The sequence below is a fragment of the Netta rufina genome, assembly GCF_964035555.1.
Source record: "Netta rufina genome assembly, chromosome: 16".
Taxonomy (NCBI): domain Eukaryota; kingdom Metazoa; phylum Chordata; class Aves; order Anseriformes; family Anatidae; genus Netta; species Netta rufina.
The window spans coordinates 1253569-1378621 of record NC_140140.1 but is presented as its reverse complement, the minus strand read 5'-3'; the positions used below and the strand labels follow the sequence as shown (position 1 = coordinate 1378621).

General features: G+C 38.8%; 3 protein-coding genes and 1 long non-coding RNA gene across 9 annotated transcripts; all 4 read left to right on the top strand.

The window, feature by feature from the left end:
* Positions 1-11655: 11655 nt before the first annotated feature.
* Positions 11656-43297, top strand: ARFGEF2 (ARF guanine nucleotide exchange factor 2). Its single transcript, XM_084296537.1, has 39 exons — positions 11656-11871; positions 17800-17830; positions 18683-18806; positions 19517-19663; positions 20556-20735; positions 21209-21428; positions 22086-22157; positions 22455-22603; positions 22987-23117; positions 23665-23899; positions 24140-24239; positions 24470-24609; positions 25219-25327; positions 25825-26026; positions 26750-26861; positions 27479-27684; positions 28549-28633; positions 28732-28903; positions 29972-30123; positions 30310-30438; positions 30817-30975; positions 32114-32261; positions 32975-33074; positions 34109-34149; positions 34232-34401; positions 35065-35216; positions 35327-35499; positions 36787-36947; positions 37332-37462; positions 37552-37681; positions 38147-38282; positions 39087-39225; positions 39315-39369; positions 39609-39723; positions 40002-40132; positions 40592-40760; positions 41161-41299; positions 41737-41854; positions 42662-43297. The coding sequence occupies exons 1-39, from the start codon at positions 11733-11735 to the stop codon at positions 42836-42838; spliced, it is 5379 nt and encodes a 1792-aa protein (XP_084152663.1). The 5' UTR covers positions 11656-11732; the 3' UTR covers positions 42839-43297.
* A 3241-nt stretch (positions 43298-46538) lies between these two features.
* On the top strand, positions 46539-68958 carry CSE1L (chromosome segregation 1 like). Its single transcript, XM_084296733.1, has 25 exons — positions 46539-46654; positions 49090-49185; positions 49736-49878; positions 51605-51706; positions 52122-52267; positions 52572-52662; positions 52939-53046; positions 53828-53920; positions 55266-55433; positions 55533-55662; positions 56382-56447; positions 58308-58510; positions 59404-59488; positions 60200-60261; positions 61121-61257; positions 61418-61521; positions 61990-62087; positions 62923-63073; positions 63592-63800; positions 64524-64621; positions 64830-64915; positions 65959-66040; positions 66471-66617; positions 67438-67669; positions 68363-68958. Exons 2-25 carry the CDS (start codon positions 49101-49103, stop codon positions 68450-68452), a joined length of 2916 nt encoding a protein of 971 aa, XP_084152859.1. The 5' UTR covers positions 46539-46654; positions 49090-49100; the 3' UTR covers positions 68453-68958.
* Positions 68959-75353: 6395 nt separating this feature from the next.
* STAU1 (staufen double-stranded RNA binding protein 1) lies at positions 75354-107102 on the top strand. Of its 6 annotated transcripts, none has more exons than XM_084296711.1 (17): positions 75354-75496; positions 80236-80302; positions 85424-85700; positions 85913-86037; positions 87780-87936; positions 89353-89491; positions 90219-90384; positions 96021-96119; positions 97455-97667; positions 98203-98346; positions 98998-99144; positions 99907-99979; positions 101862-102181; positions 102933-103055; positions 104578-104663; positions 104763-104810; positions 105302-107102. In XM_084296711.1, exons 3-17 carry the CDS (start codon positions 85508-85510, stop codon positions 105387-105389), a joined length of 2121 nt encoding a protein of 706 aa, XP_084152837.1. In that variant the 5' UTR covers positions 75354-75496; positions 80236-80302; positions 85424-85507; the 3' UTR covers positions 105390-107102. The 6 variants fall into 6 exon arrangements, with proteins under 6 accessions (XP_084152837.1, XP_084152835.1, XP_084152840.1 ...); XM_084296709.1 differs by having other exon boundaries at positions 97437-97667; XM_084296714.1 differs by having other exon boundaries at positions 97437-97667; positions 104768-104810; positions 105302-105395.
* An 8953-nt stretch (positions 107103-116055) lies between these two features.
* Positions 116056-120869, top strand: LOC311215533. The gene is made up of 5 exons (XR_014618904.1): positions 116056-116161; positions 117194-117329; positions 118164-118291; positions 118803-118926; positions 120410-120869. It is a non-coding gene; the product is annotated as an uncharacterized lncRNA (long non-coding RNA).
* Positions 120870-125053: the final 4184 nt, after the last annotated feature.

Genomic DNA, 125053 nt, shown 5'->3' with positions numbered 1-125053 from the left:
TTTTTAATCTCTTTCTCCTTCTGCTTTTTATTAATTTTAGTAAAATGTTACTTAACAATTTGTCTATACTAAACATATTTCTAAATTCCCAGGGCTGCATTTTAATATAACAAGCATTTGAAAACATTGCAAGCATTTGAAATTTCCTTTAAAGATGACACATAAAACACTATCAATACTTATTGGTCTGAAAAAGGCCAAAAGTTAAGTGCCTGTCTTTTACTCTCAGATCAAAAATCACTTTATCTACGAGTTGTTAAAACTTCAAGAAACAAGAACACCTATGGTACTGTATGCTAAGAATAAAGCAGTGCTTACCATGCAGGAGTTTATGTAATTTACTGTAAGAAAGCAGATGTGTTACACAGGTTAAAGGATCACAATTTTTATTACATCTGTAATTAGAAGCAGAATCTGTTGTTGTTGTTGTTGTTGTATATTTCTCTATTGCCTGGTGTAGATTGCAGAGTATTTTGGTAAATAGTTACAACTTTTTTTTTTCTTTTGTTTTTTTTTTTTTCCCCCAAGTCGCAGTCTTTGTACTGTTCTCCAAGCAAGAGAGAGGCATTTGGTTCAGGTTTGACTCCCCCGTGCCATTTGGTTAGCAAATGTGTCACAAGTACCCAGGGACAGCAAATTTTGATGATTTACATGTGCCACCTCCATAACTGTGTATGAAAATCAGAAATTTACCCTTCGGAAAACTTTGTCTTTCTTCATACATACTGACACAAGTCTCACTGAAAACAACTCAGTTTTAAATTACTGTGTGGGTACAAGTCACTGATCAATACTGGAGTTAAAGGAAACGTCGATTGGAACAACACGCTGTAGACAAAGTATATGCAGATTTAAGGCCTCATAGCTTTCCCCCTGGCCTCATTTACTGCATTGTGGTTTCCACGTCATGTAATAGAGACAAGGTTGTGCTGCTGCTTATGTTGTCCCCTGTGGTTATTATCTGTTGACGGTGCTGTCTTAATAACCCTGTGTGCAATATGGGAGGACACATTCTTTGAGTATCTCGCTTTTCTCCTTCCAGGAGGTCCAAGACAGTTAAGGATTTTCCGATAATTTAGCTCATTCCCTCTCTTGTCACTTTTCTTCACATATTTTTCTTCATTGTCCGTGAGCACAGACATGCACAGGATGCCTTGCTTAGTCACGAATGCAGACAACCCTCCCACCTGCCAAAGGGCATATAAGCACATTTAGAAGGAGCCTTCATGCCTCTCAGTTTTGACAGGTTTTATGCTCATAATCCCCTGCAAGCTTTCCATGTCCACCTCAGTGAGACCTGGGAATTCAGGTGACTGTGCTCAGTGTCTCAGCTAGTGGGTAGGAAAGTAGTCTGTCTTAGCCAGATTGCATTTCTATAGCAGGATGGGCAACTGAGCAATCCCCACAAGGAGGGGGGGAGACTGCTCTTCCACATGCTGACCTCCGTGCTTGTTCTTGACTAGATGGCAAATTGAGCCATCTGGTTTTTAATAGCATAAAGTAGTCGAGGGAGGGTTATCTGGGACGTACACCTGCCTTTAGCTCAGGAAGGAGGTGTGGGTAGTATATGAAACTATGCGTAGTAGCAGAAAAATGGTAGCAATCAGCATCTAGAGGACCCACAGTGACCCTTGATTCAGCCTCTGATTTTGCATGTATAAAAATTAACGCATCTTGTCTTGTTGCCCTCTCATTTATATAGCACTGTCAATAAAATAATCAAAAACAGTTGAAAAATTCCAAGAGGACAGGGGAGTTTAAAATATCTGAAACCATGGTGGGAAGTGGGCTTGTAGCTCAAACAGACCGTAAATGTTTCAACTCAATTGCCAGATTATTCTGAAACAGTAGTCATATGAATAGTTACAGAACGTCATTAGAAACATTCAAAATACAACCCAGCACATTAGCATGACCAATATATTAGTCATATGTGATATAGCTATGAAAGGTAGCTTTGCGTATGACATCAGTGGAATATTGCTTTTTTGCATCTTGGGTTTAGCAAGTATCTTACAGCTTGAATGACATTTCAATTGTGAGGAGGTGACAGAAAGTAGATATTCTGCTAATAGATCTTAAAAAATATTAATGACTACTGTGTAGATTAATGCCATAAAAAGCTTTTTGAAAAGGAGAAGCTAGAGGGAAGAGAAAGATAATATGAAGTAAACTCTTTAAGACTGTGAGAGAACCAGATCTACAGCTGAATTAAATATTGACTTGTAGAACTAAAATGAGCTAAATGGTAGCTATGAATTCAGACATGTATGTATTGGGAGGGAGGGACTAGGAACACATGTGATGGAGGCAAATAAAAGCAATATTTTCAGGTCTCTGTTTAGCCTAAAGGGCCAAGTCTGCCATGTGTCTGTCTACTCACCTGTGTGGAAGGAGTATGGGTCACAGAGGAGTACTCATGACCTTCTTCTCTTCTACGAGCTTCTGAACATCTTCTGATCTAAATCAGACGGTGACATGCGGTCTTCTGTTATGATCTCTAGGATGATAACCTCTTTCCACCTCTAGAACTGAAGATTTCATCATGTTGACATGTGTAACTAAAGTCCTTATTTGCACTTTAGAGGTCAAAGAATAGCGGGTTTTGTTTTGGTTTGTTTTGCTGTGTGACATTTCTCAGCAGTAGTGCTGTGCATTCCCTTTATGGAACTAGATCTTTGGCGCCCTCAAGTGAAAAAAACTAGTTTGAACAAGTGTAAGATCAGAAAAAGGAAAAAACAACATGACGGTATGATAGGAAACTGTTCATCTTACTCAGCGTAGGCATCTAGCTCTCTTACTTTTTTTTCTTTTTTTTTTTTTCATATTATAAGCCTAGTGCAGACATGCTCTCAGCTACGAACAATATCTCAAGTGCTATGTCTAATATCAGGGTAAATTCAAATAGTATTTATTACCACCTAAATAACAGGTTTGATTTTTGAAGAGCCAGTTAGTTGCAATGTTACACCAACATCAGCAGGAGCAATGAGCAAAGTTAGTAAGTCAGAGGGAAGGGTTTACCCAGGGCTGCTGCCTGTTTTTTCCTCCCACAGGCTGCTCCCAAGTAGATGTGGTTTTAGGTGGTCTCTCAATTTTTTCTGTTTGTCTTTTGCATGTTTGGGATCTTGATTTTCACTCCACATATTGATGCCATAACATGCTTTCCCCCCCCCCCCCCCCCCGTGGTGTATGAAGAATTGGGATTTATAAGCGAAGCAAGATTTTCATGATGACACACTGGTGATGGGAAAGAACATAAATATTCTGTCTATGGATCATTTTCTATCGCAAACTTACCATGATTGTCTCCATCTGACAACTGGTGTTTGAAATTCAAGCTGTTCATGTTAGTTGGTTATGTAAATTACCCAGAAGTGTTTCTGTTCCCTAGCTGGATGGATAGATTGCACACAGCAGAAGTGGTTTGAAAACCCATAAGGGCAGTTCAGGCAAAAATAGCAAATAAAAAAGATGTCAAGTGTTTCAGAAAATGTGAAAGTGTTCCCTTTTTTCACTGTGCCATCATTGCAGACCCTAGAGAACTAGGCCATGCTGTGGATTGTTGGCTTGTCACAGTGTTGGATGGAACTTACTCTCATTTCATACTTGTTGGTTCATTGCCTTTTTGCAGTGTTACTTGCAAAGGTGCAGCCAGATCCCTCTCTGTCCCACTGACTTGCCTCTCTTGAAACCTTCTAGTCATGAAGCTGTAGGGATACAGCTTCATCCAACCAGGTCCCTCCCAAAACTGACCCATCTTTCTGCAGCTGTTGTCCTTATATAAATTAGCATGGAAAATGCTCTCTGGGAATAACTTGTCTCCAGTTGTAAGTGCCCTAAGTATTACCCAGCCAGAGCAGAGATCACCTCAGGAAACACCTCAGAATAATATTCAGTTACCCAGTGTAATCTTTTTGGCATGGAAGTAATGGGAAAAGGTACCAATGTCACCTAAAAGCTGCATCCATCAGCTTGAATTCTGATTTTTAAAGGAACTATTCTCCACCTCTTCCGCATTTTTTTCTTGTATAATCAAGCAGTCTTTGATCAAGTCAACTCATTGGTCTGGTACAGATGATTCAAGGATCCTTGTCCTCAATATCCAGTTGCATGCTCTCTCCTCTTTACCAACAAGCACGGAATGTGCCTGTATGTTAAATATACTCAAATTTCTATGAAAGAGAAAGAAAAGAACAAAGAGGAAGAGAGTTCTATTTCAAGAAAACAGAAATGAGAGTGATTCTGGGTTGCGGGTGGGAAATCCTAGCACATGATCCTTGCCATGTGTGCACAGTGGCAGAAATATAATAGCCCAAACAAACGAGAGACAGGTCGGTAATAAAACAGGAAAGCATAATTAACAGCCCTAATATTCTCTGTCATGGACCCCAACCTAGGCAGAATATCATCATGAGGGTGAATGCCTTGCTATGGCATAAATACCAGTATTTCTGAGTTGTTTTTATTGTGGCTAAGGAAAGCCCTCTGCTGGAGAGTTATGTTGTCCTCTCAATTTTGTAAACTACAGAATGGCTGAAAGGATTTAATCAGTTTTTGAACAGTGCTACAGAATATATTTCCATTCTTCACATTTCCTGTTTTATTATATTTGCAAGAATAAGCTATAGATTTTTACCACATTTGCTGTTTGGGGAGTAAACAGCAATAACAAGTTTTCTTAGGGTATCAAAAGTCAAACAAAGGCAAACTGGTGAACAGAATGAAGAGAAGTCAAGCAGAAAAAAATGCATCTCATAAACACACTGTATGCAACATGCAGGATCTTTTGTACTCTTTTCCTGAGGCAAATCCAAACAATTTTAAAGGGACAAAAGGACATTTATCATTTTTAAGCCTGTTTCTAGAAAATAAATTTGCAAACCTGTTCGAGATATCTTAATTTTCTATATGGTGATGTTTACGGCATGTGGTATCTAGTGGGGAGTGACATATTTAATTTTTTTTTCAGATTATCCTGCATGTGTGAAACTGTTTCCTGAAAGATGTTCCATTTGGCATGGATGACTGACTGTCTCTTTTGGTTTAAAATAATGATGATGTTGATGCCATGCATAATAGGAATTGCTAAAAGGATGTGAGTCACCAAACTAATCATGGTTTGCTGACTTGTAACAGTAGCAACCTAAACTTAGGACTCAACTCAGCAGTCCCGCATAAGTTCACATCTAACTTTAGCCCTTATATAAACTGTATGGAAAACTTTAAGCAAAAAGTCTCTCTTAATTGTCTAGCTCCTGAACTAAGTGCAGTTTCCTAGACAGTATAGAGATCGTCTTACTGATATTCAAAATAAGCTCCATCCTCCTTACAGATAGCTCTAAGCAAGCAGTTCTTCTCCCAAAAACTAATACTATTTTTCCAAACATCTCTTATTTACTCCAGTAAATGCAGGACTGATCTTGGCTTATCTTCCCTAGCAGATTTATTATCTAAGTCTAGACCTAGCCATAAGATTAACCTCACAGTTAGCTCTCAGCTTCTGGTCTCTAGCAGTCCGAAGCATGATTGTTCATCAGTGCCTGATGGCAGCAACATTAAATTTGTCTTGTCTGCTTTTTGAACATCTTTCTGAATAATGGCTTGTGTACTCAAAAGCATCAGAACCCTACCCTAAAAATTAACCTCAGTCCTAACTTTGACTGTTATGTTGATCCTAAGGAGGAAACCCATCTCCACCCCTCTCTAAAACAGAGCACAGTCTGCACTATCCCAATAGATTCTGTTGTAAACTTAATGTGACCACCCCGTCAGATTCAGGCCTGAACTTAATTCACCTCCCCAGTAGAATAAAAACTATAAACCTAATTCTACCATGACCATAATTGTAATGCTGGGAATAGATCTTTATTATTTCAAAAGATGAACACAATTGGCAAACTTGATGTTATGAGCCCTACTGTGAACCCAGAAACCTAATATAAACTCTAGCTTAGCCTACAGAGTCACAACCCAAAGCTCAGCCTGCTTCCTAACTCTGCACCTACTCTTGATTCTCCTGTCAACTTGAAGTAAGCAATCACTTTCAGCCTTACATATCCATAGCCTTTGATGATAATGTCTCCCCTAATTCATGCAATCACAGAATCACAGAGTTTCTAGGTTGGAAGAGACCTCAAGATCATCGAGTCCAACCTCTGACCTAACACTAACAGTCCCCACTAAACCATATCCCTAAGCTCTACATCTAAACGTCTTTCGAAGACTTCCAGGGATGGTGACTCCACCACTTCCCTGGGCAGCCTGTTCCAGTGTCTAACAGCCCTTTCAGTAAAGAAGCTCTTCCTAAGATCCAACCTAAGTCCATGTAAAATAGGCCTAGCAACAGCTCCAGTGAGTTTCAATCCTAACAATTGAAAATTCTAGTCCTACTCATAACAGGAATTCTGTTGTAAATCATAAGGGGAAACGAAAGTTGTCTGAAAACTAAATAGGCTCCAACTCTCTCTCAGTATGAGCACATTACTCAGTGCAGTCCCAAAACCAACTTCCTTAACTTCAGTGAGTGTCAGCCTTGAGCCTACCTATAATTCAAACCTTAAATAGTAGAGCTTCCCATTCACTAGCTTCATATTCCTCACATGCCACTAGCACTCAAAAAGCTCATTGTAGCTGAAACCTGGTATTCACTCTTGTCTCTGTTAAGTCCAAACTATAACCTCAGATGTAATCGTACACCTAGGAATTCAAATACTGCTGTAAGATTTGAAAGGCAAGTTTTTTGCTTGACATGTAACTAAAAAAAGATTTCTGTAAAACTGTCTGCTCAATCTATTCCCTAAAATCAAGACCATACCCATTTTGCTTCTCCAATGAAAACTAATCTTGTCCCACAATAAATGTCCTAGAATCAGAACTGATAATTTGGCTGACAATACATGAACAGCTTCTGCTGCTTAATTAGTTCTGCAAATGCTGCTGACAGTAATTACAGCCTTTTTTGTGTCAATAACTAAGTCAGCATCCCTCAAAAAAGACTAAGGGCCTTATTTGACTTTTAGTTATGTCACTTCTGCATCACTGTAATTTCACTGATAACTGTAGAATTACCCTTGATTTAAACTAATAGAAGTGAAAGAAGAATCAGATGCATAGACAGCAATAACAAATGTGGGCAATTCTTGGGGGACTGGTTTTGGATCCACTTTTCTTGGATTGTGAGTGTTATTTAAAAATTACACATTTAAAAATGCTAGCACGTGGAGGTGTAATATATCGGTACAAGAAAACTACACATTTTGTCTTGTTATTGCTAAACTGATAGCTTTTCAAGAGACGGGGCTTATTTGCATTACCATGGCTCCTTAGGATTACAAATTAGTGGAAGCTACAGTGTTCTCTGTCACTGTCCCCAATATGACAATTTTTCATCAAAATCTGACTACTGGTTAACTTTCATCAGCCAAATCTTCCTTTCTGACTTGTCCCTAACACAAGGCCATCATGTTCTCCGAGGCATATTCTACATTGAGACTGCAGATTTCAGCACTGAAATGAAGTGACTCTTGAGTCCAAGAACTATCAGTTTGTCTTTTGACTTCTCTCACTGTCAGTACTTGACTCTGTGACAGGTGATCCTGTTCTTACTTTTTTGTGTGTCTTCATCTCTCCCTTTCTATTAGAAAGATTATTAGGGAGACTTATTAAACCTTTTCTTATTTTGGATGTGCTAAATTAAAGTAGCCAGAAGAAATTTGAAATTGTTCCTTTTTTTTTTTTTTTTTTTTTTTTTTTTGTCAGTAATGAGGCTCTCAAGGTTCGTATTGAATTTTTTACTTTTCAGGACAGGGCAAATTAAATTAGATGTTGCCTGGTTGTTAAGATAGTCAGTGAGATATCCTGTGGAGAGGATCTGAAACCTTGCGGTATAGCAGAGCTACGATGGAGCCAAGAGTAGGAATTAAAGAAGGCAGCTGAGTCATGAGGTGCACAGCAAGACATCTTCCTAATTCCCTCCTGGTGACACACTGAATGAATATAAACCTGAAAAGCATATTTCTCAGACTTTGCATTTTGGGAACAAGGTCTGAAAAGTACAATTAAAACCCATAATGCTATCTGTATTTAGGTCTTTAATGCAAATGAATTCATCGACCTGGCATGTAAACTGTCTCAACCACTTGATGCCCAAGGTGATAAGCTCAGAAATGTAACACTTAAGTGGTCACAGACACACAGAGATATACAAATATGGTTTAAAACTTTAAGATGTTTAGAAGCCCAAAGGATATTGTGATATATTTCATGGAACTAGATACTCCAAACCAAATACTAGACCATGTAATGACTTAAAACCCTGCACCTTTACATCGGCAACATACTTGGAAAAATAAATAGCAAATATAGACAATGATTGCCCAGTTCATTCTATTTTAAAATAATACCATACTGAACCCTGATAGGAAAACACCAAGAAAAATACGGTCTATCTCAGCATTCTGAAATTAGTTGCATTTTTCAAAATTTTTATTGGAGTTAGTTGTTACTAAAGAAGCATAGGCTAGCTGGTTTCACTGTATTGTGCAATGAAATTAATACACAGACTATCAGCATGCAGTGTAAGGATGAAATGGACGAAATCTCCTCAGTGTAAAAACAATTACGTTACTGAGGCTACAAGAGTGAAGTCAGCATACCTATATGATTACAGGGATGAACATCTTCTGTATAAGAGACCAGAAATTAAAAAATAAAAATAAAAAAATTTAGGAACAACCAGACTTTTGATAGAAAACAAAATCCAAACCCTAGTCACAATATGGAAATATGCAAATTCAATAATAATAATAATAATCACTCCATACTCTGATTCCTATGTTATTTGTCTCTATTTTTCTGTTATTCCTATCTCTATGATATAGAGTCCATCCATCTGCTAATGGATAGCAGTTAACATCCAGACCAGATGTTAGGAATTTCCTAACTGCATAATTGGTGAAACACTGGAGGCAACAAACTGAAATGCTATTGAATCTCCTTTACTGGAGCTGTTCAGTAAGAGGCAGCATTCTGTCTTAGTGCTTGGAGATGTACTAAATGATCTGTTGAAGACCTTCCCAGCCCTGCATTTCTGTGATTCTGACATGGAATAGTGATCCATTCTAAACTTGTATTAATCACTTAATGTGGAGGAAAGTTCAAGTCGGTTGCCTAATGACAGCTTCAGCTGATAAACGCTCAGAAGGACTTTAACCTTCCAACATTGTCTCACATTTATTACATGGTGCATTTGCTCATACTAGAAGAGGCTGAACACACTATTATTGCCAAGAGAACAGGTATAACTAGGAGGTTTTTGAGGCAGTTACACCCTGACAATTTGTGACTTAATGACAAACCACAAAATTGTACTCGTATCACAGCCACGCTGGAACTGCTGATTTCCTGGGAAAACCCAAGTCTTTAGCTAGTAGCTTTAAAAACTGTTTCCAGATAGAGGCACTTCCCCCTGTTCTTGTCCGCCTTCATCACGTCTGATTTCCTATACTCTAACTCATAGTTTTCCATGTAAGTAGAGTCCTCAGCTCCATATAGCCAGTCCACACAAACCTCTGGACAGTAGAGGTGGTCACATAGCACCTGCCCATTTTCCACATGAAGTAATACTATGAATGCTGCACACAGGCTTTTATGGTTGGACCCTTTGTTAGTGCTTTTTAGACAAATATTGTAGAACTTGACAATGCTAAGTGTCTATTAATGACATTTTAAAAGATAAGAATGCCAGTGTTTGAGAAATAAAATCACAGTATAGACAATCTAATAGGTCCCTGTATTCTTAGTTAGATATTGCTGTCTTAATTTGATTAAGCCCATTGTGGAGGGATGTGGAAGAGGTGACTGCATGCTAGTGATGGTTGCAAGTTGCTAAAGGAGGGCATCAAATGAGTAATTTATCTCTGCAGATTATTTCCATAGATTATACTGGCTTTCAAAGAGTCCAGAATTTGATCTGGGGAATAAGACACCCTACCACATAGGGTGATGGATAAAAGGAGAAGAAACAATTGGGCATCAGGTTATAAATGGATACTAAATTTATGGGACGTGAAATTTATTTTTTAATGATTCATCTTTAACATGACTTTGGGTCTTTGAAACATCTGTATTCTTAGTGTCTCTTCACAGACCTTGTTCTGTGGAAGTTATCAGTGATAATGGAAACGCTGGGATGCTCAGATTAAAAGCTTTATAAAAATGAGGAGTATTGTATTAACGTGACCTCCCTTTCAGTAATTCCAACACAATCAATGCAACTGATTGCGGCAATAACAGTGCTTGCAGTTGGGATGTCCTGCTAGTGAAATCACCTGACACCCAACACATTCGGGGGATGCAACTCCCAGGGACATGCCAAGGGGACGAGTTTTTAAAAAGCGCGGATGGGCGCTGTAATACACCATAAATGTTTGTTCATTGTCTTTTGTATTATAAAAAACAAGGAGTTCTGTTTGAGGAGCGGGAGTTGCAAAAGCTCCCTGCTGAAGTAAGGAGCTGTATAATGCTTGCCTAGACACTATGAAAATTCTTTTGCTTAATGTAACAAAAAAGAGAACCCCCTCCCCTTCTCTCCTTCTGCATCTCAGTTGCCTCTTTTGTTCAAAGACACTGCTGCAAAGCTCATGTAACCATCTCCTGATAAATTGCTAAACTAGTGTATCAACATCCTGCCTTCCTGTCTCACGCTGGGCCAACATGACCAAATAAAAAAAGAAGTTGAACCACAACACCGAGGAAGACTACGGCCGTCATCTTCACGACCACCAGAGGGACAGAGACGACCCCCTAGCAACAGTGCGCGCAATCGCAGAATATACCAGGATGTGCTGCGTAATCCCGGAATTACCAAGATATAAAAAGGGACCCTGGCGGGGGTGAGGTGCGCGCCGTTGGTGGAGCCAAGACTCCCCGGCCGCCCAGCGGTGTTTTGCTTGCTGTTGGCTTACTCAGTAAATTCCTTTCTCTGGTTAACACAATGCTCTCTGAAAAATTAATTAAGGGGGCAATTTATAACAGGCACCAAGCCTGGTTTCGGCAGGGCTGACCCAGCCTGCTGGAACTGAAGGGGCAGGACATGGCTCCCAGCTCCACTTATTGTGGTGAAGGGCCTGGAACACAAGTCCTGTGAGGAGCGGCTGAGGGAGCTGGTGGTGTTTGGTCTGGAGGAGGCTCGGGGAGCCCTCATTGCTCTCTGCAACTGCCTGAAAAGGTGTGGGTAGCTGGGGGTCGGCCTCTTCTCACAGGTAACCAGTGATAGGACCAGAGGGAATGGCCTCAAGTTGTGGCAGTGGAGGTTCAGGCTGGAAATGAGGAGACATTTCTGCTCCGAAAGAGCAGTCAGGCACTGGGATGGGTTGCCCAGGGAGGTGGTGGAGTCACCGTCCCTGGGGGTGTCTAAGGAAAGGCTGGACGTGGTGCTTGGGGACATGGCTTAGTGGGTGATGGTGGTGAGAGGGGCACGGTTGGAACAGACGACCTCGGAGCCCATTCCTCCCCTCCCCCATGTCGGGGCCCCTTGACCGCCTCCCGGCCAGCGGCCTCCACGGACCGGGCCCCGCCTGCTGCCGGGGTCGCAAGTCGCGATGGGGCGGCGGGCAGGGCGGCCGGGTCACGTGACGGCGCCAAGATGGCGGCGCCGTGGCTGCGGTGTGGCGGCGGCCGCTGAGGGCGGAGGCGCGGCGAAGCTCCCCGGCGGCCCCGGCCCCGCCGCCATGCAGCCCCCGGGCCGCGAGCAGGATGCCCGCACCAAGAGCATGTTCGTGTCGCGGGCCCTCGAGAAGATCCTGGCCGAGAAGGAGGCCAAGCGGCCCCCGCACGGGCAGCTGCGGAGAGCCTGCCAGGTGGCGCTGGGTGAGTCCGCCCCCGCCGGGCCGGGAGCCGCCGCCGCTGCCCGGCCCGGTCCTTCCCGGCCCCGCTCGGGCTGTCACGGCGCGTCCCGGCGGGGAACAGCCCCACAGCCCAGGCGCCGCCTGCATTCGGGGTCTGTGAAGCGGGAGGGGCGCGGGGCTGCCCCGCCGGGACTCAGCTGGGGGGAATCAACCCCGAGCGTTTCGGCTGGGACACGGGGTGCTGGAGGGGCCCTTCTGTTGTCCCGGGCCTGGCAGTCCTCCGATACCTTCCGTCTGACTCGTGGACGGGCTGAAAACTTGGGGCGGCCACATACGGTGTGGTGTCTTGCACAACTGAGGCACTTTCTGCAAACTTCGTAGGCTGGTCTTCAAACCTGCACCTGCAAATCCATCCTTTCGTAGTACAGGACTAGGTGTTAAAGTTGTGAAAGCAGATGGCGTGACATGTAGGCAAAAAAACTAGGTAAAAGCAGTACAGCTCTTACAGGTAGACTTCTTTGTGGCCTTTTTATTTTATAGCACAGGTATCTCTTACAGTTTCACTTGGTTTGCACCAATATTCTTCCTTTAATTTGAGTGTATTTACTGTATGTAGAACATTGAAACAGGAGAGACCGGCTGAGTGAGTAAGGATGCTGAGCAGAGGCAAGTCTTGTCAAATGTATTATGAAAGCGAACTTGAAAAAAAGCCATTGTTTTTATCTTCCTGCCCACAGTCCTTACCTTGAAGAAATCTGAAGGCACTAACTATCTAGTAGTAACTACATAGAAGTGTATTTATTATTATTTAAAGTTGACATTGTGAGCAACAGAGATTACTTTTCCTACTTCCCTTTCCTGACTTCCCACCAACGTCCACCTAACCCATTTACAGGACTGGAAACCTGCTTGTCTGCTACATAAATACTTTTTGAGAAAGGGAACTTTCTTGAAAGATTAGTAGGAAGGCTTTTGTTTACTACCACATCAAAGACATGATACGAGGGGAGGAGTATTATGCAATAGCCACTTACTGGCATTTGTCTTTTGGGTTAGGGCTGTTTTACCTCCCAGTTTTTTAACGTATAGCATGTTTGATTTCAGTTAATGCTTGTGATGATAGATAATAATGTTGTTAATAATGCTGAAAAAAACGTCTATGGTACTACTTGACTGGACTGAAGCAGAGGTCAGCATGAATAGATAACCTTCTGTTGCCCAACTCTTCTACACTAGTAGGGCCTTGATTACTGTACTAAAGGCTCTCTGTTATATTTGGTAAATGTTACATCATTTCAAGGTGACAACGTGCGGACAGTTCCTTACATTCATGTGTGCTTTTTATTTTTAAACTTTATTCTGTGTAGAATAAGCTCTTTTCTAATCAATTTTTTTTAAAGTTTTATTTTATGTAAGCTTAATTAAGCTTATACTTTGTTAAATAAAAGTCAGTTTAATTTCAAAAGTGCTAGCTTAATTATCAAGCCCTGTGCTGTAGTAAATATGCTAGGGAATGTGGGAAGAAACATTACTTGCAGTCCAAAGAATTCAGGCCAGACTTCTTAATCTACATAAATAGTTTTACAAGAAAGAAGCTACAGTGTTTTCAATAATAGTAAAGTTCAGCTATCCCTTAATAATTAAATCTAAGTACAATTAATTCAAGAGAAATGTAAAGTTAACTTTATGGACCTGGTAACTGTGAGACGTTGTCTTTTAATTTTTCATGTCATATTTCAAATGATGCCCCTCTACCTATGACTATGTTCCATTTGCTATGCTGTCTTCTTTATACAACGATCTCTTGAATGGAGCTTTGAGCTATCATATCTTTTATAAAGCAGTCAGCACGGTACGGGTCACAAGTAAATTCTTGCTCTAAATAGAAAGGAATTGGTGTATTCAGGAACTATCTAACCTACCTAACCTTTTGCTATTTCTACAGCTTGTTCTGTGGTGGTACTGGAGTAGTGTTTCTGTTAATTACACATGCTTTAAATTTTTGTTTGGTGAGACAGGAATATATTTCCAACTACAGGAATCATGCTTCTGTTTTCTCTTTTATTAGTTTATAATGTGTTTCACTGTTGAGAACTTAAGTTACCACTGAAAACTGCTGTCATTCTTATCTAGGAAACACATGTGATACTTAATTCTAAACTGCTGTTGTCCTGTTCTTCCGTTCCCAATGGGTGTTTTACTGGAACAGTAGTCTGCAGTTTTGGACTGCAAAATATCTTCATGACTTTGTAGAAATGTTGTAGGCTCCTTATCACTCTCTATGGGTACCTCAAGGGAGGCTGTAGCGAGGTGGGGGTTGGTCTGTTCTCCCACGTGCCTGGTGACAGGACGAGGGGGAATGGGCTTAAGTTGAGCCAGGGGAGTTTTAGGTTAGATGTTAGGAAGAACTTCTTTACTGAAAGGGTTGTGAGGCACTAGAACAGGCTGCCCAGGGAAGTGGTGGAGTCACCATCCCTGGAAGTCTTCAAAAGACGTTTAGATGCAGAGCTTAGGGAAATGGTTTAGTGGGGACTGTTAGCGTTAGGTCAGAGGTTGGACTCGATGATCTTGAGGTCTCTTCCAACCTAGAAAATTCTGTGATTCTGTGTGATTCTCAAATAGAGTATGAACATGGGAAGGGTGAAAGGAGCGCTTATTCACTTCTGAACTGTACAGGGCTTGTTAGCTTGCACTGTTGGCCCAAAGCAGTGATAGATGTGTCCTTGGAAATGGGTTTGGTAACAAAACCATTTCTCAGTTATTAAAAAAAAAAAAAAATTTGCTCTGTCCATCCCCCTCTTGAAATATACAGGGTAAATATTGAGTAAGCAGAGTTGAATGGATTCCTTCATTCAGCCTCTTGCTTCATCAGTAGGTGTAATAGTTGTATCCAGTGCTCATAGTGCCAGTAAACCCCAGGAGAGGCGAGGAGAAATAAAGTTTTTAAACAGAGAAGCTGTTCTGCTCTGGTTTAGAAAACTGGTCTTAAACAGACAGGCAGTGTATTGTATATAAATAGTTGCCTAATAAGCACTTCTGTGGAGCTCTGGGCATGCACGGTTCTTAGCAAGTCTACTGAAACAGTCTGTATCCTGATGAATTTCCAGTGGAGTACAGGCAGCGCGTATCACAGCAGTTCGTATGGGTGAAATGCTAATTGTGTGCCTGGGTCTCTCAAATAAAGACTCTCAGAACTATTAATCTTACCCTACGAGGACTGTTTTTAATAACATACTATGCAGCCAGCCTGGTTCTGTGACATTTGATTGCCTAGGCACTTCCTTTGAGCTTTGTAAGCAACAGAATTTGTTTAGTTTGTTAATTAATTTTAATAATAATCTCTTCAGCCATGCCTTTGCTTAGGAATCTGTATGTGTATTTGTCTCTTGATAGAAATGACAAATGGCTGAAGTGAGTTTGTTTCTTGGTTTAGTAAAGCCTCTTGGCTGGCATACTTGGGGAGTGCTGGTGCAAAGCGAGATCTTGCTTCACTGTGGCAGCCTCCTGTAAAGGGCTCTCTACAGAGGGATAGAATCAATAAATGTAGGATGTCTTTTTGCATGTTTGCTTTTTGCTTTAAATTTAAGGCATCCTGGAATTAGGCAATACAGTGGACTGTACAAAAAAAAAAAAAAAAAAAAAAAGAAAAGCTGTTACTGCTGTTCCGTGTGTTTGCATTGGCATTGCTCTCCGGTGTTCTGACAAGCTCTGGAACGACATTGCTCGTGTCCTTGTGCTAACAAACTGCTGCTCTCTGCACAGAAACTGGTTTGCTTCCACTGCGATGAACCTGACCATTCATTAGTGCGGGGTGCATCTAACTTCAAGCCAGCAATTGTCCTTCCTTTTAATACGTAGTTTTCATTATACACAAACTTATACACAAACAGTTTAATACAGAACAGGGGTTACTTTTGGTATGTGCTTCATGCCAAATGCTTTCGTTATGGCAAGAAGCTCTGGAAGAAATGGCTGCTCCGGTTGTGCTGGCTGGTGGGAGCGCCGAAAGGCTTGCACTGAGTGTGGTGCATGGAGCTGAAGTCCCGTGTTGGGACTGCTCTGCTTGTAGGAGGAAGGGGCACAGCCACAGACCAGAAGCGTGGCAGTAGCAAAGGGCTGCTGCAGGCTGGCTCTGCCTGGCCTGGGCTTGGTGAGTGCTTCACGGTAACAGACTTCAGTTAGGCAACCGTTTGTTTCACTCCCTCTTGGTGGTCAGACGACCAAATGAGCTCTTCAAATGTGGAGATTTCCAAATGATTTTGATGCAATCAGTAGCAAGGGCATGGCTGTAACTTGTTTTTGTCTTTTCACTTATTCTTTTCTGCCAGCATTATTTATTAAAATGCTATTGTGATGCAGACACTTTCATGCTGCTTTGGAAAACCCTTTATATAACAAAAAAGTGGGGAACTTCATCAGAACTTGGTTAGATTTTTGTTGTTGTTGTTTGTTTTATTTTGTTTAATTTATGGAAGGTTTTGGAAAGTAAAATCATCATTGCTTTAATATGGGGCACTATTCTTATACTTTTTTCTAGTACAAGATCTAATATACCTATCTCAGTGAAGGTATTATTGCAGTATTAAACCTAAGATGGGCCTGGATCATGTTTCCTTAAGGCTAAAACTTTCATTAAACTTGCGTTTAAAACATTTTTTGCTATGCTGATCTGCTAGTTAACAATATGAGGGGGAGGATGATTTGTTTGGGGAAAAAAAGTCTTTCAGTTGTGTATAAAGAATTTTCTGGGGGTGCTGGTGAGGGGAAAACTCATCGCTTGGTTACTCTATAAACATAGAATTGAGCACTTAGATTTTTCTCAGCTATCGATGCTAATAATGAAACCTGTTTGCTTGTGCAGTATTAAATTTTACAAAACAACCTTTTATTTTCTTGGGTGGGCTCATTGCTCCATGTTTTTAGCATAGTTTGATTTTTTTTATATATATATAAACAACTTAATCTCTAGTTGAGGAATTTTTATTTTGGAGAAAATGCAGTCATCTCAACCCTACCCCAGGCTGCCCTCCCAACAAGCTCACCTTGTGCCTCCTCCAGGCACAGTGAATGATCAGTTTCTGATAACTTTGCAGTTTAAACAAGTTTTGTAGATGTGGTAACTTGCAGGGATGTGAGGTTGGATGGGAGGGACAGGATTCCACATGGTATTACAAATGTGTGTAGCTGTGCACCCTTATGGCATGTGGTCTCTTTGCTGTGTGTCAGTGTTCAGTTTGTGTCTGGTGTAGTGCAGTCTGCATTGTGCATCATGGTGATGTATTAGAAATACAAACAAACAAACAAAAAGATGCTAGGATCTTAAGGATTTGCTGGTGTTTGTAATAGAAATGAAGGATGCATTTTTCCTGTATTTACTCTTATGAAAAGCTCCCCAAAACTGTAAGTTCAAAAAGAAGGAGGAGGGAAAACTTTTTTTAAAAAAAGCTGCTGGCAAGATGACAGCATCCATTTAATATTCCTTATCTCTGAGTAAGAGTTTGTTTATTCAGCTGATGTCATATTGTAAGGTTTGTCAGAAGCGAACTAACCAGCATTGTAGTTAACAGGAAGCTCTGATGCATTGAACTCATGGTTCCTGCAGCGGCTTAAAGACTTCCTCAAACCTGAGCTCTCTGTGATGTAGGCTTACCCTAAAATAAAAAGTACGCTTGGGTTGTTAGTTTTTTTTTCTAAATATACCTTTCTACTGAGAATATTTAGGAAAAAAAAAAAAGCTTTTTCCTGTAGAAGTTGAGAGCTATGCCTTGCCATAAATTTTGTAATTGTCTATGGTCTCTGGCTTGGGATGCTGAAGAAGTTACAGGAAAGGAGCAGCTAATAATGGAGTGTAATGGTTTGAAACAGCTTTGCTTTATTATGCTTTCCGTATTTGTGGTGATGTTATCAATAACATCTTAGGTGTTAACTTCTGAATTTTTCTTTCTTTCAGATGAAATAAAAACAGAGCTGGAAAAGCAAAGGTAAATTATTAATTGCTGTAATTTGCAAGAAAGCAGCAGGTTGAATAATTTGGTAGTGGAAATGTAAGAGTACATACAAGTTATTGCAATGAACTTGTGAATATGCAGCTACTTACCTTTCTGCCATAAGCATGATTTGGCCCATGTTTCCCAATTACACAACATCTGTGGCTCTGGGTGCTCAAGCTGTAACTGCCTTCTGAATTTCACTATGAAATAATTGCAAAACTTCTAACAGGTGCTAATTTTTCACTTCCTTTTACTGTTCTTAATGCAGCCTGATAGAATACCTACTGTTCCTTACGGTTTTCTAGGTTTGGTGGTATATGATCCTAAATACATACATCAAGAGCACCTTTTTCAATATTACTTATATTTAAATAATTTTTAAATTTAGATTTATGTAATTAAATTCCTTAAACTTTTTAAACAATATTTTAGAACGACATGTCTAAAAATCATAGTACAATACTAGGAACTGAGCCCCCAAAATGTTTCTTTTTTTTTCCTGTTTTTCCTACAGGCTCTGTTTAAGTCATTCAGAGTAATTTGGGAAATTTTATCATTAAGTTATTCTCCAGTATTACAGGTAGTGGGACAGTACTGGAGTGTAGTGGGGGAAGAGGTAAGCTGAAGAATAAATAAAAGGTCAGATGTAATATGCGAAAAGATTAAGTTGTTTTAATGTGATTTTAAAGAAAAATGAACTTTCTAAAGAAAGTATGCATAAGAGAATACGTTAGGCTTTTATGCTTCTGTATACTATTCAGCTTTAATCAGAAAAGAGAGGATGGATAGCTTGCTGTGATATACGTATTCAGAAAAATTAACAGCTCTTCTCCTCTGACCTAGAGAAGGCACTGATGCTCCACCAAAAGCAAACTTCATTGAAGCAGATAAGTACTTCCTTCCGTTTGAGCTGGCCTGCCAGTCCAAGTCACCGCGCATTGTCAGTACTTCCCTGGACTGTTTACAGGTAAGCTTCAATTCGGACAGACTGAAATGGAGTAACGTGCAGTTACCTTGCATGCTGTTGGCTTTCTTCGAGTGCAGAAGTAATATCCTGAGAACATGCAGCTATGCAGATATCTGCTATGGGTGTTTTGATGCATAAATCATGCAAAATAGGTTGTCATCAGACTTGGCTCAAAGTGCATCTTGTGAAAGCAGGAAATGCACGTTTGTTGTTCTGTAGGGAAACAAACATTCATTGAAGCTCCTGGGTTATTCTGTAAAGATACTTAATCTGCATTGGTTTGAAAGGTCTATTTACCATGGTGTCCCTTGTAATGCTGATGTGATGGGAGGTCAGACTTTGGGATTGTTCTACCTCATTCCTCCTTAGATACATAAAGAAAAAACAATTTTGACTTGACTCTAGCTAACTTCTTGGGCAGAACTTTTCTATTGTGAGTAGGTACAAAGACTGACAATAAAAGGTTTTGTCTGGTAGTGGTAGACAGAAATGTTATGAATGGCAGAATGTATTGCTTATTAAATCCTGTTTTGTCCACAAGTACTTAGGACCCAGACTACTGAAGGTGATAATTTTTATGTTAAAGTTGGTTAAGTGAGGTTTGCTGCTTACCCCCCCCGTCGCCCTTCTTATGCTGTTCTTAACTGTATTTTACTAAACAGTATGTGATTGTCCGAATCGTAGAACTAACTTGTGTTCTTTTTACGTAGAAACTTATTGCATATGGACATATCACTGGCAATGCCCCTGATAGCGGAGCTCCTGGAAAACGACTGATTGACCGAATAGTTGATACAATTTGCAATTGCTTTCAGGGTCCTCAAACAGATGAAGGAGTACAACTGCAGATAATTAAGGTATTTTATTTGGCACATTTTGGCATGATTGTAATTTGCTATTTTTGTCTCTGATTTTGTAACTAAAAAAAATTAAATGTGAAATGCTGCTTAGGACCCAGTTTCTCCACTTCTTAAAACATTAGCTATGTTGCTGAATTTAGGGAGGCTATCAGAGAGTTTGAATTGATATGTGAAATAAATTTTCTTTTGGTGAAGCGGAATATAATGGAATAGTATATAAACTTTGGTTCTACTTTCTGGAATGACCCGTGGCCTCGAAACTTTATGTTGTAGAAATAGGACAACTTGGAGTTCATCTTCTAGGTTAGTAATGCTCACGTTCATCAGGTTACTGAATTACTATCACCCTTATACTATCACTCTGTGGAACTTTCACTTGAAGGCACATTAATGTAATGCAGTATCATGGACTGTTGCTCTAGTCTGTCTGCTGTCTTGTTAATTTTTTCAGACTGCTGCAGTTCATCTTCTCAAGTCATAGGAGTACCAGTTGTGTGTGATCTGATTCATGTATTTACGTGGGCTAATGTAGCTAAGATTAGAAATTGGTGAACTTTCTAATAATCTAATTTGATAATAATTTAGGCCAGCTGACTGTTTTACAGCAATGAAGCTATAAAACATAATGGTAACTGTTTAGTTCAGAGCAGGAAAACTGTCAGTGGAAAATTAATTCTGATAAAAAACACTTTAACAGGTCAGGAGAGAACAAAGATATATGTAAGTTATATTAAATTTTCTTTTGCTTGAAATGTAGTTTCAGAAAACTAGTATTTCTTTATAAAGAAGTCTTATAAAAAGATGTGTTTCATAACAAAACCACAGATTTTTATGGAAGACCTGTATAAAGTATATTTCCTCAGTTCTATTGTTTTATGGAATTTTTCAGGCTCTCCTCACTGCAGTAACATCTCCATATATAGAAATTCATGAAGGAACAGTTCTTCAAACAGTTAGAACCTGTTACAACATCTATCTGGCCAGTAAAAATCTTATTAATCAGACGACCGCCAAAGCTACACTTACACAGATGCTAAATGTCATTTTTACACGGATGGAAAATCAATCTGTATGTACCTATTACTTTTGCTTCTATCAAACATCTAGGCTTGACAAATGAACAGAATACTTTTTTTTTTTTTTTTTTGTATAGGTCTGTCATTGTAGTTAGATATCTGTTGATTTGAAATTTAAAACAGCTGTCAAATTCTGCAATGAAGCATATTGAAGTTAAGGAATTTGACCAATTGGTTAAAAATAACACATGAAACTTATTGCTGATAACAAGGTTTCACATTGTAGCTTTTGCTGAACAGCTTTGTACAAACAAATGATAAATTGCTTTTAAAATGAACTTGATACTGGAGTGGCTAAGCTAAAGCAAGTGTTTCTGACTGGAGTGGCCAAGTGATGGTATCTTCATTGTTGGGTTTTTCCTCATTAGCACATGAATTCTCATGGGAACATTGGTTACCGTAGGCATTTATTTTTCCTTATCATGTTTTCTGCCTTACATTAACTTTATCATAATGCTTTCTCAAGGTACAAGAATCCAGAGAAGCAGAAAAAACAAATCAGCAAAAATCCGTGTCTCCTGCAACTCATGTGGTCACCAGGTCTCCAAAGATTGGTCAGTTAAAGCACAACCATCAGGAAGACAAATGTGTTGTGCCTTTAAGTGTGGAATTAACTAATGGTGAGCCTGAGAGAACAGAATATGGAAACCTGAAGTCAGGGCAGGATCTGATTCCTTCAGCATCAGGTGAACAAGTACTGTTTTTGGTTACGTTTCTATTGGAAATTGTTCTCTTACATTATTTTGGGGAGAAATGATTGGGGTTATTGGTTGAAATCATATTTACATCTTCTTGGTAGCTATTGAGAGTATACAGGCTGTTATTACATATTGTCTACAACATTATAATCATTGAAGAAAAATTCTTCATCTGCCCTAGAATTCTAGTAAAACTATATATAGTTATGTATATAGAATTATACTGGAATTTGACTTGATTAGTTAGATAGGGAAGGAAAGGAGAGAGGATAATTGTGGTACACCTGAGGTGACAGAATTACTTTGAGATAATCGAAATGTCATGGTAAAAAAAAAAAATGCATTTTAAGAAGACGTTATCATATCCATATACTGTATCCAATTTGGGAAAGTATATGAAAGAATAAAAAATTCCTGACAGTTGATAAATACAATGACAAAACTACTGCATTAAAAATATCAGTGCTTTGATTTAATTTAAGGAAATAAAATTAGTATTTTCATATGGCATCTTATAAATGGTTTTAAATGAGAGGTAGTGAAGAAAATCTACAACTGTTAACACTTCTGTCTCTGTCCCCTTTATTCTTTGTCTTCTTCCTAAACAAAAGTACAAAACTCATAAAACTATCTCTGTTTCATCAGATGAAACAACTGATGGAGGAAAGGAAATGGTTAAAGGCATCTTGGAAGATGTAGTTGAGTCAGCTGTGAAAGGTAGTGAAATCTTCTGAAGTAAAATAGATGCGTGCATATTGCAAAATTTTATTCCTCTCATTATAAAAGCATACTTTTTTTTTTTTAATATTACTGCTAAGCATCTTGTAAAGAACACCTACTAAAGCAGTAAGGGCAGTCTTTCATTGTCTTAAAGGATTCCTCTTTTGCTCATAACTGAAAAATTCTTCTAGTTTATTAGTGCTGCTTCTGTCTCAGTCAGTTGTAGAGCTTCACAAATGTCATGGGACAATGTCAGTGAGTGATTTCAATTGTATTTTTCTTTTTCTCCTTTAGTGGCTGAAGAGAAACAGGTAACAGAACTGGTTAAGGCTCTACCTGCAGTAGAAACTGCAGATACTGCTCTTTCTGTCTCCAGTAATGAAAATGTACAAACGAATGGAATTCCAGATGATGGACAGTCTGTTTCCTCTACTGATAACCTGGTAAATAACTTCACTGGATGCCAGTGTATGGATAGAAAAGAGAAACATTCTTTTCACGCAAACTAATAATGTGGGATTTTGGGGAGGGAAGGAACAGAAGCTTTCATGTGTGTGTCCTTAGGTTTAAAAGGGAAGCGGCAACTCCAGCTTAGGTAGATGTTGAAAATAACTGTTCTAAAATTTATTGTTAATTCTATTTTAATATTGACGGGAAGAGGGAAAGGCAGTCAACATGTGTTCAAAAAAAAAAAAAAAACCCCAGGTCACATGTATTCCCATTTTAGGGTTTCATTTATGCCTTCTCAGAAGAGCTGTAGCATCTTCCCAATTGTTTTGTTCCTTTGTTTCACTGAGGATCTAATGTTTTATTTCTTGCTCTTTAGGAAACAGATGTATCTGGACATCAAACTGCTGCAAAGTTTTCCCATGTTCTACAGAAGGATGCCTTCCTTGTGTTCAGGTCACTGTGCAAGCTCTCCATGAAACCACTTGGTGATGGACCTCCAGATCCCAAGTAATGAGATTGTATTCGTTGCATTCTCCTCTCTAGATACTTTTTGGAGACAGGGAGTGCAGTTAAGTAGTTGCTGTATACTAAAGCAGGCATTCCGAATTCACCTGTCAGGCCCGTTTTTCAGTTAGCTTGATGAATCTAAGATTGAAACTTGCTTCATAGTATTAGAAATGTAATACTTGAGGGATTCTTTTCTATGTGTGATCGGTTTGTTAACCGTATCGGTTGAAGTGGTCTTGTGAAGTGGCCTTGTGGTATTTGTGAGGAGTTTCATTTTTTTCGAGGGCAGCAGTGTTAGGAGGGGAATCCTTTTGAATAGGATTGAATTGCAAGTATCTGTTATCCTAGTCCAAGTTGTTAATATTCCTGGAAAATTTCTAAATGAAGATTGTAGCTGTTGTCCAACATCGCTTGCAGGCTTATGTTTTTTTTTTTTCCCATTTGACATGTCTTAAAATAGAAAATAGCAGTTGTTTTTTCATGAAGTGGAAGTAGTACATAAGTATTTATTCAGAGATACAATAACTAATGTTGATTTTTTTTCTAGATCCCATGAATTGCGTTCTAAGATAGTGTCTCTTCAGCTTCTTCTCTCAGTACTGCAGAATGCTGGTCCAGTTTTCAGGACACATGAAATGTTCATCAATGCAATAAAGCAATACCTTTGTGTAGCGTTATCTAAGAATGGAGTCTCATCTGTTCCTGATGTATTTGAGCTCTCTCTTGCCATCTTTCTCACGCTTCTCTCAAATTTTAAGACCCATTTAAAAATGCAGATCGAGGTGAGAAACTTCTATCATTTTAATGATGCTGTAGTTCTCAAATAAGGATACTGCCATGATAAAAGTCCAATGGGAACTTAGAAGTTGATGTCTTAGCTTGGTTGGCTTAGTAAACTGGTAAATTACTACTACATTTGAATTCTAGTATGCAAGAGAAATTACTGAGTAGAAATGAATTTGCACTCTTGATTTATTTCCAGCAAGTTTCAGATCAAGTCCTTTACTGCATTTATTTTGCAGGTGTTCTTCAAAGAGATCTTCTTGAATATTCTAGAGACTTCCTCAAGCTCCTTTGAACACAAATGGATGGTGATTCAGACTTTAACTAGAATTTGTGCAGGTATTTCTATTGTGAAAAGCAGATGCTTCCTCTGGCAGCAGAGTAAAATGATTTTGAAGACAAATGCTACATATAATATTTAAGAAATTCTGTGAAAAAATTTATTTGATCCCATAGTGCTTGGGTTAAAATGCCTGTGTTAACCCTCACTGCCTGCTCAAACTGTCTGTTTCCTTTTAAAAATGCTGTTACGCTGAACTCTAATGCTTGCACTTTCATTTATTTTCTAGATGCCCAGTGTGTAGTGGATATTTATGTTAACTATGACTGTGATTTAAACGCTGCTAATATATTTGAACGCCTTGTAAATGATTTGTCCAAAATAGCACAGGGACGAAGTGGGCATGAATTGGGAATGACTCCTTTGCAGGTAAAAATGACACTTTTGAGGATCAGGTACAGATTTTATTTTCCATAAATGATGATATCTCTACATTATTGATACTTCCAGTGGTTTGCATGGTTCATAATATACTGATGTTACTTATTAGTTAGCTGTGTTAGATAAGTTAAACTGGATGATGAAGCAATATGATTGATTTACTTGGATTTACTGTGTGTGTTTTCATTGTGATACTGAGCTTGTTCTGGGCTCTTTTGTTGGCTTGCCAAGGGAGAGAGAATCAAATGAGCCACCTTCTGCTTTACCCAATGACTTTCCTCCTGAGATTTATGCCCCAGAAGTACCTTCATCTGGAGTGCACCTCATTCCTTTGATTAGAATTGCATCAGTACTTGCTGGTTTATTTTTTTCTGCGTTCTTTTAACCAGAAAGTAAAAGCAATACCAAGAGACTTTTGCTTCAGTGTTTGAATAAGACTGTTTACTGAACAGCTAAGGTAGTGAGACACTTGTCTTGTTTGTGGAGAGATCTGATGCTATATACTTGCTGTATGTTCTTAATGTTCATAATGCATCCTAAAACTATAATATATATGTGTATTGCTTTTTGTTTTTTGTTGTTGTTGAATATTTTTAGGAACTAAGCCTGAGGAAAAAAGGACTTGAATGTTTGGTTTCTATTTTAAAGTGTATGGTAGAATGGAGCAAAGACCTTTATGTGAACCCCAATCATCAGGCTAGCTTGGGTAAGATGGTTTGTTTAAGTAAGTTTGTCCCTGTGTTTCCTTATGGTTTGGAAGTTTTATTCAGCAATGTAGATGCTACGTTTTTGCATGACAAATTGTTTATACAAGTAAGATATTTTTACAGATGGTTATTAGTGATGTTGCAGTAACTGATTCTTTGAACATCTGGTTCAAATAACCAGATTCTGTTTTAAGGCTATTAGCCAGGCCATTGTCAACACTAGAAAAGCTGATTTATGTAGAGCAAGAAATGGGACAAATCTTGCAGTTGTGAGGTTAAAGTGCAAGTTTTCTCCATAGGCTCTGAAGCTCTTTTTCCTTCTGCTGAACTGTTTCAGAATTGCAGCCATGTAGCTTATTCACGTAGTGCAGACTGTCAAAAAGTAAGCCTACTCAAATAAGAATTTTGGCTCATAAACATCTAGTAGAAGTTTTTCTGACTAAATGTTTTTTTTTGCTGAACAGGATGACTTAAGTCTCTCCCTGTTCATAAATAGGTTTGTACAAACCATCTGAACAGGAAATGGCTGAAGGAAAATGCCTTGAGAGTGGAGGGAGACGGAGTAGTGTCAGTTCCTTGGACTCCACTGTGTCATCAGGAGTTGGAAGTGTTGGTACCCAGACCTCTGTCCCAGATGACCCTGAGCAATTTGAAGTTATCAAACAACAAAAGGAAATAATTGAACATGGGATAGAGCTGTAAGTTCAATATGACAAGAAAATAAAAACTTGCTAATAAAGAAATGATACATACAACCATATTGTTTCTTATGGTCTTAGACAGTCACATGTGCAAGGAAGCTAACAAGCTGAATTTAATCTGGAAGACGCTTGCCTGCTGTTGTTAAGAGCTAACATTGGAGGCTGTCATAGTCAAAAAGGAATTCAGTGAAATCTTGGATGGAGTGGTGTGTGGTGTCATAGCTTTCCTTTGTGCTGGTTCAGCCATGCAAGAGAGGAAAGTGTGTATATATACTGATCTGAGCAGACAGGCTTATTGTTGTCTTCTAGCTCTTAAACCATTTGTTGTCTATTATTGAAATAGTTGTAATTAAATGATTTTCCAGCAATGGTTTATTTCTGTTTCATTTATTTGGAGATCTTTGCCTGTAAATGCTACGAACAGCAACATTTTTAATGTTTCATGAAAATTCCCCAATTTCAGGTGTTTCAAATGGGTCAGTTTTTATTGGTAGCAATAATTTATAACCTCACTAGCAACTGAATATACCTTATGAGATATAGCCTGTTGCGTGATACAGTTCATGTATTTATTGCATGTTCTTTGTCCTTTTTCTAATTTTGAACGAGACAAAACTGCAAGTTAGCATTTGGTTTAGAAGAGCTCTTTAAAACTAAAACTTTATTGGTGGGAATGTTTTCAATTGTATGTATCACCTTTCTCCCTGTTTTTGTGAATAGGTTTAACAAAAAAACAAAGCGAGGAATACAATATCTACAGGAGCAGGGAATGCTTGGTACTACAGCAGAGGACATTGCACAATTTCTGCACCAAGAAGAACGTCTCTGTTCTGTAAGACTATGGGCAACATAAGATAGTTCATAATGTTTTAACAGGAATACTTTTGCCCCTGTCATCGTCTGATATTTGTGTATGCACTCAGAGTTCATATTTAATTAAAAGATAACTAGAAACTAAAGGCTCTAATGAATGTACTTAATCCCAATACTGCTTTCTCCTTACTTGCTGTCCCTGGCTTTTTAGTAAAGTAATTGTGTTTACAATAAAGTGCTGAAGGGATCCCCGTGAACAGGAACATGTGGCTTTATATATCTACATCAGCAGTATCTTCCAACCTAGATGATTCTGTCGTTCTGTGATCTGGCCAGCAAAGAAATATCACGTGGCGCAGTGGCAAAGCATAGTCCACTGCATGTGAAATTGGGTGCAATTCACCCTTCCTTGGCCCTCCAGTAACGCAGAATTCACCATGGGGAATGAGGGAAGCAAGAATATGCAAGCTAAATCCATTTTCTACTGAGACTGGTTTCTTGTCATCCTTGTAACAGTTACTCTGCCTGCTCAGTGAAGTCTTACAAAATTCACTAGTGTGCAACTCTTGTACTTAGACTTTATTGCGAAGCTGGCAGTTGGATTACACAGTAATAACTGTCTCTTGTGTTTTTTAGACTCAAGTAGGAGAATTTCTTGGGGAAAGCAACAAGTTTAACAAGGAAGTGATGTATGCCTATGTAGACCAGCTTGATTTCTGTGGGAAAGACTTTGTCTCTGCTCTACGTATATTTCTGGAAGGCTTCCGGCTGCCAGGTGAAGCCCAGAAGATTGATAGATTAATGGAGAAGTTTGCTGCTAGATATATTGAATGCAACCAACGGTAAATCAAAACGTTTGTATTGGATAAGTACCTGAAAAATGTCTGTTTTGTTCATGGCCTTTAGCCATAAGGTATAACACTTACTCTTACCGGGTCAGGTATTTCTACAGGTCTGCATGGGAGAGCAGTTCTTGTTACTTATATTGGTGCAGAATATCTTCACCAGCTAGGTAAAACATTTAGAAAGTGTATGGATGGCGGCATTTCATTAGGTTCCAAATACTTGCTAGAAGGAATTACTGGAAGAGGGAAGCCCTAAGTATGTTAAATTATCTGTGTGTTAACTGTTCTGGTTTTTGACAAATGTGGGTTAGTCAAGAGTAAATAACAGCAATGAGCAATAGTAACTACTACATGGCTTAAATAACTGCTAAGATATATGTTTTTGCTTGCAATTGACATCAAGGATGCAGTGTTTTCTTTTCTAATGCAATAAACAAATTAGCTGTGATGTTTCGCTAGGTGTACAGGCTTAATTGGTTCCCATTCTGTAGTCCTGTTGATGTATCACTGGGTCGGTTTTGTATAATTCGTGATAAAAGCCTGGGAGTGAAAAATAGGCTGTTCCTTAGCTTTTGTGTGGTCACCCAAAGAAGGATAAAATATAAAATTTTGGGAGTGTCTTTGAAACTCCCCTAGTCATCATTTGTATCCAGCTTTGCAAAGGTGTTGCTTTTAGGTTTTAAGATACAAATAAAAACCAAAATTATTTGGGGCTTTATGCATTTCTGAAGACTAACTTAAGTCTGTGATCTATTTAAATATGTATTGCTTCTGGCTATTTTTCCTGCATGTTGAAATAGAGATAATGGATAGAGGAATTAAGCCTCTTAATAACCTGTTTTGTTTTTCCCCCTTTCATAGGCAAACACTTTTTGCTAGTGCTGACACTGCCTATGTTTTGGCATACTCTATTATAATGCTGACTACAGACTTGCACAGTCCACAGGTAGAAAATAAAAAGAAACAAAACCAGATTTGTAAAAGTTCAGATTTCCTTGGAACTTGGTATGCAAAATCTGATACCTTGATTCTTTTTTTTTACAGGTAAAGAATAAAATGACAAAGGAACAATACATTAAAATGAATCGAGGAATCAATGACAGTAAAGACCTTCCAGTAGAGTATTTATCCACGATCTATGAAGAAATAGAAGGAAAGAAAATTGCTATGAAAGAGACAAAAGAATACGCAATTACAACCAAGAGTAGTAAACCAAGTAAGAAGGAACTAGAAACTGGAATGACCACAGTATTCTGAACTATTGCATTAACTTTCAGGATGGTGTAGTGGAGTTCAGAGCCCTTTTGAAAAAACTTTGTGCAATAAATAAATTAAATTTAGAATGCTAATATCTATATCTGGAATGAAACTGTCTCAGTTATTGATTAATGCAGCTACTTCTATGATGGAAACAGATGTGTGAGTGCATCCAGCACCATTGCAGAGGCACTTGAAACTAATGTTTTTTTCATGGAAGTGTGAGGGAAGTGGTAAAATAACTGAAGGTGGTAGCGCTTGATTTGCTAATTAGCAAAATGTTAGACAGCAGGTAAGCTTTTGTTTCCTTATCAGTAGCATGGCATACATGTAGTTCAAAGGCTGATAAATGTCACAGTCTCGTTATGTCACATTATGATAATGTTTGAAAGAGACTTATGCATGTAGTATATTTGTAGAAACCATTATCTCTGGTTGTACTCTGTGCTTCCTCAGGATAGTGACTATTCATTTAATTCTATTTAGCAAATTCTGAATCTTCAGCATAGTGCTTTTCTGGTGTTTTTGTGCCACTTGCAAGTTTCCTAGATCAGAACAGGAACAATTTATCTTCGTGAAAAGTGAAGTTGCAACCTTGCAACCTTTAGTGTAAGGGTAAAGAAAAACAGTTAGTAATTTGTTCTTCAAATTGGTGATAGCCAGTTTTGTTCTGAGCATGTCAGCCTAAGCAATGAAGGATTTTCCATCCATTTTTATAAGTGGAGTGGCTTGACTTAATAGAGTATGCCTCTCTGATTTCTAGTGATTAGGTCACAACACACGGCATATAATAAAGTGCTGAATTAGTTGCATTGTGTAGAATAAAGTCTTAAGTTGGTATGTGGGTTTTAGTGCTAGAACTCCTTGCTTGTGACCTGTGACAGCTTCCTGAATTCTAACACTTGTGGAGGATGCATTTGGATTCTGTTTGGAACACCTTAATTTAATTTTTGTGATACTCAGTAAGAAGATGTGGATTGTGCTGTTATGAAAACAAACCAAATCATCTGTGTGGTGTTTCCCTTAGGTGTAGCTAATGAGAAGCAGCGGAGGCTGTTGTACAACTTGGAGATGGAACAAATGGCTAAAACTGCTAAAGCTCTCATGGAGGCAGTAAGCCATGCAAAGGCTCCTTTTACTAGTGCCACTCATCTGGACCATGTCAGGCCCATGTTCAAAGTAAGTGTGTGAAATTTACCGTGTATTTTCATTGCTAAGAGTTTCAAGCAAGGAAAAAAAAGTGGAGAAATGACTGTGAGAGAATTAACAGGTGGATTTTATTTTGGATATACATGGTTCAAGCTGTGCAGTGTTTTGGGCTAAAACCTTAGTAAACTCCTGAACTTTGTTTCTTCCTTTCTTTAGCTTGTATGGACACCGTTGTTGGCAGCTTACAGTGTTGGTTTGCAGAACTGTGATGACACAGAAGTTGCATCCCTTTGTTTGGAAGGAATACGATGTGCAATTCGAATAGCCTGTATCTTTGGAATGCAGGTTTGTGTGAGACTGAGCATGGGTGTTGCTAATGTAGGCAGTGTAGATTCTGGGAAGAAGGTGGAGGAGCGAGGAATTGCAAATAATTTGCACAGAGAAAATAAGGCTTACATACATTGTTGAAGTGGTCAAATAAAACAGTATCGTCTCTTTTCAGTTGAAGATCTTTAAATGTTAAAGCTTTTCTCAAATTCTGCTTTCCTTTTGTTTCCAAGTCCTGTAAAAGTATTTGCCAGCTTGCCTATTTTCATTCTGCTGAGAAGTGTTTTAATATAGTCACAGACTATGTAGAAAAAAATTGCTTGGGCATGCTGGAGAAGTATCCTTCTGTAGCTCTTCAGAGACTTGATTACAATGACCTGTTTCTCTGTCTCATAGCTTGAACGAGATGCTTATGTACAGGCCCTTGCTCGGTTTTCCTTGTTGACTGCCAGTTCCAGTATTACAGAAATGAAACAGAAGAACATAGATACCATTAAGACACTTATTACAGTTGCTCACACAGATGGCAACTATCTCGGGAACTCTTGGCATGAGGTAAAAACTTGAATAGCTTAAGTATGCAACTGCACTGTCCTTTTGTCCAAAAGAACTTGGAGGATTTTGCTCTTCTGATGTGCTCAATACTTTCAGTCTGTAGTAAGTGCATCTACCTCCCAGGATGTGTCAGAACTCTGCTTGAAATATCAGTACAAGTGCATTATTTTGTTTATTTAAAAAAAAAAAAAAAAGAGTGGAGGACACTATTTTTTTTGGCAGGCTCTCTACACACTGTGTGAACAGTATTGTAATGTTTGAAGGTGCATTTGATATGGAATTAAAACCATACTGAAACTGCATTTGACTTCAGGGAATCCTGCACAGAAACTATTGCCTTCTTCTTCGTACAAACAAAAACGCTCCAGCTCACAGCTCAAGACTTCTCTGTGCAGTGGTTGGGAACTTCTACACCACAATTGAGTGAAGAATTGCGGCCAGAATAATTTATTGAGGGACAGGCAAGGATAATCTATCAGGATCATATATATTTTCATAAAGCATGTTTCCCAGAAACTCTTCAATCAGATGTAAATCTTCTGTGATGCTGCTAAAAGGGTCATTCCTGCTGTGTTATTTTCTCTGGCACTAGTCTTTGGCCGCATGGTGATAGGAGCCAAAAGGGACTCTAGCTGACAAGTCACTTGGACCCGGTTTAAAGTACACCCCTACAAATGCTTGTAAAAGGGATGTTTCAGTGCGGGTGTAAGGAAAGAAGAAAAGGCCCCTTCTGTGCCTATAGCAAGGCACAGCTGTGGCATTTTCACTATGTGCACTGAACATCATGGCGTAGCGGGAGCTGCAATGATGCAATCTTTTCATTTCTGGAATGGTGAAATTGTTCATAGGTTTGAAAGTTGATGCTGCAGAAGTAATAAAATGGTCTCTTCTGATAGAGATCCAAGTTAGATTTCTTGTTACTGTTTATTTGTTCTTCTAATATGGGAATGATTCATGGCAGCTGGTGGTAGTGAATGAATCATTCTATGCAACTTTATTTCCAGTTGTATTAGTAATGTTTCACTTACATCAGAACTATTATAGTTGCCCAAGTTGTTTTAAAGGTTAGACGATCTGGAGAGTGTTAGGAATAAATGTATGATATTCAGAAACAGTGTTTAAATGTCTTTGTTTTCAGATCTTGAAATGTATTAGCCAGCTGGAACTAGCGCAGCTTATAGGAACTGGAGTGAAAACTCGGTATTTATCTGGCGCTGGGCGTGAAAGGGAAGGAAGCATTAAAGGCTATGCATCTGGAGGGGAAGAGTTTATGGGCCTGGGATTAGGTAAGATGATTAATCTTAGACTTCATGAAGATGCATAAATAAGTGAAGTATTATGGCTGAGAAAGTTGAATGTTATAAGATAGCAAAATGTTTTTACTTGCTTCTAGTGGAAACTATATTAGGATTAATGGAACTTCAACAAACAAAAAACAATTTATACTTAAAGATGTTTTAATGATTACCAAATACATTCCTATTTTAATGACTTCGGTTGTGTTAAGCTATTAAACAAAACTCAAGATTTAGTTGTTAGAATGTGATGTTGTCAAAGCTGTTTTGCCATACAAATGAAGTAATTGTTTTCGTGCCAGTGTTACCTGTTCTTCCTTTTTATGCTCTGTTTAAAAATAAAAACAAATTGTTTATCTTTAGGAACATTACAGTGACTGATAATTGTTTTCTCCAAAGAAATTCCTTATCTCTGTGTTTTGGGCTTGCTGTTTTCTCAGTTCCAATCTTATTAACAGCATTGCATCTTAATTAACATGATGGCCAAGACACAATGCCCTCATAAAAAAAAGTGCCTCTTAGTGCTTTTTAATTTTGTCATAATCTGACACAGATCAGGCAAAGGCACCATGTTCTCCATATAAATTTGCAAGGTAATTGGATGCAGTAGTTGCTTATCTTTGTTTACTTGTATAAAGTTAAGGTTACTATAAGGTCATGATTTCATAATGCTAAGTACTGATTTCTTTTGGCTGTTATTGCAGGTAACCTTGTTGGAAGTGGAGCTGATAAACGGCATATGGCAAGCATTCAAGAGTCAGTGGGAGAGACCAGTTCACAGAGTGTAGTGGTAGCAGTAGACAGGTACTTAAAATCTGATCTTGTTCTAGGGAAAACATTACTTGAAGTTACTGACCATCCTCACATTATTTGCAGACTGTCAGGGACTTCTGTTCTTGAAGCCTATTTCTAGAGTGAGAAAGAGGCTGATACTGTCTGTGTAATTTGTGTTGCATGCATCCTGTGTATGTGGATTTCTTCTGCCAGATTTAGCCCGAAGTGGACTGGTATCTGAAATGAAGATATGTTCGTATTCTATAAAATCATGCTGTTTTCTTTGGTCTTGCGAACCTCAGTGTTTCAGCATTTCTTTAGTTGCTCTTCTGCAGCTTTTCATTTATTAATAAATGTATTCTTGTCCAAATCATTATCTTGTTCATCTGTCTCTAAAATGTTGGATAAAGAGATGCTTCTATCATAAACTGTATGTTGGAAGCGGAATCAATTACATATTCAAGATTGTAGTATTTATTATAGCATGATGTGTATATACTACATCACAGATTTGGGAGTATTCTACACTTACCGGTGATTTATGTGGATCACAGTCAGTGATTTTAACTTCTCTCGACTGTGAAGAGCTAAAGGGGAGGAAGGGACTTAATGATCCATAGTTCTGTGGCTGTTTTGACAGCCACAACATAGAGTACTCTCAAACCATGTAAAGAGCAAGCAGGTGGCTGGCATCCAGCAGAGTCTTGCAGCAAAGTTCTCTTAATGTCTCTTCACTCCCTCAATGCTATTTAACATGTTATCAACCAAATGAGAGTTCCAGTGCTACTTGTACAGGCTCATATTTTTGTTCAGTACCTGTTTCCTGCTGTGGAATGCTTCTTCCTGGAAGAAGTATAGCAGACTGACTTGCAGCAGGGAAGGGTCTGCTTAGACTTAGGAAAGGTACATGAGCTGCTACCAAAGATTAAAACAGTTGCAGAGGTTATGGTGTTGAGGGTTGTGACGTACCTCCAGGACATATGCTGACAATTGTCTACAGCACTGAGATGTGACTGACTTGTGGATGTGCAGCTAAATCTGCAACGCATTTATTTCTTCCACAGGATATTTACAGGATCGACTAGACTGGATGGAAATGCGATAGGTATGTATGCTGACTGTGTGGTGGGTTACAGGAATTTTTATAGTGTAACATCCTGAATTTACAGTAGTGTTTTAATGTTCAGTTGACTTTGTCAGATGGCTGTGTGCTGTTTCTATGGATGAGCTGGCTTCCCCACACCATCCACGCATGTTCAGTCTGCAGAAGATAGTGGAGATATCCTATTACAACATGAATCGCATTAGGTTGCAGTGGTCAAGGATTTGGCAAGTGATTGGAGATCACTTCAACAAGGTATTTTTAAAAGTCAGGTTAAAGAACATGTATGAATGTGGCAGGACTTGTTTAATCAGCTTTTTCTTCTAATGTTCTTGAGTGGTATAGGTTGTGATGTAAAAATAAAAAAGTACATTGAAGGCGCAAACTTCTTAGCGGTTGATTTGGAGTAATGCTAACAATGTTTAATTAGACAACCAGATTCTAGCACAAAAAGTGAAAAAGACATCAACATTTAAAGGGTATAAACAGGCATGAAAATATTTGAGAATGATGTTTAATCACTTTATTATACGATTTTATGTGTATACTTCTTCATATATGCCTTTCTTATCCTCCTGATCAAATTCCAAGTTAGTTTTTGTCTAAAGTATGTACGGATAATCCTGAAACAACAAAGTTATTTTCCTTAGGAAGTTGGACCATGTGTTTTTCTAACTGATTTTCTGTGGTTTGTTTTTCGAATGTCTAGCTGTTTTTTTCTTATGCTACTGTTGTATACAAAATCCAAGGAGCTGCTTAGATGTCTCCAATGACTGAGACAGCTCCCTATTTTCTAAATATCTAAAAACTAGAACATGCTTGAAATTTTCACGGACTGACCATGAAACTTAAATGATAGAAAAATTACTGGCTAATGTATTACTTATATAAGTGCTTGAAAATTTGTATTTCTTCTAGGTTGGATGTAACCCTAATGAAGATGTTGCCATCTTTGCAGTAGACTCATTAAGGCAGCTGTCTATGAAGTTTCTTGAGAAGGGAGAGTTAGCCAACTTCCGTTTCCAGAAAGACTTCTTAAGGCCTTTTGAGCATATTATGAAGAAAAACAGGTGTGAGGGAGTGGTATTTGTTAGCCTGCTTTATTTCTACTTTGTGTGGGTTGAATTGTCTTGTATGTGGAAATGGTAGTTGACATAGTGTTGGTTTCCATCTTTTTAAGATCTCCAACTATTCGGGACATGGTAATACGCTGTATTGCTCAGATGGTGAACTCTCAAGCTGGCAATATTCGCTCGGGCTGGAAAAATATCTTTGCAGTCTTTCACCAAGCAGCATCAGACCATGATGGGAATATTGTGGAGCTGGCCTTTCAAACTACAGCACATATAGTTAGTAAGTAGTAACAGATGCAACTAACAGATGCAACTACACCAATTAGCTTAGCTGCTGTGACTCTGGTTTAAAAGGCCCATCTGCATATGAGCTTTGTATTCCCTAGTAAATAAATTCAATGTCTTGTAAGTAAACTCTTAAAACTCTGCAGCTAGGTCTGTTAAGTCTACTGATTTTTATGGACAGGAAAAAATAGATAGGAATGGGATAGGATTTTTTTCTTGTGGATATGAAAAAAATAATTCCTTGCTACAAAACTCTTTAAATCAGGAATAAATTCAGTAAGTTCCTAGGTTGTCCGTCTCTGTTGCAATAAATTAATTTTGATTAGGAAAACTGTGTTAACAGATCGCACGAACTTCCATGCTGTTCCAGTATTATGTGGTGGGGATCACGATTCTTGTGACACTGATAGGTGATTACTTGTAGAGTTTATTTCAGGCTACCTGCTCTAAAACTATATTTGAACAATATACTGCTGCCACTTTCAAAGAAAGACAACTGACTTGAATATTCTTGAAGTGGAATTTCAGTGTATTGATGGGAGCTTTAAGTGTCCTGAAACTGCCCTATTCCCATTAAATATTGGAATATTTAATAAGCATGGGAGGAGAATAGTGATAGACAGCATTAACAAATGCAACAAGTAGCAAAATTTCTTTTGTCAACTTGAACTAGAACTAGAATAGTTCAGTTGGAAGGTACCTACAAAGATTGAGTCCGAATTGAAATACGTAGATCTTGGGAATTGTAGGCTGTTCAAAAGCTTGCATGCATTGGATTTGTTTTCTAAAGTCTGTCCATTAAGCATGAAATCAAATGCTTTTTCCTTTATTGATACAGAATCTGAATAACTTCAGGCTTTGGTGGCTTAGATAAATTTATGTAACTTCATATACAGCAGGGAAGCTAACATCAAGCCTTACTCCTTTTTTTTTTTTTTTTTTTTTTTTTTTTTACTCCTATTATTTTTTAAGATATTTTAAGATATTGTTGGGTGGTATATGCTGTGAATGGGAATGGAACCAGATGAGAAAATATGAAAGAATTTTAGAATATAAATTAGAAATTGCCCAGCCTGAGAACATGTGATGCTGGGGCTGGAAGGACAGGATGCGGAAGAGCACAAGGGAAGACATGAAACTACCTAATCCAGAAGATCTATTCCTTCCATGTTTGTATGTTTAGTACTGGTATGCCATGCCTGGCTTCAGTAAATCAATACCAGTTCATATCTGTATTTCAATACCAGTAAGTTTTAATAAGCTTTTTGTTTGTTCTTGACAGCAAATATTTTTCAACAGCACTTTCCAGCAGCAATTGATTCATTCCAAGATGCAGTAAAATGTCTTTCTGAGTTTGCCTGTAATGTTGCGTTCCCGGACACGAGCATGGAAGCAATTAGACTTATCCGATATTGTGCAAAATACGTTTCAGAAAGACCACAGGTATATTTTTAATCCCTGTGTTTTTGTTCACTGTCCTCTTCTGTATAAATTTGCCTTATTTGTATTATTTTTTTCCTATCATTGTTAAACTTGTTTCCTGATGTACAAATCTCTGCAGTTTTTCAAGCCTCTAGCAGAATTTAAGTAAAACTGGCTTGAAATATTTGTTTTCTTTTTTTTTTTCCAGCTATCTTCACAAATAGATATGTCTCAGACTTATATTTGATGGGAGTTGAGTGTTAGAGTAGAAACTAAGCTAAAAACTAAGCTAAACTTTCAATTCTGTCTGTGTGCCATGAATGGTATCTAAACCTGTTATAATTAAAGACTTTCGAGAAGACTTTTGAGATTTTATTTAATATTTTTTTCCTGCTCATCTCTAAGGTATTAAGAGAATACACAAGTGATGACATGAATGTTGCTCCTGGGGACAGAGTATGGGTCAGAGGATGGTTCCCTATTTTATTTGAACTTTCTTGTATCATCAATCGTTGCAAATTAGATGTTCGAACAAGGTAATAAGGCTTTTCTGGTTTTTGGTTTGTATTCATTTAGTGAAGGGATCACAGATACACATTTTAATATCATCTTTGTTTGTTTATAGAGGCTTAACAGTGATGTTTGAAATAATGAAGAGTTATGGGCATACATTTGAAAAGCACTGGTGGCAAGATCTGTTCAGAATTGTTTTTCGGATTTTTGATAATATGAAACTTCCTGAACAACAAACAGAGGTAAAACAAGCAAATAAGTAAGCAAACTCTGGAGTATTTTTTTCCTTAAGAACTCAAATGATCCAGGCTGCAGCTTGTATCATTTGCCATGTCAGTATATTTCCAGCCCACGCTGCCCCAAACTCCATTTGTAGTGATATCTATAACATGACAAATGCAGATAGCTTCCATGTGGAAAACTTCTCCTAGTATCCAGTGACCTGTCTGTTCTGCCTGACTGAATATGTTCAAGGAGAATATTCACGCTCTGTGAAACTGCATAGTCATCTGAATAGTTACCGTATGGCCAAGTAAATGCTTCTGAAAAGATATCATCAGTAGTAGGTGTTGGGGGCTCTTCCAGTTTTATCTAAATTGAGTTCTTCTCATAGACTAGCTCCTTTTTTGAATAGCCAGTCATAAGCCAAGTGCTATCATGACAGCAGAACCTACATACAAGTAAAGGCTTCTAATTTTTTGTCACAGAAATCTGAATGGATGACCACTACATGCAACCACGCACTTTATGCAATCTGTGATGTCTTTACGCAATTCTATGAAGCTTTAAATGAGATCCTTCTTCCTGACATACTTGCACAGTTACACTGGTGTGTAAAACAAGGTAGCTTATTTAATTTTGATTAATACATTTTTGAAATGCTTATTACTTAAGAAGGGGGAAGTAAGCTGAATTTTGGAAGAATAAAAACTACCTTTAGGGCAATGTGTGATTTAATAGATGTGTACAGTATCTTAAATATTCCAGGGTTGTTCTATCTAATCAGGTAGGCAGCTTTTCTATTAATGCGTTTATGGTGCTACTGGGACCAAGCAAAAGATTTTAGTACAGCTCTTTAATCTTTTGCCAACAGCTTTTCTTCATTTGGCTGTGTGGAATAAATATCTCATTTACATATATATGTGTGTGTGTGTATGCATTCTGATTTTTTATCTGCTTTTCCCCTCTTTCTCTCCATTTCAACCATCTAGTGTTTGTAGATATGTCTTTCTAAATATTTTTTTCATTTGGGACCAGACTCTTACACCTGAAATCTTGGATATTTCTAGTATGGAATGGGGGGACTAGCTTGGAGGAAATCATAACTTTCAAATTCACGCTTTCCTTCCTTCATCCCAGTGTACACTCCCTTTCTGCTTCTTTCTTGTCCTTTGTCTTTTCTGTTTGGATTTCAGTCTCATCAAGTCTATTTTCAAACACTATTTTTATATTCTGTAGAGTCCTGAGCTTAAATTTACTGTCATGTAGTTCATGTAGTAGTTACGTAGTAGATTTATGTAGTAGTTTGAGCTGAAGTACATGCCTTTCACAACATTGGGAAAAAAAATGTTGATGGAGCAATAGTAGAGTGCTTAATTTTACACTGATATTGTAAAAGTTGATAAATATGGAACATGTCTTTCACAGATAATGAGCAGTTGGCTCGATCAGGTACAAACTGCCTAGAAAACCTGGTGATACTAAATGGACAGAAATTCAGCCCGGAAGTCTGGGGCCAGACATGCAATTGTATGCTAGAAATCTTCAAAACTACCATTCCTCATATGTAAGTTCATAGAGTGTAGTTGTTATACTAATACCTGATTTCAGAGCAACAATATTTACTTTATTTTTTCCCCTCCCTCTGTTATGAAGCTTGCTTACTTGGAGGCCTGTAGGAATGGAGGAAGATTCTGCCGAAAAACATCTGGTAAGAGTTAACCCAGTGCAATAAAAGAAGCTTGAAAGGTTGTATGTTAAGTTAGCTTTTGAAATATTGCATTGTATTTGTTGACAACAAATACTGGAATTGACATTAACTTGTATTTGACAGTAATGACAAATAAGATAAAAAGAGTTAATGCGGGGAATATTTTGAATCTAAGATTTGCACAGCTGGTTGGTAGTTAGCATTTTGGGTTGTAAAAGTTGCTCTAAATTTTATTCTAGGATTTGGACCTAGATCGCCAATCTTTAAGCAGTGTGGATAAAAATGCTTCAGAAAGAGGACATAGTCAATTTTCAAATCCAATGGATGAAAGCTGGAAAGGTGGTCCTTATACAAGTAAGGAAAACATGCAAGTTGACTACATGAACTTTTATAGCCACTCTAAGTCTCTTTCTGTAGTCTTTTAGAGAAAGCTTTAGGGTACTTGATAGTGAACTTGAAAAACTTTCTTTAAAACTTGCATTTATTCCTTTTAGGCAACTTGTATTTTTATAAGGTAATTCACAGCATCATTAAATATGAAAATGCTAATGGTAATGTTTCACTAATCTGTTGTATGTAGGCTGTCATAAGTTGCTTCTGAGACTTCTGTGTTTTTTTTTTTGTTTCGTTAGACCAAAAACTGTTTGCTGGCCTCCTTATAAAGTGTGTGGTACAGCTGGAATTGATACAGACAATTGATAATATAGTGTTCTATCCAGCAACGAGTAAGAAGGAAGATGCTGAGCACATGGCTGCAGCTCAGGTACCATCAGATATGTAAATAACCTGTTGAGCAGTGAAGTACATTACTGAATGCTTCAAAGTGTTTACAAAATACAGCATGTAGTCTTTGTATTTCTAGCTCTATGTACTGCCTTGAATATATGTCATTACTCTTACACAGTGATTTTTGACCATCTCCAGTGTTCCCTGGCAGTCTGACAATCAGATTGTTAGTTTTTCTTACCAATAACCTAGATATACATGTACTGTAACTTCTGTTTGAAATATTCCAACAAAAAAGCCCACAGCTTTAACAGGACATTTTGCTGTAGCGTTTTGTACTAATACTTCACTTGTACCTAAAAATGGAATTTCAAGTTAGCGGTGTATGGTATACTCCTTTTATACAAGAGACTAAGAGTCTTAAGACACTTTGATGCTTCACATATTACTGACAGTGTTCTTTCTTGTTCTTTCTGTCTTGATCTCTTTGGTTTAGCGAGATGCATTGGATGCAGATATCCACATTGACACAGAGGACCAAGGAATGTATAAATACATGTCTTCACATCACCTCTTCAAGTTACTAGATTGTTTGCAAGAGTCTCATTCATTTTCAAAATCCTTTAATTCAAATTATGAACAACGAACTGTGTTGTGGAGAGCAGGTGAGGCTTTTGTTTAGTTTGGTTAAAGAATATACTGAGCTCTCTTAGGGCTTTTAACTATCAAGGTGCATAAAGTATGCTACTGCAATAATCTCTACGTTTTATCTGATACTACATGCTTTTATTCCTTGTCTTTTTTCTGATGACTTCAGGTTAATTCTGTCTTCTAAATTACTTATTTTTTGATTGCAGTAGCACTGTACAGTTGTTACTGCTGCATTTAAATATATTTATAAAAATATGTTAGGTGTCAGTCAAAATCAAGGAGGAAGAAATACTGTCTGGAAAAAAAAAAAGATGCCTGCTGCTGTTCATTAATGGAGATGTACTTGATAAACTTTACGTTTTGATTGATAACTACAACTGTGAATGTTCTCCTCTTCCTATGTGTGATCTCTAGGGTTCAAGGGTAAATCAAAACCCAATCTCTTAAAACAAGAGACGAGCAGCTTGGCTTGTTGCTTGAGAATACTCTTCCGAATGTATGTGGATGAAAACCACCGAGATTCCTGGGATGCTATACAAAGACGACTGCTTAGGTAAGAATATCAAGTTGGTTCAGGTGTGTTTTGTTTTCAGTGAAATATGCATGGTGTATCCTTGGATACAAGGATGTTCCATTTTTAAATTGCTGAGCAGAGCATGCAAAGCATACGAAGATATATAAACATATAAAGGGCTGCTCATTATTAAAAGCAAATGTAGGAAAAAGGAAACAATTTGAAATAAATGAAACACCTTCCTGCTTGACTGACTTCTCTTTTAAAAAAAAAAAAAAAGGTAGTGAAGGAATACTTTTCACATCAGAGCACAAATCAAGATTCAGAGGTATAATGTGATAAAATAATCTAAACAGAACATATGTTTCATCTTACGTGAAAACAAAATACACCATGAGAGGACAAACAGTGCATGTTAGAAATGCTTCTTGTGTAGTTTTTTTTTATGGCCTGTTTGAACTGTGACATCTCTTTAGTGTATGCACTGAAGCCCTGGCATATTTTATTACCGTGAACTCAGAAAGCCACAGAGAAGCTTGGACCAATCTCCTGCTGTTGCTTTTAACAAAAACACTAAAAATCAGTGACGAAAAGGTAAGAACAGGCTGGATGCCATCTTTGTTTGCGTTCAGGTGTTTTCATCTTTGCTTTCATAGAAGTCAGTCGGTATTGTTGTACATATCACAAGATGGCTGTTTTGCTGATGCATGTAGTGTGCACTCTCTTTGAAATACAGTAATCATTACAATTCCATCTTTTAGCAAGCATTCCACATAGTGAGAATTGGACTTCATCCATGAAATTGAGTTGTATAGAAACCTTGATACAGTTACTGCAGAACTTTCACACAAAAGCACTATGAGTGTGCAGTAAAGGATGTGCTTAGGCTGTATTATAGCTGCATAGAATCACAGAAGTAAACTTCATCATTGTAAAACTGAAAATCTAGTTTCTTGACAGTAGTGGTGCAAAACAGTCTTTGTATCTCAGCCTTTTTGAAGAAAAGGTGAATGCAACTATTTCCTGGGCTATCACATGCAGAAAAACTTATGCTTAAATCTGTGGGTGTTTTGTATTTTTCTCCAGAAGTAAGCCAAAAGTTATTTTTTCCAACTGTTTTGGAAAGTTTAAAAGTGTGGTCTTTGTTCTCAGCGTGTTTTTTTTTTTTTCCTTTTCTTCCCTGTATTGTTAATTTTGTAATTCCAGTTCACTCCTGTATAGTCTTGAATGTTTTATTGCAATTTATCAATATTTGAAGAAACTGGTGGCAGTGGTGATTTGATTTTTCACCATTTAGCAGCAATTCAGTGATGTCCATGTTGCTACGGTGTTATGAGAAAATCTCTGCACTTTCCTACAGGAATAGAGAATAACTTCCTCTTTTCATATGTTTTCTGATAGTTCAGGGCACATGCTTCAACCTATTATCCGTACTTGTGTGAAATCATGCAATTTGACCTGATTCCTGAGCTTCGAGCTGTGCTACGGAAGTTCTTCCTGCGTGTAGGTGTTGTGTTCAAAATCTGCATAACAGAGGAGCAAATACGGACAATTGGGACGAACTTACCTTTGTGGTAGCTCTAAGTAGAGTTGGTTACTTCTGCTTGTACATAAAGCTGTGTTCCAGAGATGGATTGAAGTGAGCGGGGAAAAAACGGAACCCTGGCCTATCAACAGAGCAGCAAGTTACCCTTACCGCAATGGCATTTGGGGAGGGCTTGGGGGGGTGGGTGGGGAAAATAAACCCTGTCCATCCTATGAGACTATCAGCAGTTTTTATTTAAATCGTTGCTTACAAAGTTAATACAGTGGATGTAAAGTCTGTTTCGATGCTCGTCATCCTTATGATCAAGTCTGTCTCTTCTGGTCTTTTATCGATTGCTCAGTCTTGCAGCCCAACTAAATCTTATAAATCATCTGGATTCTTTGATGGAAATTATGCCCCTTGGAAATAATGAATATAGTTGTATAGCCTTGTGATGTTAGCACGTGTTCATAATAAACTATACTGCAGTGGCTAATGACCACCCAAGATCATTCTGGGTTTTTCTTTGTGTGCACATGGCTAGACCAAGCAGTGTGTCATATTTTTTGAAGTGAACAGCCTGTAGGATATTTGAGGAAGCGGTTTTCCTGTTGTTTAGTAAGTCACTTTAAAACTATTTTTTTATTCTCAATACTTCACCTACCAAGATTCATTTTTATTGTTATGGAAGGTTTTACATCAGGAGTACGCAGTAGTATCTACCCCATTTAGCTTGTTAGTTCTGAGTAAAAGATATTAAGAAAAAACTTCTAAACCTTCCATTGACTTTCATACATTGCCAAATCATGGACAGAAAGCATCTACAGTAATATTAAAAACAGGGTTCAAAGCAGGGTTCAAAAAAACGTATTTACCCTTGACCATAATGTATTTAGTAGCAATTATGTCTGTTTAGCAATAAGTCTTATCCTTACTACCTATTCAGTTCTGTCTTTTTACTGCAGATTTGCAACTTCTGATTTGTCTTTCTGCAAATCACTTTTGTTTTCAGCTGTTAGTTCCTATTGTGATGTGAAAATTGAATTCCCATGACAGCTCTAGCAAAATTAAACTTAAGATCATTCATGTAGTATAACAGTAACCAACACATTTCTCTGCTTTTCAAGTATAAATGAACCAAATGTGACTTAACACTACAGCTTTGCTTACCCTGGAGATGTTCCTTTCCTCAAAATGCATAAGGTTTCTGTGATGTAACAACGATTTGGAAGTGCAGTACTGCAGGACTGAATTTTGTCCTTTGAACTAATTTTAATTTCAAGGTTTGGACTTTCTGAAATGGATAAGTATGGAGAAGTTCCACTTCCTAAAGTACACGTAAACAAAAGTGTTATACTAATCACTGTGCTACTCATATCAGCAAACCTCAAATATAAGAGTATTTAACGGCAACGATGAAATAATGGTATTGTGTTGAAACTATTCTTTTGCATTATAAGTTGAGTTTCCTGGTAGGGCAGCCATAGTTGATGTAGCATTGGAATATAACATTTTTTTTCTTTTGAGCTATTGCCAAAGGATTTTTACAGCGTTTTTCAGTAAATTGGCTTGTTCTGTGTAAGCACTGTTTGTCAATTGTTTTGCAGGCAATAATACCAGTAAGGCTTTCGTGATTTTATTTTTAACCAAAGAAAAGTAAACCATGATTGCAGCTCTCTAACTTTTAAACATCCTGTAGATAAATCTATACACTAATGTTTTGTAGGAGGAAATACAGGGCTGCATTTTACCATAGGAAAAGACTGAAAAATAAGCAATGCTAATATTTAACTTGCTGCATTTCAGATGTCCTTTTGTGTTGCATTTAGTATAGTTGCTTGTTCCCTGGTAATGTCACTTAATTACAGTTAAAAAAAAAAAAAAAAAAGTATTTATTTTAATTATATTTAAATATGTAAGAACAGGCCATTCTTTTTTCTTCCTGCCCTAGATAGTCCTTAATATATATATTTTTCAGATTTTTTGAATGTCACTGCCTCATTGAATGTATACCCTTATCTCCTATCAAAACAAAAACTGTAGAGTTGTGTAATTTTTCTTTATTTTATGGTTCTGAAAGCCTTACAACTCCTGTCTTGAAACAGGTCTCATAATTTTCAAATCTGAAGTTATAACTGCATCATGGGCTTTCTTTAACATGCAACATTTGTACTATCTCTACATATAGAGTTAGGGCCTTTAATCATTCCTTTCCTTCAGCCTTAGTTCTGAGAGACTCTTACTTTTACTAGAGCTTTTATTGTATTTATGCCATTTATAAACTGCTGAAATTAGGCACGTGACATTAGAAACATTCTAGACTTACTGCAGTGCATGAAGGAGAAGGGGGGACTGGAATGCAGGGGGATAGACACAGCCTTAATCCTGTCTCAGTTTTCTGAGTTGACTGTAGCTGTTAAAGCAATAAGAGTGGTTTGCAAAGTATAATACCCAAAACAATTGTATTTGCATCAGCTTTTTATTTTCCTCTATACAGTCAGAAAGATCATAACCCACAGACATCTCTGTGAAGCTAAAAATGCTGAGCCAAAACTCCTGCAGTAATCACTGCTGGTTCTGATCTTGTCCTGACTCTGCTGATGTTAAAGACTTGATCTGCCTGTAGTAGTTTTCCAGGCTGCGGTGGAACTATGAACGAGAGCAGGGTTCTGTGTCAGCACGGCCTGGTAGAGATCAACATCTGTGCAATACATGGAGTAATAAAAATAAGGTTAGATGTCTGAAGTAGTGTTATGCAACAAATTAAACTATAATGTGATTTTACCTGTAACGGTATTAATATGGAGACTGCATGATATTTATTGCTACTTATTTTTGAACCTTGTAGGAAACAGATAAGGAGGGGAGGGATGGTAATGAGAATCCTAAAACCTCCCTTCCATGTTGATTCTACCATCTTACAAGGAAGTTGTTTTAAGAGGTTTATTACCCATGTTTCATGTCTCTTTCTGAGCTGTAACCAGAACAGTCCAGAACAGCTTTCACTAATGCAAGCAACCAGCCCCCAACTTTTAGCTGTCTTACTATTGAAGGATTAAATACAAAACCTTTTAAAACTGAGCTTTTCCTGTCAAAAGTGCGTCTCCCTTTAGTATGTAAATTGTTTATTCAGCACCTTTACTGTTATTTCTGTGTAAAATGTATGTTTTCACCTATTTAAAATGCCTATGTTTTCGAGGACCTCCGTATTAAGTGCATTTACTACCAATAATTTAAAGAGCAGTACTTTGCCTGACGGATGTATACATTTTTGAGAGAATAGGGAAATTATAAGATATGAAAAAAATATGTAAAGTTTTCTACATGAAAATATGCTGTATAGTACTGTTATAATATTCCATGCTTTAATGAAGTGGTAAATCAATAAAGTTTTAAGAAGTGATGCGTGTCTTCTGTGCGGTTTTTGGACTGTATTGGGATGGGGGTGCCTCTGCTCAGCGGGGTAATGGCTAACGGTCCCTCGGGCCCTTATTCAGTGGTGTAAGGCACAGAGGCCGCTGTGGCTCGGCTGCTGGCAGCCCCGTCCCTCCCCCGCCTTCCTCCCTCTCTCCTCCTCCTCTCCCTCACAGCGCCCCCCCTCAGCCGCAGGCCAGGCCCCGCCCCTCCGCAGCGGGCCGCGGCCGCCTATTGGCCGCCAGCCCCGTGTGTGGAGCGGGGCCGCGATTGGCTCTCCGCGCGGAAGGGGAGGCTGCCCATTGGCCCAGCGGCCGGGCCCCGCCTCCGCCCCGCGCGCTGCCGTCACGGTGCCGCCGCCGCGCCCTCTCGGCGCGGTTTGAATGTGAGGCGCAGCCCCGGACCGCACGGCCCAGCCCGCCCCGCCGCCGCCGCCGCCCCGGGGCAGCCGCCAGGTGAGCCTCGCCTGCGCCGCCCGGCCCTAACGCGACCCCGCGTCCCGGCCCTCGGCACCGCTCGGCGGCGCTCCGTTCCGCGCTCGGCCCGCTGGGCCCACGGCGCAGCGAGAGGCGCAGCTCACCATGCTGGGGCGCCTCGGCCCGCCTCCCGCGCGCCACGATTGGCCGGCGGCTGGCAGGCGGCTCCGCTCATTGGCATTCGCGGCTGTCAGTCGGGGAGGTGGCGGGGAGCGAGGTAGTGTGAGGGCGGCGGGGCCCTGCTCCCTCCCCTCCCCCCCCCCGGCGCCATCCCGGGCTGAGGCGGTGGGGCCGGGGCCGGGGCCGGGGCCGGGATCGGGATCGGGGCCGGGCTGCCCAGGGCTCCCCTCCGCGCCCCGGCCCTGGCGCCGGCCTCCTCTCGGCCTCCTGCCGCGGGAGGGGAGGGGGCCGCGGAGGTGATCTGTGGTGATCGATCCCCGTGGGATCCCCGTGGCGGTGACCCGGCGGCCTGCGCCCAGCCCGCCCCGCGCCCCTCAGGCGGGCCGTGCCCGGCGGCGGTGCCGGAGCAGCTCGCTGCGCCCAGCCCGCCCCGCGCCCCTGAGGCCGGCCGCGCTTTGGGGGAATTTATTTTTAATTTCCCCTTTGAGCTGTCTGCTGCCGGCCGGAGTGCCGCAGGGAAGCGGTGGGCGCCTGTGGGGGTTTCTGCAGGGCGAGTTTGCAACTTTCTCGTCTTCTGCGCTCTGCCGAGGGGACGCAGAGCGGCGCGCAGCGAAAAGCCTGGGGCTGCTGCGGTGAGGGCCGCTCGTGTCCCTCGTGGGAGGCAGCGGGGAAGGAACAGCTGGAGGAGGGGGTGAGGAGCTGAGAGCCGGCGGTGAACATCGCAGCTCTGTGGGCGGTGTGGAGCAGTGGCTTCAGGCCTTTGGCCTTCAGAACAAGCCCGAAGCCAGCTCGACCCCTGTGTGCCGTGTGGGCATCAGGCGTTTGGAAGAGGCTAGGCAGGATCCCCACTGAATCAAACAGTGCTCTGAGTTTGGCTTCCTTGTTCGGGCTTTTATAAATGATTTCCATATGGGTTTGTACCTCAGTCTTGCCAGCTTTTTCAAAGCAGATCTTTGTTTTTTTCCACCCTCAATAGTGAAAGGCTTCAGTGTTTGTTTCAGCATCTACCACTGACACATGAGCTTGTTTTGTAGAACAAATGAGCCGACCATTGCTGGAGCTGTTTGCTTACCCTGTACTCTGTTAGGGTTTTGTTGGTTGATGTGAACAGGTGAAAAAGGCTTCAGGCAAGTAAACCCCCAGAAGGGAGGGACACTGCTCCCCCTCTTACAATGACACAGCTAGCACAGAATAAAAGTGGAGTTATTATAACTCACTTCCTTTGCACTCGTGCTTAAATAGAAACTGTGTTTATTGCACTGAGTGTCAACATAGAACAAATGCAAAGTGGGGTGAGTAAATTTCAGTCTTAACGCTTAGAAACTCCAGAGGAAAAATAGCCTTTGGTTCCGTGTTATTTCTCTGGCAAATGAGCCATGCTGTCAGTGAGGAAGATGGGTGCGTGCAGCACTTAGCGATGGGGTTCAGTGGTGGACTTAGTAGTGTTTGGTGGTGGTTGGTGATATTAAGGGTCCTTTCCAATCTAAATAATTCTGTAATAGGTGGTGATACCCTACACAACACATCCATTACAGCGTTTCTTGATGCTGTTTTAGTGTTACTGTGATTTTAATTATTTCAATTGAAGCTGTGAAGTTACCCTATCACTGTGGTGAGTGTGAGAATATCTGTGGGAGGATGACTAGAGAGGAGTAATTCAATTTATTTGCACAAAGTTATTCTGAAATATGTATTGCTGTTTAAATGAATGCCTACCCTAGTCTGAGTTACTTTTGCAAAGTGGACAACCCCTTTGTCAGTGTGCAGTCTTTTATCTTTATAGAAGTTCATTTTCTGTTCAGAGTTTTCTGTAGATAATGAGTATTTAGTTTTAAGCAAACCTTTACTCTCCAATGCACTTTGAATTGCTTGATTTGCAAATACCTGAGGCAGAGCTATTCAGCTTTTCAACCAGGGGTAGGTTTCTGTGGCTGACAGTAGTTCTCAAAAGCAAAACCCAACTCGTGTTGTCATGAAAGAGTAAGTGATCGTCTTTGCGCTGTACCTGAGTAATGCTTCGCTGGATGTGTGATCCTATTTTAGGAGCTTGGTTTCAATAAACCAACCAGTAACGGCTATGTGGAGTTGAAAAATTTGATATTTTTTTCTTTTGTGTTTAGTGCACACTAACTGTTGTTTTATTGCACCAGACAAGTAAGATGAGACCATGCTTTATGAGGCGTAGCCAAAAAGAGTGGATGGGTGTCTTCTGAGGAATCAAGTTTTACGTATGTGTAGCTTATAGGATGGATTTTCTAATCTGTGTTTTTAACAAAACTACTTGTGGGTCATAGGTTCTGCCAAAATGGAGTTGAGCGATGCCAATTTACAGACCTTAACTGAGTATCTAAAGAAAACACTGGATCCGGATCCTGCTATAAGGCGTCCTGGTAAGTGATTGTCATGTGAGACCAAGAAGTTCGGTTTCATTTTAGCTCTTCAGTCTGCATATAACAAACTAAACTTTCAGCTAAAGTTTATGCAAAAGTTCTTTTGCAGAAATTCTGTCTCCTTTAAAAAAAAACAACAAGAAAATAAAAACTTAACACCTAATGAAGGATGGATGTAAATATAAACTTAATTTCTGTTTGCTTTTCATTTTTTTTTCCTGATTTTTTTTTTGTTCTGTTGTTATTTAAAACAGGGATGCTGTTTATGATGAACAGGGGCTGGCTTCTGTCAGGACATGGCTTTTAAAAATGCTGAGGAGGCTATATTTCCACAGCCTGCTTTGAATTGAGAGCTTTTGTTAATAGCAGTGGCATTAAAGAGCTTAGTAATGAAGAAGCTACAGTACGTTTTGCTATTTACCCAGTGTTCTTGTGAAGCTCTGGAGACGTGTTTGTGTGTTGATTATTTTAAATAGACCTTTGAGAAATCATAGGACTCCAGTTAGAAAATCAGTTCAGCCTTTGCTAACCTTACTGTATTCTCTTACAGCGGAAAAGTTTCTTGAGTCAGTTGAAGGAAGCCAGAATTATCCGTTGTTACTCTTAACGCTGCTGGAGAAATCACAGGAAAATGTCATCAAAGTTTGTGCATCTGTAACATTCAAGAATTACATTAAGAGGAACTGGAGAATTGTAGGTATTCTAGTGAGTAGTTCTGCTAAGATTTAGTAATCCTTGTAGGATCCAATACTGTATTCTATAGTAACCTTGAACTGAAGAATGCTTGTATGTTTTCACTTTGCGAGAGAAGATAGATCATACAGGAAACAAACACAAAGCGTAACTTACAGATAAGGGACTAAAACCTCCTCTGTTGCCATTTAACTTCATTTTATCTTTATTTTGAAGATGTCAGGAAAAAAAATAATTTAGAACTTTCCTCATTAGTGGAATTTAATTAGTGCTGTAAAGTATTACATTCAAGAGCTCAAATCCTTCAGTGATGAAACATATTAATTGCTAGGATTTGTATTTTGTCTCCCAGAAAGAACCATTTGTATGTCTGAAAGAGTACCAGATGTGCACTCCTGTTTTATGTCTCTCTGCCTATTTAAAAATTTGCATGTGACTTTTCTTCCCCTGCCTGTCATGCAAATATTAAGAAGCTATTGCAGTCCTAGATTTGGTTATATTTGTTAAAATCAGCACATTCACGCTAGCATGAAATTTCTAGAACTTTGTGTTAACACTGCATTTTCAGTTGTTTCTCCAAATTTGCATCTTTATTATTGAAATTATTTATTATTGAAAATTATTTATTATTATTTATTATTGCATCTTTATTATCACTGAGTATTGAAAGTAGAAATAGCACTCGGAAAATGTGTATTCCTTGGTATGGGTTACTGAAGTTCTTCAGAATGAGGTTTTGTGTTAGAGTAGGAGGAGATGCTCTGCAGTAAGTGCATCCAGGGAACTGGTAGGATTGCTGTGTGACTTCAAGCACATAGTTTTTTTCAAAATCGAAGCTTTCATTTCAAAAGCTGTATGAATATGAACAGCCTCAAGGCTACCTTACTTAGATCAAATGGTATAATTTAATAGCATTGAACATGGGTGGAGACAAAGCTCAGATGCAGGAAAAGGGTTCTGTTTACTTAAGCGCTTCGATTTGGTAGACCCCGGAAAGCCAGCTGTGTAGGGCATTTCTGGAGAGAGGGAAGAGTGTACTTAATTTTTTTTTTTTTCTTGGATTTAGTTTTACTTAAAGTATTTTTAAGATACTCACCCATGCTGCTTTCCATGTCTTATTAAAAAAAAAAAAAAAAGAAGCCTAATTTCCTTGGAAAAAAATCTCATAAATAACCTCAAACAAGAAGGATTTGCTGTTGCTCATTTCACTACCACCTCTCTCCTCTTCATCTATCTAAGTACAAGTGTAGTAGTGCCATCTGGTTAAAGGCATCTTAAGATTGTCGAATTACTCTGCAGTGCTGGATGACTTCTAGGTTTCTAAACTTCCGTGCTGCCATCACAGATAATGTGACTGTCACTGGTTGGTGATAAGCCATGGTATTTTATTTCTTTAATAGTGATACCATGATTTACTACCACTTAGCACTACAGACTGACAAGGTTTTGAACTGGTTGGCTATTTCTTAAAGCCCATGTTAACATTTTTGTGTCACCTGCACCTATCTTCCTATACAGTTTCTAGAAAATAAAGCTTGAGGCAGCTTGCACACAGTAATTTCTGAGGTTAGCAGAAATGAGGACAGACATGATTTGGTGTGCTGAAAGAGGAGAGCATTCAACAATGTAATAGTTGCATAAATTCCTTGGCTTCAAAATAATGGTATTTGCACAGTGCCTGGAGTATACTAATATGTCTATGACTTAATTATTGTTCTAATTGTAGGTGGAGGATGAACCGAACAAAATCTGTGAATCGGACAGGATAGCCATTAAAGCCAACATAGTGCCCTTGATGCTTAGCAGCCCAGAACAAATACAAAAGCAGGTAACAAGGCAATTTATGGTTGTGTCCATGAGACTTTTAGAATATTGCAGGTGTGTCTAAGAGGCTGTGGTTACTGGCAGCACTCCCTTGTCCTTCCAGTGACATCACCCCTATCCAAATAACTTGGAGTATATTTTTGAAGGTACTTCTGCCCACTTTAAAAAATATATCTCTAAGTTCCAGCACTAGGTGGTTAAGTATATTAATTGTAGAAAGTGAAACTGCACGTACACATACATTGGATTGAAAGTGAGATTTCTTGTGATGAAAAATAGTAGATGCTTAACCTGATGATTTTTGAATCTGACAAGAACAATAAGCATTCTTAAATATTTGTAACATCTGGCATGATAGCTGCATTCTTTTTATAAGTAGTCTGCTATTATATCATGTAATGGTTATATTTCCTTTCCAGTTAAGTGATGCTATTAGTATTATTGGTCGGGAAGACTTCCCTCAGAAATGGCCAGACTTGCTGACAGAAATGGTGAATCGTTTTCAAAGTGGAGATTTCCATGTCATTAATGGGGTCCTTCGTACTGCTCACTCTTTATTTAAAAGGTACTGGAAATAAGGGACAAAAAAAATTTGTTTGACTCAGACTTTTTACTGCTGGACTTACTTTTTTTTATTTACAAAGTTTACCTATGTGGCTTCTAGTTATGCTTATTGACTTTTTAGTAAGACTTCAAGTGGTTATCAAGTTTTACACCTTTCATAGCTTTAACTATGCTGTTTAGTTCTTGTGTTTGCTTGACCAGATTTGTTTCTAGGTCCAGTGTGAAAAATCAGGTGTACACAAGTTAATTTAGGAAGAAATGTGAAGACTGTTATATTTTTTGTGTATTTTCTTTTCACTTGTCAGGTACCGCCATGAATTTAAATCAAATGAATTATGGACAGAGATCAAACTTGTACTTGATGCCTTTGCATTGCCCTTGACAAACCTCTTTAAGGTATTTATTGTTGAGTAATTTCTAAAAACAAGTCTAGCATTCTGAATTGCTTGTTGCAAATGTCTACAGAAGGAAAACTTAGAAACAGTTGGAACTATTAATGGTGTTCCAGCTAGAGCGAGGAATGAGATGGGATCAGTAAGAGGAAGAAAAAGAATTGTATTTTCTGGTTTAAAAGAAAAGTAAAAAATACTTTGTCATGTGATACTTCTCATTATCACTTGTTGATGTGGCTTGTGTGTGTGTTACTTCACTGAATCTTGTGTCTTTTTCTAGGCAACTATTGAACTTTGCAGCACACATGCAAATGATGCTAGTGCTTTGAAGGTTCTATTTTCTTCTCTCATTCTAATTGCGAAGCTGTTCTACAGTTTAAATTTTCAGGTGAATGAATCTCCTTGTTTTTTTAATACTTTTGCTTTAATTTCACAAAGCTGTTATGCTCTTATTTATAGAATCCATTTGAGGCAGCCTTTAAGGCCATCTGTGAGTATGAGCAATGAAAGACAAAAGTCAAATGCTTGAGTTTGAACTTGCTGTGCTCTTTTATTAATGCATCTGTACTGATACGAATTCAGTCAAGTAGATGAAAGTCAATTAGTTTAAACTAGTAACTTTAGCACTATAGTAGGAAGCAATTCTAGTAGAGGGTTTTTTTTATTTTAATGAGATCTAAATTTTTTAGCATTAAACAAATGCGCTGTGTGAAAAATGGTAAAAATAGACTCTGCTGAGGTGATGTATAGTGTTTCAACATGATCATAACCCTGTGAAGTGTGATGATCATGACTTGATTGCTGGGCTGCTCTTCCTATTTTGGGCAAAAGAGTAAGTTGGAGCTAAAAGGAAGGTCTGTGCTTTCTTATTCTAAGAGACAGAGGCAATGAAGTTCTTTCCATATAAAGCTGTAGGCTATATAGGGTGTAAGCAACTAGTGTTTTTGGAAATGTGCTTCAAAGCCTCTGTCTGTAGGGTTTTCATTTATGGGGTTGCTTTTGTAGTAGGGCAGGGCAAGGTGGTAGTGTTTTGTTTTGTAGATTTATTTTCCACAATTCACTGTCCCTTAGTAGATTATAAGGTGGATACGTATTACTTAAAACAAAGCTATATTATCTGAGCAGTACAATCACAAATTAAAATGTTGATTTATGTTTTTCCTTCACAGGATCTTCCTGAGTTTTTTGAAGATAACATGGAAACATGGATGACAAATTTTCATACTCTTTTAACTTTAGATAATAAACTTTTGCAGACTGATGTAAGTACTGCATAAACCTCCTGTTTTGCCTCTGTATGGTGGAGAGGGTTGATAAGAGAATTGAGGTATAATTCTGGGTGATGTAATGTTTCCTTTGTTGGGTAAACAAAGAAATAGAATGACTATAAGGAAATGTGATTTAAGAGAAGTAGCTCCATTGTCTAAGAATTTGGTTTCCAGTTCTTGAAGTTACATATTAGTTACAGGTATAGGTAGCTGTGTGCAGAAATCAAATCACCAATACTTGTCAGTGAATATCTTCTTTTGAGGGGATTTGCTAAAGTAACCTTGGTACAAATGTGAAAATACAAATAGTTTGTCTAAGCCTGATTTTTTGAGTCATAGGGCTCAGGTTTTCTATACCTTTCAGATGGTTCATGTGCTGTTTTAGAAAACAGGGTATCTTAAAGAACTTGAAATATTTGAACATATAAGGCATGACATCTGTAAGTAATTTAGTTTACTATTTGTTGTCTTTGTTTAATTATAAGTATTAGTAGTTTCACATGTGAAAAGTGATACCAAGTCATCAAAGCTCAAATTCATTTTGTGCAATGCTTTCCTCATTTTAAATGCTGTCATCTTCCAGATGCAGTACAGTAGCTTGCCACGTGGTGGAGCCAATAAAACTATAAATGCCTTTACAATATGTAGGGGGCATATTAAGTACATCTTGTGCTATAGTTTCGTGGTCATTTTAGGCTAATGATGGTGCAAAAGAAGCTTTGCTTATCGTTTTTCTTGCTCTTCTGTCTGTGGGCCATTGCCCAGCACAGACATCCATGCAGTTGCATGCTGACATGCATTAAAATTGAAAGTTGGGATTAAAAAAAAGGGAAGGTGTTCTTTGTGTGTTGTTTTTTAATTATTAATATTATTCCAACATATTTTTCCAGTTTGCTTTGCGGTACCAAAAAACATATGTGCTGATACGGAGAAGAAGGGCAAAAAAAAAATACTTCTATCAACTATATCAATTTAAAGTAGCAAGATAGAGTGCCTCCTGAACGTGTATTTTCAGTGTTTTGCGTTACCTTTTACAAATGTGATAGGAAGATTAATTCTGCACTGAATCTTATCAGTTCTAAATCACTTAAAGTGTGTAGTACTGTTACATGAACTATGGATATAATAGCACAAATGTATGATTTGTAGTGCACTTCCAGTACAAATCAGCAAAATACAGTAGTTTCAGGAAAATGGGATGGATTTCTTTCACCTACTTAGAAATAATACTGTGTAAAATAATGTAAAATAATACTGTGTTCCTTGAAATATGTTGATACTTTTAATGCTTTAGTGTTGAAATGTGGATGCTTAAGTTCCTACTTTTGTTTTATGTGAGGATGAAGAAGAAGCTGGGTTACTGGAGCTCTTGAAATCACAAATTTGTGATAATGCTGCTTTATATGCTCAAAAATATGATGAAGAATTCCAACCCTACCTGCCACGTTTTGTAACAGCGATCTGGAATCTGTTAGTCACAACAGGCCAGGAAGTGAAATATGACTTGGTAAGCTGTTAAAAACTGATCTTGTCAAGTTTAATAATGAATTATAAATTATTCATTCATGCTAAAGTTGTATGTATTTTGTATGTGCTTCTGTTCTAGTTGGTTAGCAATGCAATCCAGTTTCTGGCCTCAGTTTGTGAAAGACCACATTACAAGCATCTCTTTGAAGACCAGAATACATTGACAAGTATCTGTGAAAAAGTTATTGTTCCCAATATGGAATTTAGAGGTAACTTTTCAAGATGCAAATTTTCAAAGACACAGTAAAATATAACTGTAATTATAATAATGTTTTGTTTTAAAGGACTAAGAATTGAGGATCACATCCCGAGTGCTTGAGTACTAGAATCAAAACGAAGTTTCTACAGCAAATTGCTGTGCTATGGGCTTTGTAAACTTGTTGTATGAATGTATCTAATGATTTTTCTGTCCTATTGTGATCTCAAATTGAAAAATATAGAATGTCTAAGTCATGTGCCATCAATATTTTTTCATGCTTAAAGTGAATACCAGAGTAATTGAAGGAGCCTAAATAGGCATGGATATACAGCCTACTAAATTGTAATGTCTGTTTCTCCAAGATGGGTTTATGTTAATCTATCTAAATTAGATACAATATCTAAAATGCAGTGTGTTCCAAATGTGTTACAGCAGTAAGAAGCTTCTCTCTAAGTCTATGACTCTGGAAAACTCTTTTAAGTACGTTTAGTATTGAATATGTCTTTTAAATCAGGAATGCATTAGCTCATGAGTATGAAGGACTGCAGTTTATGGGGCAGCAAGCTGAACAGGCTAGGATATTTCAGGCTGGATAACAGGCTGGATATTTCTGATTAATTTCTATGAATGTTATAGAGAAGTACTTGAAAAAAATAGTTGATAATGATACCTCTTTTTAGCATAAAACAGATCTCAGTATTATAACTCCTATGTATTTTATATTTTCAGCTGCTGATGAAGAAGCATTTGAAGATAATTCTGAAGAATATATAAGAAGGGATTTGGAAGGATCTGGTAATCCACAGATTTATACTAAGAATACTTGGTCTTTAAATACAGCTCTAAAGAGCTGAAGCAATATACTGAGGCTTTTAAAACTTACTTTTGAACTTGGGAAGCTTTCTTCCTCAAGATATTTTATCAGGTTTTTTGGTCAAGTTTACTGTCAGGATGTGCCCGTCCCAGTGTCTTTTTGTTTTGACCAATGTTCTTAATAGTTTTTCTTAATTGGATCCGTACGTCTCCTGCACTGCGCATGTTCTCGTATCAGCAAATATAGCCTGTAAGTTAATGCTGAGTAGTGGCCGTAGTTGTGTATTTAGTTCCTGTGTGTGGAGTTTTAAATAACATGGGTAGACTCTCTGCCTCTATTTGGTAGTCTGTCATGTTTAAAGTGAAACTCTGACCGGTTCTGCATACAAATCTGTGATGAACCCAGCTGGATGGCAGCCTGCCTTTGCATGCTGGCACTGTGTTCCAATCACTGTAATAACTGTCCTGAAAACACAGCACTGTGCTAACAGAGCTACTTGATGTTCTGATTGTCTGTCTCCAGCCAGGTCAGCGCACAAATGAACCAAATCTAGATCTGTGTGATAACTCTGTATGGGCTGTTCTGTGCCGCTGACATTGCACTGACTGACACTGACTCTTTTAGATGACTGGAACTTCATAATAGGTTTGAGAAATTTCTGTACATTGGAAGTAGAGGAAAAAGTTTTGACTATTTTTTTTTCAAGCAAATATTTTATCATTCTTACCCAAGATTACAGGTATTAGTGAAGCTTATAAAAGCTTGTTAGCTATTTAGACAAGACATATTTGTGTTCTTCTGAGATGTCTTTAAATGCAATATAGAGTGCATTTCTAAATTCACTTGCTTTATTTTCCTTTTGTCCCTTCTGTTACGTATGTTAGTATGTAGTCTTCTGTCAGTATGTAGTGTTAAAGACCAGCTGAGCTTTTTTCTTTTTTTCTTGAGACAATTAATTTTGACAAGTTTGTTACCAAAAAAAATACTGTTTCATTGTTTTTAGCCAGTGGCTAAGCACCACACAGCAGTTTGCTTACTCTCCACCCTGCTGTGATGGGATGGGGAAGAGACTAGGCAGTGTAAAACTGAGAAAACTCATAGGTTGTGATAAAGATAGTTTAATAAGTGAGAGAAAGAGGAAGAAAACAGAAGGAAAAGCCAATTGCTTACCACTTTTCCATAAGTATACTGATGCCCAACCTGTCCCGAAGCAATGTCTGCCTTTTCAAAAACCTTCTACTCTCAGTTTTTGTTGTCAAGCATGATGTTACACGACATGGGATAACAGCACTTCGGTCTCTTTGGGTCAGCTGTCCAGGTTGTGTCCCTTCCTAGTTTCTTGCCCACCTCAAGCCTCCTTGCTTGGAAGGCAGAGAGAGAAGGAAAAAGAAAGCATTGACACTGTGCAAGTACTGCTCAGCAAGAGACAAAACACTGGTGTGTAATTAAGACAGTTGTAGTCACCAGTCTAAAACACATCGCCACAGAGGCTGTTACAGGGAATAATTTAACTCAACTGCCAGAATCAGTACGTTTCTGTGTGTACTTATCAAGATAGTAAAAAGCCTCCCCCTGCATCCTTGCTGAAACTTTCTGTAGGGTACATTGAAAACACTGAATACACTTGTATTATTGGTCGGTGTCCATTCCTCATTTTGTTGTGCAAGCAGCCCTTGGTATTACAGTAAGTAAAAAGACTTAAATGTGTTCTTAGGCATCAATGTGGAGTGTGGCTGTAGCTTGAAAAGCTGTGCGTTTCTGATACATTTTTATTATTATGCTTAGTAACATAAAGAGTTGTGTATTTTCTCATACCCAAAGAACCTTTTGTTCTTGTGCAGATATTGACACCAGACGCAGAGCAGCTTGTGATCTGGTCAGAGGCCTGTGCAAGTTTTTTGAGGGGCCTGTGACAGGGATTTTTTCTGGATACGTTAATTCCATGCTGCAGGAATATGCGAAGAATCCATCTGTTAACTGGAAGCACAAAGATGCAGCTATTTACCTTGTCACGTCTTTGGCATCCAAAGCTCAGACACAGAAGGTACTGCTATTTCTTTTAATCTATAAGTGTTCAAAAATTATAATGTCTATGAGGACTAGAGGGTTGATGCGATTCCTTTTATTCTGCTTCTAAATGGGAATAATTAGATTTGTAGTAGTTTAATGTTGATGAGACTAAAAGTCATCTGTAATATAATACTTTCACAGCTGATGGAAATGTGATGGTATATCATCTTCAGATGGATTGGGCAAAGTCAACAAGCACATGTGACCATTCGGCAGGTCTTACTAGTATGTGTGAAACAGTGAAAAGAAACAAAATTGGCTTGGGTCCAGCATCTGTGAGTTTTCACATGCTCCTGAGCCAGAGCTTACAAGCCATGGAATGGCCAAATCCAGCTTTACAGAAGATGATGAATGGTGTTGAGCAGGCTAGAAGGAATCCGAGTGACGCAGTTTTTGTCGTTCTATTCCATAATGTCTCATGTTGTTTTAGTGTTTATTGTCTTGGAAATGGCAATCAGGTAAAACTGAAGTATTTATTATAATTTTGCTGTTCTCATTCGGAATTGGAATGTGACTCTTAAACTCTTCCTTTTCAAAAGGCTTGTCATTTAAAAAAAAAAAAAAAAAAACATATCAAGTGAATAAGCTGTTAATGTTTTTCTGCCTGAAACTGTGGTTCGTTATTACTGTTATATGCTATTATTCCTCAACTCAGGTCTTATGAATTTTGAACCCCTGTAGTGTTACAGCTGAAACCTAGACACTGAAAAGTTAAGAAGTTGGGTGGTCCTCTGCTTGGGATTATTAAAATTGCATCTTTTCAAGTGCATACACACTTTATAATGCTTTTATTAAAAAGATACAAGAACTAGTGGGAAAAATAGCTGAGTGATAGCATATACATAAACATACTTTATTTTTTTTTAGCATGGAATAACGCAAGCTAATGAACTTGTTAATCTGACAGAATTCTTTGTGAATCACATTCAACCTGACTTAAAGTCTCCTAGTGGTAAGTTTAATGTTAGTTTTCATGTATTATCTTTTGTGATATGTCTAGAACCTCAATTGTAACCATTGTTTCTTAAGGCTCAAGTACAAATTAAAATGTGCTCCTATATCAGCATTATCTCTGAGCCAGAAGCCTGTTTTCACCTGGTGCATGGGAAGTAATTCAAGTTAGTTTGACCAGTGATTAATGAGTTTTTAAACAAAGGTGGATTATCACGTGCTGTCTGCAAGATCAGGGCATGTACACACATGGTTGCTATCTGCTGACATGCTTTAACTTGTTGAATCAAAGTAATTTGACTTCTGTAACTGAGACCTTACAACAAACATCTGTGTTAAACAAAACCTGGAGAAGGTAAAATACCGAAGTCTAGGTTGCAGCCTGTACTAGTGTGTGTTGATGAGACTACAGGTGTCTAGGTTCAAGCAACATGATGTATTTATACTTTAGCAATTATCTTATGACATTCAGAGGGTAGTGGAGTGTCTTGGAACATGCCATTGGAGTCTGCTAGAATCAGAGCCAGAAGGGGAACTTTAACGTTGAGCAGTTGCACAGTATGTTTAATGTTATTGCAGAGTGCCCAGACAGAGATGCATAAACTAAGCAAAACAGAAAAATGTTGTATTACCTGGGATGGGTATTCAGGGGTTAATGTCACTTTTAATATGTAGAATATGTTCAGTAATGTGTATTTTTTTTCTATTGCAGTGAATGAATTCCCTGTGCTAAAAGCTGATGGTATCAAATATATCATGATTTTTAGGAGCCAAGTAAGTTTTTGTTCTACTGTTACAGTAAAAACATTCTGTGGTCTGTTACTTTACACTTGCCAAGCCTAATTTATCTTACTTGGCCATATGTTAACTCAACAGGTGTTTAGACAGCCATACATAACATTTCCTGCTGAATTTTGAGTTTTGAAAGTAAATGATACTGCTGCTATAAATATCAAATGGACATGTAGCCTATATTCCCTCCATATGCTATTGGAGGACTGAGTATCTTTGCATGCTTAGTCCTGTGACCCACTCAGATTTAATTACCTATTAAGACAAAGTAAAGTGGACAAAGAAATAAACATTAGGAATATATGCATTTAATATAGAGCATTGATGTTCTAGGGGAAATACACAGGAGATGACAGAAATAGGTACTGCCCGGAGGCAGTATCACCCCTATATATTGTTTAGCATGACGTCAGATGCTATGGAATACCCCTTTGGCTAGTTTGGGTCACCTGTCCTGGGTCTGTCCCCTCCCAGCTCTTACTGCACCCCCAGCCTGCCTGTTGGCAGGACAGAGCAAAAGGCTGAGATGTCCTTGGCTTGGTATAAGCACTGCTCTGCAACAATTAAAACATCGGGGTGTTATCAGCACTCTTCTCATCCCGAGCCAAAACATAGCATTCTACCAGCTACTAGGAAGAAAATTAATTCTGTTCTAACTGAAACCAGGACAGTACCTTTCAGTTGTCAAGGTGTGTTTTAGCAACTGGAGGAGCCTTCTGAGATTTCTTCTTTCTGCCATGCTTTCAATTTACAGTTGACGAGTTCAGTGATTCTGTTCTAGTGTTGAACCATCTGTATTTTTCTGTAATTTATATAATTTGTTGCTATAACTTTTTTTTAGGTACCTAAAGAACAACTGTTGTTATCTATTCCTCTCTTAATCAATCATCTTCAAGCAGAAAGTATTGTGGTCCATACTTATGCAGCCCACGCTCTTGAAAGACTGTTTACCATGAGAGGGACAAATAATAGTATTCTGTAAGTTTCCAAGCAGAAATTAAATTCATTGCTATCTAGTTTTTGTGCATTATGGGTGAAATACTGGTAGGGGATCTTTCATTTCTTGCTATTATGGTACTGTAAGATGCTTGAAGTTTGTGAGTGTATTTAATCATTAAAACCCTGTGCTTTCCTACAGTATTACAGCTGCAGAAATGGCACCATTTGTAGAAGTGCTGCTAACAAACCTGTTTAAAGCACTAACGCTTCCTGGCTCATCTGAAAATGAATACATAATGAAAGGTAAGTGCTGTGCGAGTCCTGCACTGTAAGAGTAACTTGGTTAATTTGAGGTGAAGGCTTATAGTTAGAGGCTACTGAAATTTTTATTAGAAAAGTGTAATTTTGTGCAAAAATGCTAAAGTGGTCTGTACAGCCTACAGTTATTTACCAGCCAGTATTAAGTCATTTTTCAGTAAATTTATGGAACTAAAGAGAAATACTAAACATAATGGTATTGTGACTTGTGAAGAACATCTTTTTACTTTGGGTGAGTTGCTTAGTCTTCTGTGCTCAGTCCACAGAATGGCAATAATGAAGCTTTGCTTTATCCTTTGTTATGATTATAGATTGATTGCCCTTGCAACAGGTACTCATCCTTATTGTACTTAATTCCTTGGGATCTGATTTAATGGTAAAAGTAAAGATTTAGACATATACTTCTGCCATCCACCTCTCTCCAGAAGTTAATAACTTCCAATATATTTGCAGCAATCATGCGGAGTTTTTCTCTGCTGCAGGAATCGATAATTCCCTACATCCCTTCTGTCATCACACAGCTTACACAGAAACTGCTGGCTGTCAGTAAGGTAAAGAGCAGGCTATCTGGGCCAAGTGTTGACACTTTTTTTCTTAGAGCAATGTTTTTAAAGATTTATGTATACTTTGTTGTTTGCGTTCTGTTAATATATCACAAATTGTTCAATACTTTGATTAAAATAAGTAAAAATAGCCTCCCAGTGAAGTACTTTATTCCTGTTAGGGTGTCCTTCCAAATAATTTTCCCCCACTTTCATCTGAAATTTGAGAACAGCATATAAAATCTTTTTATAATATGAATTTGTTCTAGTATAAATGTTTGCTCGTGCAGGAGCCACCATTACAATAATCTGTTTCTGTTGCAACTCCTTTATTCTTTGTCCAGGAAACTTCTGAGACTAAGATTAAATTTAGACACTGAAATGTGGGAATAAATTAAATTACCCACCTGCTTTTGGTGGGTAAAATTCTCTTAGTCTCCCTTGTTCAAGTTGGACTAATATTCTTCCATGTTCAATATTCTTGATTTTTAATTTAGGGAATGCTTTAGAATACCTTAATCAACTATCCAATGAACTACTACTATGGGTAGTTTAAACTTAGCTGCAGAGTTTTTGTTACATCATACTATAACTGCGTGTTAGTTCATGTAGGGATTCTGAAAAACACCTGTATTCGAAAGACTTAGAAAAACAAACTCATTTTTGTTTCAAAGTTTTTCAATATTTGCTTTAATCTATAATTTCATCAGCCTATTAATAAGGCATAGTATCCTTAGTTCCAATTGCTCTTTTAGAATTCAATTGAATCTAAAAATAAATTTTGCTAAATAAGTGACTTGGCAGCAAGTTTAAGTTGATTTATTTGTTCATAACTTGTTTTTAGAATCCAAGCAAACCTCACTTTAACCATTACATGTTTGAATCAATATGCTTGTCAATAAGGATAACATGCAAAGCAAACCCTGATGCAGTTGGCAGCTTTGAAGAGGCTTTGTTTATGGTGTTCACTGAGATACTACAGAATGACGTGCAAGGTAAATTCAAATCAGTAAGTGCTTGTGCTCTCTCTGCTGTAATTGATTGTCATGGTTTATGTTCTGGCAGGTTTTTTTTCTGTAGCACAGGAAACTCAAGTGAGAACACAGGATGTTCACAGTCCTAATAAACACTTCTAGAAAGAATCTGAGCCGTTCCATTGGATAAATCAACTGTATTATTTTTTTTAAACAAACTCCATCTTAAAAGTATCTGATAATCACTATCCCCAAATCCTCTTATTACCTACATTGCCCTGTTTCTAGTAGTTCGTATTCCATCCTCTGAAACACCAAAAGAGAAAACAGGAAGTGTGTATGTATATATAGATACAGTGTTTGTAAATGTTTGGAATAATTAAATTTGAGAAGCAGTATACTTTCTCCAACGTTTTATTCGTTGGAATATTTCTGTCAATATCCTACAACTGTAGGTTTAATCAATAGATACATGGTTCTTATGACTTAACAAGTGACCATTTTTTCTGAATTTATAAGTGTCATTATTTCTTTTCCAGAGTTCATTCCATATGTGTTTCAAGTGATGTCCCTACTTCTGGAGATGCATAAAAATGAAATCCCATCATCCTATATGGCATTATTTCCTCATCTACTTCAGCCAGTGTTATGGGAAAGGACAGGAAATATTCCGCCTTTGGTCCGACTCCTGCAGGCTTATTTAGAGCGGGGTGCCAACACAATAGCAAGTGCTGCTGCTGACAAAATTGTAAGTTGGATTGTTTTAGTAGCAGTGTTTGCCTCTAGGCATACTGATTTAAGATCAAAAATTATAAGGATTTTTTTTCTTTAGTGGATACCTGGGTTTGTGCAGAATATATATTTGTACTTTAAATTAAAAAAAAAGAAACAAACACGTGGGTGCAGACTTCTGGAATGGTTTTGCATTATGGGGGAAAAGAGAAATCCTTCATCTTTTATTGATAAAGATGCAAAATTCCTGCACTTGGTACAGTGAAGCAGTTAAGCTTCTGTGGTTTAACTTTCTTATCTGACATACGTGGAACACACTGGATTGGGAAAATTTGGAGGTTCTTCTTGGAACAGGCTCCAGAATTGTGAGTGAGGACGAGTCAAAATGCTGGAAAATCTGAGGATTAGTGGATTTATGGGGATATTTACTCTGCATGCTTAGCTTCTGTTACTTCTGCTGCATGATCTGCTGTAGTCAAACTTGATTAGACGATGCCAATGATGAAGCAGACATGCATTTTCAAATTAGCTTTGGTGTTCATTTGATCAAGGCTAATTTTGAGGCTCAAAGAAAGATCATTTGGTCCCAAGAGAAATCTTTCTTCCTACAGAAAGAATCCTGGTTTTAGGTTGTGAAAGCTTTTGCCATGTTGTGTGTTTTAGATGGTAAGGGTCAGCTTGCTGGTAGGTCATGTATGAAGAACTGTTGTATAGTGTTATATATTTGTTTTACTTACAGCCTGGATTGTTAGGTGTGTTTCAGAAGTTGATTGCCTCTAAAGCTAATGACCATCAAGGATTCTACCTTCTAAATAGTATTATAGAGCACATGCCTCCGTGAGTACGAGCTGATATTACATTCAAAAATAATTTCTGTGGACTTTAATACTTGGTATGTTTGTACACTTTGTAGTTAATGTTTAACAACTGAAAAATGCTACATTTGTCAGTAAATTAGATTTGAACAGTTCTATACATGTATTCTGTAAAATGACATGAGTAAAATGCTAGTATGGCTTGAATAACCAATCTTTTAACTTCCTAGTGAATCAGTTGACCAGTACAGGAAACAGATCTTCATTCTACTCTTCCAAAGACTTCAAAATTCCAAAACAACAAAATTTATTAAAAGTAAGTTTCTTGCTATATGAAAAGCTTCGGTGATGCCAACAGTTTAGAACGTGCAGCTGTACTGAATAAGTATGCAGTCATGTCCTGTGATTATGCAAAGGGAGAGTGCTGAGCTGCTAACATCAGGGACTTGCTTCAAATTATTTGTGTAATTAAGGGTGGTACGTGGGGAAGTTGACACAAAAGGTCACACTTAACCTCATTGGAACTGAAAGAGTTGGAAATGAAGGGAAAGAAATCTGTATTCCCTTCTGCTTTCTTATTCTGTGTATTGTTATCTGAAAGTGTTTCTATTTAATCTCCAACACACAATTTAATCTTGCACAACACAATAATATGGGCCACATTTCCTTTCTCTTATTTATAGTAGTAGTTATTGTTAAATAGTCTATGGATCCATGTCACTCTGCCTTAATATTATAAATTATTGATAAGGTTTTGTGGTAAACAAGCAGAACTGTGACAAATTAACTGAGGTATGCTGGTTATTGCTGCTATAACTGGAAGATTATTGTCATACTGCTTAAATTATTTTAATGATTTTATTGCTGCACAAATTACACAGTATCTATTATTTAACCCTGTGAAATCTGGTTAATGCCTCCTACTGATAGGAGGAAGAATGACAGAATGACTTAGAGTGGCCTTTCACAACCAATTAAGTGATGCTTTTAATGCATTGTATCTGTGCTCTGGTACAAAGGTCATGAAAAGGGGTTCACACCTGATCTGAATAACTGCATTGCATGAGGTTTTCAGGGGAAAGCATTTAAGTCTTCTTATGATCCTTAATCTGAAAAGTTTGGGAATAGCTTTTCTAATGCTTTGAAAGTGATATAAGGGGAAAGGACTGAATCTTGTCCTAGGTGGGTTATTGCCATGTTAGGGTAGGTGAAAAGGTCTGCAGGTTTTTAGACAGGGTTCAAGGTAGCAAGTTAATGTACTTCACTAAAACTGAACACTTGCAAAGATTACCATTTTTATCCCCTTGACAAATTTATTATAATGTATTTTGCTGCTGATTATCCTTTCTCTCATTATAGGTTTCCTAGTCTTCATTAACTTGTACTGCATAAAATATGGGGCATTAGCTCTTCAAGAAATATTTGACAGCATACAGCCCAAGTTAGTATGATTTTTATTTAAGACTGCCGTGTAACTTTTTCTACTTTAAAAGACAATGGTTGTCTCCTTTAGCTAAAATTGCAAACTGCATTTGTCACTAATTTGACTAGCCAGACGTTTCTTCTACTATGGTTAATTTCTTTGACTAGCAATGTTTCTTTTTCTGCTATGCTGCCCATAGTTCCTTCCTGATTGTTTAAGACCATTAATCTCATGAGCAGCTCATAAAAATGGAAGAGTGATATTTTTATTTTTCTCCCTTCATGAAAAATTTCTACTATCTAATTTCTACCGGCCATTCTACTAAGACAGGGCAGCACTGTAACAAATTCTCTGTTTTTCTCTCTCTTCTAGTGACTCATACTGTTTCTGATTGTTGTCACTAAAAGGCTGAAAAGGCTTTCTAATACTTCTTTTAATGTCGTAATAGGATGTTTGGAATGGTTTTGGAGAAAATTATAATTCCTGAAATACAGAAAGTATCCGGACAAGTTGAAAAGAAAATCTGTGCTGTTGGCATTACAAAAATACTAACAGAATGTCCTCCTATGATGGACACTGAGTACACCAAACTGTGGTATGTAGAACAGTTCAAGTTCTGTTGGTGAAGCTACTTGATTATGAAAATGTGAACTACTCATCAAAATACTCTGTTGTGATTTCTTCAGGCCTGCTACTGTTACGAGGCTTAGTTTAAGGCTTTTCACACTTTTCAAGAAGTAAAACATTTTCAAAGCAGGTGCCAGAACAGCTTTGAGATTTTTGTGATGAAGATAGCGCTGACTGGGCTAGCTAGAATTGCATTTAAGAAAATAGACTACCTTTCTTTTAGCTTATATTGTTTCTGAAAAGCTAGGACCAGTTTTTGTTATAGCTGTTCTGCTAGTCAGGAAACCTTATCACAGATACTTACTACCTGAGCAAGACACTGTAAGATCTTAGTGTGACAGTAGCTTTTTGGGGAAAGCTATCTGGTAAGATTGTGAGCCAGTCTAGCAGTCCAGGTTGTCAGGTAGCCTGAACTCAGTAACTGTTAAAGAGAATTTAGAAGAAAAATATTATTAGAGGAAAGGTGTAATCTGTAAAAGAATTACTTCTCATAGGTAAGTTTCATGAGGATTTGACCTGATCAAAAATAAATATATTATTCCTGTTTGAACTGTGAACACCCACATTATGCTTGTAAAATATACACATCCACAGCTCTTTGAGTTCAGCTCAGGTTGGGCACTATAAACATTCAATAGCTGAGCTAGTACCTGGAAAGACTAAATAGTTGAAAGGGTTCTGAATAACTTGAACATTCCTGTAAAAACAAACAAACAAAAAAACAACAACAAAAAAAACACCCTGTTCTAATGTATTTTTCTACACTCCTCCCACATCTTTCCATATAGGACTCCTTTGCTACAGGCCCTCATTGGGCTCTTTGAGCTGCCTGAGGATGACACTATCCCTGATGAAGAACACTTCATTGACATAGAAGATACTCCAGGATATCAGACTGCGTTCTCTCAGCTAGCCTTTGCTGGGAAAAAAGAGCACGATCCTGTAGGTCAAATGGTGAACAATCCTAGAATCCATCTGGCACAATCTCTTCACAAACTGTCTACTGCGTGCCCTGGCAGGGTAGGTGACTTTCATACGCGGCACATTAAACATAATTCTACAGAGAAAAAATGCTTATATGACAGTGGGTCTCTTCTGGTAGTGTTTGATAATTCAGCAAGATGAAGTATATCATAAGCAGAATGCTAGGTATTGCTTTCTATTTTGTTTTCGTTAAATATAGCTTTTGTATGTTTTTTTCCTACTAACCTAAATAATGTGAAAAATATTAGCCCTTCTTATAGTGATAAGATTAATATGCCATTTCTTACATGAAAATCTATCCACGTGAAGGTATACAGCTTAACACTTGTCTCCAGTTCAATTGTATGTATTCAGGAAACCTCAGGCAACTCATGTTAAATTAAACAAGTTAAATTTAAGTTGACTTTTATCCCATTGTGTATTTGTTTTCAGGATTTTGGTAAGTAAGATTGCTTGGGAGATCTGCTGTTTGCTGTATCCAGATACCTGCTTTAATAACTGATAGTTTGCTAACCTCCTCTTTCATGTTTAATTAGGATAAGTACTACATAAAACTCAATATTGTCAGTATCAGGAATCGTAATTCCAGCAACTGCATTTACAGTGGAAAAACTGCTGCTGTCAGGATGTCATTTGACTTTGTACAGTGTGTTGACACGGCAATTAACAGGATGTAGCAGTAGCTTAATGTATACGCACATTGACACTTCTGCTCTATCATATTTTAAGGTTCCATCAATGCTGAGTACTAGTCTGAATGCAGAAGCGTTGCAGTATCTCCAAGGATACCTCCAAGCTGCAAGTGTGACACTGCTCTGAATTGCATAAATTTCACAAGCAAGATCAAAAGCTGTTTTGTTATACAGAAGGTTGACACTGACTTTTTTTTTATAGTGGAGCTCCGACAAAATGAAATGCTACTTGAAAATGTATTGCAGAATCCATCTTGTAAAAGATAAATGCGGCTTTAAGCAGAAATTGAAAGAATTTGGTGGTGTGTGTAATGATAGATAAATGGTGGCTAACTTCCATTCCCAGTTTAATTGCAAAGGGAATAGTCATAGCGGTTTGTTATGGGGTTTATTTGAAATCTGCATCTGCAGTATTTGGGTAACATTTGGAAATGTATGGAGAGCACTGGCTGTAGAAACTCCCTTCAGTCACTAAAATTCCTTTTCATTTTGATGTTGTCCTTTGTATTTCTTTTGTCTTTCCTTAAACTTTATCTAAATTGTGAATAAATAAGAAGTACTTGTTTAAAATGCCTGTCACTGTGCACTTACTGTTTTAGAAGAATGTAGCTGGTTTAAAAAAAATAAAGGTAGTGTTTTAATCTTAGGATAGAATATAAGATAGTGGGACTGTAGGGATTTTTCTTTACCTTTAGTAATAGCTTAAATACATTGTAGGATCATGCAGAGCAAATCTAAAACTTTGGCAGAAGATCCAAAGCTGCTATTACTGTTTTGATATTCATCAACAGGTGCACCCCTTCTCTTCGGACAAGACATGTCAGAGTCATGCAGTAAAAGCATGTAATGGTACCCTCTTAGAGCAAACATCAGTTTCCCAAGTGGATTTTTAGTGATGTATTATTACAAGTGAAGCAGTGACTTTTTTTTTTTCTGTTTAACTAGGATGTTCTCCCTGTCTTAATGAATATGCTGATTACATGTGATAGCCTTGAATTCTAAGTGCATCAGTTTACATTACAGTTATGGTTGCGTAAAAGAGACTGGATAAGTGCCTGAGCCTTACTGAGTTCTCAGATGGCCTGGACACCAAACTGCTAAACTGTAGGCTGTTAGAGCACGAGTACTGCAGGGATATAGATAAATTCAGTTGTAGAGACTGAAGAACTCTGAGTAAGAGCAAAGTGTCAGACTTACATGATACTAAGCAATGTTACACATGGCAGATGTTGGTTTGGTTTTGTTCTAAGTTACTTGACCACAGAGATTCTGCATATTACTTGAATCAGTTTTGGGGTTTTACTGTTACAATGCTTGTTGAAGCTGAGCATTGCATCAAGAAAAGTTACTGAATTTACTGAAGGTAAAACACAAGGCAGAATCAGCTGTCATTTTTTCAGTTCTTTAAGAACTTTATCTGTGGCTGCCATGCATAAATGCATGCTGGTCATATCTCTTAATGTGTGAAGAAATGAGTTACTTGTCAGACAATGGAAACTGCTTAAGTGCCTAAAAATGTATTTAAAAAGTCAGCATCAACATGTTTTCTTGACTCTGGTGCAGTGTCAGACCCTCTTTGTTCATAGGTGTAAAGTGAAAGCAGTACTCAAGAGTGAAATAATACGGTGGCGATCGTGAAAAGCATTTGCCTTAATGCTGATGAGACTGTGTGTGTTGCAAGTTTGCAGAACCACCTTGTAGAATAGATCTGCTAGACAGGCTGAAACCACAGGGGAGATGTGTGTGATGTTTGTGAGCAACTGAATGCTTACCTCAAATGTCAGTGTTAACTGAGCTGTGGTCATTCATAACCTGCAAGCCAAAAAGCTATTCAGATCACTGCCTGCTCTACAACTTCATCTTTTTCTTGGATGAGCGGGAGAACAATTTTTTGTTTTTAATGTCAACATCAGAGGATCAAAATTAAATTGGTAGTGGTGGCGTTCATGTAACAGTAATTTGACATGCTACCTTTGCATCTAGTCAAGTAGACAGCCAATGTATGTGTGATAACCTCGTGTTAGAATGGGACTCGTATTAGATCATCGTAGTTCTGCAGTTCTGAACAAGATTTCTTTAGGGGACAGATTGCTGAGGTATATGAAGTGAGTGAACAAATGTTTCTTACCAGTACTGAACGTAGATGGATCTGGACAAAACTTACTGCACCAAGCCAGAACCTTTTTGAGAGGCAACCAAGGAAATGGGCTCTTTTGAATGGAAGTTTATCAGTGAATCTTACATTCACTATCTTGCACTTCCTGCAAGGCATGACTCTGTTGTTGAACAGACACTGCGTGTGAATAAGTGCCTAAGTGACTTCAGATCAACAAATAGTAGTGGCATAACTGTCCTTCAGTTCACTCACTGTTTAGTATCTTGGACTTTGTTGACACGGCTGTGGCCATGGCACTGTTAGTGATGTTATTTAGTCCTGATGTATTTGGCAGATTCTATAAGGCATGTGAGTGTTTGTATAGAGCACTTACCCTTCCAGGGAAATGAAAATTTCAAGTGTAGTGCCAACAAGAAAACGCATTTGTGCTTCAGAGTACAGGCAAATGTTATTGGCAGTGCCCTCATCTTTATTCAGGTTATTGCTGTTTCTGACACCTCCAATCCTCAATCTTCAGGAGACAGTTATGTTCCTGAATTTATCTAACCAGATTTATCTGCTAATTTGAATGAAAACCGATGCAAGCAATGTGGTAACAGTTTCCACAGGATAGCTGAACTTCTTGAAGCCACCCTTCAGTGTATTCTTTGTTACACAGTTGGGCCAGTTTTTCGTTTAGAAAGTTCAGACTGGAAACACTTGCTGTCACCTTGATCTTCCTAGGACCTGTGAGCATCTAATTCAGGTTCAAACAATTAACTCCTGCACATCACCTGAGATCCTCTTCTGAAAGTAAAGAGACACTTCTCCCTTGCAATTGATAATGGTAGAAGTTTTTATTCATATTCAAAGGAAAAGGGATTATTTGCTCCATTTTGAACACAAAATATGTAAATGGACATCTGTTTCAGGATCTTTTGAACCCACAGAATTCTCACCTACTGTCCTTAATCCTACTGACTCGTGGTGATGTGTTTCTAAATAACATTCTGAGTCTTCTATAATGGGAAAAAAAAAAGTGTTCTGTTATACTTGGTTTCAAAAACAACAAACAACCTTCAAGACCAACTAATGTTTGGTCTTGTTTTTATGTTTGGTCATGTTGTTTTCATGGGTTGTGATGAACCATGAGGTTACCAGCATTCCTGTAATGGTGGCAGCATGTACTAAAGCGAAGTCCTATTTCTTTGTCTCTTCATATAAACGTGTGCAAATATAGGAGTCATCCTCTCAGCGAGGCAGGCATTTCATTCTAAAAATTAAATGAGGCCAGAGCATATTCTTTCAGTCATTCTGACTTATGCTTTCAGAAAACTTGGTTTTCTTTAGGCGCTCAGTAGCTTGCTTGAAGGTGCCTTCCATGGAGATGTACTTCTTTGACTGTTAAATGTACTTCTGTACTCATTCCACAAGCTTTCAGCAAGAACAGCTTTCCTGTAATATTGTCAAGGACGGGCCAGACTAAAGCTGTCAGAGCATGTCTTTATACTGTCTTTCGCGAGGACAAAACAACCACAAGGCACTGTGTGAGATTCCAGCTCAGCTGTTCACAGCAATCTGTTTGTTTACAGTTCTTCACCCTTCCCTGAAGTTCGCTCATTCTTGTAAAAGAAGAGTGATCTGTATCTGTCCTGAGACTGCATGCTTCATGCTGTCAAAAGTGCTGCTAAAACACTGGTGAATCAATTGGAAAACATTTTGACAAAACTTTAAAGGTGCATTTCCTGCAGTGCAGCGTATATACGCCTGCACTAGCTTGGATAATAAAACCAGTCTGGCTGTAGCAGTACGGAGGTTTAGGCATCCAGCTGTATCTGGTGGAGTAAATTGTTGCACCTGACAAACCACGCTGCCTCTGCCAGGTGGCACACACTACTCATGGAGTGCTGGTGTGGGTGCAGCTGTGCACCATGCTCCAAAATGGCATGTCAGTTTTCTTGTCCCAAAGCTCCTGATGTCAAACCTTTATTATTGTCTTAAAACACCATAATCTTTCTTTTATAGAAATAACAGTATTTTTTTTAATAACTGTTAAGTGCTTTGTTGATTCTATCAGCCAAAAAGTAGGTGAGAGGGAAAAAAAAACTTCAAAAGCAGAATAGATACTTTATTTTCCCTTGGCTTTCTACCCTTACTTATTTAAACGAAGCAATTACTGCCTTTAAAGTAATTTAGAAGAAATGTGAGGTACTCCTAGGGATTACTGGCTATAATAGTACCAGCTAGTACGTAAAACCTTCATGACTTCTGTTGACAGCTAGTTGCAACGTGACTATAGGCCTAAGAGTTTTCTCTCAGAATAAGTAATGCATGTAAGGTCAAAGCTTATGCTGGACTTAACGTATTGTATGCAAGATGAAGGAAATGCTTTGTTATTGTGAAGAAATGAATCCTAAAGGAATAGAAAGTGGAAAAAAATATTTTGTTACAAATGAGTCAGAAAAGTAGAATGAAAGGGGTTTTAGTACAGCCAGTTCAGATATTTAGCTTCCTTGTAAAAAATAAAAAATAAATTCATTTTCAAAAGCTGTGAAGGGAAATTCACACTGGTTTTGTGTCTGATGTAAGAGATATTTCAAAGTAAGTAACAAAATATATTAATAATAAATATCAGATTTCTAGGTGAACATCTGGAAATACCTGTAATTACAGTACTGCTTTCATATAAGAAAATGAAAGATGCAAATATTTTACAAATTGTTAGCTAGAAATAGGTTTCTGTCCTTGTTCTGTTTAAACTGTTGCATAAAAAAGAAAAGTCTTTTGTAACATTTTTCAATAAGTAAATCATGCACATAATAAAGGAGTAAATATCCTTCAAATGAAAGGACAAATACAGTGGATATGTGAGGTATTGCACCAAGAGTTTCTCAGACTTTTGAATTACATATATATTCGATTAAATTATATTCAAGTTTGTAATTTGGCTGCTTTTTGTCCCAATCATGACAATTTTACATTTACCCAGGCATTCACAATTTTCTGAGGGACTGGGGAGGGGACAATAGAGAAGGGGATGAGAGAACATAAATCAGAATTTTTAATGAAATTCAGTATGGAAAAAAGTCAGCTTTTTATTTCCGTGTCTCCACCTAACTTTCTACAAAAATAACTGTACAAATGTTGTTTCTGTTACAGGCAACATTAAGCCTTTGCAGTAACAATTGCACAACAAGTTGAAATTTCATTTCCTTCTGAAATGTAACTGTTGCTGGCTTGGGATAATTAAAGGATCTAACAGCACATATCATTATGCAACAGACCACAAGAGCATATGAATAGGTGTTTAAATGTGATATGGGATATATATCTATATACTTATATACTGGAGAATGTCTTTTAAATGCTATATTGTCAATTAATTTTATGTGTATGATGTATTTTCTTCATGGTATCTTTGGTATCCATACCAGTGTTAAATACAGAAATGGATATGGAGCTCTAGATATATTGGTTATAATTTCTTGTTTGGTTTTGCTGCAATGTTGTAGTTGTGATTCTCTCCTCTAAATATGAAGACTTTTGCATTTACTGTAGAATTTAAGTTACACGTATTTGGTTAGTAAATGTTGTGGGCTGGATGCCACTTCTTTTTCTTTTATTTTCTTTCTTTGGCTGAACAATGGCAGAAATTACTGACTTGCAATTTAATGATGCCAAGGGGTTTAAATGCAACCTTGTAATTTAAAATGTATTTTTACCTATTAAGAAAGATAAAGTATTTCTAAATCAAAAAGTTCTCATAGTATCCTTTTCTGACAGAAGGGATTGTCCTATTCTAGCACAAGTGGGGTCTGCTTAATATTGTACTGTGGTTTTTCTTGCTGTTTTGCTAGTGCTTATTTGTTATAAAAGCAGTTGTGCTGCTTTAAGAACTCATAAAGACAAGGAAAGTGTTGTTAAAGCAGTTAAACGTAATGATAGCACTTAAATCCTGCGGAGCACTTTGCTCCAGTGAATCAGGAAGGGAAACCTCTGCTACCTTAGAAGTGAAGCCGCCAGCTGCGTGCTGCTGCTCGTGTGGTTTGTTTTCACTCTGAAGGGTGAGGCTATCTGGATTAAAAAAACAATAGCTGAAGGCTCGATATGTATCGCAAGTCTGAAATTACAGACTTCAGTCGTAGCGCATCGGAACTTTTGCTTTCCTGTTGCAAACTAAGTGCATTCGTATCTGGTTTTTGACTTCACTTACGGACGTGGTTCTGCTCCCGGTGGTTTCAGGAGGCAGCGCTCCCCAGGTACCCGGGGCCGAGGTGCGGGTGAGGCCGTTACTCACCGACACGAGGCTGGGGCGCGAGGCTGAGCCGTGCGCGGTCAGCGGGCACCGGGCCGCTTGGGCGGCCAGAACCGCCCCGGCTGGCGTCACCCGCGCAGCTCAGCGCGAACACAGCCACCCGCAGCCGCTGAGGTGAACGGGAGCGTGTCCCGGGCTGCAGCGCTCAGCGGGGCGGGGCCGTGGGACCGGCGGCAGCGCCGGCTCCGTACCCTCAGCTTTCCCCCGTCCGGTCACGGGTTTCCTCGCACCTCTTCTCGGGCTCAGCACGGTTTCCCCCCCACCTGCCTGTGCTTTGAGGCGGGAGCTCTTTTCTTTAGGCTCTCCGCGCCCCGTACCGGCAGCTCTGCAGCTAACGATCCCGGCCCCGCTCCCGCCCCGCCGCCTCAGGGCCGCTCCGGCCCGGCCCGGCCGCCGAGGCGCGCAGAGCACGCCGGGCCTTGTAGTCCCCCCCCCCCGAGGCCGCCCGCGGCTCCGCCGCCAGGCACGCCGGGCTTTGTAGTCCCCGAGCCGTAACCGCGTTGCCCGAAGCCTATTGGCGGAACCCTCGCAGGGAGGCGTCTCCGGAGGGGGGGCTCGCCCTTCCCCGATTGGCTGCGCCCCTCTCCGTCCCGCGGGCGGCCGTGCCGTCACTTCCTCCCCGGCCGGAGCTGGCCCCGCTCATTCTCTTTAGTGTTTGCCCTGTGCCCGCCGCCTCCCGCCGCGCCCCCCGCCGCCGGCCCATGGACTGAGCCGCCCGCAGCCCGCGCCACAAGGCCGGGAGCCGCAGCCCAGGCCGCCAGGTGAGCGCCGCCCCCGCCCCCGGCGGCCCCGCGGGGGGCTCGGCCCGGCCTCGGCGCGGGGCTGGGCTCGGTGCCGGCGCCGAGGGGCTGGGGCCGAGGGCTGGGAGCCGCCCGCTGCAGGGGCCGGGGGGCGCTGAGGGGCCTGGGGGCGGCTGCGGAGCTGGAGGGGCCCGGGGTGTGTGTGTGTGTGTGTGTGTGTGTGTGTGAGTGTGTGTGTGTGTGTGTGGCACTCATAACAGAGCCGGCCGCCAGCCCCCCGCGTGCCCTGGGACTGTTGGTGAAGGCCGCCCCGCCGAGCTCCCCGGCCCGCCCCGCCGCCGTGCTGTGCTTTGGCTTCTCGGTCCGTAAGCGCCTTGGGTCTCCCGGACGCCTCCCGGGGCTGCGGCCGCGGCTGTCGTGTGGAGAAGGGGGCTCGGCCGTGTCTGGGCATCCTCTGAGGCGCGCAGCGGCGTGCGGTTAGCTGGCCGCAGAGACGTTACGTGTCGGTAATTAACGGGGTGTCTGTCACAGCCCGGTGTGTGCTCAGAGTCCATGGGAGTATCTTTTACTCTATATTCTGTCCTCTGATATTAGATCGGAATTGCCTTCCAAAGCTTCATACAGGACATATGCAAGCCACAATTCCTTATTCTTGCTTTAAGCAGCCGTTCTTTCTTTCCTTGACAATTTCACAATGTTTACCACTAATCACATTTCCACCATCAGTACAAGTCAAAGCGTCGGGTATATCAGGGCAGAACTGAGGTGTTCACAGGCTGAAGCTAATCTGGGTAACATAACTGTAATTGTGTGGAGTCAGAGCAGGACTGAAAGCTGCCCTTTGTATTCCAGAGCTCACTGAAAAAATTGCAACTTTATTCTGAGGGCATATGAACTTTCAGAAAAAATGTCTTTTAATTGCATTGTCTAGAGTCCTTGCCAGGGGGTTGATTGTTTTATTAGAGTTCCTGAAGATGCAGCTGGAACAGTGGAGGAGATCTGTGCATTGATTACTGTGTTAACCATAATTAGTGGCTGTGGTTTTTTGACCTGTGCAACTTCAGAAGAAAATATACACATGTAATCAAATTCTGTGAGATACCTTTTGACAGTAGACGTGAAATATCTCTTGGCTAGAAGTGAGTGTCTAAGCATTTGTTTGTGATTGCCGTTCCACTTTCTGCTTTATTCTTTCAAGTTATGACTGGGTTATGTGTACATCTGCTAGTTCCCTCTTTTCCTTCAAATTTTACTTTCAAATTGTAGCTTTTCATCACCTTTTCTCTAATTAATAATCTGTGTCTTAGCTCCTGAGCTGTTTTGCCTAATATTTAGTGTTTTCTGTCCTTGAAGATTTTTCTTATCTGTGCTCAGAAAGAACATCATCCTTTTCCTCAATGAGTGCTGTCTTTGAGGTGTACCTTATCCTGCCCAAATGCTATAGAAGAAGATTTGTCTAGGAAGCAGCATTGTTCAGCTAGTCGTTTACGTTTTGTGTAAATAGCCTTGAGTCTGTAAAACACATAGGTTTCTTTCGTCTTCATTGGCAGTGCATGTTTATTTGAATTTCTTAGTTGTACATAGTTAAGTATTGTTCTGAATACAGTTGCAGAAGTGAAATGCTGTAATGTTTTTGCTACATACTACAAAGCTACTGGTGATGTGGGGTTTTCAAATCTTTGTTAGGAAATGAGCCATCTCAACAAACCTGTGAGAACTTGTGGCAATTTGTTCTTCATGCTCCAGAATGAGTGTGCAACAAAAGAAAGAGGCTCAGCCACTGTATTGGAGCTACTTAAAGTTCTTCTAAGAAAAGGGAGGAAGCCTTTCTAACCCTTGTTTTGGCTAGGTAATAAATAGGTAACGCACAGTGATCTCCCTCAGCCTGTGAACATCAGGTGAAGGTTTAGGTATGCTGGCCAGTTGGTCTATCTTGGTGATGTGGCCGTAACTTCTGATTTCTCGGGATTGACCTCATCCATTATATCGGCTCTATGGGGACCACTCCTGAGCAGCAGCTGAGCACTGCTGCGCTGCCTCGCTTTTACCCAAGTGAGAACTGGCTGACGTTGAGTAGTAATAGAGCTCTGGGCATGTAAAATGCAGGTAGCAAGGGGCTAGGTAGTAAGTCTTGTGCTGTTCTGAAGTTCACTTACTTGTTTCAGTTGTGCCTAGGTCCCACCTCAGATCCTTGCATCCTGTTGCAGGGATAGGACTTGGCTTTTTGGTTCCACATCTGTGAAATGGGTAAACAAACATTCCTGCTTTGTGAACGGTTTGGTATTGATGAGGAAAACCTGAACGTCTTTGCTGTGCAACTGCAGAGGCAGCAACTGTAAAGACGCAATACAGTATTAAGCATCCAGTTTCAGAAAAAAAAATGTTTAGTTTAAAAGCTCATTTCTGGTAGGTAAGACTTTCTTGAAGACATGATTTATAGTCGGTGATCTCAAGAAGTGCTTGAGAAGAAGAAATTGCAAGTCTGAGTCTTGATGATTTTATCAAGTATCTGTTCTGTTTCTCGTCCTACTCTGTTCCCATTCCACAACAAGCCCTCCCTCTCTGGTGCCAGTAGTTCATGAACAAATGCAAAGAATGTTTTAAAGGGATGCACATGCGAGTTTGTAGGAAGTAGCATAATGAGAATGTAGTCACTTCTGGTCCACCAAATGTGCACATCTGAGAGATCAGGACACGTTTCCTTATTCTGGTCCTGACCATCAAGAAAACAAATTTGTTTGAGAATCTGGTCTCTGTTGTGTTTTCAGCTGGCCTGTCAGCAATCAGAGCGAGTCCATGGCAGAACCAGCCCCGTTTTGCCAAACCTGCTGTTTAACTGCGGGGCCGATGCCCTTCAGTGATGAGAGAAGGAAGTGTTCCGTTGCAGTCAGGTAGACAGAGGCATGTGCATAGTGCTGGGAATCCAGGGCTGAACAGGACTGGTACTCCATCTGTCTGCAGTGGCAGTTATGCCAATCTCATACTAACTGAACGTTTATCAATCACAGTTCACCAACAGCTGAGTGACCTCTGTCACCCAACATGGTGCAGTACATTGCAATCGTTACCATCAGAAAGCTTTTTTTCAATGCACTTTCTTGATGCACGTCTCGTTCAGTTCCTGTACGCACGGAGAACAGGTTGTCTTTTCCACCCAAAACCCTTTTACATACTTGAGGACTGCTGATTGTTGGGCCCCCTTCAGCCATCTCCTCTTCAGCATATACAAGCCCAAACCCTTCAAGGTTTCTTTTACATGGTGTTTTATTTTATTTATTTATTTTTTTTTTCTGTAACTGTGTGTTTCTTGCTTTTCTTGCCTTTTTTTTTTTTTTTTGCTAACTGGTCCACAATGGGCTCGAAGCACGATACCCACACAGTACAGTTGCAGTGCTCTATCTGGGGTCTCCCTAACACTGGGCACAGAGAACTCCTCCTGCTATTTCTCAGTTTCTGGATCTCAGGATGACTTATTTTTTGAAAACAGCCTGTCAGCTTTGGCTTGTCTTAGGTAATGCACTGTTATGTTGGTTGTGACTCCTTTCTCAGTTTGCTGGTGTCACTTGGTGGTTTTCCTGTCCTATGTTTGATCAGCAGTGCCTGCCTAGAACTTTGCGTTCGTTCCTGCTGAGGTTGTGAGATTCATTTTGAGCCTTGTTTGACCACCAGGGATGGCAGGAGAGAATTCAGTTGTCTATATACAACTTGGTTTTGAACCTGCCTGGAATGTTATTCATTTAATTGTTTTCCAGATGCTTTAATAAGTTATACCTCCAGAAACACTTCAGAAGAGAAGTCAAACTAATAGGACTGCAATATTTCTGTCTCCCACCTTCAGTTTCCAGTTTCAAAAAAAAAAAAAAAAAAAAAAAAGGTACAGGGTTTGCCTTTTTCAGGCTTTTGTATCCCCCTGTGTTCTCAGGGACTGCTAATAACTGGTTACAGTTCTAAGATTCACTGTAAGACTTTGAAACAACTGAAGTAAATTCAAGACCATGTTTATTTAACTCCTCTTCTAACCTTAACCAAGGTTGAGATCTTACCCAGTTTGTTGCTGGTAGCAATGTTGTCTGCCATCTGTGTGCAGTTGGCTTCAGTCATGGAAAAGGAAGATTAAATGCTTTGTGCTATATTTGTAAGCAAAATAAAATACATTGATTTCTATTTAGAACAGTCCATGCAAGTGACAGGTTTCATATTTAGTACTGAAATGTTTTTATTCTAAAATGTTTTTAGCTAGGTTGATTTTTAGACGTCTGAGGGAAGTCACCATTAGACCAGACATGTGGCCAGAAGGTAACGCTGACAGCCACTTTCTGTAGTTAATAGCTGATGAAGTTTCTCTGGTGCCTTGGTTTTGGTATTTTTTTAGTGAATTAAGTTCTAGGTCTAATTTCGGTAGCTGATCTTTAGGGCTATTAGACAATGAACTTCTGCAACACTGGAAGCCTTACTGCAGGAAAACAAATCACAAGTAATTCTTAGTCCTGCAAAGAGTGCTGTGAGATTCCACTCTTTGTGTAAGAAAGCTCATGTAAGTTTGAGGCAAGAGTGGTGAAAGACAGCTGTGGGATCAGGTTGGAATTTCTGCTTGGGAAATCATAGCTGTTTTGAGCAGTCTGCCAGTAAGAATTTAATGGACATACAAAATCCTGTCAACCAAAAGGATGAGGTAAAAATAATGCTGTGGTGAGACATTTACTACAGATCTTTTTGTAGTTTTAGGAAGTGAAATGCTAACTCTCTGTTTTTCCTTTTAGGCATTCTCCATCATAAATATCCTATTCAGAACTAAGCCCAAATCTTCACTGTCTGGATCTCGTAAAGGTACAGGAAACTTACTTAAAGCATTGAAGTTTCTTACCTTTTATTTGCATTATATTGAAGAAACCACAAGTTGTGGTAAAAACTTGATTATCCTGTGAAGTGTCTGTTTGCTGTTTGACCCTCCAGCTTCTATCTGTAACACCTTTGGCAATTATGGTACAAAACAAAAAAAGCCCCGAGAAAACTTGATACTATTCTAGCATAGCACTGTCTCAATGGAATTTAAAATGTTAATGTCTGAATTAGCAAAAAGTAAATGTGGAAGGGTTGAGCAAGGTATGTGATTAGCAAGTTACTCTAAGAGGGTATGAGTAGAACATTTGTTCCTTCACCTATCTGTCTTTCAATCTCTGTTAGTCTGTAAGTTCCAGCGATGCCTCCAGTATGGTATAGGGGGCTGTTAATTTGTAGCAGCATTCGTCTTGAAAAGTTTGAAGTAGTTAACCCCTGGTTACGTGGAAAAATCAGCTGAAATACTAGCAGCTTTTTGTTTCTTCATCCACAGAGACAGCCTTTATAAATTGTTAGGCTCAACTTTCTAGATTATGGTGTGTTTTTCTTGAAGAGTTATGAGTTTGTAAAGCCATTATAGGGTACAGAGCGTATTACATTGAAAAAGCATTGTAAACCATTATCCACAAACAACATATAATTGAACATACAGTGAGGGGCAGTAGGTTCTTATACCGTAGTGAAATATTTCATACAAATCAAAAACAGCATTGTAAGCTGCACAAATAGCTGAGAAATTACAGACAAAATCCTAGTTTGCGTTGTGAGAATGTTCTTGTCAAACAGTAGCAAACAGTTACTTGTCAAAGTACTAAATAAATCTTTTTAAAAAGAAATCAGAATTGCTGTTTGTATAGACAAACTTGTAACATGATTGTGTAAATTACCACTTAGTGTCTAAAATTGTCAGAAGTTTATGAAGTGGGATTTTAACAATCCATAAGATGTTTTAACTACCTCGTGATGAGGGTGAATTTATGAAGCAATAGTTTGGTTCTGCCAAAATTCTATCTAATGAGCTCTGAAATAGTTCTGAATTGGTGATAACTTGCTGGATGTAAATTCAACTTCTGATCAGGATATAAAAACATGACGATGGTGTAGGGTGGCTGAAGAAGAAACGTGTCCGTAGAATCATGATGTGATGATGATGTACCAATTGTTGTAGAAACATTCACTTAATACAGATAAGCTAAGAATGACACATCAATTGGAAGCAGTTTTATTGTCATTTGCAATTTAGCTGTCTCTCTGATAGTAAATTTCTGTTCAGCTGTGGAAAAAGAGTGGCATGCCCAGCTATCCACAACTGAATGTCATGGGGATAAACCCTGAACTCTGGTGTGCTCTACAGGTTTCAGATTGCTGTTCCAAGTAAAGATTTAGATTTTCTGATTCCTTAAAATTGCTTTGCTGTTAGGCATTGTTTCCTTCCTTCACCTATAGAAACAGTCATGGCAAGGAGTGCTCACATGATACTGCTGGGTACAATTTTTTCTTCCTTGTTAAATGAATAGTTCCAGAGGCCAAGTATTTGTACAGTAATTTTGGTCATCAAATCATGGTTACGCTTGTGATTGCAAAGCATTTGGCAAAGAAGGACAGGTGGGACTGCTGCCATCTTATGGGTGCATAAGGTGAGCTGTGCTTAAACTTGTGGCACTTGACTTCTTGTGAGGTTGGAATCCTTTTGGATTCCCAGAAGGTTAGATGTGAAGGCTGAAGTCTTCCAGCTTCTTGACTTGAAAGGCTGGAAGGGGGTGTGTGGTGAATTCCACCAAGGTGTGCTTCAAAGGCTTTCCTAGACCCTCAACAGTCCGTTTAAATGTTAAGAGCAGCCAGATTATCAAAGCAGCTGGGCAATTGGTTTCCACACTGAGAATAAGCATGTTGGACGCTATGGATGTGTCTACAGTGATTTTCTTTTTGCCTGGTTTTGGAATGTGAACAGCTGAAGTCTATTCACAATTGGGTGGGTTTCCAAAACTTTACTGTTTCAAGTGCTAGGATGTGAGTTCAAGTCTCCATAGATTTTGCAAGTAACAGCTTAATTTTTTGTCCTTAATGTTATTCTCACCAGAGCTGTTTGAAGAAAAGCTTTTTCAGACTGAACTCTGATGATTATAACTCTTGATGGAGTGACATCAGAGTAGAAAACAGTCTGAGAAGTCCTTGGCTAAGGTTCTCTAGTATTCTGCAGTAAATATAGAAAGTGAACTAATAATATCCTTGACAGGGACTTTCTTGGAATACAAAAAAATAGGGATCAGTATAACGATTTGACTAGTATCATGGGAGTAAAAGAGGATGAAGGCAAGAATAATACATAAAAGTCAACTTAAAATACTTTGTTACTAATGTTTTCAAAGCTGAAGCACTCTTCACATTGAGTAATGTTGGATTTTGCTCTGAAGCCCTTATTGACGTCCTTGAAACAGTTGCTGTGAGTAGACATAGGTGGCTATAAAATGTCTTGGTTGTTCTGGGGATATACAGATAAAGTTCAGTTTGTACTCTGCAGTAGTAGTAGTAGCCTCCACTGTGTCCAGGAGGCTGGTTTCTAGCAGAATGGTGATGTAAAGTATCCTGTTTTGAACTGGTTTTGGAATGAGGAGTTATGGTTTTATCTAATTTTTAACCACTATCTAGGGCTTATAGAATTGCTGTATGGAACTACAGAGTAAGTTTTGAGAAAAGGAAATATAAGGGGTGGGTTTTTTAGTACACCTCAAAAATATTGGAAAATTGAATACAATATACAAAGAAACTGTATATACCAACTGTAATGGTGACAATGAAAGTTGAAATGCAAGTTGTAAATAGAAAGTACTCAAAAAGAGTAAAATGGCTGTTGATTTTAAATATCTAGTGATGCTCTGCTTGAATTCAGGAGACCTTTGCAGATTTCTAGCCAGGAATGGATTTGATGAGATGCTTCTTCAGTGGAGCTTTGCTACTGAAGGTATACTATCCTTCTCTGCACTGTATGACAGTTAACTAGCAAATCACCTTAATGTACGTATCTTGGTGTTGAATTTCCATGTTCCCTATAACCAGATGATTGCAAATAAGGGCAGAATAGTGCCTTTAAAAATGAAGCATTTCTAGGCTGAGTTCTCTTTGAATAATTTCAGACTTCCACTCCAGCATGATCTGAAAGGTCCTAACATTACTGACTTCAAAACCAAAAGTTTGGTGTCCTCTTCTCAAAATGTGTGGATTACAAAGTGTTGAACTTGATTGCCTTTGATGGGCTTTGAACTTCAGTAGGAAAAGAGAATTGGCTTCTTTTTTTATTGCACTACAAGACTACGTATTCTTTTCTTGGTAATTATTGTCATATTATATATCTGAAAAACTTCAGTGTTTCTAGTAATGCTCCTGGGAATTAAACTTGGCTATTGCAAAATTATTATCCTGGAGCCTTAGTCTACATACTTTTCATCTTTCTCTTTGAGCTTTTTGGAGCTCCTTCAGACAAGAATCCCTAATACCCATTCTACAGTTACAATGCACCTAATGCACAACTTTTGCAAATTTAATAGTCAAATATAAAATTTGCTTTGCCTGTAATCAACATATAGATCTGGTGAACTAATGAGCTCTTCTGAACTAATTTCCCTCTCTAGTGAAAAACAAAACTATCCAACCGGTAGTATGGTAAGCCTGATGTGTTTATGATAGTTCTTCAAAGTCAAAATATTCCAGATAGTAGATGAGTGTGTGTGTTGTTTTCCAGTAGCTTTTTTCCTCTTACCAAATAAAATCTTTGTATCCATGAGTGTATTACCCTAAATTCTCCTCTTGGAACTGTTCTGTCACTAGCTAGCTAAAAGTTTCGCTCTGACTCATTGCCACTCCTCTTGCATTTGGAAGTCCATTCACAGGTTCAGAATTTGAAGCTTACAGAGCACTTGTGGAGTTGTGTTGCCACTAATAGCTCCCTGGTGGTATCTGGAGTGATGATTTCACTTGCACCCTTCATCTATAAATGAGGATAGAAAAAGACTTTGGTGCCCTAGTAATTCACTGGCAGGACCAATGGGTGCATACGTGTGTGTGTGTTTGTGTGTAAAACCTGTTTACTTGGATGTAAAATTTACTTTGAACAAACAGAGTGATATGTGGATAGTAAGCGGATATGGACAGCTGAGCTCTGGCAGCAATGATATCCTTCAAACTGGCAACCTGTTAGTGTATATTTAGGTTTAACTGTCTGAGCATGAAGATAATGTTGCATCCATGTGTAAGAAAAATCTCACACTAATTTGTCGGTGGAGGAAGGACCTATTACAATACTTCACCACGCCTGCTGCCAGTTCATTGCTTGGAGGTGTTTTTTCTTAAATTAACATTGTTGCCTACGAACACTTTCAACCCTTGTTTACAGGACTGTAAGGCCAAATAACTCCCAACTGATGGCCTGAGACACCTTATGACTCAAGTAGATGTACCCTTCAAAATGCATGTCACTTAAAAAGTTTATAAACTCTTATACCTTCTTTTTCCTTCAGTAGTGATTTTGTCACTCTCTGCTAGACGCCAGTTGTGTTCTCCTCCTAAATGGTTAGATGTTCTCTTTAGTGAGCCTGGAGGGGGGAAAAAGTGATTACAATAGGGTGCATGCTCTAAAGAATTGCTCTGTAAATAATACATTTGTTGCTTGCCTTTCCAAGGTAAGAACCTGAAATGGTAAAATGCATGAAGTGTAATCTGTTCAGGAAGGTTGCTCCACAGCTAGTGTGTAAGCAGTGACTATCAGTTTAAGTAACAGGATTGCTTTGTAAGTTGATTCAGTGACAGAGCAGACAGGTTGTTCATCTTAACTGAGCAAGCATAATTAAGGCTTTTATGCTACTCTTTCACAAATTAAAACAATATGGAACTGAAATGACAGAGCTTAGAGATTGAAATGTGCTATTAAAACTGTATGTCTAAGTGACTCACTGCATAGAAAATGGAAACAATGCCTGCTTAATTGAATGCTTTTTCCCCTTTTCCCTTTTTTTTTTTTTTTTTTAACTAATTGAGAAATAATTTTTAATAGATTGTTACTTAAAGACTGCTAAACATTCAATATAATATTTTTTTTTCATCTTTACATTTTAGGTCAGCAATTTGGTTCCATTATACTGAGTTTGCCTGCATTCAAAGCTGTTTACCTACAGTAATTTTCTCTGGTTGGAAGTGAACATGTCTCAAGTTCAAATTCAGAATCCTTCTACTGCCCTTGCAGGGAGCCAAATATTGAATAAGAACCCATCTCTTTCACAACCATTGAGTATTCCTTCTACTACTAGTTCTTTGCCCTCTGAAAATGCAGGTAGACCTATCCAAAATTCTGCTTTACCCTCTGCATCTGTTACATCCACCAATGCAGCTGCAGGTAAGATTGAGTGTCTGTTAATAAATGTATGTATTCTAGATGTCTTGGGCCTATGAATATTTTAAAAGTAGTATTTATCCAGCTATAGTAGCTTGTAATGTGAACTCTGTATTGCAGACATCTAGATGTTAGGACAATGTGGGATTTTTAGTTAAAATGGTAGTAGAGTTCATTGCTACCTGTTCATTTATCTGTTTTCTGTAATCTTTCAGCTCCTTCTAACATGGCAAACCCCAAAGAGAAAACCCCAATGTGTCTTGTGAATGAGTTAGCCCGTTTCAACAAGATTCAGCCTGAATATAAACTTCTGAGTGAGCAAGGTCCAGCTCATTCTAAGGTAAATATTCGTATAAGTTTATTGTTTCTGTTCAAGATCTTTCACGTTTTTAGTGGAAAGGCAAAGTACGTGCTTTTGGTGCAAGATAATACAGAATAACAGAGAGGAATGGGAAACTCATCAAAACGCCAGTGATAAGGGAGTGTGAAGCTGTAATATGTGCTAAAAGGTTGGTTTCCCGAAGTATATTACGGTTAAACTTACCTAAAACCACTTAGTTTTTTGAAGAGTTATTTGATGGCTCCATTATGAGGTGCTTGGGTTTGGTTTCCGTTTAGTCAAGCAAGGTTTGCCCCTTGCAGCTTTTGCTCAGCAATTTTGTATTAAGTATGAGCTTTCATGATCTGTTTCTGGTGTGAAGTTAAACTTGTGTTCTGCATCTTACCTTCAAATTTTCTGTGTTCTTCCTGTAGTGCATTTTAATATTTGGAGGTAAATCCCACAATTTTTAAAAGATCAAAATAGTTTCTTAGTCTAAATTATCCTTTGAGTTGCAGGAGGTTTTATGGAAACTAATTTTCTGCAGGAAAAATACTATATAATAAGTTGTAGGGCTTTTGTGTCTATGTAGTTATGTAATTTAGCAAACAGATCTTTAGTCCTTCATGATGGGAATTATCAAAATGCCTAAGATAAACCACGATGTGTTGTTCATCACATAACATTGTGTATCTCTTACAGTTTGCTAAAACCTCAGTAATATATAATTTGTGTAGTGTTCTGTTTGTGTGTAGAAAGAGAACTTCTCAGGAATATGGCAAATATACAAACAATTTGTGTAACTTCAAATAATACTGAAAATGTGATCTTTAGCATTATTTACATTTTCAATACTCATTAGATATCTCTGTTGTATGAGTACTGAGGTCAAGGCATATAAGGAAAAACAACATGGGATATCCTAATCTGACATCCTCTCCTTAAAGTGTTTCCTGGAACAGTGTGAGTGTTGTATGTTAGAGGAATTGCCTTCAAAATGAATAATACTAAGAACTAAAATCTTTTATCCATAATATGTGTAATGGCAGCTTCAATGTGCAAAGCTGGCAAGGTCTGCATTTACAAAAGGTATTGGAATAATAATCAGAGCATCTGTTCACTTGCATTTTCATTCTGATTGAAATTAAACTTCATTTAATTACCAGGGAGACTTTAACTTTCTGTTGTCTGATTAATTTGTGAAAATTTAGGGCAATATATATTCTTCCTTATCCCACATACTTAAAAAGAAGTGCCACAGAGTTTTGCTCTATAATCAGATAGGCTTGCACTAACCTGGGGGCATGTAGGAGGTTTTATGGTGCAGTGTGAGCTTACCTTTCTTCAAACTACTGGAAAATATAGTTTAAAAATGTGTTAAAGCAACAAGCTGTTATGGAATAACAATCTGATTTTCAAGGCAGCTATTCAGAGTAATGTTGGCATACCAGCTATCCATGCAGTGATCACCTCTGTGCACATTGCCTCTTCTCTCTTATAGCCTATATGATCTCCTGCAATATGCAGGATAGTGCTGGCTACAATTTTTGTGAAATTCATAGTTGACTAATCAGGAATATCCTGTAGATGTCCCAAGTGTTTAAAATCTGGAGTTGGCATAGTAGTTAAGAAAAGTGTTGGTTACTATCTTTTTGACTTCTGCATCACTAACGACTCACTGTTCCATGACATGTCCTAATAAATGATGTGAGTTCTGAACCCACTTGTAATAAAAAGTTTGTTTTCTATTTCTCTATTTTGAGGTGTTTACAGTGCAGCTGACCCTTGGGGACCAGCACTGGGAAGCTGAAGGAACTAGTATTAAAAAAGCGCAACATGCGGCAGCTGCCAAAGCATTGGAAGGGACAAAATTCCCTAAACCTACAGCTCGTCCATCTCGTAGCGAAGGCAAGAATCCAGGTATATACCTCAACGAGATGGTTTGAAAAAAACAACACAAAAAGCATGTATGCAATACACCTTTCTTTTGGCATGTATGTTAAAGTTTCATAAGGATGAATAAAAATCGTGATACTTAAATTATCTTTCGCTTATTTAAAAATAACAATAACTGGGTTTTGTAGAAAGTCATCTGGTGTTAATCTTTGGTCATAATTTTTTGCATAGGCAGATGAATATGTTCAGCGATTCTTACAGAATAATTCAGAATTTTTACAATAAAGATTTCTTTCGAAATTTAGGTTAAAAAACAAAACAAAACAAATTTGTGTTGAGCAATAGGATCCAAACTTCGGAAGGTGCATCATTGCACTTCTTTAAAGAGAAGTTGATGTTGAATTGTATAATAGCATTTAAGTTGTGGTTATTTTTAGGCAACTTCTTAGTTTACTAAGATTGCTTTTAGGATATATTTAAAATGTAAAATTAAGTGTAAAGTAGCTTCATGTCTCAGCTGCACATGCGATAGTTTTGCATGTTCCCTGTGTCACCTGAATTGAGAGCTATTAGGATACCATTATTTTACTCAGCAAAGGGTAAAACCTATCTTTAATACCAGTTGTATTCTGATATCACTTGAATTTGTTCTTTAGAAACATTTTGTACAGTGAACGGGGGAAATAGAAACTAGCAATTACCTATTTTTTTCCTGTGAATATGCTCCATAATTTCACTTTATTTTGGCAATTGCCTTTTATCAAAACACTGTTGTACTAGAGTACACGCTGGTTTTTGAGCCAGTGAGGCTTGTGATAGAAAAAAATGACCATTTATGTGACTGGTCTTTATCAAATGAGAATAGTCAGTGAGTCAATTTCTCATCCACATGAAGTCTGCATTGAGAAAAATGTTTAGAGCTGTCAGCAGCAATATACCTTCCTTGTCATAAGGCAAACTGCAATTTGAAAGTGAAGTCATAAAGATCCCTTTTAGTCATTGAGTACAAAGAGAAACATTTGATCATTATCAGTAAACAACAGAAGCAGAAGATATATGTAGTGTCTGTTAATTTAAAAGGATTTTTTTAAGAAAAATACATTTGTTCTGCACACCACGTTGTTAAATGCACTGTAAAAATAAATAAATCAGTACCTTTACAAAGGTTTACCAGAAAAATAGTTACAAACATACTATTAAAAAAGTTACACCTTTGTGAAAAATCCTCTTACAACCTTGTTTTAGGCTGCCAACTTAATATGCATCTCACACACTTAATTTCTTCATGTTCATTGGTATTCATATTCAGAACTCATTTATTTAAGAGTATTGCACATGGCAAAATGTAGCCTCCTTTTTCTGTGCTTGGAGACAGGATGAGAGTTTATATTGCTTCAGTCTCTTGTGACAGCCAGACGCTTTATGTTCCTTTTCATCTAGACAGTGTAACCCCCACAGTGGAGTTGAATGCACTTTGCATGAAGCTGGGAAAGAAACCTATGTACAAACCTATTGATCCTTACACGGGGATGAGGTCCACTTACAACTATACTATGAGAGGTGGTACTTATCCTCCACGGTACGTATTGTTTAATGGTTTGGTTTTACAGTCCCAAATCTTTGAATCACTTTCATTTTTGTTGCTATCTTCTAAAAAACACCAAAAATGCAACGTCCCTTAAGCGGATATTCAGCTTGACATACAGCTAGTTTATGAGGCATAAGGTTTTGATAAGTACATCCCATGCATAACTGCAAATTTTTTAAATGGTTCTTTTGGGGGAAGAGGAAGGAGAAGAAGGAATTGAACCCAATGATGAAGTGTTTTGAAGGGCACTTCAAAACCTGGAAAAAACCTGGGTATATCTAGCTTCCTGAAGTGAACAACTAAATATTTCTTGTGTTTCCTTTCTGTGTAAAAACAAAAAGTGAGGAAAACAGCTTGATCCTTTTTCTAAACCCGACTATTTAAATTGCAGCTTCAGTTTAAACAAAGTTATGAGCATTGGAATCAAGAATTCCAAACTTGCTGGACTGCCAAGTTTGTCAAAGCATATATTGTCTTTCACTGTTCCAGTTGGTTAGAAATGTTTTCATATTTTAAAAACAAGAAATGCTGATACGCTGTTTTAGAGAGATTTCCTTAAGATCTTTTAGACTTTGAAAATCTGGCTTTTTAATACTACTGCTTCATGCTGAGTGGTGTTTCCTGATACCCAAGAGCTTCATCCATGCATATCTTATGTTTCTGATAGTTTACTTTTGCAAGCAAAATTGTTTACTTATTTAAATCTCTCTCTTTGTAGGTACTTTTACCCATTTCCTGTTGGGCCTTTACTGTATCAAGTTGAGCTTTCAATTGGAGGGCAGCAGTTTCATGGGAAAGGAAGAACAAGGCAAGCTGCTAAGCATGATGCAGCTGCTAAAGCACTGAAAGTTCTGCAGAATGAGCCCTTGCCTGAGAAACCAGAGGTGGGAATTAATCTGAGTGTTCTAAGCATAAATTGCTAAGATAAACTGAGATATTGTTGTAGATTTTATTTTTTTTCCAAATTGAGAGGAAAATGATAGTTGCGAAATTTAATTCTGTGTGGTAGTGTTGATCTACTTGTGTCACTAGAAACAATTTAAATAATAATTTTCTGTGGAACTAGAATTTTCCCAAATGAAGTTATATTAATTCTTTTGCTGTCATATTTTTCCACAGCAATGCTATAGACCTCTGTCAGATATGAGCACTGGAAACATAGATAGGAACTAATGTCTTATCAGGTACAGATAATATGCAAACTTCTGAAGTGTCTAAACAGGGTACTTACATTCCAGCACAGGCAGAGATCAGGGTTTGCTTCCTGGGCAAAATTCCCATGTGATCTTGGAAAGAACAGCAGGGCAGAAAGTTCATGGAAGTAGTAAACTCATGCACGCTTTTTTTTTATATGAATAATATATAAATGTGAATAATAAGAAGCAAACTTGTATCCCTCCATATGTTTATGGCTGCCCAGCATTTCCCATTCCAAAGACCCTTGGTTTTTATTTTATTTTTATTTTATTTATTTATTTTTAAGTTGCTTAGGCAGGAAGTCTCATTGTGTATACACATGAGCTCCCGGGGTTGAGTTGACTGCGTGCACCCTCTTTATATGTGCTGACTGACTACTCCGACTACAGATTCCTACAAAGTGTGTATTTAATCTTGCCTGAGTTACAAGGCCTTGGTTTTAAAGCCAGGGAGTGGAGGCTTGGACTAATAACTTAAAGTCTGGGGAGTGTAAGAACTGTTAGTTACGTAGTCTGACTATGTGCTGAAAAAGAAGAAAAACAAAGAATTTGGCAAAAGTTTTTTTTTTAAAAAAAAAAAAAAAAAAAGGAACTAGCAGGAATGATAGAGCAAGAGAACTGAGGAAACGTGTGGTGAAGCAAACGGACATTGAGTTAAAAATTAGAGAGAGCATTGCCCAGATAATTAGTGAAAAATAGTTCAGGGAAGAGGCCTAGGAGGCACTGATGATAGTGTTTAAGGTAACAGAGTTCTAGAAGAATGTAAATTAGTGAATAATGGAGGCTACTAACAAGGGAGTCAAGGAATTACAAAAGCTTGTAATCAGGGAAGACAGTGACTGTGGGAACAGAAGCTGACAGTCAAAATTAGTTTTGCACTGAAATCAAAAATGGTAATGGAGTGTGGTCAGGGACAAGCAGGAGGTCTTCAAGCAGAAGAGATCAAATGGGGGGTGGGGGGAATATTTCTTTTCAATGCAGGGAAGCCCTAAATTTCTGACTATTGTCATTCTATGTCACTGATGCATAATAGCCTCTTTTTGTGTTCAGCGTCCTGAAAGATTGTCCTACTGTCATCAGCTGGTTTTCCACCTTAACTAGTGGAAGTTTATGTACTGGACCCAAGGAGTCCAACTCTACAGAAAATTATAGGGTCACACATAACAGAATTGTTCACTTCATAAATGCCTATGTGCAAGTGACTTTTTGAATATTTGTAGAGTTGCATTTAAAGTTGAGTAATGTGAGGTCATGAGAGCAAATGCTGTAATCGTCTTTATGTGACTGTGTATTCTTTTCTATAGGATGTCTCATTCATTGTAAACTCTGTGAATCAAGAGGTTAGGAATAGATAGAATAGAAGAGATACCTAGAGGGTATCTCTTCTTTTTATTGTTTTTAAGGACATGACAAGGGAAATGCTGTTGTCAGCAATGCAAGAGATTACAAGAAGGGAGAACTGTTTTGTGAATAAGCCAGTTGCAACCTCCCTTCTGTTTTGGCCCCTCTATACATATGCTGGACAAGTCACTTTAGGTGAACTTTCACAAGAAACATGTATTGTCATTTTCTTAATTTATGCTTGACTTGTCTACAAAGTGAACAGTGAGAAATAGAGCTATGCATAAGGAGAGCAATCCTTTGAACACAGAGTGCTGGATTATAGCAAACACTCCAATCAGGTCTTAATTTCAAATGTGGTGCTCAAACACTAGGTTCATTAATATTTATGGTTCTGAACTATTGTGGTTTTAGGAGTATCTGAGGGAATTACTATCTTTGCAATAGCTTTTTGCACTAGACAAGATGAAGATAAAATAAGGAAGATTTTGGCACTAAGTGAGCACTCTTAGTTTATGCATTCAGTGAGGCAAGGTCCTTGAGGGATATGACAGTGTACAATATAAGAGATTCTGCTATAACGTGTATACAATAGAGACAAATCAAGATTTCACAAGCTGACGTTATCGTGATACTTCCTGTCATTTGATGTTGCCAGTAATTTTCCTTTTAAACACATTTTTGCATATTCCATTAGCGTGCACATGTATAAATAAATTGTACAATCTTGAACTCTTGTACTTTTAGCCAGAAAATAATCAATGCTTAAGAAGAAATCATTGAATAAAATGACTATCCTTTAAGGGTAAGAATAGCCTTTTCCCATACCTTCTTAGCACAAATCTGGAAGCAAGTGGCAGGAAAAAAAAAATTAATAACATTTGCTCTCAACTATACAAATTCCTGTCTGAGCAACTGATCTAATTTTAAGTCATTTCTACTTTGAGCTGGAGGCTGTAGTAGGAAACCTCCAAAGGACCATTCCACCCTAAATTAAGTGTATGATTGAAGTTAAGACACTCTACAAGGAGGCAGTATAAGGTTCATAGAATCATAGAATATCCTGAGTTGGAAGGGACCCTTAAGGATCATCAAGTCCAACTCTTGACATCGCACAGGTCTACCCAAAAGTTCAGACCATGTGACTAAGTGCACAGTCCAATCTCTTCTTAAATTCAGACAGGCTCGGTGCAGTGACCACTTCCCTGGGGAGCCTGTTCCAGTGTGCAACCACCCTCTCTGTGAAGAACCCCCTCCTGACGTCAAGCCTAAATTTCCCCTGCCTCAGCTTAACCCCGTTCCTGCGGGTCCTGTCACTGGTGTTAATGGAGAAAAGGTTATTTGTGTATTCAAAGACAGAGATAATAAAGCACAGATTTAAAGTTCAGAAAGCAATGGTTTCTAGCACAATGCTTAGATAGAACTCTTTGCATGAAAACAGCAAAACCAGAATTGCTTCTATGTTCTTTTCCCTAATTTATCTGTTAAATATCAGCTGCACTTTATATCCCTTGATGTGGAAGAAAATAGACGGATAGCTATGTTGAAAGCAATGTGGTTCTCATCAGCAATTCTGCTGGTTTTCATAACTTGCTTATATGCAGTCTTTGAGCAATTCCTTGTTGAAAGACTTCCTAGAAAAGGGGAGACCCCTCATAAATGCGTACGTTGCTTTTACAATTTATCCAGGAGTTTTTAACGTATCGCTTTTGTTTCTTTGTGTGACTTTTCATTTGTTAGAGATGGATTGAACAATTTGATGAAAGTTAAGTGTAGTAAATGCTTGTTTGTGGTCTCATTCTGATTTAGAGGCATAGATTCCTTGGAGAGGAATGCACACGTGCAAACTACTTTAAAAGCAGACTTTATAGATTATCTGCCTTGAGGTATGCAGCAAGGGGGGAGGGTGTGGTTATCTTTGATTTATAAAATAAACTGGTCTAGGACTCAAATAGAGACAAAATAGTAGAATAGTTATAGTCTGATAATATTTTGTAATTAATTACTTTTTTTAGTATAAACATTGAAAAAAAGTACCTAATTTACCCATTTTGAATAAAAACATAGGGGAAAAAAGTACCTGTGACCATATGAACATATATGAACCATATGAACAGACCTGGAATGATATGTCAAGAATATACACCATAATGTAGTAGGTAATTGCATACTATTTATGTTATTTTGAAAGGATTTTAAACACAAAAAGTCTAAGCCAATAAAGAGAAGCCCTGCCCTGTCATCTTAAAAAGGAAAAATGTGGGAATGTGAGAAGCTGGAATATATCTGAAATTGTAAGGATGGGAAAAAATATTTGTAAATAAAGTGATCGTGCTAATATGTTGACAGTAAAGTTAAAGACAGTAAAGATCATTCCTATAGGTGCTGGCAGTAAACTTGCCATAACACTTAGCCCATAATAAAATAAGCCCTTTTTCCTGGAATATGGAATAATGGAATAATATGGAATAATGGAGTAATCCTTTTCCTGGAATATGATGCTGTTCTTTTTCAACCTACCACCTGTATTTGAAATTGGTTTTAGAATATGGTGATGAATATTTTGACTTCTAGCTTCAGTCTTAATTTTGACAAATATTACCTGCATTGTGCCTCCTGCTGAGATGTAGTGTGGGGTTCCTGTAGTGTAGGTATTGCCTCGACATTTCTTGTGTGCTGTGGTGCTCTTCACTCCTTTGGGAGTGGTGCCATCGTGTGGTCTTGGTTTTTGCAGACCTGAAGGTTGTTCTATGTACACATCTGGCTCAGAGGTTGAAGACTGGATGTAGTAGTGTTAGCAGAAGTATCAGATGTTATTTTTGTAAGAAAGGATGTTGGGGTGTATGTGTTCTGAAACGTTGTGACTCAGACCTGAAATATGTGGTCAATCCATAAGAGCAGTGTAAAAATCTGATGGGACAGTAGGAAGGTGTGAAAACCACAGATTAATTTTACCCATATTTTGTTCTGAGCTTGGAAGAGGCTGCTTTGAGTAGTGGAAACCAAATGTCCTTCATGTTCTGATCTAACTTGCTAGTAACAGAGATTGGGGATGCTTGCTATCAAAACTAGCTTTAATCAGAAAGAACTCTCTAGCATATTTCTGCTGCTCCAATAAAATATTTAAATAATTTTTGTTAGCTGGTTGTGTAACCAGTTTTATGGTGTAATATAATTGGTGTAATTGTTGCTATTCATCTTTATCATAATCTTTCCTGTATCACTGCTGGACACTTAGTCTTAAAATTTCTCTGTTGCTGTTACCATGCCTCTTAGTTCATGTTGATACCAACATCAGTGAAGACATTTTTGGAATCTCAATCAAAATTTTACCTGGAGATACGTAGAAGTGCCTGTAGGTAAGCTCCACCTGGCACTGCTGTCCTTCTAGCAGGTGTAAGATGTCAGAAATATACACTATTTGATTTAAGGCAAGTTCCTGGTAGCATGTTTTTCAAATGATGAGAAAAATCCGTAGATGAAGAACTTACAGGGAGCATGTTGAAAGACAGGACTATGCCAGGGTCTAATAATCCATCCTTTATCAACATTGGTCCCATTCTCAGAATCTGTATTTTTCCTGCCCTTTCTCTTATCTGTTACTGTCTTAGTGCTTTTGGTACAAATGTCCAATCAGCATATGAAACTGTATTTCATAAAGGTACTTCCATGTGGAAAGCAGTTCATTCAACACTTCAGTTTGTTTTTCTATAAATAGATTTTAAACCCATTGGCCCTTATTCTATTTGTTTTTTCCTTTGATGAGCACATGAAAATATGGAGGTTTGCTAGCTTTTACACATACACTTTAAATGAGCTTCCTAAATTTTAGTTCTGTAGTATGTGTGCTGCACTTATACACATTCACGTAAAATGGCAGTAAAAGTTAAACTACTTAAAATTTGAGAATTCAGTAAACTGGTTGGATGAATAAAATTCAATTTAATAGGATCATTATTTTAAATAGAGTATGCTTCTTTTAGGTTAACGGAAAAGAACCAGATGATGAAAATCTCAATAAATCTGAAATAAGCCAAGTTTTTGAGATTGCACTTAAAAGGAACTTGCCTGTGAATTTTGAGGTATGTTTATTTTACAAGCTTTAGATTTGTTTTTATTAGAATATTAAGGGTACACATTAAGTAGAGTCTTTGTAGATAATCCAAACAACTGACTTTTAACATGCCTTGTTAGTTGTGAATACACATTTACCTTTGACAGTCACTCTGATTGTCTCAGAATTTACATGGTTAAGTAAAGAAAGAAAGAAATCCACCTGTTCACAGATTCATGCACTAAAATCATAGCGTGAGTGAACAACTATGCTGTGGTTATCTGTGCAATCTTTTCCAAGTTTTTTTGAAACAATAGTATTATATTAAAGAAACAAAACACAAACCTACATTACAGATTAGAACATTGAGGTGTGAAGTCCAGACAAAAGTCTAACTCACTCTAAAAGAAATTATTTATGGAAGTATTTGCTTACTTAAGCACTGATGTGGACTACCCGCAAGTTGCAGAATCTTATAGACAGGTTTCTTTTCTTGCCATGAGTTGACCTCATGTGCATCTTACTTTCCTTTCCCTTTGGCCTGGCTGCTTGCCTCTTTGCCCCTCTTTGATCATTTTAGTTACCTTAAATCAATAGCTTCCATAGGACCATCGTTGTTGCATTAAAATATTAATGTATCGTGTTGCCTTCTTGAGCTGGCAGAGTAACACTTCAGTCAACTACATGAATGATTACAGTAATAAAATGCAATCGTGTGTAACTAAATTGCTTTTAAAACTGTTTCATGAATTTTTATACAAATATTACAATTATAACAGATTGGCATAAGCATCACTGGTTAAAATATACTGTCACACAAAGCCAGTTGTGGGTGGAAGTTCTTAATTCAGTTTCAGTTCTTGACTCTGAATATTTTGAAGTTACAATTTGTTATGAATGGAGTTAAGACTAAATCTGTAGCAAGTAGCTAACCCTTAGATGTCTTCAGAATTCTTGATTTCTAAACTAAATTGCTGGATCCCAAATAATTGCTTTCTCAGTAATGTTCTGTTGCTGTAACATGATGTATTTAGTGAGGTGAATTTATGTGTGGAAGTACATGTTGATGAAATAGAGCAATCATTTTTATATTGAAGGAGTAATTCAAGAAGTAAGATGGGTTAATGACTATAATATGTTAATGCTGTTTACTTCTTGCTGCATCTGATCTTTTAAAAGTACATTTTTATTTGGGTGGGAAAATGTTATTAGGGTATGATTTACGTAGTCATTTTCTGAATTGTATGAAAATCTGAAATCTTTTTACCTGTAGTGTTTGAGAGAATTTTGTTATAAACAATGTGCCCTACCATTTTTACTAAGTGTTTATCACGCTTTCACTCAGTTTTTCCCTCTGAAACAGGTGACTAAGGAAAGTGGTCCTCCCCATATGAAGAGCTTTGTAACCAAGGTGTCAGTTGGGGAATTCATGGGTGAAGGTGAAGGAAAGAGCAAGAAGATCTCAAAGAAAAATGCTGCAATAGCAGTCCTAGAAGAACTGAAAAAACTGCCGCCCCTTCCCACAGTTGAGAAAATGAAACCGCGAATCAAAAAGAAAACAAAATCAATAGTGAAGGTAAGAGACAAATTGAAAATCCAACTGTTGTAAGTAATTGTCAGATGAGAGACACTTGAGTCAATTTTTAACTCAAATGTAGTTTGGTACTACAAATATTTTGCTCCCACTCTAAATGGGGTTCACCATTATTACAATGATTAACAGTAAATTCAGAATGAAAGAGAAACGAGATAAAAGAATGGGTGGTATCTAAAAATGAAGCTCTGACTTTCAAGCCTTAGATTTTACAGTTTAGGGTTTTGCCTGATTTTCACTTCTGCAAATTCTCCTGCAAACCCTTCCCCTCTAACGTATGACGTCCCCTCTGAAGCTATTTCCAGTATGTCACATGTGGTCAACCATGACAGCAGAGCCAAATAAATTGAGTGTTTCTCCTTGGCTGTAAAGGTGTTTCATTAAGTAAGTGTTGCTTTAGTGTTTTTAAATTCTAGAGATGAGTGAGCTCAGTGGCACGCTGCGTTTTGTCTGTTGAACTAAATATTCACAATTATTCACAATTTTTGGCTTATTTCCTAAACGTTATTCTGTGTAGCTGCAAACAAGTCCAGAATATGGTCAAGGCATGAATCCCATTAGCAGACTTGCCCAGATACAGCAGGCCAAGAAAGAAAAGGAACCAGAGTACATGCTTATCACAGAACGTGGTCTTCCAAGACGCAGGGAGTTTGTTATGCAGGTTTGTATGTTTTTTTTGGCTTATTGTAATCAGAGTGTCATGATGATATACAAAATTAACAGGATTATGGCCACATTTCTATTAAATGTATTAAGAAATTATGTAGTAGATTCCATCCAAGGAAGATAAAGGTTCAAGAAATGTGATCGGAGTCATGATTTAAAAAAAAAATAGCATAGGACACTAGAAGTCTACTTGTAACTTCCTACTGTATTTAATTTATGGGAAGAATAACATTCTGCTAGGAGCATAGTAGCTCTTTTGACATTGAGTATCTATTATCCTATAATGTTCTCCAAGTCTCTCTTGTATCCTGGACAAAGCAGAAAAATCAGTTCCCTTCCAGTACATTAGGAAATCTGCTAAACTTGTAACTTCAGCCTGGAAAAGGACATCCACCGTGATGCCACTTTTGAGCATTTAGGCTGGTGCCAAGATGTGATGATGAAATACAGCTGATTATGCTATGTCTGTTTGGCTTTGTGCTTGGAGGCCAATGATGATGGATAATAAATGGCAGGATACTTCTTGTTTAGAGTAATTACTTGAGCTATTTTGTGACTCATGCTGTACTTGAGACGCAGGTGATTGATGAGTGAGTCCTAATACTACTGCTTAAGATTTTATTTGCTTTCTTTCTCTTTTGTCCAGGTGAAAGTTGGTGTACACACAGCTGAAGGAATGGGCACAAACAAAAAAGTTGCTAAACGCAATGCAGCTGAAAATATGTTGGAAATTTTAGGTTTCAAAATCCCTCAACCTCAGCCTCCAAAGCCAGCATTAAAGACAGAAGAGAAGGTAATATTCTTTGAGTATCAGTCACTGTTTGATGAGTTTAAAAAACAGCAGCTTTGAAGACAGTAACAGTATACTAAATTCATACTGTCTGCACTAGTCAGAAGACTATTGTATTGAGGTGACTGTTCTCTAAATAACAGTACATTTTGGATACATCAAGAATTTCAATTTTGCAAGAAAAAATCAAAGTCACATCAGAAGGCTAAATTAATGTATTCTTCACAGAATGGCTCAACCTGTGAATAACTGATGTATTTGGTCTTAGAAACTTGCAAACATGTAAGCTGTATAGGATTCTGTGGTAGCAATAGTTTCAGATAGCCTTATGAATATTTGCAGACAAAAGCTTGTTACAGGTCTCTTTCTTTGGTGGGTCCTTAGCATGAAAAAGCCTTGCATTCTTTCTTCATCTGTTGGTTCGGCAGATATTACTGTGGAGTTAAAATACCAAGTCTGGTTTAATTTTCTCCTTTTTATGTATGTGTCCAATGCATGCTGTTATCAGCAATGTTAAAGTTAGCTTAAGTAACTTTTTCAAGTTCTCAACATCTGTGTTCCTAATAACACTGCGATAATCTGTAGACAGTTTTATTCATTCAGTGAATAAGGATCACTGAACTTGTTTTTTTGATGGCTATGTAATAGTTGAGGTTTTTGAATAATAAATTCTTAAGTAAAATTTTGATAGATCACCTACATCTTGAAAACTTGGGAAAAGCTTTTTTAAGGGATGTTGTTTGGTCTCTCTTCTTTATTTTCAAGACACCAGTGAAGAAACCAGGTGATGGAAGAAAAGTAACCTTCTTTGAGCCAGGCTCTGAAGAAACTTCAACTAGTAAGTAACCTTCCTGAAAGAAGCATGGCCCTGTTGGCATGTAAGACATGTTTCTCAGTCCCTTCAGTAGTGTCATTTAACATACTATAATGAGCAGAGGTGTGCAACTGCTGGCCTGCAAACTAAATCTATACCATGCCAGGGTTTAGCTGAAATACCAAAGTGCTTATTTCTCCCAAGTAGTACAGTATTTGGCTTGCTTGGTCTCCTGCTCAGCTTTTGGCTGATCCAGAAGCCTGTGTGTGCTAATGTGTCAGTCAAGCAGTTGGTGGCAGTGCGGCTGCTCCTACCTGTAGTGTCTGGGCTTCTCTCACCGTGAGCGGGAGAGTCTTTTGGGCAAGCTTTAATTGATGTCTAGGGCTTTCTAGTGCAAGAATGTTCAGGACCAGGCATTACTCCTGTCCAGGGAAGCGGCTTCTCCTGTTAAAAGCAGAAATGAAGTTGAGGCAATTTCTGTGAGAGGAAAAGATAAGGGGAGGAGGAGAGATCAGCCTCTTTGACTCAAGAGAAAGTTTCTCTGGTGTCGGGTCTAAATGAGGATGGAAGCAGATTCCATGGAAAAGGATTGGTGTTTCTGCAACCTGGGAACAGCCTTCCAGGTTTGGAAGAACGGTTGCGGCTTGGAAGAATGCCCCAGAAATGCTACTCCCTGTCTGAAGAAGAGTAGCAATGGGAGGAGGATGTTGCTGAATTTGGTAGTTAGCTGTGTTACATTTGGTTGCATCACCTTACAGGTGTTGAGGGAATAACTGCACTGTGTTGAAGACTATTCCTGGGATGAAAATGGAAAAGGTTGTCACTGCTGATTGAAGTTGGTCTTCCTAAAGTAGAGTTAGAGGGAAGGAATGGCCTTTTAGTACAGAACAGCCTCTTCATCTGTGCTTGGCCTGTAATGCCTGAAATCAGGGATCTGTGCCTGCATTTATTTCAGACAGTTGATTGTTAGAGTGAGTGGATCTACAGATAATAGGCTGGAAAGAAACAAACAAAAAATCCTGGCCACCAAGCATAGAGGAGTTTCTCTAATGTAAACTTGAAAGGAGTCATTATAGAAAGTTTGTCAATTATAAAATTCTGTCTTGGATAGTATGCTTCAGATGCTGTGTTTCTTTTAGTATAATTTTGTTGTTCACGTTATAAACAAATGGGATTGACTGACTTGGATGTTAGTAATGTTTTCATGCATTCATAAAATCTTAGGTAAAATTCCTGAGTCCTTACTCAAACTTTGCTATCACTCCTGTTTTTCCTCGTTTCTTCCATCTACCAGTTTTGTCTTTCATTCTTAGTCTTGTGGCAGCTCAGTCCTGTTGAACTTCACTTATCTATTCAGCCCTAATACTGACTCCTTTGTTTATTTTGGTGGCATTGTCTTCGCCGTCTTTCTTGAGCACACCTCTAACTTTTTGCCACAGTTCTATGTATGAGTTTCCCAGAAAAAGCTGCTGATATCCCTCTTAAAACTAATTTAGGCTGTAAGATCAATAAATTGGTATCAGTTGATGGTGGTTGGATATTTTCTTGCTGCTTCATGCTGTGCTAAGTTTACATTTAATCTTACCTACCTGTTTACATTCTCATTATATATGGTATAAACTTTGTGGGCTACATTGTTACTGTCTTTACAATATTTAACCATGGCTCCAGCCATTCTGTGGTGTTATTATTTGCTCCTACCGTTTAAATCATGAAATAAATGATTCTGAAACCAAAAGATAAATCTAGAATGTGGTTGCAACTGTCTGAGATGTCTGTAAGCTTGACTAATGTGGAGAAACTGTTCCCGGATGTCAATGTGCTCCTTTTGGCAAAAGCAGGTGTTGCACTGAATCATTTACACAGTTAGCAAACTCTGTATTGATGGCACCTCTCCTTTCTGCAGGTAATAAAGAAGACGAGTTTAGGATGCCTTATCTCAGTCACCAGCAGCTTCCCGCTGGAATTCTTCCCATGGTCCCTGAGGTTGCACAAGCTGTAGGAGCCAATCAAGGACACCACACCAAAGAATTCAATAGGGCAGCCCCAAATCCTGCCAAGGCTACCGTAACAGCAATGATTGCTAGAGAGCTATTGTATGGTGGTACTTCTCCTACTGCTGAGACCATATTAAAAAATAACAACTCATCAGGCCACGTACCCCACGGACCACTTACTAGGCCCTCTGAGCAGCTGGACTATCTTTCCAATGTTCAAGGAATCCAGGTAAATGTACAGTTCTACAATAGTTCTTCCAAAGCTATTCAAACTGGTGTGTCTTGTATGTTTAAATTTTTTTTTAGCACTGTACTCTGAAGCTGTTTGTTAAGCTGAAGTTCATGTAAACATTTTACTTTACCTACAAAGCGTACTGAGTTTTACAGCTCATTTATTTGGTTTTCAAATATGCATTTATGCACTACATGCCCAGACTTAATTCAGCACTAATCTCTAGGTCTCATTGAAGAATGAAATTGAAAGTAGTATTTTCTGCAAATTGTCGTGATGTGGGAACATAATGTGTACTTGGTTGATCTGAAATAATTTTTTGAAAAATCCTTGATACATTAACATTTGCTGTAAGCCTTGCATTTTCTTGTGTTTGGTCCCTTTAGTTAGAATTGCATTTACTTTTCTATATTGATACATTATGAATATTACTCTCAGTAAGAACTCCATGGAATAAGAAGTCAAATAGGAAAAAAAATAAATGCAGGTAGCTATGATCAGAAAAAAGATTTCAGAAACAATCATTACTATGTAGCAACTGTTATTCAGAAGGCTTGCAGAGTTCTTGTGATTACTCAAAACAATTGCAACTAAATTCAAACTTCAAAGTAAATGGTTCTTCCTGGCTGCCAGAGAATCAATAAAAGTAGGGTTTGGCTGTGTATATGGGGAAATAATCTTTAGAAAATGTGATGTATTTCCTGTACCTGGTTAACTGAAAAGAACTAAATCATTCTGTTTCCTTTAGGTTGAATATAAAGACTTTCCAAAAAATAACAAGAATGAGTTTGTATCTCTTATAAACTGTTCCTCTCAGCCACCACTGATCAGCCATGGAATTGGAAAGGACGTAGAATCTTGCCACGATATGGTATGATGAATATTGCTGAAATGCTTTCTTTTTGTCTTCAGTGAGCTCTAAGAGGTGCAGCAGATAGACCAAGATTTCATATTACTGCTGGATAACAATTAAATGCTGTACAATTCCGTGACTATGTTTTGTCAAAGGTATCATGGGTTACTGAAATAACTGAGAAATAGTTTCAGAATCTAACCTAACTTTTAACACACTTGATATATGCTCACGATTTTGTGTCTACAAAAAGTGTATTTGTTTTATCTCAATATTATGTGTCTGAACACATATTAAAGAAAACATATAAAAGGGAACTTCTAAAACACAAGAGCATATCACTTTTCTTTCTCTTCAACGGAACAAGTTGATATCTCATCAGGAACTGCAATACTTGGGTTCACGTTACCAGATTTTCTGCTGAAGTGGAATCCAAAAGGGAAGAAATGCAATGAATTGTTAAATAGGAGATGTCTAAATCTGTTAAGCTCCCTTATAAATAAGATCTTTTTATTCACAGTAGCTGAAATATTTCTTTGTGAAAGAGTGAGTCTTCTAGTCTGTAAACTGTAAGGGACCTTGTCTTCTGCTCTCTCTATAAAAGGCATTAGATATTCGTAGCACATTCCTAGTACACAGACTACTATAACTTGGAAAGAGTTATAACACTGGTGACCAGTGTACGGACCACACACTAAAGAGTTCGTAATACGTACACTTAAAAACTGTTTTTTACTGTTTTTTACAAATTTTGAAACACAGCCATTATAAAATTATTGCAATTGAGATTTCTTTGATCTTCATCACTTAATTTTGACATTTTCATACCTATCTCTACACCCTGCTGTAAAGAGCTCCTGGAAGAATACACACACAAGTCAGTGTGGTAGAGGAAAGGAAAAGGACAGCCTCTGAGGAATTTAAACATTGTTATTCAGCTGATGTGAGAAACCTTCCTGTGTTCAGATATGGCGCATGCATTACTGAAAGATGAATACCTAATCAGGGATATTTTGAAGACGTACACATGAAATTGATCTGAATAAAACTGAAAGGTCTCTTCGGTTCTCAAAGGAGGTGACTTTCACATTAGCAATGCCACATTGACAAAATATATTTTCTTTAAGGATTTACATATGCCCTATCTGTACTGCATTTTTGATTTTTTTTTTTTTTCTTTCTGTCTTTTTCTGCAAAGGACTTCTTGGTTCTGTGTATTTTAATGTCCTTTACCTAAGCTCTGTACAGTTGGAGCCATTATTAATTTATTTTCTTTCTCCATTATAACAGTAGTATCACTTAATTAGTTTTTCCCCATTGCTAGAATAAATGCTATGGGAATCCCCTAGTCACAGTACCATTTTGCTGTTTGTTGGCAAGATCACCACTGAATTTTTTCCACCATAATTATGCATCTTAAAATACATATATTGCCAAAATTAGAATACTTACTTTGATTCAAGTGGGTCCCACTCTTGGTTTCACTCAATAAATGAAATGGACTCAAGTTGAATGGTTGAATGCTGTTTCTTTCGTTTAGGCTGCATTGAACATTTTGAAGTTGCTGTCTGAGTTGGACCAACAAACCACAGAGATGCCAAGAACAGGAAATGGACCAATGTCTGTGTGAGTGTGACCCATTGACTTACCCTTGCATTAATGGAAACCTGTAACCCTAAGATGTATTATAAACAAATAAAATATGAGGGTTTTTTTCTTTGCCAGAGAAGTTAAAATGCCAAGGGCTGTTACCTTCCTCAGAAGGATGAGAGGGTAGGTTTTATGATCAAGTTTATAATTTTCGTGTGTCATATGCAAGTTACTAAACTTAATGCGAGAGCAAGTGGTTAAAATGTAATGGCTGTGACACAGAGGAATTCTGACTTTGATTCCTCTGCTTAAACTAGTTACATATATTTATAAATAACATGACTTTTTTCAGTGTGTTTGAGTGTTACAGTAGCCTCTAGAAATCTCCTGCATGTAAACTGTAAACAATGTATAGGTTTCACAGCTTGCTCTCAGAGGAAATGTGGGGGGTTGCAAATTATTATTTTTGACTAGAAAAATAAATAAATTGTTCCGTCATTTAGATAACCAAAATGGTGGGATTAGCAAAGTGCTAACTGATTAAAAATAGAGGTCAGTTACATGTAAGCAGACTGACATCTGAACAGCAAATCCTTTGCAATAGATTTTAGAAGTGTCTTGTTTGTGGAAGTGGTGTTTTATCCCACATGTAACAGGTGTTTCCTCATTTGTAGATGTGTGAAACAAGAAATGGAAAGTGACCCTCTTCTCAAACCGGCTAACTCAAACACTTTGGGACAAACACTGGACAGCACTGCCTAAAAAGGCTTTTGACTGGACCCAAACCTGAAAGCACCAGAGAAAATCAAATGCTTCCTATTAATGTAACCTAACTGTTTTAGAGTGCTACAGTCTTTACAACCTACTGTAGTGTCTAAATCATAACCGTTGCTTTTTCTTCAAACAGTGATAAATTTTTAGTTTCATTATGTTGTTTTGATTGAAATGACACTATAAATTTTTCATTTAAAAGTTTCTTAATTGTATCTAGAACAATAGCACAGTTTAGAAACTTTGTCTTCTGAGACTGACATGTTATCTGTGAACTAACTTGGGAAGATCATATCCATGTATGTGGTTATTTTGTTTTTCTTGAAATAGCAAGTTTCACTGGAAACAAATTGTGTGCCCACCATTTTTTAAAAGTCCAATGTTTTCGCAAACCTAGCTTAATTATCCAACGGTTGAGTGAATTAAAACACTTTAGGAATTTTAAACTTTGATCATTTTTGGTTAATTTCTAGTTTTCTTGAGTGGGGGTATGGGAACTTGAATGCAACATGACTTTAAATGATCTCTGATCTATGTTTTAAAGATTATGTGTATAGATGGCACACAGCTCACTACATTACAGGATATGATCTCAATGTAGTGCATATAAAACCGCAGATTGATTTTCCTTGAGTGCTTTATACTGTTTAATTACATCTCCATGTAGGGCTGAAAAAAATTACCTATGTTTATATATAAACTGTGTTGCTTTTGATGTTGTGTTATTGCGCACTGAACTGTGCGCAATAAAGTTTTTGCATATGGTCCAGGTAAAGCACGATAGCCTTGCAAGTTAAGTACTGCTTCAGTTCATTGTTTACGCTGGAATTTTTTCTCCCCATGGAATGTAAGTAAAACGTAGTGTTTGTCACCAATAAATGGTAATACTAAATTTTTTGGTTAATTTATTCTTGTATGCCACTACAGGGGCTGCTTTTTTATAGGATTTGTAATGCTTGTGATATAGTACGGGCGGTATTGTAAAGCTATGGAGTAACTGTACAATGGTTATCAACTACATATAAATAATTACTATTTAGTAATGTGGAGAATGTGAAAAATTGGCAAGGTCAAGGAAATTCAAAAGTAACGTGGGTACATTTTGTTATTTGTGCCACAGTGTGTTAGTGCAGCTGTATTAATGGGAGCTTAAACTAATGTTATGATCATGAAAAGAAACCTGGCACAACAGGTTGGAATGATTTCAAAGTTTAAGTCTCTACTTTTAAGTTTCCTTGTTTGCTTGTAACTTGAGTCATAACCTTGCCTTGCACCTAGTAATTTTTGGGAGGTAGTACTTTAAAAGTGAAACAAAACTTTCCTTCTAGCAACAAAAACTGGCACCGTAGACTGACCCATGGCAGTGTGTCATTTGGATGTGAACTACATTCAGTGTGTACTTAACTGGTAATCTGTAGCAACACTTCCTAAACACTTATTTGCAGTGCGTGTAGTAACTCTTGTCATAAAAAGCTGTTACTGCACATGCTATGTCTTAAAGCTAAATGTCTTGGCCATTTTATTTGCATTATCGAAAGCAATTGGGCCACACTAACTGCATACCAAATTTTATTGAATCAAGTTGGGTTTGCTCATTTTAAGTGCAAAAAACATTGTAAAGTTGTGTTTGTTTGTTTTTTTTTTTTTTTACATTTGTAGAACTAAAATGCTGTACATTTAAAAATTAAAACAAACTTGCTAGGCTGAGGCTTTGTATTGCAAATTCTTACAACTTAGAAACTACTTACCAATTAACATTGGAAAACAGCTATCACATTGGTAGTAGTGTAAACGGTCTGCCTATGTTTAGCTGCTGCAACTTAGAGTTTTCTCTTTGAATGGAACTTCTAGCTTTTTTGCAGCATTAATTTGCTGATAATGCTATGTTTCATGTGAACATTAAGGTACTTTGCAATAGATGCTTCTGTTTCTATGCTCTTAAATGCATTCTTCATCTTCGAGGTGCTATGTAAGAGAAGGTTCTTTTGTCAAAGACCTTGAAATAAGAGCCACATGATGGAAGACTTCAGGTCTCTGTGGATTCTAGGTAACCCAAAGTGAGTTCTAGATAAGTGTGTTTTCTCTAGAGCACTACAATCATTTTTATTATTGTTTAGTTTTGTTTTGTTTCTATTGGCTCCTCTGTGCTTTGTGCAGCAAAGACTAGGAAGAATGATTACATACTATATGTAATCACCCAAAGGTTTTGTATTATGCTTTAGTTCAACTGATACTAGAGTGTTCCACAAAGGAGTATAATGTGAAGTATAATGTATTATACTGCAATTATTCTGAGGCAAATGTGAAAAACCCTGACTGCAGTAATCTAGCAGGCTAGTACTGGTATAAAGATTACATTTCTGAGTACTAGCAAAGTGCTGTCTGCAAGACACCTCACCTTTTTAGATTATTTCTTTGAACTTTTTACTTTCAGTTTGGGATCTTTAAGAAACCTTTTGACTGCAACAGAATTTGCTGGAGCTTCTGAATGTGTACATTAGCTTGGCTTCTATGTACACGCTTGCAGTCTTACTGTTCAGAAATGATCCCATTATAAAAACAAAAAATATAAGGTTTATTCTAAAATGACTTTGTAATCAGATTTTCATTGGTTAGGGTTGTTTTCCCTTGGTCCCTTCAGTGTACTTCCTGTTACCTTATTTGATTCTGCTTAAGTTGCCACAAACTTTAGTAAATGAATGCATTTCCCCCTATGTTTCTCTGAAAACATTTGGCAACATGACACTACTAATCTGAGTGTTCCAGAATCTACTGTATATTTAATGAGTTGTGAAATTTTGCACTCATAATACTGTTCCAGTTCAGCTACAGAGAACATCCCTTTAAAATTACGTTTAAATGGGAATAAGGATGACCAAGTAGTTAGTAGGATACATCAGACTTGTAACTGTTTTGCTAATTATTGAGATAGTGACCTTGTTTCTTCTCAGAATTTACCATGTCATTTCAGCCTCTTAAATCATATGGCCAGCGTTTTGCAAATAGAGAGCTGCCCCTAAGCCACTGTCTCCAAGTGCAGAGGAAGGAGGTTTAATTCTGAGGGGTTTCCAGTAACTTCTATAATTGAGGGTGATTCCTGAGGAGAGAGACTACTGGATGATAGGAGAGGTCACGTGGCAGAATAAGCCACTGAATTTCAGTCCATTTCAGTCTAGTTCATTTGGACCTTTTTTAATGCCTATCCATCCTACTTCAAAAACATGCAGAGCATACCAAGCTCCAAAGTAGCAGCTCAGAACTCTGGAAAACAGATCCTGGAAATATTTTTGTTAAATTTCCAGTAGTTCAGCTTGTAAATAAAATCAGCAAAGAGAGTGTAGGCAGTATATTTTCCTTCACCAAAGAAAATGTCCTATCTGCGTGTACTCCCTCACTTTGATGGACTCTGGTCATTAGGTTCTTATTCTCTGGTATTCTCTGGTATAGGAAGGAAAGCATTCATTACTGCTTTCTACAATTTTAAAGCCTTAAGCCTTTGTGTCTAAATTCTAATGTCTAAATTCTAGCAGCTTTTGCATTGCTTTTCTTAAAGCCTTTTCTTATTATTACTAGTATACATACAGCTGCACTTATTAATGGCTCTTGTCAAAAGAGCGATACCATGCCACAATTTTTTTTGAAAGGATGCAGTCAAATGTCCCATTTCAATGCCGTGTATAAGATCCCAAGAAGTGGCTTTGTAGATGTGCTGCATATAAAACTTTAACAAATGAAACCTTTTCCAGTGCTGTGTTATCAAGCTTAACAACTGCTGCATAAGTTTTCTATTTTAAGTAACAGGTTGCACGCTAAAGATGATGTATAAGAAGGGTAGTTGGGTAGTCCATGTTTATTCAAGGATTTTGGACTTTTATGTGCTTTCTTGAATGGGTCAGTTTGTTATGCTTGAGATGAAAAACTGCAACACTTAAAGGTGAATAATAAAAATTGGTCAGGGAATATTTTAAGCAAAATATTTGTTAGTAGGAAATCCTGACTTCCCAATGGAAGAAACATGATTTTTCATGATCTCCATCCTGAAACTAAGAACGATGGATCTTAAAGAAAAGAAGTATCTGTGCAAAATTTATTTTTGGGAATGCTGACCTGTAGGATACCTAAAATGTGCCTACAGAATGAGCAGCAGCCCAGATTCACTGTGATACATGTTTGTTCCATGATACTAAAATACATTCCCATACCTTGAATTGCATTTAAAATGGAATTTTGTTTTGCAGTCAGTTCTAACTGTAATGACAATGCTGTTGCTGAAGCTCTTATACTGGCTCACCTTGTGTCAAATAGACTTTTTTTTTTTTTTGATTAGACAGCTGGTATTTCCTTGAGATAAATCCTGTCTGACTCAGCTGGGGAATCTGCAGTTAGCAAGGTAGCTGTTTGGCTGGAGAATTGAGAACATTAATTTTAGTAACATACATCAGGGTTAAATGTAGCCGTATGTAGAAATCTACTGCAATTATTCTCTTACCTGAGGATCAAATCAAAATAGTGTTTTAACTTACTGGCCAAAGTTTAAAATAGGATTTTTATTCTGATTCAATGTATAAAGACAAATGGTCGAGGTTCCAGAAGTGCCTAACTGCAGGAAAGGGATACGATGCGTATGTATCACTTCACATAATCTTCTTGTTTTGTGAAGTGACCACATAATTGTTTGGTTTGTCTGCAGATAGAAACCAACAGAACAAGCGTAAATCAATGTAATAGCTTCCTTAAGGGCTTCTATATTTAAGTAGTTTTATATAGATGATTCCTCTGTTTAAGTTCAGATGAAGAAATACTGCTCCAGAGGTAGTTACCAATCTGGAAATACTCAACTTCATCTTTGTGGTTGTGACATGCTGTATTGCTACCCTTTATCTGCTGATCGGATTCATATACTTTTTTAATACCCAGGAACTTCTGAGCAAGAACCTGAACATCCCATGGAAGGAGGCTGGGGAAAATTAAGTTGTTAAAGCAAATTAAAATCTCTAGGATATTAATTTAATCTCTGGATTAGAACTGAATAAAATCATACAGATGGTGAATACTTATCCAAGAGTTTATTTTATTCTCAGACAAATGATTTTGTGTACCACTAGCAGTATTCTAATGTAATAAATTGTATTCAACTAGAAATGAAAAAAATAGTGTTTTTAAACTGTATTCCTTCTCCCATTTTGAATTTCAATGTTTTAGCAACCTGCTGTAAGGTGTTTAAATTTTTGAATATCCAATGTTAACGACACCAAAAAATATCCTCGACATAGTATGCTTTCAGTAGTACCATTCTAAGCTACCATTCTTTCATTCTTCACTATTTCTAACCAGAAAATACGTTTCAATGTTTAAATGCCTTTTTTCCCCTCCTTCTCTTTTATTTTTTTTAAGAGAAGGCAGATCAAATGCTCCTTAAAGAGGCAATCTTAGCCACATGTTAAAGGGACAAAACCTCTGGTATTTTTCATGTCCAAGTCCAAATGCAAAAGCCATTTGGGTATGACTGGGCATCACAACAGACACCAGCTCCTACTCCATATTTTATCATGGGTGCAATTTCCCAAGTTGCTGTACTTAAAATTGCAACAAAGTACATCACAGTAAGGATATACTGCTAATTAGCGCTCATTGTTGCTTTCACACAGCAGCTTGGTTTTAATGGAGAGAAGACTATTTAGCTCTTGCCAAGAAAAAACAATTGGGAAACAAAGGTATCATTGCAAAAATAAATAAATAAATCAGTAGTTTTTGGTAAGGGGGATTCAGTGAAACAGTCCTACACGCTGTGTTTGCATAAAATGTTTGTCTAGTCCTTTTAAAGCTAAGTAGATACTGAAGAGCTTATGTATTAAAATGTTAAGTCACAAAGTTATTTTAATTATGAAAGTGGATAAAAATTTGAAAATGTGCTACTACAAATTCACAAAGGCTAAATACATTTAAATAATTGCCTCTTCTAAGCATTATTAGCAATAACTGTGTTGTGCTTTCTCTTGTACTGTGTAAGTTGAATAGTCTTGTAATGTGTTCTTGTACACTCTTTCAACATTGCAGTTGAAAAACCTGTCCCATGTAAACGGACCAGCAACACTCAGTTCAATTTTTGCAAGATGAAAGTGTTCACACTCTTCTCTAAAGTCACTTTCAAGTTAACACCATATTGCTCCATAATTTCCTGGTTTTTTTGTTTTTTTTTGCTCCATATCTTTGACAGAGCAGTCTCTTTCATCAATGCCTATGTAAAATTCATTTGCTAATAATAAAAGAGCCATCAAAGCTACATTTTTCTCAAAAAATTATTCCTTTAGCCAAAAATATGACTAGTATCATTAGAAATTGCTGTGTCCTCAGTGCAAAGCTGTTAACAAGGCAGCTGCTCATCTAACAGGCATTTACTGTTTCCACTCTTTAAATGGTTTCTCTGAGCTTGGAAAAATTAAAATGTTTTGATCAATTTTAAGGCTGAACCTGAACAAATAATAGAATATCCCAAGTTGGAAGGGACCCATAAGGATCATCCTTAAAGATCATAAATGAATTAGATCAGCGTTAAACCCAGTCTTGCAAGGCGGAGTGCTCAGGCTTACTCTAAGACTTGCTGTAACAGTTATACCCTAAAATACCACAGCGTCTTTGGGAAGATTTGTGGTCATCAGAAAATCAAGGTTGGCATTTCTCCATGTAAGTGTTTTGTGTCCCTGGTGATCAATAGCTGCTGACCTTTTAATCTGCTACCACAAACAGGTCTGAGGTTCCTACTACAGTCACAATGGGGTTGTGATCCATTTCTATCATTTTGGGAAGGAAACTGTTGACAATCTATAGGAAGAAAAAAAAAAAAATAAACTTCATTTATGTGCAAAAGATTTCTATTAAACTGGCAAATTTCAGTGTGTCTCGTTTTTGGGTCTCTTGCTGAAATTCAGTTGGGCTACTCATGGTCTTCATTTATTTCTAGTTTTAGCTACAGGCTAGAAATTGTCTGGCTCCACAATCAAAACTATGGTGGTTTCTTTCATACTGACCCTTTATACATTCTATGAATTTTGTGTGTTTGGATTTTTTCATACTTCCAAAAGGCCAGTGTGTATGATTTGGCAGATGCTCAGATTTTTTCAATACCCTGTCAGTGTGCTGACTGTTATATTTTGATTTTCATAGTGCTGAACAGGGAAGTTGCTGACCCAATGGAGTTTTCATGAAATTCTTGATGCAGTTTTTCTTTTTTTTTTCTACCACAAAATTTCATGCTGGAAAATCATAATTTATCAGAAAATTTGTGAATATCAAAGGCATCTGGTGCTAGCATTTTAGTGTAGGTTATTAGGTTGGGAAGTCAGAGGTTGCATCCCAATTAAAATTTGTATTTTTTTCATATCCAGTTCAGATTTAAAAAGCAGAACAAAACAATGTAGCAGATATTGGCATATGAAATATTTAGATAATTCCATTAATTTAATAAAGTTTGTTTTTTTTAGCAATTCAGAAGTATTTTTTTATTCATCAAGTTTTCCCTCCTCTGGACACTAAAGAAAACAATGACTGTGTGCATGCCATTACTCAGTGTTTCCGTGTAGAAGTCAAAGACATGCCTGTGAAGGCTGCCATATGATATAAAAGCGTTCTTCAGAAGTCAAGTGCTGTTTAAAAATAAATAAAAGGAAAAAAAAACCATGTGACTAGCTGCCTTTTAGCCATCACTTTAGTTTTGGCCACTCCTAGTAAGGTTTGACAATGCAATTGCTCCTGCATGAGTCTTACTGGTGGCGCTGAAATAATTGAAAGGCAAACAGGACACAAGACTACGGAGGCACAACTGTTGCCTTTGGATGCAATGAGCAAGCACCCTGCGTGAGAGCAGTGTGTGCTGTCCTTTGGGAGATGCGTCTCGTTAGCCAAAGTCTGTGAAGCAAAGCTTCCACAGGCTGGCTGCTCTGGCCAACAGTGGGCTATGGAAGTGATTCCTGTGCAGGTAAAACACAAGGAGAATTGTGATTTATATTATGACTTCTTTTTTTTTTTTTTTTTGCCACCAGTTGAGGAACTTTCATGAGTCTTGGATACAAAGAGTCCTGAGTTAAAGAATTCATCTAGCTAATGAGTTTTTTTGACATTTTTCTGCCAAAGGGAATAAAAAACTGACATCAAATAAATTTGACACTAAGCTTGATTTCAGCTGCTTAACAGCCCAGACCTTCCCATTTTTCCTTCCCTGCCAAGCTAGTGAACACAAATCACATTTACAGTTCCTTTTGAATCGTACATGTGATGTGGGCTTGCACTATACTGTAACAAGATTAGTTTTCCTGGTAATCTTCTTAAAATATCCATCCCATGATTGTCTTTTCATTTCCTGGTGTTCTGGAACTTGGATTAATGGGATTTAAATTTATTCCACAAGTCTTGTTTGATAAGCTGTTTTCTACAATTAGTTGTCTATGAACACATTTCATTTGGAAAGAGCATTTTTGTGGCAGCTGAATTACACATTGTTATGCCAAATGTGCTATACAATACCTACAAATGTATGCACAGTATGGATGCCTGTAGATACTACTAGACAAGATTAATAAAACAATACAGGTTTACTTGTTTCAGAATGTTTAAAGTATCTCATATGGCTTTTTGAAGCAGAATTGCAGAGCTTTGGACATGCTTGCAAATTAGCTGACCAATTTACTACATATCTTTTATTGTTTTCATCACATTTCAAGCACCATCCTTAAACTACCCCTTCCACTGATCCCAGAAGACATATTTATCATGCAGTAAGTTTGATCTGGTTCCCTTGCCACAGAATCCCTTTTCAGTTAGCAGAAGTTTGATATCAAATTAACAGTTTGCTTAAGCAAGGATATTAAAAGTCACACAGGATTAACACTAAATACAATTTAGAGTATGTGACTGAACAGCTCTGCCTGGTATCTTGTTGTAACCAATGTGTATTTTACAAACAGAAAAAAAAAATTAGTCACGGAACACGATTTAGAGCTAGTCTTGCCAAGAGCTCAGTATTGCAGAATTGATTGTTCAGCTCTTATATTTAGCTCAAAAGACTACCCTGCAGATGTAAGAAGCATATGGATTTATGCCTCCCCCTGCCTGTCCCCTCTGCCTCAAACTTTTGACTTCATTTCAATCTCCTCTCCTTAGTTGCTCTCATTTTAGCAACAAATTCCCATCTTCCCGAGGAGGTGCTGTAAGGCGGGTGGAGGCTGTGGAACATTTTGAAGTGACCTGGTGGCACCCCCTGCTCTACAGTGACCATTGGTGGGGGACAAAACACTGCTTGGGTGAACCTTCTGACCACAAATAGATGCATACACTCTGCAAGAGTGTAGGTTGCTAAAAAATACCTTTAATGTATAAGCAGGGATGCCATGTGGCACATACCCACTAGATATGGATAACTGGATTCACAGCTCATTACCAAAGTAAAGTTAGAGCTTTAAGATCAATGTACACAGCAGTGCCTGGGTTACAAAGCCAGGCTGCTTTCATTCAACACACATCCTTTTTTTTTTATTATTATTTTTTTTTCTCTCCTTTCAATACATTACTCAGTAGCAAAATATTTAATGGAAACTATCTTGTCTATCTACAGCCACCTAAAGGCAAACTAACTGCTACGCCACGCATTCCCCAAGCTGTGGTACAAGTCCTCTCAGTGCCACTGCTACCAGGAACCTGGCAGAGCGGTCAAGGGACCTGAGGTGTTGTAAGCACAGTACTTGGATTTAACACAAGTACAATACAGTTTGGGAGCTCCTGTTCCGAATTCAGACTTGCCGGCAGGTTTGATGTTGCCTCTCCGCTTGCACGTACCTACGGGCAAGTCACTGCACACCCGGCGCTGGCTGCAGCGCGAAATGGCGGCCAGGCCCCTTCACACCTCACGCCACCTCCATCCTCGGCCTCTTAGCACCCCGGAGCGGGGAACAAGCGATCGCTTCCCCTGCGCCTCGCCAGGCCGCAAGCAGGACCCACGGCCAATCCGAGCCGACTTGTGGAAGCAGAGGCACGGCCCGGAGAGCGACAGGCGCGGGCAACACCTCCCGACATGGCGGCTGCTCCCCCTTCCCGCCTTCCCGCCTCCGTGCGGGCGGGCCCGGGGCGGGCCCCGGCGGCCCCATAAAGCCGAGTGCGCGGGGCTGGGCGCCCTCTTGCTCCCGCGTGGCTGAGGTAAGGTGGGTTCTTGGATCCTGAGGGGTGAGCGGTGAGGGGGGATTTCTCGCTCAGCCGTATGCCCCCTGCTCGGCCGGGCTCCTGCTCGTGCCGCCTCGCTGCCCCCCGCTGAGGTGGCGGCATGGACGCCCCTTCCCGACCCCGTCCCTGAGGGGTTTTCTCTCGGATCGCTTCCCCGTCTGGTGTCCCCGTCTCCGTGCTGGGGGTCCCGGCCTGGGCTCCTCTGGTCCCCGTGGAGCTCCCTGGGGAGGTGGGAGCGCGGCCGTGTCACACCCCAGGGACTCGCTGGTGTCGGTGATGACTGAACTTTTTTCCCCATCAGAGCGACAGTGTTGAGTTGTCACTGCTCTAGCCAGGCCTTGTCTGATGCACCAGCAAGGGCAGAGCTTGTTGTGTGTGCTGGCCTCGTGGGGCTGGGTGCTGACTGCTCCTCTGGTTTCACTCCTAGGCCTGTGTGATAGCAGGGGGCTGTTGGGCCTGCTGCAGAGCTGGAGCAGTGCATGGAGCTGGCTGGAATCAGCCTTACACTGAGTGCAGTTGCCTGGCTTCCTTCACAGTGCCTGAACCTTGCGCAGGTGAGAGTCTTTAAGTCCTTCTTGTTGATCACTAATTTAAATTTAGAAAAACCAAACTCCTTCCTGCCAAGGAGCAGCTTCAGAAGTGCTTTGGCAAGTTTGTGTCTTTAGAGACTTTGCATATAATCTAAGTGTTAGCCTAGGCTTTGCAGAGCTGAGAGTAAGACAGAGAACAAGATAAAGGATGTTATTTTGCAAATTTTAGCTAACACAGCTGTATGTTGTATATCCACTAAAAGGACAGGACAATCCTAAAGATAAGGAATGAAAAGACTGCACGTAGATGATAGAACCAGCAAGAACTGGCTTGGACTGCTGAGGTCTGCCAAAGAAAGGAAGGGTCAGAAGTTTAGCAGTGAGGAAGACTACTGGTCTTCATCAAAAGCCATCCAGAGTAGCATACTCTGGGTGACCACCCAAGGACCCTAGTACACGTGTGAATAGGGGCAGGAACCTATGTTACTGGTTCTTTAGAAACCTAATGAATGTGCAAGAGACTCAGAGAAATTAAGTGAATATGTATATATTCCATGAATACAAACACACTGCTTATAACCCTTGGTGTGTATGTTAGGCAGAGTGATCCCCCACATGCTCTGCACAGTAATAAAGAATACCTGCTTAATAACTTTGGTTATTGAGTTTTCACCATGTCACTATGTATAATCTAATCATTAGGTAGGCATTGCACAGCTGAGCACACAGAGGGTTTCCTCCTCCAGAAGCATTGTACCTGCATCATTGCTGGACCATTCACAGGGGGCTGCTGCATGTGTGTGGCTTTGCCACCTCTGCTGCAGTTAGCTTACTATTCCCTATGTCTGTACGTGGGGGGGCAGGAGCGCGGCCGTATCACACCCCAGGGACTCGCTGGTGTCGGTGATGACTGAACTTTTTTCCCCATCAGAGCGACAGTGTTGAGTTGTCACTGCTCTAGCCAGGCCTTGTCTGATGCACCAGCAAGGGCAGAGCTGTTGTGTGTGCTGGCCTCGTGGGGCTGGGTGCTGACTGCTCCTTTGGTTTCACTCCTAGGCCTGTGCAAGGGCAGGGGGCTGCTGGGCCTGCCACAGAGCTGAAGCGATGGTGGTAGGTGGCTGGGATCAGCCTTACACTGAGGGAAGTTGCCTGGTTTGCTCTGCTGTGCCTGAACCCCTGATGGGTGTGAATGGTAAGTCCTTAAGTTGACTGTATCTGTTACTGGATTAAAAAAAAAGTGTGTGTATATGTGTGTGTGTGTGTGTGTGTATATATATATATATATATAAATAAAAGGGAGTTTCTGGATTACTCAAATGTTCTGCAAATGTTTGGTGTGCTCATGGATATATTAGTGCTTTCAGGGAAAGGAGATGAGCTTTGTGGAAAATGATAGGACTATGTATGACTTAGTAGCAAATGTTGCCTGCTGAGAGGAACAGGCTGGTGCTGCTCTTCTGCTCTGCCCCTTGCTGGTAGGTATGCAGCAGTGGTCACAGGATGAGGCACACTGTGGTCCTGCCTGGGCTAGTTCCTCTGCCTGGGGTTGGCGACTGTACAGCACTTTGTGCTGCATGCACAATCTTCTGTCTCTGCAGTGTGAAGGCAGGAAACTTTGTGTGGCCATGAAGGTTGGACCTGAAAAAGCTTATGAGCTGTTATCCCTGCCTCCCTTTTCTGTTGAGTCTGCATTTAGCAGTCTCTTGCTGTGCTGCAGAAACCCCGTTCATCTGTGTTTTCCTCTTGGCTCTCACAGTGTTAGCACCTGTGCCTGTTGAGCAGGCCAGCCAGGTAGTTCTTTGTGGGGAAGGATTGGCATGAATTCTCCCACAGATTTGTGTGGGGAGGTGGGAGCAGGGACTCGCTGGTGTCGGTGATGACTGAACTTTTTTCCCCATCAGAGCGACAGTGTTGAGTTGTCACTGCTCTAGCCAGGCCTTGTCTGATGCACCAGCAAGGGCAGAGCTGTTGTGTGTGCTGGCCTCGTGGGGCTGGGTGCTGACTGCTCCTTTGGTTTCACTCTTAGGCCTGTGTGATAGCAGGGGGCTGCTGGGCCTGCTGCAGAGCTGAAGTGATGGCTGGAACCAGCTGTGGATCAGATGTGTGATGAGGGCAGTTGCCTGGTTTGCTTCACAGTGCCTGAACCTTGAGCAGGTGAGTCTTTAAGTCCTTCTTGTTGATCACTAATTTAAATTTAGAAAAAAACATACTCCTTCCTGCCAGGGAGCTGCTTCAGAAGTGCTTTGGCAAGTTTGTGTCTTTGGAGACTGCTGCATATAATCCAAGTGTTAGCCTAGGCATTGCAGAGCTGAGAGCACAGAGGGTTTCCTCCTGCAGAAGCATTGTACCAAGGCCCTTTGTGCACTGTGTCACTGATGAAGTGTTCATTGGAGGCTGTGTGTGTGCGTGGCTTTGCCACTTCCGTTGCAGTTAGCTTACTATTCCTTATGTCTGTGCATGGTGGGGGGTGGGAGCGCGGCCGTATCACACCCCAGGGACTCGCTGGTGTCGGTGATGACTGAACTTTTTTCCCCATCAGAGCGACAGTGTTGAGTTGTCACTGCTCTAGCCAGGCCTTGTCTGATGCACCAGCAAGGGCAGAGCTTGTTGTGTGTGCTGGCCTCGTGGGGCTGGGTGCTGACTGCTCCTTTGGTTTCACTCCTAGGCCTGTGCAAGAGCAGGGGGCTGCTGGGCCTGCTGCAGAGCTGAAGCGATAGCTGGAGCCAGCAGTGTGGCGAGTTGGCCTGGTTTGCTTCACTGTTTACTTTTTCCTTTGGCAGAAGAGAATGGTAAGTTGTTGCCCTGAAATTTGGACTGATACGTAGATCTGAGTGTTGTAGCAGGAGCCCTTTGCCTCATGTTTGCCTTCTTACAGCATGTTTGAGGTGGCAAGTGAGGGTAATGAGCAGCATCAAGCTGTGAGTCAGCAGCAGCCTAGAAGCTGTGGTGATGTGATCTCTTAAAGACAGTTGCTCAGGAGAATAGAAAACACTTCTTAGTTATTGACCTGAGAATTACACCTGTTAAAATACTGTTTCTTTTATCATCTTGCCTGCAGAGAGTAATATGCCTTGTCATTTTTTATGGGCATGTAATGGAGTGCCTTGATAATAAACTGAAGAGTATCTCTCTCTCAATCTGTGGTATATGATGACTTCAAACTTTTTTCCCCATCAGATCAGCAGTGCTGATTCAAACTTCTGTTTTAGCCAGTTTGTCTGATGCCACAGATACGAAATTCAGTTTGTCACCTGGCTCTGTATTGAGGCTACCTGTCCTTGCACCCCTGTGGGCAGGGAATCCTTGTGCATGCTGCATGCTTTTAGGACAGGCAGCACTGGAGGGTGCTGTCTGCACATACTTTAGTAACACTGATTGTGTAACACTATCTGACATGCATAAAAGACTTGAAGATCAAAAGTGAAAGAATTCTTCCTCTGAGATCTTCAGTAACAAAAATGGCTGAGATCTCTGGCAGGTTTCAGTTTAACATAAATGACATAAACATAGGTTTTTTTTTTTTGTTGTTGTTGTTTTGCCCTACTTTAGCAGTGATTAAGTGCTTCATATAAAGTCAGGGAATCTTTGTTCTCCTAGATTTTTCTCTGTCAATGAGAAGTTCTCCATGCTTTGGAAGTCTTGATAAGTCAGTTTTCAGCAAATGTGGCTGGGGGAGGGGGATTCCTTTTGGTATTTTTTCTTCACTTTCTACAAAGGATCAACTGTCTACTGAAAACTTGGCTATTTGGTTAGGATTTCACTAATGCTCTATAAAATGTGCTTAACAATCTTGCTTCATTGAATAAGCAGCTATTGTTACTGGCTTCATTCAGTTACAGCTTGGTCTTGCTCTTTAGGTACTTGGTGTTCAGCTGTTCTTAGTTTTAATGAGGCTGAAGTCTCCTCAGTAGTCTGTGGAGAGCACAGATGTGACCATTCTACATGGCACACTCAAATTGAACAGCAGTATGATTGGCCTGTGTCAGGTGGTGAAGCTGGTAGAGCTGACCAAATCTGTTACTCTGGCACCCTCTTCTCAGTGAGTTCCCCCAGACTTTGTTCAAGAACAAGTCTGAAAGCCCCCAAAATGCAGTTCTACAAGTGCATTCTATTTGGAGTGTCTTACAGTGCAGGGGTTCTTATGGTTGCTCGCAGAATAGCCTTTGTCTAATTTTCTTTTTGGGGGGCAGAGGTGGGGTTGGAATTTAAAAGCTGTGTTTTTGCTGCTTGATGTAGAGTCAACTGACAAAATGTTGGGTGTTTTCTTGGCAGGTTGAGATCTGTCAGAAGTTGTCCCAGGACCTGCTGTGATTTCAGTGTTCTAGGTGAAAGCTGTCTTCTGCTAATGATGTTACTCTCCATGCTGCTGCCTGTGATCCCTTGTTCAAGCTACAGCATCCACATCATCCTGCAACAGCTCTTTGGTCTTTTCTCAGAGCTAGCAGAGAATGATAAATTGGTGTCTTGCCAACTCACAGATGGAGGGTGTTATGTTTTTTTCCGTTGTATGAGACATTTAATCGGAATGGATTCTGGAACTTGTATGTTTAACATAATTTGGTGCTTTTGTCTGTGAGGGCTGTCTGTGTTCACCTGGCAACTAATGTTACCTTGTCAGTATTGTGCAAAGTATAGAAGCCTTAAAGAGCTATTCTCATGTATGGGATGATGGCCTTGTGTGTAAGGAGAGGGGATTCAAGTTTTGGTTCTCCCCTGTCACTCTGAAAGCTTTAGTAAAGTATCATCTGCATGTGAAGCAAGGAAGGTACATTTGGATGCTGCAGTGTGGCCTTTTTCTGTACTCTTTAGGGCCTATTTTTAATAAAACCTGAGTACTCTGAACTCAGCTGAGTGAGTTGTCTTCCATACCTTTTAACACCCAATTCCTGGATCTCCTAATTGTTGGGTTTGGAGCTGGATTGCAACAGTGCTTCTGTGTGGTCACTGTGTGGAGCTGCCTGCTGCTTCAAGTGAGGAGAAAGGGTCTCAATCTCATGGCAGTCTAGCTACTCTTCACATATCCTCAAGCAAAAGGTGTTTAGCTGGGACTTGTACCTACTGATATTCCCCAGAAACAACAGAAGGACACTGGGGGGTTTAGCTGGCCTGGTGAAAGATGCAGGCAATCATGTTCCAGGTAAGTTGCAGTGGCTTTGCAAATTCTTTCCTACATGAGTCCTTTAGAGAAGTGACAGCAGTCCAGGATGGAAGATAGCTGATGTCAGCTTCTGGAAGGATTTGGATGTTTCCCTCATGCAATGTGTTCAGCTAGCAGGAATGGACTGCTTCTGGATAGAGATACTAGTGGCAGATGTTGGTTCAGATCCTGTAGCCTTCCCCTGGAAGCTGTTTGGCAATCTTCCCAGTCTGTAGAGCAAGAGAATTAAATATGAAATCTGCATCTACATATGTGCTGAAGTAGGGAGACACTACACAAGTTGAAGCTAAAGGCTTCCCCAATACCAGAGAAAAGTAGTTGAGGAGTGCTAGGATGTACTGCTTCCTGCACCTCCAGAATTCCATGTTACAGCTTTGCAGAATATATACCATTGGGCTCAGCAGGAGCTAAAACTTGTGTAGTATAAATGCACCTGTACTGTGCAGTGTGCTCTCATAGAGGGGTTGAATTACTGGTGAGTCTTCTGAATGGAAGGAGAAGGCATTCTCCATCTGTTGTGCTTATTAGCCTGGCAATCAAGTGGTATCTGCATGGTGCACATTCAAACAGGCTTTGGCAGATGTCTCATGCAGGTCCTGGTCTGGTAGCATTTGTACACCCCGCTGGCAATGCAAATGAGGTAAATGGTCTCTTCAGTTCAAGCTGACATGAAGACCTGGGATCTATATTACCTTGCAGCATCTCAAACAGCAGGTTCAGATTCAGACCTCACGTCTCATGGTGGAAGTAGCTGTTCCCCATGAGCACAGCCAGTATGTGCATTAGGAGTGGGGTTTAAAACCAATCCTACTGCCTCATTAGATTCCTGAGGAGCAGGGCCACCTGGCAGCATGTGTTGCTAGTCCTGGCCTGATCTTGATGGGTCACATATGCTAAATGACAAGTGAGAAAAGCAGCTGGGTACTTATATGCAGGGCTGCAGTGAGCTAGCGGCCACAATTCTGCTTGAAGTAGATGAAGGGCAGAAGTAAGGAGTGGATAACAGGCTAAGGAAGGCTTTAAGGAAAGATTTCCTGCAGCATTTAAAGTATTGCAGCGTGTTTTTTTACTACCTGTTAGAAACAGCTTAATTGGTACTGTAATGGCTTGGTAGTTATTTACAGCACCTATGATTTCTGGAGGGCATTTCTGCTGCCAAAAACCATAAATAAGTTTTAGTGGTTATGGGAGGGGACTCAGTACCTGAGATAAGTGGGCTTTGGCATGTATGTTCAATAGGAAGCTTCAATGATTGAAAATTAGCTATTAATCAGCATATAAATCACTCTTCCATTAAACTGGGCAGAGATTTTTCTCAATTACTGTAAGCAGCATAATCTCTCGAAACAACATATTGATGAGGGATTAGAACTGCTCATATAATTACTTGAATAATCTAATGAGCATATCTGACAGCAAGCATACTTTAGATTAGGGAGGAGAGATTGCTGGTTGTCCAGTGGGAGCTGTGAGGACATACGTACCTGAATTACACTTTTTTTTTCTTTTTTTACAAGTTTTATCTCTCACCAGGAGACCAGGTCAGGATTCAAGCACTGGTGCTGCTGTTCATATGTATGGGGTGGATGACAAAACTGTCTGAAGATAATTGATGTGCTATAAATGACTGGAGCACTGTGGATGCAGGAAAGTGAGATGGAGGAGCTGAATGTGTGCACTTGAGCTGAGCCTGGAGGTCTCTGACTGGCAGCTGTAGAGGGTGCTGTGTGCATGCATTTCTCAAAGCTTAGCTAAGAGCCAGATGGGTTTTCTACATCAACTGTCCATTTGTGTGTGTTTATACATGTAGTCAGGATGCTTTCCCTTTGTCACTGTAGCAGTTATTACAGCAGCTTGTCACTGCTGTAATAACAGTGGGGCCAGTATTTGAGATTCTTCTGTAAAAACACAAAGAATGACAGCGGGGAGAAATCTTGAAAGTAAGGTGTGAGTAAATCTGAACTTGTCACAGGTTCTGTTTAGAGGAGCAGAGGTAATAGAGATCTGCGCTCTGACAGGCTTTTGTTTCAAAGCTTTCTTCTGGGGTTTCTGATATGCCTATAAACAGGAGCGTGCCTTAGGAATGCCTTCATTTTACATCTGCCATGATACATCTGGAACTAGAGGGCCTCCCCTCATGCTCCTTCCAGACCTGTGCTCCAAATTCCCATGCACCTGTGAGGAGAGCTTGGGGGCACTTGGGTTGTCTGTGCTGGAGAAAGGAAGCCTAAGAGGTGAGCTCAACAGCTTCCTGAGGAGGGGAAGCAGAGAGGGAGGTGCTGGTCTGTGCCCTCCGATAATTGACGATAAAATGCGAGGCGATGGCACAAAGCTGTGCTAGTGGAGGCTTGGACTGGATGTCGGGAAGAATTTCTTTGCTATGAGGGTGGTCAGACACTGGAACAGGCTTCCTAGAAGCAGTTGGTGCCCTATGCCTGTAAGTGTTCAGGAGACATTTGGATAATGTCCTTAATAATATGTTCTAACTTTTAGATGGCTCTTAGGTGGTAAGGCAGTTGCGATCAATAATATTTGTAGGACCCTTCCAACTGAACTATTCTAATTTAAACCTACCCAAGGCTGCTTGAAAATGGGAGCATGACTGCCTTTACCAAAAGTCTGCCTGGACATGGCTTCAGGAAAATGAGAATATGTGGAACGCCTAGCTGGTAAATACAGTACAGGGGTCACATTCAGTACAGGAACATCTTTTAGTACATTTTTTTACATATTTTTTAGTACAGTAACATCTTTTTCCTGTTACACTTCATACCCTACCTTCTCCTGTAGGTGTTCTCAACCCCTCTGGTACTCTGGTAGTGGAGAACTGGCTGAGCTTGATTGTGGCCTGCTATGGGCTCTCAGCAGCTTTGTATGCTCAGAGCTCAGGTAATTGTACTATGTGTAACCATAAGCTATTAATAAATTCGAGCTGCAGTGGACTTTGCAGTACTTCAATGTGTAGTGCAGCAGGTTTCCCAGATAACAGAGAAACCATCAAATGGACTTTATTGGCTGTAGCAATGCAGGTAAGATCACCCTGTTTGAAAATCACTTAATATAGGCCTTTGATAAAAGATGGGGGGGTGTTACCACAGGATTTAAAGCAGTTTGCACCTAGTGTTTGTTGTCTGACTTCAGTAGGCACTGGTCAGACCCTGACTGTGGCTGCCGGGTTTTTTGAATGAAGTGATGAAGGCAAAGAGGCATGTTCTGAACCAAGGCAGACTTACAGCTTGTTCCGATTGTCTCTCTGCACAGTGCTCCTGACTAGCTCTCAGATGGGCAAAGGAAAATCACAGCATGTCCAGAGCTCTTACTCTGCTGCTGTGAAGTGGTTGAACGGGGCAGTAAGGACAAAGACAGATCTGTCAGCTTCATCAATTACAGCAGAAACAGGCAATGTTGTATGTACTTGGGTAACTTTCTAAAACTGAAATCTGGAGTCACTCACTAGGCTGGTATGTTTAAGCAAATGTTTACTTTTCTCCAACAGCTCTGTTTCTTGGTGCCATGAGCATTTGAGAGGAAAATAGCACAGATTATTTCTCTGGCTGCTGCTTTTAATAGATGTGTTTTCATACACAGTGAGAGGTTTAACATTTATACTCCCTAAGACCCAGGCATCTTTGTGAACTTGACTGCTTGTTGATTATTATACTCTTTTTAGACCCATCTGTTAAGTGGCTTATGGGATAGCACAGACCATTTCCTCATTGCTGCTTGTACTATTTGCTGTTTGTATTGTTGCCTCTGTC

Excerpts from the sequence above, each read along its gene's own strand:
- STAU1 (XM_084296710.1), top strand. The coding sequence starts at position 85,508 with ATGTCTCAAGTTCAAATTCAGAATCCTTCTACTGCCCTTGCAGGGAGC. Across the intron at positions 97,668-98,202 it reads AAACAAAATCAATAGTGAAG|CTGCAAACAAGTCCAGAATA; the intron begins GTAAGAGACAAA and ends TATTCTGTGTAG. Across the intron at positions 104,811-105,301 it reads TTCCTCAGAAGGATGAGAGG|ATGTGTGAAACAAGAAATGG; the intron begins GTAGGTTTTATG and ends CCTCATTTGTAG.
- ARFGEF2 (XM_084296537.1), top strand. The coding sequence starts at position 11,733 with ATGCAGCCCCCGGGCCGCGAGCAGGATGCCCGCACCAAGAGCATGTTC. Across the intron at positions 23,900-24,139 it reads ATTTAAAAATGCAGATCGAG|GTGTTCTTCAAAGAGATCTT; the intron begins GTGAGAAACTTC and ends TTTATTTTGCAG. Across the intron at positions 30,124-30,309 it reads ATGTCAGGCCCATGTTCAAA|CTTGTATGGACACCGTTGTT; the intron begins GTAAGTGTGTGA and ends TCCTTTCTTTAG.
- CSE1L (XM_084296733.1), top strand. The coding sequence starts at position 49,101 with ATGGAGTTGAGCGATGCCAATTTACAGACCTTAACTGAGTATCTAAAG. Across the intron at positions 55,434-55,532 it reads AGGAAGTGAAATATGACTTG|TTGGTTAGCAATGCAATCCA; the intron begins GTAAGCTGTTAA and ends CTTCTGTTCTAG. Across the intron at positions 62,088-62,922 it reads AACTGCTGGCTGTCAGTAAG|AATCCAAGCAAACCTCACTT; the intron begins GTAAAGAGCAGG and ends ACTTGTTTTTAG.